The 144,179-nt window shown below is 41.0% G+C and overlaps 2 protein-coding genes and 1 long non-coding RNA gene across 13 annotated transcripts; 2 read left to right on the top strand and 1 right to left on the bottom strand.

Annotated features, from left to right (window-relative positions):
- The first annotated feature begins 2,582 nt into the window (after positions 1-2,582).
- On the top strand, positions 2,583-10,346 carry ATP6V1G1 (ATPase H+ transporting V1 subunit G1). The gene is made up of 3 exons (XM_020990624.2): positions 2,583-2,771; positions 6,283-6,383; positions 7,542-10,346. The coding sequence occupies exons 1-3, from the start codon at positions 2,690-2,692 to the stop codon at positions 7,713-7,715; spliced, it is 357 nt and encodes a 118-aa protein (XP_020846283.1). The 5' UTR covers positions 2,583-2,689; the 3' UTR covers positions 7,716-10,346.
- Positions 10,347-16,707: 6,361 nt separating this feature from the next.
- TMEM268 (transmembrane protein 268) lies at positions 16,708-43,218 on the top strand. 7 transcript variants are annotated; one of them, XM_020990615.2, is made up of 9 exons: positions 16,806-16,894; positions 25,841-26,027; positions 30,221-30,330; positions 32,713-32,820; positions 34,761-34,910; positions 36,873-36,983; positions 38,057-38,137; positions 39,558-39,752; positions 41,516-43,218. In XM_020990615.2, the coding sequence occupies exons 2-9, from the start codon at positions 25,916-25,918 to the stop codon at positions 41,696-41,698; spliced, it is 1,050 nt and encodes a 349-aa protein (XP_020846274.1). In that variant the 5' UTR covers positions 16,806-16,894; positions 25,841-25,915; the 3' UTR covers positions 41,699-43,218. The 7 variants fall into 7 exon arrangements, with proteins under 7 accessions (XP_020846276.1, XP_020846274.1, XP_020846271.1 ...); XM_020990612.2 differs by lacking the exon at positions 16,806-16,894 and adding an exon at positions 16,901-17,105; XM_020990614.2 differs by lacking the exon at positions 16,806-16,894 and adding an exon at positions 16,901-17,105 and having other exon boundaries at positions 25,811-26,027.
- Positions 43,219-45,591: 2,373 nt separating this feature from the next.
- LOC110211368 (uncharacterized) lies at positions 45,592-118,523 on the bottom strand. Of its 5 annotated transcripts, none has more exons than XR_013484779.1 (5): positions 118,378-118,523; positions 112,805-112,836; positions 67,422-67,538; positions 62,033-62,465; positions 45,592-45,984 (listed from the first exon to the last, which is right to left on the bottom strand). It is a non-coding gene; the product is annotated as an uncharacterized LOC110211368 (long non-coding RNA). The 5 variants fall into 5 exon arrangements; XR_002325370.2 differs by lacking the exons at positions 112,805-112,836; positions 118,378-118,523 and adding exons at positions 49,215-49,361; positions 70,501-70,536; XR_002325371.2 differs by lacking the exons at positions 112,805-112,836; positions 118,378-118,523 and adding an exon at positions 70,501-70,536 and having other exon boundaries at positions 62,033-62,177; positions 62,297-62,465.
- Positions 118,524-144,179: the final 25,656 nt, after the last annotated feature.

The following is a 144,179-nucleotide window of genomic DNA, read 5'->3' as shown; positions in this document are numbered from 1 at the left end:
TGGACACAACAAAAACAACTCAACAGCAATAAATATGTGCTAAGCATTGTTGTTTTTTTTTTCAAGTATCATCTTATTTGATTCTCACAACTAATCCTGGGAAGTAGGTGCTGTTATTATCCTATTTTATAGTTGAGGAAATCAAGGCAAGTAAAAGTTAAGTGACTTGCCCAAAGTCACACTGCTAGTATCTGAGGTCATATTTGAACTCAGGTCTCCCTGACTCCAGGCCCAGAACTCCATCTACCCTGCTACCTCTCTGCCTAGAAGCTTGTCTATAGAACATGCTACATTTATATGTATGTGTAATATGTACATATACAAATACATATATATGCATGTGCATATCTATATCTATATATCTCTCTCTACATATCCGTATCTCTCTGTCTATCTAAATGTAGATTTGTTTGCTCTGATAGAATGTAAAGGACTTGAGGGCAAGGACTCTTTCACTTGTACTTTTGTGTCCCCAGCACCTAGCACAGTGCCTGGCCCACAGTATGTACCTAATAAAGTCTTGTAGACTGATTGACACAGTAGAGGATCTTAAATGCCAAGCTAAAGAATTCATATTTCAATACTTCCTTAAAAATTAGAATAGAGCAATTGGAAGATAGTGACTTTATGAGAAATCAAGACACAGTAGAACAAATCGAAAAGAATGAAAAATTAGAAAACAATGTGAAATATCTCATTGGAAAAACAACTGACCTGGAAAATAGATCCAGGAGACAGAGTTTAAAAATTATTGGACTATCTGAAAGCCATGATCAAAAAAAGAGCCTAGACATCATCTTTCAAGAAATCATCAAGGAAAACTGCCCTGATATAGTAGAACCAGAGGGCAAAATAGAAATGGAAAGAATCCACAGATCTCCTCCTGAAAGAGATCCCCAAAGGAAAACTCCTAGGAATATTATAGCCAAATTCCAGAGTTTCCAGGTCAAGGAGAAAATATTACAAGCTTCCAGAAGGAAACAGTTCAAGTACTGTGGAAACACAATCAGGATAACACAAGATTTAGCAGCTTCTACATTAAAGGACCGCATGGCATGGAATATAATATTCTAGAGGGCAGAGGAGATAGGATTACAACCAAGAATCACCTACCCAGCAAAACTGAGTATAATCCTTCAGGGGAAACAATGGTCATTCAGTGAAATAGAGGACTTTCAAGCATTCTTGATGAAAAGACCAGAGCTAAACAGAAAATTTGACTTTCAAATACAGGACTCAAGTGGAACATGAAGAGGTAAACAGGAAAGAGAAATCATAAGAGACTTATTAAGATTGAACTGTTTACATTCCTGCATGGAAAGATGTTTAATAGGAATGTATATGTATAGCCTATATCACATTGTGTTCCATTTTGGGGAGGGAGGTAGGGAAGGAGGGGGAGAAAAATTTAAAACCCAAAAGCTTATGGAAGTGATTGTTGATAAACCAAAATAAATTAATTAAAAAAAAAGAATTCATATTTCATATTGAAAGCAATGGGGGACTCTCAAAGTTTTTGAACAGGGGAATGACATTGTCAGGATTGTATTTGAGTAAATGAAATCTTTGGAAACTGACTCATGATACATGCACCAAGGGAACCAGGGTATTTAGAGAAATGCTGGCAAGTTACTTCTCTACGTGACTCAATACTGTTGCAAGGCAAAGGACATGGGAACTGGGACGTAACAAATGCCACGTGTTAACACATAACATGAACACTGATAAAGAAGTACCAGGTAATTTTGGGGCACTGGGGAGAGCGCTGGAGCTTGGGGACTTAAGGCCTTCCGGCTCTAAATCCATGACTCCCTTCCTCATTTCTAAAAGGTGACTGGATAATGAAGGATAGAGAATGAAACATATTTCCCTCCTCAAGGCAGAGGGTAGACTGTTGTGTAGTACGTCATCAGATGTGATCACTCCTGTATCTACTGGATAATTTTCCTTAATTATTTTTCTTTGTTCTAAGTCCCCCCACCAGTACTGTGATGTACCCTTCCCTTCTTTGCAGAGCTGAAGGATTATGTGAGGAACATTAGATACATTGTTAACTACCCCCCCCTTTTAAATTCTTTCTCACAAAGGATTATATATTATCAGATTCTATTGCTTGTGAACTGCTTTTTCCCCCTCTCTTTTAAAAAAAAAATATTTGTTACAAAGGGTGGCTCACTGGCTAGGGTAGTAAGGAAGGAAAAAATGATTCACAAATGAAGATCAGTAATGCAAAATCAAAAGATAGTAATAATTTCAAACAGAAAAAAATGACTGATGTAGAGACAAAGACATGAATAAAATATTTAAGGGCTGGGTTGGATTAGGATTCCAGGGTCCCCTCCCAGCTCCTGCGGGTTGTGATTCCACCGGGGAACCGCTCCAAGGTTGTCAAGGGAGATGGGGGCGGGGTGGGTCGGAGAGGAAGAGAAGTTCTAGCGCATGTCCAGAAGCGCCCAAGGCCAGGAGGAGGGGAGAGAGGAGGGTTTTTTTCTTTCCCGATCCAACAGCCAATCATTTGACCCTAGTTGAGAATGGGCGGGGCGTGATGGCTGGACGCACGGCGCGTCATCTCCGGCACTCACGTGACATGACCGTGAGGTGGGGCAAGGTCAGCTGACTTTTGGTGCAGAAGGAGTGGAGGAAGAAGAAGGTTTGGGATCTGTTGAGGCCTAGCGTTGTTGGCATCGCCATGGCTAGCCAGTCTCAGGGTATCCAGCAGCTGCTGCAGGCGGAGAAGCGCGCCGCAGAGAAGGTTTCTGAGGCCCGCAAACGTGAGCGGCGGCGGCGGCGGCGGCCCCTGGGGCGCGGGGGATTGTGGGGCCTGACGGGTGGCGGGGAGAATTAGGCAGGAATTAAGTTAGGTCCCGATCGGGGCTGGTTGTGGCTCAGGATTGGCGTGGGCATAGGAGGGGGAGGTCTGGGGGGCGACTTGGATCGGGGGGCTCGAGGCTGGTGGGATAGGGTGGAGCTTGGGGTCAAAGCGGTAGTGAAGGCCCCTTTTCGCCCCAGGAGTCTTGTGGAGTGATACCTTCCCCTCTCCCCTTGCCCGTCGTTACCGCCCTTTGGCTTGTCTGGGAACAGGGTGGGGCGGGGCCGGGGTGAAGGCAGATACGTGGAGTGGGAGAAGAGCCGAGAAACTGTGGCTTAGGGAGAGACCTCCATACTGGGAAGCTGGGTGCCTTCGCGGAAGTTAAATTCAGCTTCTGTTCACCTCTCCAGCTTCATTTCAAACTTTTCTCTTTCAGGCACTGGATGTTCTTTCTTCCTTAACCCGAGAAACCACTTAACTTTTCCCCGCTATCGCTCCTGCCCACTCCTCGGCCCCCCCACCCAAGGGGTCCCTGGAATGCAGTCTTTGACACTTCCTGAAGCCTTGTCTCCCTCGACTCACTTCTTTTTTGGATTTCTGCTTTGGCTTTATTACCGTTCTACCTTCTATGCTACTTAAGTGTGTATATGCTATTCCTCTTTTAGCTTGTAAGATCCTTTAGGGTAAGGACTAATCGTTGTGTTTCTGAGAGTCTTGAACATAGTAAGCCAGTCACTTATGAAACGCTTATTGTACGATGAGTTCTGAGCATGCAGAGAGATGAAAGTGAAAAGTCTCTGCCCTAATGGAGCTTACATTTTAACGGGAGGAGACATATGTATAACTATATACAGAGTACATGCAGAGTAAATACAAGATAGTTTTGAGGATTTTGAGCATTAACATCTGGAAGGACCAGAAAAGGCTTTCTGTAGAAGGTGATACTAGAGCTTTCTGATTTAAACTGGGGACTGAGTGCATTCTAGGAGTGGGGGACAGCCAATGGAAAGGTGCATAGACCGGAGATTTCAGCATGCTTACAAGTAAGCAGATGGGCTCTTTTTAAAGATATGGTGTCAAATAGTGTTGAACTTTGAGTCGGGAAGACCTGGGTTCAGATCCTTCCAGGAACATTTATTTATTTGTGTGATCATGTTCAAGTTATTTAACCTTTCTGAGCCTATGCTTCCTCTTCAGTAAAGTATAAGGATTATAATGTCAGCGGTATCCAGAGTTTTTGAGAGACTCAAAAGTAGGGAAAGTGCTTTCCAAACTTTAAAACTCTATGTAATTATCTTTCTTTAATTTTCTTTGAATAATTTTGGGAAAGGAAGAATCCAGAAGTCTGAATTAATCCGTTAACATAAATGAAAGTATTACAGAGTATTTGTGCTTAACTTTAAGCAGAAGCAGTTACCACTGTTCTACCCATTGTTGAATGGTAGAATTCTGGTTTCTGGTCCCTGACTACTTGTGGTTCAGAATTGCTCAGGAGTGTGCAATGGTGGAATAGTGTAAAGGAGGAATCGTTGTTAGAGGGCAGAGTTGCTCCCTAACTCATTCTTTAGACCAGGGATGGGAAACCTGTGGCTTTGAGGCCACATGTGGCTTTCTAGGTCCTTGGGTGCAGCCTTTTGACTGAGTCCAAGTTTTACTGAGCAGATCCTTTTATTAAGGGGATTTGTTCTGTGAAGTTTGGATTCAGTCAAAGGGCCGACCTTGAGGACCTAGAGGACCACAATGTGGCCTTAAGGCTGCAGATTCTCCACCCCTGCTTTAGGCCTAAAATCATTCTCCACATTCAATCCGAGAATTGCTAGATCTATAAGTATGGGTTGAGGGCTAAAGGGGTTTGTATTTGATAACTTTGAGAGTGGAAGCCATTCAGAATTTTTGAGTTGGAGTTGGGGTGTTTAAATCTGTACTTTAGGCAGATTACTGTGGCAGCAATATTAGGATAGATTGAGGATGAGAAAACCATTTAAAAAGACTTTTCTAATAACCTATATGATAGATAATGAGGGCCTGAACTCTGGTGGGAATGGAGAGGGATAGTGAGAAGAGCCATTGATGAAGTGGAATAGACAGAATTTAGTGAGTGACTAGATGGGTGTGGCATGTTAAGGGAGAAAGGCTATAATGACTTAAGGTTTTAAGCCAGAATGACTAAGAAGAGGATGGTTGAGCCAGGAACTGTAATGGGGAAATCAGCTGAGGAGGAGGGGCAGAGGCTTTTGTTGTTGTTTTGTGATACCTAGAGATAGGCAAAGGGAGAGGACTTGAGAATTTCCTAGATACACTGGAAGGGACTAGGGACTGAAAAGCAAAGGCAGTTGAGGAGGGCCCACCGCAAGTTAAAAAGCAAGCCAGGAAACAAAGAAGTGAAAACCTGGAGACAAAAGGATTGTGCCAGAGAAAAGCAATAGACAAAGAAACACAGAAAGATGAGAGAGAAACAGTGTGTTAGTGTCTGAAACATATAGGGACCCCAGAAATAAAGGAGAGACAGGTTGGTAAAAATCAGAAAAAACTCTAGGACTCCCAAGGGAAAGGACAACTGTAGGCTTCAGAGACAGGAGGAGATCAATGATAGTTTGTCAAGTTCAAGCCCTGGATCCCACCTAGAGCTTGATTTCCTAGTTCCCAGCTGACAACTTCTTGTCATTGAATAAAACAATATGAAAACACAGGTTAAAAAAACATTATTTTACCTCTTGGGCCCTTTTATTACCTCTGGAAAATGGTTACAGGTCAAGACTTTCTTCTTTTTACTTTTAGCTCCAGTATTACCTTAGGGTTTATTTTAGGCTTGAAAATAAGTACTGTTCCACATAGGCTTCTCATAATAGAAAGTTAGGCCTGAGGAAAATGTTGGGTTTTTTTGTAATCATTTGATTTTTCTAGAAGTATCTGGAGACTAATTTGGGGGTGTGTTCTTGTAGACAATATTGATATCTTCTTAGCCTATGCCATGCCAGCAGTTGGGAATGATTGAATATAGTTCTCCACCTATTGAAAAATTGAATAGAATTAGTGCAGATAATCGTGTTAATTGCCTCATCTTCAGTGTGGTTTGGAAAAGACCTTTGGAAGGCAAATACTTGACTTATGAAATTTAGTCTGATATAATCATCCTTGGTGATAGAAAATATCAGCCAGGCCAGGCTCTAACTAACTGTATGTTTTCCATCTCCCTGAGAGGCAGCATATTATAGTAGATAAGAGACTAGAATTGGAGTCAGGAATACCTCAGTTTAGGTACTGCCTCAGATACTAGTTTTGTTTTCCTGGGCAGAGCTGGACTTTGAAGGTTCCTTGCAGCACTAAATCTCTGATTCTTCCCTTTGGTCCTTGTATACCCCAGGGTCTTATCCTTGCACTTTTTGCTTCCTGATAAAAATCAACAAAATATTTCAAAATCTTCTTTCTATCTTATAATGTCTTTCTGATGCAACTCTCCCCTTTGAAAACAGGAAAGAACCGGAGGCTGAAGCAAGCAAAAGAAGAAGCTCAGGCTGAGATTGAGCAGTACCGACTGCAGAGGGAGAAAGAGTTTAAAGCCAAAGAAGCTGCGGTTGGTTCCCATTTGTTGTTGACTTTGCTCCCTTAGCCATCTGATGTGGAGACCATACTACTGTCCTTCCATTTGGAAGGATGCTTGCCCCTGCCTGGTGGACACACCAATGAATGTTAGCTGAGCTTAGTCAGCTTCAGAGTCCATTGTTTTCAGCCATAACCATATGCAAGGTTAGCTCAGGAGGTGAGAACATCACTGGAACTGAACAGGTTAAAGATGAAGATTTAGTAAGTGTATGTATGAAAAATGCTTTATACTACTCACAAACTTAAAATAATTCCCTCCTTTTAAAGTGTTGGTGTTAAAATTTGAAAGCATGAATTTTTTTCACTTCAGATTCAAGATTCTGTAATATTGGATTCTGGGATGTTTTCCTTAGTTACATGAAGGCTTTATTGCTGATACCTTTTCTGTAGGACATGTGATAAGTTTATGATCCATCAGTCCTCCAACCCCCACACCACTTGGCCTTGTGACTAATATGTATTTTTGGGACTGCTGGTATGGATGGTATTAGGAATTTTTCTTGTGTGGAAAATATGTGCCCTTAACAATGTTGTAAACTATCCGCCTAATTAGCATCCCCATACTATGTTCGTGGACATTTTTATTCTTTCATTTAACATTGAGTATATCAGGCTGTTGGAAGCAAGATTGTCCTATATAGGAAGCATTCTTTGGTCATTAAGTTCATATAAAGTTGATGCATAATTGACGTTGCTAGGATCATGATTTATATCTGGGACCTTACTTATTAGGATGATGTTTTGAAATTGTTACAAGGTGAGAGGGATCTTTTTGTCATTGGCTGGTGTACCTGGAAAGATAGTCACATCTTTTTATTATTTCTTGAATATTTTAATGTAGAATAGAAAGTCTTAACTGTAGAAACTGAAACCTCTTCCCATACAGGTTTATCATTGCTATGTGTATTTCTTGTGCATTTGCACATCCCAAGCTCCCCTAGCATCTGATGCTAAGCTGTTAAGCTGGAAGCGGTGTTGTTTGTAGAAGGAAAGTGTTTGTTAAAAATGCTCATTGCTTAATTGTTTATATTATTGTTGAAATTGGGTTTCTCTTTAGACTGAGCAGCATACTTTTTAGATACTTTGCCTATAATCTTGACATTTGTTCTCTGTCCCTCCTCCCCACCAGGCTCTTGGTAGCCATGGCAGTTGCAGCTCTGAAATAGAGAAGGAAACCTTGGAGAAGATGGCTGTCCTCCAGAACCACTTCGAGAAGAACAGGGAGGAAGTCCTAGAAAACCTGCTGGCTTTTGTGTGTGACATCCATCCAGAAATCCATGAAAACTACCGCATCAATGGATAGGAGAAAAGAAATAAGCTCATATTCGATAGCTAGGTTGGCAGTTCAGTTGCCCTACTGTAGAATGTGAAGCTTTAGCTGTGCTGCAATTACATTCTTGTATAAATATTTTAAATTATTTCTGTATAGTATTTGGTATGGTACTTCAGTCTTTTTGGAGCCTAGAGAATCTAGCTTCATACAGACTGAAAACTCATCCTAAGAGTGAATATTCTTATCTCTTATTTCATACTAACTCATTTAGTGAATACAGCTTTTTTGTGCCTTTTAGTTGGTAAGCTGGAGAATGTTACACTGCTTCCTCAATGGTTTTAGTGCTGAAGAAAATTCCTTAAAGAGAGGAGTTAACAATTGTATATAGTTCTTTGTAGCATTCTCTAGGGCTTCATTATTGTGAACATCAGTGAAGCATTGGGAAGTAATGGGCATCCTTAAAATAGCCCTATCTGGATGGGTTTTAGCATAATAATGTTGCTGATGTAGCCATTTGGGATCCTTTGAGTTATTTTTGGTGGAACAGAGCCAGCTGACAGAACTCAGGTGCTTATGAATATCTTGTTACTTTTAGTACAGGGATAGTCACTTGAAAGTAAAGACTGTTTAACATAAGTGTTCCTTAGCTTGCATCTTTTCCTTTGGCTCATACTTTTTTAAACAAATAGTCCAAAAAAGCCACTTGCTCTAAACATGTTGCTTTGGAAGTTAGTAGTCCCCAAAGCCTTTAGAAAATGTGCATTGTGGGCAATGTAAGGGGAGGGAAAAGAGTAATTTATCTTACATTAAGCAGCACATGTTAATAGATTGGCCTTTTCTCAGGGGTCCCCCACGTTACTGACTTTTGATGTCTTGCTTAATTTGCAAAGTGGTTTCTAGTGTCCTAGTTGTTTAAAGCCTAACAGCTTCATGCCATCTACAGGCATGGAAGTGTATTATGTACAGATCGTTGAAGTCAGTCCAGTATTTATTGAGCTTCCACTCTATGCTCAGCATTGTATTGGGTACAGTGAAGCAGGCACTAAGGTTATAGGTACAGAAGGAGAAGATGCCAGCCAATCCTCAAGTAGTTCTTAGTCTACTCTTTTGCTGTTGCTAAGCTTTTTCATTGAGGGAGAATGCACTGGAATTCATTGGACTTTGTTAAGGAAAACCTCATTTCAGTGTTGACCCATCCTCCTCCTGCCTAGGGGAAGGCTATTACATTAGAAGCATCTTCTGTTATATTAGTAGCAACTTCACAAATCTCAGGGGTTTTAGAAGTGTCACTGGTGCAACTTTAAACTTGGGATCTCCGAGTTTATGACTTGATAACTTTAGATCTGCCCTTAGCATTTACTTTCCAGTTCCCCTGGAGAGAACTCAACTAGATAACCCCTTCCAACTGTGTGATTCTCTAGAAAGGGTCACACTGTCTTAAAGGAGTGTTGTATAGGTAGACCCTTGAATCATTTGAAAGTAGTTATACTGTAGTTTGTCCAATAGGCTAGGGATAGGGGCTGGACCTCTTGTTCTTACTAATATAGCGAATTCCTGGTGAAGAAACTCATACAAATGCAGGTCTGCATTTGTATTAAGTCTGTTTGCCAATAGTTGGGATTCCACCCAAAAATTAGGCCTGTGAGAATTGTTTGACCTGTGGAATTTACATTGGCCCTTCTCAGATTTCTATCTGTTGCCATTTAATAACTTTTACTTCTCCCCTTCTCAAAGACCGCTTTTTCTTACAATACCCCTTCCCACCGAAAAAGAAGTATAAAGTCAAGGCACTATATTCAATCTCTTTGAGATCTGCTGACTGCCATAAATCTCTGCCTCTTTACATAGTTCCTTTTTGCTTTAGCAGACTACAGTTAACTTGCCTTCCCACAGGATCATTTCAAGTAAATGTTGACACAAAAAATCAGAGTGAACACTCATTTGCTACCACCTCTTCCAAATCTTGGCCACCCTATTCACTTATATCTCACTTGTCATGTCTTAAATGCTTCAAATATAATAGAGAAAACCTGTGACCCTAAGTAGAAATATTCAGGAAACAGGTTAATCATCTGACCATCTTGGGAGCCATTCAACTTGGTCAGGGTCTAAATCCTCTTCTGAATGTCATGGTTAATTATCTTTCCCAATATTGTAAGTTCCAGTACAGCTGTACAGCAGGGAAATTGCCTTGTTCTACCCAGGACAGGAAAGCTTATCTGTTATAAACTTTTTAGTTAACTTTGGCTGGGTACAGGGACTATGCTGGGGTTTATGCCTTACTTCTCCACTCCCATCCCAATTCCTGCTTTTATATTGAATGGAGCTCATGACGCTAACCCTTCTGGTTAGATTAATCTGCATTTTATATGTGTACATCAGTGATGTACATTGACATGGATGAGTTGACTATAGCATTCACATTTATGTGGCACTTGCTTTGAAATCTTGTGTAGGTAATGCAATTATTAGTATTCCCAGTTGAGGGAACTGTGGCTCAGAGAAGGTAATGGGGTGGGGGTGGGGGGAGTTAATGCTTTGCAACAATCTAATTTTAATAGTGGTTACCATACTTTTGGCTAACCATTCTTTTTGTACGGTGCTTGACATCTGTGCAGAAATAGTAAAAGTAAATGATTAATAAATGCTTTTTGAACCTGTGCCTGGTTTTTGTTTTTTTGGAGGGGGAGGAGGTTATCAAGGTATGTGCTTGAATAATAGGGAAATGTTTTTCATTATAAGTTTCTGTGTCAGGTAAGGGGAATATGTACCTGAAGGTATTCCATTGTCAAGAATTGATGTGTCCGCAGTTCACAAGTAGAAGCTTTGTTTTCTTCAGTTCAGGCAGGATGCCAAGGATAGTTAGGGAACTAGTTATATGTACTTGGACAAGTCATTTCATCTGTTGGACAGTTTCCTCATTAAAAAAGAGAGTTGAGCTGGATGACCCTTAAGGGCTTTCTCATTTCAGATGTCCTGGTATTCTTGAGTAGCTTGGGAAGAAGCAGTTGGTTTGCTTGGTAGAGAAAGGGAAAACCAGAGGGGCTTAAATCCCAGAATGGGTGCATGGGAAGTAAAATCAACCTAGTGGGAATTCTCAGACATGATTCCAGAGCTGAAGGGACCTTTAAAGATCAGTCAGGGCTTAACACCAGGCTGACTGTGAAGGAACATGGAGCTAGGAAGAGTACTGCAAAGCAAATCCCATGCTAAGTAAAAAGAGTTTTTATTGAATTTGGTGGGAGGGAAAATATTTGGGTAAAGGCTGGGAGAGTGACTGCTCTGGGAGGGCCTGTTCAATGGGTGAAAGTGAATTGGAAAGTTAAAAGTATTAAGCTGCTTGTTGCAGCAAGCTTTTTAAACCAAGTGATGAGATTTTGTACCTCAAATTTTTTTTGCCATTTTTAAGTCACCAATGTTAAAATTTTTCAAGGAAGTTTTTAAAAAAATTGATTTGGCCTCTCCCAATTGTGCAAATTAAAACAATCTCCCAATATATATCTACATACTCTGGCAAAAAAAAAATCCACATTAATCATTTCTAAAAGTGTATGTCTCTACATTATTAAGTTCATTTCTTTGTCAGGAAGCAAGTGGTATGTTTCATCTTCATTTATTTAGTGAGTTGTGCGTGAAAATTTAAAAATTGGTGGTTAAGCACCAGATGATGAATGTATCCAGCCTTAAGTAGGCTATGCAGTGAGCAGCATTGTCATTGTCATTAGGCCTAAATCAGCCTTTCCAGATTGGTAGAACTTGCCAGAATTTGCCCTCCACAGATGAAGCCCATAAAGACCCCATGGTGACTTCCATGCCAGGAAGAATGAAGAATTAAAAGTAGTACTTGAGCAGAGATCTAGGATCAAAACAAGTATGAAAAACATTGAGAATGAGGATAGAGTAGAAGTGGGCACAAGTACTAGGTGTAGCTTTGGGAATAGAAAATACGGTTGTTTTTGGTGGAATTGACAGGTGATTGATTGGATGTGAGAGATGAAGGAGAGGCAGTTTAATTCCCAGCTTATAAATATAGGAGACTGGGTGAAGGGGGTGCTATTGACAATTGTCAGGGGAAAGTTTTTGGGAAAAGATAAGCTCAGCTTTCTAAGTTTAAAAATTGAGGTACTAGTGGGGCATCCTGGTGTAAAGTAGACAATTACAAGACACCTAACATACACATATTTTTATAAATATAGGTACACACACACATATATAAAATATGGTATATGTATGCATGTATACGTATATTTTAAAAAAATTTTAAAATTCAACAATTTTCTTTCCTTCCCCCATCCCCCAAAAATAATTAGGGGGGGGGGACCCTGTTAACATAATCCTAATGAAGACCTTGTCCAAAAATGTTACGTCTCTAATTTTAGGTCTGAAGACCACCTCTTGTAAGGAAGTGAGTAGTATGTTCCATCATGAGTCCTTTGGTATATACCCACTACTTTTTTGCATGCCAAATCCAAGTTCAACATAACAGAGGAATACCATTTCAGGTGTTATTTATTCTAACTTGAAGTTGGAGAACCTGTATTTGACATTGTATCCTTTGTTATGTAATTTTGTGCAAAGCACTTAACCTCCCGTAGGAATATTTCTACCCGCTCTGCTTGCCTCACCAGACTGGTGACAACGAAGATACTATTTGTAGCTGGAATTTCTATCATGCTGTAAGGTTTGCAGAGTCCTTTACAGGTGTCATCTCATCAAAGATCTATACAGCTTGGTGCAGCGGAAGGAGCTTGGGATATGGAGTTACTAAACCTCAGGTCAACTCCTGGCTCTGTTAGTATTTGTGGAACTCTGGGCATGTCATTTTTCCTCCGGTTAATAGTCTTCGAGGTCCCTACTTGTTCTAAATCTATGATCTTAGGATGTAATTTTTGATGCTGGGAGAAAACTCCTAACAGTTGCTTCTATAAATTTGGAAACCCCCTGCTTCTCAAGCCTGGTAACTAGTGAAATTAAAATATTTTTTCAGGTATATGTCACCATACACTTAAGGCAAATGGGCACTTGGGAAATAGAAATATAGCCCGTGCTCTCAAAGTAGCTTACAGATGGCAGATAAAACATGCAAATAATGTTCAGGATAGAATGTGGTAAGTGCCTTGAAGTTCAACAGAGTGGTTGGAAAGGAAGGAACAAATACTAGTTGGGGATATTGGGGAAGACTGATGATACCTGAGCTGGGCCCAGGTAAAAGGAAAAGAAAGTTTTCAGTAGTTGGAGATGTGGAAGCAGTCCATTCCAGGTATGGGACAGGGCTTCACACAAATCCAACCGATGATATCCTGCAATCCTTCATAGGGTTTCTTTTTATTTTCTTGGGGTGAGGCAATCAGGGTTAAGCGACTTGCCCAGGGTCACACAGCTAGTGAGTATCATGTGTCTGAGGCCAGCTTTGAACTTAGGGCCTCCTGATTCTAGGGCTGGTGCTCTATCCACTGTGCCACCTAGCTGCTCCTCATAGAGTCTCTTTGAAGAAGGAAAGTAAGGATCTCATTCTCCTTACAAGCCAAAGTTTCGTAGCTTCTTCCCATGTTCCTTGAATAATCTTCCCTTGACGCACCCTGTCTAGATATATTGGCAGCATCTATGCCCCAAGTGCTAGACAAAAACCAGAAAAAGAAACCTGGATTGAACCAAAATCTTTTTAGGTTTTTCAAAATCACTGAAATTATGTGAATTCAATCCATTGGAAGGAAAAATCTGTAGCCTTGAAAAATCCAGTTTCTAAAGAAATAAACATTAGTGTTCAAGGTCACATTATACAGCATGTCCCCAAAGTCTTAGTGCAGTTTTAAGTTTTAGTGCCTTCAGAAGTACAAATGCTACAAACTTACAAAAGAAATAATTTAAAAGTTTAATTATTTAAATTTCTTTTACACTTACTTGGTTTTCTGAATTTTGAGTAACGAATATTTAATTTTAACTTTAACAAGATGGGGCACTTGCTGTTATGGCATTGAGTATGTGATAGTTTCATGAATATTGCTTGACCACCTTGGTCACCTGGTCTGTCTCCACTGAACTTTTTTCTTGTGAGGTCTTGTCAAAACTATTACACATGCATCAAACCTCATAATCTGTCTTTGGATGATCTTAAGGCTAGAATTACATTCAAACCCTTTGGTCACTGAGTAGCAGCTAATGAAAACTTCGACAAAATTTGCAAATTGACTAGAACAATGGTTAGCACATGAGGGCAGTTATGTTTAATTTTAATAAGTAACACCAACATTTTAAAAATTGTAAATAATTAACCATCCAAATGATTTTTATAAGTTTTTAGCATTTACATTTCTGAATTTATTAAAAACTGAAAACTACACTAAGACCTTTGTATTAGTCATTAGTCATACAAGACCTTGTATTGGGCATTATTGTATTAAATATAGTTACACTGAAAACGTCCATTTTAGCTGATAGAAGCACCATTTTTGTAAGTTTTGTATACTATATTTTAAACCTTTCTGTTTAATGGAAATTGGTATATTTTTTTCTTTTCCCATGAGCTGACCTCACCTATCTTCAGTGGCTTTGAAATTCTGGAAGGCAGCTGGTTAGAAGAATTTGACAAAGCCTTGTTAAATGATCTGGTTGGTGGTTGTGTTGATGGGAGACCTGTAAGACACTGGCATATTTATGCTGGCAGCAGCTACTTTAGCTTAAAAAAACTGCCAACAACCAGGGTTCCAGTTCTGGGTTGTTAGAAGTCAGAACCAGAGCTCCATGGCCCCCTCTATGGTTTGTTTTTGTTTTGGCGGCTGAGGGAATGCTTGCTGGGGACAAGTTAACCTAAGGAAGGGCAGTATGAGCTGACCATGATTTTAGGGCATTCTTTGGGAGGGTGCCTCATTGTTTATTATTATTTTGGGGAGTTTTTAAGGTAAAAATATAGAATAATGTAAATGCTTAGTTAAAGATCATTGGACTACAGTATTAGGACCAACTATGAAATGTTCAGCTTTTTTTTTTTAAATGAGTGTGAAACTGATAGGCCTGGAATCACAAGAGAATCCATTCCTTATAATCGCTTCTCGGATTGTATCTGCTACTATCCTCAGGGCCCTGACAATTTGAGAATAAAGTTCATGTAGGTCTTGGGCCTATCTTTTACTGTTTTTGCTCAGTCATGACCCCATGGACCAGGGCACACGAGGGCCTTCTGTCCTTCACTATCTCTTGAAATCTGTCCAAGCTTGTGTTCATTGGGCCTATCTGCTGAAGTCATTAACTAGTTTTCTGGTAATAGTGGCTGCTTACACTTTGAAACCAGACTTTGGATCTTTGCAGAAAAGTCACTTCCAGAAGCCTGTCAAGTAGGAAAAGCCCTACCACTGAGTGGGTTTTGGACCAAGCTAGAATGATAAAATTTTTGAGCTGGAAGGGATCTTTACCAAGTCTAACCCTCTCATTTTACAGATGAGGGAGGCTAATCAATCAGCAGATTTAGTCTCCTAGATCACACAGACATCACATGCCATCACTTCTCTGCTTCTCCACACCCTCCCCACCCTCCTGCAGTCAATGGGAAGTAACGTAATTACCTAAAAAGTGTGTACTGAGTGGCTATTTCATAGTCTGCCCTGGCCCTCAAGGATCTTATGCTCTGACTGGGGAGGACAGTGGTCTATTGTCATAAACTCAGTCCTGCTACAGAGTATGTGTTGCAAAAGTTTGGAGGACAGGGAGATAAGTGAAGGCCACTAGGTAAACCTTTATGAAGAAGACAGGACTTGAGGTGGGTAGAACTTGTTTGGATACGTGGGATTGGACAGGATAATTATGTCAAATAGGCATTTTATTTAAATGGTTGCATAGATGTTAAAGCTCTAGCTCCTCCTTCTTCCCCCCCATTCTTTTTTGATAAAAGCAGGTTAATCGCACTTTACTAGCCTGTTGCTTCAGTATTGTCCAGCCTGGCTAAATGTTTTTGCTCCATATGTGAGGCCTCTTGAATCACTATCCATCTCCAGTTTCCTGACAACTGCTTAATCATCTGGAAGATTGCTGTTCCTCTGGAGATGAAGATTAAAGGTGTACTTAATGTATGCAGAGTGTGTGGAAACCATTTGGGGATAGAGGCAGGGGCTGCTGGAGCCAGCCACAACTAGCTCTGGAGAGCCATTTGTAAAATTTTCTTTAACCCTTTGGAAATCAGCAAACTCTACAAATCAAGACTTGATTCATTACTTTGTTGATGTCTGGACTTAATAAAGTGATGGAGAAAATGTTAATGATGTAAATTAAACTTAAAAATATGGCATATGTACATTTATCAGCACATCTCTGGGTAAAGGTATGGTTTGAGAACTAAGGAGTAGCGTGCTGCCCTAGGAGTCTCTTCTCTACCCTCCTCCTTATGGTCCAATCACCATTTATTGAGGCTTCTTAGTAAACATTTGCTGCATTGAATGGAATTGATGCCTGAAATTCAGTCCTATTAGAGGAACTATTCCTCTAATCTCCGAATTATTATTATTGTTGTTTGTTTTTTTTAATTGAAAGAGGGCTAAGAATGCAGAAATGTTGAACTGGAGAGACTTAGTAATAATGAAGAAACAAGCCCCTAGATAGTGGAGGAGAAAATGATGGTGTTCAAGATTATGCAGTGAGGAAGAGTCAGGTGAAAACACAGGTCTGTGGACTCACTGTGGAGGGCTCTTGCCATTGCTGGGGAGGGGGGCAAGTTATCTAACCTCAATTTCTTCATCTGTAAAATGGACATATTGATAGGATTTAACCTCCCAGGGTTATTGTGAAGATAAAATGGGATACTGTTTGTGAAGTCTTTGCAATCCTTAAAGCATCTTATAAATGCTAGCTATTATTTTTATTTGTCTTTGCATCCCCAGCGCTTTAGCACAGTGGACACCAGCCTTCTTGGTGCCTCAGTTTCCATCTCTGTGAAATAAAGGGGCAGATGGAGTTGGATTCCATGACCTCGAAGGGCCCTTCCAGTTTGAAGTCCCATGAGTTCTCTCTCCTACTTTCCTGTTTTGCATAGTGGCCTCGTCGGGGGCGGGACCCGCGGGGTGAATCCACATGAGGATGCACAAGTGTGTGTGTCCATGGTCTATGTTGCAATGAAATGACCCCAGCCGTGAAAACGGCCTCTGGAATTGAAAGAGCAAGAGATGGTGCTGGCAATACTTCGGGGAGCACGCAGTGGAGTCACATGCCCGGTGACTCGCAAGGTAACAGTAACCAGAGACCAGCGCTGGGCCGAGAGGAAGTCAGCTTTTCCTGCCGTGCTGGCTAGGTCGGGCGGGCGCGCACGGGTTTGTACCTTTCGCAGCACCGGCCCTCGGCCTCTCTGCGGCCGCCTGCCCCCTTCTTCCTCCTCCCGCCCCCAAGGAAACCCTCTGCCCAGCGCCGCCGAGGGTTACTGCAGCGGCGGATTCTAGGGTGAGTGTGCGCCCGGGCGTCAGGCGCGCTGGGACAGCTCCGGGCACTGAGGCCCGGAGCGGAGCGGAGCCTCCCTGCACCCCCGCAGTTCTTACAGCACTTCCCCCGTCCCGGGGGCAGGGGCCTAGGGACCTGTGCCCCGGTGCCAGGAGGAGGAAATGGGGGAGTCTGGATGCTCTTAACCAGGCTGGAGGCTCTGCCGTTCCGCAGGGGGTTGCTGAAGGCTGGGGTCTCCAGTGCACATCTATTTGGGAGGAGAAAAGGCAGCAGAAGGAGGAAGTTCAGGGAGCAAGAGCTTGTTCTGGCCTGTCTTGGGATAACAACTTAAAGCAGTCGCGTGATGACCCCCTCCCCCCAAGGGGCCGCGATCCAGCTACGCAGAGACTTCAATCACTTATCCCAGGGTCAGCCAACTAAAGGCTGAGTTTTGGAATTAAGCAGAACATCACAGAACCCCAGCTATGGTGTTCTGCTTAGCCCTTCCTCGGGAGGGTGAATGAAGAAGCTGAGTCTCAGAAAGTGGGAGCAATTTCCACAGTGTCACAACAAGCAGTAGTTGGGATTCAAACCCAATTCCTCTTATTAAATTCTTTGCACAAGCTTCCCCAATCATGATTGCCTGTTTTAGTTGAGTTTCGGTGTGGTATAATGGGCGCGCGCACACACACACACACACACACACACACACACACACACACACACACACACACACACACACACACACACACACGGCTGATTCTGTTACAATCTGACCTTGGGCAAGGCACTCCTTCCTCCTAGGGACCTCAGTTTCCTTCTCTTTAAAATGAAAGAGTTGGGACTAGGTGATCTCTAAGTCCTTTCCCCCTTCTCCTAGAATATAAAATGTGTTTTTTTCATGATCTGCCTTTGCAGTATAAGGTTTGAATCTTTTTTACAACTTCCTGCTGCTGTAGTGAGTAACTCAGGGGAATTCAGCTGCCATTTCTGTGGAAGGAGACTGAGCATGAATGTTGTGTACAGTTCTTGGTGGGGTCCCAGGGGCAGTGGTAGTGCCCCTTGAAAGAATGATCTCCATACTCTTCAGTAACCCAGATCCCGAACATTTTTTTTCCTACTTTTGACTGAAGAGGGGTAAGAAATGATCCAAAAGGAGATAAGCACAGGAAAAGGCAAGTGACATTGGAAAGTAAAGTCAAAACTCATTATAACGGGTTCAGGAACATAGTGGCTTATAAAGGCCTAGACACTGGGCAGAATCTATTGTTTAAGAAATAGTTAAGGGGTGACAAAATGGATAGAGCACCTGGAGTCAAGAGTACCTGAGTTCAAATTCGGCCTTAGGCACATAACGCTCACTAGCTGTGTGAGTCTGGGCAAGTCACTTAACCCCAACAACAACACCAACACCGAATAGTTAAGGAAATCTCTCTGGATCACTATTAACATTTTTGTCGTCATCATCGTTGTTCTATCCAGGCTTTTCCAGGTAGGGTCACTGGGACCTTCCTTGTTGCCTTGTCCAATGCTAAGACCTCCCAGCACTTCTAATTGTGCAAAGCCTCCATAGGAAGCATGTAGTAAAGTCACACCCTTTTCTGGACCTTATGGTCCTCATCTGAGAAATAAGGATTTAAAGCTGAAAGGGATCTTTGAAATCATTCAACACAACTCTCTCATTTTTACAGATGAGGAAACTGAGGCCCAGAGAGGTGATATGTTTTGCCAGTGATAAAGCAGGTATTAACTAGCCAAGCTGGGATTCCAACCCAAAGGAGTTAGGTTCTCTGGCCCTAATTTTTGTGCTTAAATAAGGGGGTAGTTTAGATGGTTTCTGTGCTTCCTTCCCTCCTTCCATGTTTCAGACAGAAGTTCCGTAGTTGGACATTGCTAGTTCCATTCCCCTTTTACATTTTCTCTCTGTCACCTAGACCTTTTTTAACACTCCTGCTGGGGCAGCTGGTAAGATGAGTGGGGTGAAGAGGGAGGCTTAGCCCAGCTTGACTTTTCACTCACACCTGATCCTTTTCAGTAGGGCAGCTCTACATAAAAACATTCATTTTGTTGTTCAGTCATGTCCTATTCTTTGTGACCCCATTTGGGATTTTCTTGGTGAAGATACTGGAGTGGTTTGGTATTTCCTTCTCCAGCTCATTTTACAGATAAAGGAACTGAGGCAAACAGGGTTAAGTGACTTGCCTAGGGTCACACAGCTATCAAATGTTGAGGCTGGATTTGAACTCATGACTCCAGGGCCGGTGCTCTATCTATCATATCACCCGGCTGCTTGTTCACTTAGCAGAGGTTTATTAAACACATAATTCTCTGCAGAGCCCAGTGTGAAGTGGGTGAGGGTGAGGGTGAGAGATTTAAAGTTTGGGTAAGATGGACTCTGCCTTTCTGGAGTTTCTAGTCCAGTAGCAGGATAGAATACAAGCACAGAGATAACTGTAACGACCAACATTGTATGATGATGATAACTCATTTCTATAGTGCTTCCAAGTGATGAAGTAATAGCTTCTAATAACCCTGTAACGTAGAAAGCTGTAAGTATGATTATCTCTATTTTACGTAAGAAGAAACCAAGGCTCAGGCAGGAAAAGTCACTTATTCATGCCACACAGTTATTAAATGTGGGATCTGGGGTTCAGAGCAGGCCTCTCCTCTTTCCATTATACCACACTCAACATGCATTAGAGAGGTACAAAATAGGAAAATGTCATCATTGACATTTTCCCTTGAACCCAGGGGTAAAAGTTCTGAGCTTCAATCGCAGCGCTGTTACTACCTCGGTGACCTAGAACGCAGTGAATTTAGAATACAGTGAATCAAGAGAAAGCATGGTGCAGTGGTCGATTTAGAGCAGAAGGAACTTGCTTCAACATTTACTGTGGGACTGTGGGCAAAATGCCTAACCTTTCAGGGCCTCCTAAGTAAGTTGGAACTAGATGATCCCTAAGGGTCCTTTTACCCATTAATCATCTGATCAGGATGTACAAGTAAAGTGGTGTGTTATGATGTCAAAATACACTGGTTAAGGCTAGCCAGGTTTATACATGTAATTTAGGGGCAGCTAGATGGTAGACAGATTGCTGGGCCTGGAGTTAGGAAAATCCGAATTCAGATCTGGCCTCAGGCACTTAATTGCTGTGTGACCCTGGGCAAGTCACTTAACTTCTTTTTGTCTGTTTCCTCAGTTGTAAAATGGGCTTCATAATAGCACCTACCTCCCAGGGTTGTTGTGAGGATAAAATGAAATAATTGTTAAGTGTTTAATACAGTGCTTGGCACAGAATAGGTGTTATATAAATGTTAGTTGTTACTATTACTACTACTATACTACTAATACTAATTTCCCTTGTATGAATTTACTGTATGAAGCAGTACTGTGTAGTGTACTGAGTAAGGAGATATGTTTTAGAGTCATAGTGACCTTGTACTAGCCATTTCCCTTCTCTAGGCATCAGTTTTGTTAATTAGCTAACACTCATTAAATGCCCACTTCCTACCTTAGGGCAAGACATACAAATACAAATAATGAAGCAGTTTTTGCTCCCAAGGACCTTACGCTTTATCAAGGGAGATGATGTGTGTATGTACATATAAATATATGTATATGTATGCACACGTATACATGTATAAGCATATGCAGAATAAATTTACAAAATATATTTATTAGGTCATTTGGGGGGACATTAGCAATTGAGATTAGGAAAAGTTTCATGTAGAAGCTTGAACTCAGCCTTGGGGGAATTAAGGATTCTGTGAGGTCGAGGTAAGGAGGGAAAGCATAAAGGATGGCCAGTACAAAGTCATAGAGATGGAGTTGGAGTGACATGTGTGAGAAACAGAAGGAAAGCCAGTTTGGCTGGACCATAGAATGTGGAGAAGTAGGGTAGTGTATAATAGGGCTAGAAAGGTAGTTTGGAGCTTTGAAGGGCTTTAAAAACCAACCCGAAGAGTTTACATTTTATTCTGGAGATAATAAGGAGCCATTGGGGTTTATGGAGCAGGGGAGTAATATGATTAGACCTGTGCTTTAGAAAGATCACTTTGGCAACTGGGTGAAGGAAGGATTGCAGGGATTTGAGGCAGAGAGACCAGTTAGGAGGCCCTGTCCTAATGCAGGTGAGGAGAGACGAGAGTTTGAACAAAGAAGGTGATAGGTAAGAAGGGGACAGGTGCCAGAGATGTAAGATTTGGCCACTGATTGGCTATGTGGCATAAAGGAAAGTGAGTTCAGGATAACATGGAGATTTTGTACCTGGGATAAGAGGATAGTGGTTCCTTCCACAGAAGCAGTGAAGTTTGGAAAAGGGGTGAGTTTTTGGGGAAAGATAAAATTTTGTAGATACAGAATAAATCAATCAATCAGTAAACATTTATTAAGTAACTACTATATGCCAGGCACTGTGCTAAGTACTGGGAATTCAAAAAGAAGCAAAAGACAGTCCCAGTTGTCAAAGAACTTACAATATAATGGAGGAGACAATATGCAGACAAATATATATATATGTGTGTGTGTGTGTGTATATATATATATATATATGTATACATATATACTTATACATATACATATACACACATTCATACTCAAAACAAGCTATCTACAAGATAAAGAGGAAATAATTAAAAGAGGAAGAGAATTAAAAGGGGTTGGGGAAGGCTTCCTATAGAAGGTGGGGTTTTAGTTGGGACTTAAAGGAAGCCAGGGAGGTCAGTATTGAGCCAGTAGTCAGGATGGAGGAGGGAGAGGCTTCCAGGCATGGGGGACAGCCAGAGAGTGTGCCCGGAGCCCAAAGATGGAGTGTCTTGTTCATGGAACAGACAGGAAGCCAGTTTCACTGGATGGGAGTACATGTTGGGGAGTGAAGTATAAGAAGACTGAAACGGTAGCAGGGGTGAGTGCTAAACAGTGCCTTTTGAATTTATTCTTGGAGACAATAGGGAGCCACTGGAGTTTATTGAGTAGGGAGGTGACATGGTAGGACCTGTGCTTTAGGAAAACCACTTTAGTGGCTGAATGGAGAATGGTTTGGAGCGGGGAGAGACTTGAGGCAGGCAGGCTTACCTGCAGGCTATTGCAGTAGTCCAGGTGATGAGGGCCTGCACCCGGGTGATGGTACAACAGAAACTGGGACATGATATTTAAATCTGGGAGTCATCTTTGAAGAGATTATGATTAAATTCGTGAGAGCTGAGCAGGTCAGCATGTGAGAGAGTGAAGAGAAGAAAGTAGAGAAGGCCCAGGACAAAGCCTTGGGGTCAGAGGTTTGCTGGAGCTAACTTATAATTGGCTCTAAGCCCATTTGCTCATTGTGAGCAAAACTGACAACCACTACAAATCAGGACTTGATTTATTGTTTTGTTGCTCATCTAGACCGAGAGTCATGAAGAAAATGTTAATCATACAGATTAAAGTTAGGAGGGTGTCATGTGTACATTTTTCCCCTAGAGAATCAGTTGCTTAACATGTTATTAATGCAGAAGGCTCAATACAAATGAGTTAGCAAAGGAGACTGAGGAGCAGTCAGACAAATTAACAGGTTAAAAGAGAGCAGGGTCATGAAAACCCAAAGAAGAGATGCTGTTCAGGAGGAAAAGGTCCAGTTCTGTAGAGAGGTCACAAAGAACGAGCACTGAGAAAGGGCAATCCAATTTGGCAATTAATCGATCACTTGAAGAGGAGGAGGTTGGAGAAGATGGTTTCTAAGGTTTTTTCCAGCTCTGAAGTTCTAAGATTCTCTATATTTTTTGGGGGGTGGGGTGGGGAAGGATGGGATTAGGGTTCATTTTGTTTGTTTATTTGTTCTTTTAGAGGGATCAGTACATGGAAGTGCACTGGGTGATGTGATTTACCAATTGCCTTGCAGTGTTTTTGAATCTGTATAATAAGTATTATTATAAGCATAATGAACCCTTCCTGTCCCAGGATAGAGTTATAATGTATTGGGAGTTACGGGATCACAGATCTGAGAGCTGGAAGGGATCTTAGAGGTCATCTAGTTTGGCCCCCTCATTTTACAGGGAGGAAAATGAGGCCCAGAGAAATTGAGTCAATTGCCCAGAGTCACGTAGTAAGTGGCAAAGTGAGGATGATATGAACATAGGTCTTCTGTCTCCTAATTCAGTGCCCTTTGCATAGTACCATTTACTTATTAAGAGGACTGACTCTCTGAGATATTCTCAAAGTGAATGGGTTTATGGGGTAGAGGGAATCAGGGACCCACAGGGACTCAACTGTCTTTCCCTGTGTTAGGCTGCTAGGTGGCACAGTGGATAGAACACTGGGCCTGGAGTCAGGAAGACCTGAGTTCAAATTTAGCCTCAGACACTTACTAGCTGTGTGACCCGGAAAAATCTATCTGCTTCAGTTTCCTCAACTCTAAAATGGGGGTAATAATAGCAGGTAATAATACCTCCCAGGGTTGTTGTGAGGCTCAAAGGAAATGATATTTGTAAAGTGCCTGGTATATATTAGGGATTGTTCCCTTCCTCCCTCTTCCTCCCCTTCTTACCAAGAATTGGTGGTGGATGATACCACATAAATAATGCCTTGCCTACAATCCACACAATATCAACTTCAGTCTTAAGGACCCATGCTTATTTTCCCCTGTGGGTACAACGTTCAGTGTTGCAGATTGGTGTATTACCCAGCATGCTTTAGTCAGCGTTCTTCATGAGTTTTCTGTGGCTGAAAAATTTGGAAATGTTTGTGTTTTATTCAACAAATCAACAAATATTTATTAAGCACCTATGATGTGCTAGGTTACAAAGAGAAAAACTGATAGCACCTGCCTTCAGAGAGCAGGTAGATGGATGGGAAGAATAAAATATGTCTACATCTAGGGAAATGGAAAGCATAAACAAAAATAATTTCAAGAGGGAGAGAGTGCTGATAATTGAGGGGTCAGAAAGGTCTCCTTTAAGGAGTGGCACCTGAGCTGTGCTCTTCATGAATCTAGGAGTCCTAGGAAGCAGAGTTGAGAAATGAGCACTGATGAGAGTACATACATTCATACATTTGGGAAGTATCTGTATAAAAGTGCAGAGGGAGGAGGTTAAATGTGTTCTGAGAATAGTCAGGGCATTCATTTGGCTGGAACAGAGTGTTCATGAAGGGTTATGAGATGACCAGACTCACATTAGGAGTAATATCAGAAAGGTGGCATCCATATTGTGGAGATCTTTAAATGCCAGGCTCAGTACTTTGCATTTTACCCTAAAGTCAATAATGAGCCACTGAAGATTTTTTGAGTAGGGCATCATCATGGTCCGGTGAGTGTTTTAGAAACACTTTAATTACTTGGGTTTCTTAACCATCATCTCTAAAAGGGAAAGGAATGGCTTGTTTCCTTGATATTCCGCAATGGTATAGCTTCTGCTCTCAGATGGGCTAAACAATGCAATCACCTGGGTCTGAGCTACTATTTGCTTTGTTTAGAATTCATGCTCAAAATCCCTCACTGAGAGAGAAAGTGGTGGATGAGCTGAAGACTTTGGGGAAAAAACAAATACACCAAGGCTAGATTTTCCTCCCAGTGTTGGAGACTCTGTGGAGGAAAGGGCTGGGATTTTAGGTCAGAGTTTGAGGTGCAGGATCAGGGAACCTGCTTCTCAGAATGTATTGTTCCTGAGAGAGAGAGGCAAGTTCAAAGGAAAATAAGAAAGTGCTTCAGTGGGTGGAGTTCTGAACCGGTCCAGCCACTCTTTAGAAAGACTTGGACTATGCCCAAAGGACTGTAAAATAGTGTCCAGCAATACCACTACTAGGTCTGTATCTCCGAAGAGATAAAAAAAAAATTGGGGAATGGCTGAACAAGTTGTGGTATGTGATTGTGATGTAATACTATTGTTATAAGAAATGATGAGCAGAATAGTTTTAGAAAAACCTGGCAAGCCATATACAAACTGATTTGAAGTAAGTGAGCAGAACCAGGAGAACACTGCATAGAGTAACAGCAATATTGTAATGATGATCAACTACGAAAGACTTAGCTACTCTCATCAGTACAATTATCCAAGAGCTCTGAAGGACTCATGAAGAAAAATGTTGTCTATATCCAGAGAGAACTGATGAATTCTGAGTGCAGATTGAAGCATACTCTTTTCACTTATTTTATTTTTCTTTGTGCTGCTTTTTTTTATTGTTGTTGTTGTTGCAACATGGCCAATATGGAAATATCAATTACATGTGTAATTGATATCATATTGCTTGCCTTCTCAATGGGTGAGAGAAGGGCTGGAGTAAGGGAGAGAATTGGGAACTCAAAATTTAAAAAGATGAATTTTAAAATATATAAGGTTTATATATGTACATATGTGTGTGTATATACATATATACACATTTACATACACATATGCATGCATATATATTATATATACACCTATATATACATATGTCTACATAGACAGTGCTTGCTATTTGAAGGGTAGCAGTCAGTTATCACTGAAGAGTAGCAATAACCCTGCAATGTCGTTGCAGAGTTTTGGGTTGTCTGTCCCCTAAATTCCCTTCAATTCCACATTAAAATAATATTTCTCTCGGACTTATCAGAATGATTAAACTCAATGGTAACAACCAAAAAAACTGTTATTGTGAATGGTTTGTCCCCAGGTCACAGGTTAACTTAAGTCTTGAAGAGATAAACAGCGTCCCTGGTCTTGCCACATGCTGAATTGTTATTTTGTTCTGTGCTTTTGTCTCTGGCCTTGACCAAAGGTAGCATGAGCTAAGTTGGCTGTTCTCTGGACAGGCAAAGAAAGGGAGGCAGCTTGTCCTGAAGATGGTATGAAGTTTGAAGAGGATTGTTCTGAGCTTTCCCTTCACCATGGCATATGACCTTCCCCGGGGTCCAGCTGGGGCACCTGGGCCCTCCCTCCCTTCCTCCTCTGATGAGAGAACTCTTATACAGGAGGATACTTCCTGCCTGGAGGGAAGAGGTAAGACTCCATCTCTTCTGGTAGCACTTTGATCTCGTCCAGAAGCTGTCATTATTTCCTGACCGTTCATAAGGTCCCCAGGAACACACAAGAATCAATAAAGCTTTTTAGAGTTCCTGTTTCTCCTTGATACATGTTACTTACATACAGCAGCTTCTCAGCTGGGTAAATTGAGGCAGCAGAGATCTAAGCTGAATTCTGAATTATGGGCATAGCTCCCAAGTAAGTCTGCAGTGTTGGGGATTTGGTAAATTACTTCATGATATGAAGAGAGCAGTCCTTGTAGGAAGCGGCTTGTGATAAGTTTATAAGTTCTGGTTTTGCAAGTAGTCTTTCTGAGGTCACTGAGGTCATTCCTGGAAGGAGGCTAATATGGGATATCCTAGGACAGGAAGTGGAACTCAAAAAGTATTCCTAAGTAGAAGGTTTCTTGAACCTGCTTTATTGGGTAGCCAGTTGAGGGCTGACTTTGATGCTTGGCCAAAAAAGGCCTGCTGTAATGAATGATCAGCAGTATATATTTACATGGAAAGAGTTAATGTGTTGAAGGCTTTTGTTTTATTTAGTAAGAAAACCCTCTCTCAGGAAGGCTCAGGAAGTGGCTGAGAGCCCTGATCTGAGCTGCTTTTTTAAAAGAGTCTTTTAGGGAAACAGAAAGCCACGACTGGAAAGAACATTTGCTCGTCCTCCAGGTAGGCAGCCTGAGGGCCTGTGTATGGATGGATTACATCCAGGTTACTGAGTGAGCTGTATTGTCTTGCTTCTTTTTTCCCCAGAATTTCTATCCAGAGATGCTGGTGGCTTTTAGTTTTAGCTTGGGACCAATCTGGGTTGAAGAACTTAATCCTCCTTTTACAAGTGAAGAAACCGAGGCTTAATAGGAGAACTGAGTCACCCAAGGTTACCCAGCTAGTTAGTGAGAGAGTAAAAGCACAGAAATTGGAAAATACAATTGATGAATCACCAGGAGTTTATTAATTATTTATAATGTTCTGGGTGCTATATTAGTTGCTGGGTATACAAATACAAAACCAGAATAGCCTCTGCTTTCAAGGAGCTAACATTCAATTGGAGACAAACATCCACATACTTATATAAGTAAATACCAGGACTTTTATTTTGGTGGGAGGTGTCAGAGACTAGCAGCTGGGCAATGATCGGGAAAGTCTTCATGTAGGGGTCAGCACTTGAACTGTACTTGGTAGGAAGCTAGGGATTCTGGAAGGTGAAAATGAGGGAGGTATGTATTCGGGGCCTGAGAAGTGCAAAGGCAAGGAGGTGGGATGGAACACCAGGTATGGGAAAGAGCAAGTAGCTAATTTGGCTGGAACGTAGAATGCATGAATGGGAGTGATGTATCTAGGAAGATAGGCTAGAGCCAGATTGTAAAGGTCTTTAAATACCAAATCAAAGAACATGTATTTTAGCCTGTGGGCAAAAGGGAGCCACTGAAGTCTTTTGAGGAGGGGTTGACACCATCAGAATTGAATTTTAGGGATATCAATCTGGTAGCTGTGTGGAGGATGGATTATAGAAGGTAGAGACTGGAAGCATGGAGACCAAATAGGAAGTTATGTCGGTAGCTCAGGGGAGAGGTTGTTCAATCATTTGGGGTTTTCTAGGCAGACACCAGATTGATTTGCCGTTTCCTTCTCTGGCTCATTTTACAGAGGAAGAAACTGAGGCAAGTTGGGTTAAGTGACTTGCCCAGGGTCACCAGCTAGTATCTGAGGCCAGATTTTAACTCAGGAAGATAAGCCTTCCTGACTTCAGGCCTAGTACTCTATCCACTGCACCAACCTAGCTGCCCCAGGGGAGAGGTGATGAAGGCCTAAACTAGAGTGGTGGCCATATAAGATGAGAGGAGGGGACGCATGTGAGAGACATGGTGATCAAATAGATAAGCCTTGGCAACGGATGACTTTTGGGGGTTGAGAGAGAGTTGAGTTCGGTTCCAAGGTTGTGTACCTGGGTGCATGGTGGTGCCCTGCCCAAGGATGAAGAGTAATCCACTTTGGCTGAGCATCTTTAGGCCATGTCTGGGAGGGAGGAGAAATAAGGCTGGAAGGATAGGTTGGATCCAGATTGTGGAGGGAACTTTATGCAGTAGATTCTATTTAGGGATAAAGAATCTAGTTTCTGGGATTACAGGGGCTCTGCTTCCTTCGCTTCCCTTTTTCTCTTGGCATCTTTCGGCCATTTCAGTCTCCATCAGAACTTCCACTGGAGAGAGTAGAATGATGAGGTAAGACTTCATAAGATCATAGAATCGTTGATCTAGAAAAGGACATTGGAAGTCATCCAGTCCAACCCCTTCATTTTGTAGATGAGGAAAGGAAGGCCTATGATGAACAGGCTGACTTCAGAAAAACCTGGAAAGACTTATATGGTCTGATGCTGAGTGAAGTGAGCAGAACCAAGAGGACTTTGTATACAATAGCAGCCCCGTTATGCAATGACTAATATTGTTAAACGGAACCCTTCTCAGCATTACAAGGATCTAAGACATCTTCAGAGGCCTCAGGATGGAAAATGCTATCCACATCCAAAGAAAGAACTATGGAAGTCAAATCTCTATCACTTATTTTTACCTTCTGTTGAGTTTTGTTTCATCTTTCTGATGGTTCCTCCTATTGGTTTTAATTTTTACTTACAACTTCACTAATGTGAAAATATGTTTCATGGGTATGTAAATGTAAAGCCTATATCAGATTGTGTGCCGTCTTGGGGAGGGTGGGGGGGAGGAAGGGGGAGAAAAATTTTCAACTTAAAAGCATATGGAAGTGATTGTTGATAAATCAAAATAAATTAATAAAATTTAAAAAAAAATTTCCTACATAGGAAAAAAAAAGAAAAGGAAGGCCTAGAAAAGTTAAGTGATTTGCCTAAGGTTACCCAGGTAGAGTCAGGATTTGAACCCAGGTCCTTTGACTCTAAATTATTTTTTCCACCATAACGTATTGCTTCCCATATAGCTCCTTTGTAGTAATTTCTGGTTGAAAGATTCATAGTTATGTAAAATGGGCTTCTGTGTTTGTTTTTCCTAATTATAAGTGTCATTCAGGTCCTTCTTGTCCCCTCCAGTGGGCTATTTGAAACATGCTGACTTGTTGATCAACCTTCATTTATAAATCAATTATAGATATAAACCTTATAAAAAGTAGTTTCACTTTTGAGCCCAAGGCCTACTTTCTCCTATATCCTTCCTCTTATCTGGACCTCCTGTATGTCTGTCTCCCCACCCTGAAACCTCCCAGCCCTCCTGACTCCTTCCTTTCTCTAGAACTCCAGGGAAGGAGTTAATAAAATGGAAATGAGAGTATTCTCTGTTCTTTATGGTAAGGTTCCTTGCCTCTTCCTCCAGCCTTTCCCCCCATCTAGATTTCTTGAACCATTTTGCCAACAAATAGTAAACTCATGTTTATCCAGCAAGATTTAAAATGAACCTTAGCAACACAATTCTATTGAATGTGATTTCATTTTTATTTATTGTTCATTTTGTTTGATGAGTCAAAAGACATTTCAGGGCACCTAAGTTGCCGTAGTAGATGGTGACTGGACCTAGGGTCAGGAAGACATGAATTCAAATCCAGCCTCAGACACCAGTTATGTGACACCTCAGAGATATCACTTAACCTCTGTATGCCTCAGTTTCCTCAACTGTAAAACAGAGATAATAACAGCACCTACTTCTCAGAACTGCTGAGAGGATCAAATAAAAATATTTGTAAAGCCCTTAGTGTAGAGCTTGGCACACACATAGTAAACGCATAATAAATGCTTGTTCTCTTCCCCCTCCCCCTTCAGGGCCTTGTAATACCAAACTGAGTTATAGTATGAAAATGTAGATTTAGATGGTTGGGCTCAATCGGTGATGTGCAGAGAGCCCTGGATTTGGAGTCAGATGGCTGTGCTCCCGAATCATGACTCTGAAATGTACTTTCTATGTGACATTGGGTGAATCACTGAACATCTGTAGGCCTCAGTTTCTGAGGGAGTTGGACATGATAGCCTCTGAGGTCCCTTCCAGCTGTCAGTCTTATGACCCTTAGCCCCACTGGAAGAATTCATAATTTTCTCCAGATATCAGCTATTGTTTGGTTTCCACAAAGATACCGTGAATCACGGAGGGCAAATCATGCATAATGTGCCACGCTCACTGACTCAGACTCTCCTTTCTCTTCCCATCTCAGGACTTACCAATGGCCAGCTCCTCATGGTCCTGAGTACTGACAGTACCTGTGAAGCAGCCTCCTTTAACATAGAAGTCTCCCAGGAGAAATTGAAGACCTGGGGGATCCAGGTGAGTCAGACCATTCTGTTAGGCCTGGATAGGCCCAGAACTCTAGATTATAAGATCTTAGAGGTCATCTGAGAGCTTTTCATTTTACAAATGAGGAAACTGAGGTCTGGAGGGAGGTCATTTGCTTATAAGATCACAGCTGCTTTGGTAGGCATACTTACTGGCTGTGTGACCCTGGGCAAGTCACTTAATCAATTTGGCTTAGTTTCCTCATCTGTAAAATGGGGAGAATAATAGTACCTACTTCCTGGGATTGTTGTGAGGATCAGATGAGACAGTAATTATAAAGTGCTTAGCACAGTGCCTGGCACATAGAAATGTTATGTAAATGGTAGCTATATCTACTGAGGGATTCTGAGCAGGAAGCCTGACCTGACATGGTCAGACTTTCGCTTTAGAAAGGTTAGTTACTTGGAGGATGAGTTGGAAAAGGGAGAGGAGGGAAACAAGGAGCTCATTTAGGAAGGTCCAGGTAAGCAGTTATGAAGGCCTGAACTGGTGTGGTTGACATTTGATTGTAGAAGAGGGGGTAGACAGAAGGGAGGGAGGTAAGGAAGGAACAAGCATTTATTAAATGCATAATATATGCCAGGCACTATGCCAAGTGCTTTGCAAATATTATCTCATTCGATCTGCACGTCAGCCCTAGGAAGCAGGTGCTGTTATTATCCCCATTTTACAGTTGAGGAAACTGAGGCAGACAGCAGTTAAGTGACTTGCCCAGGGTCACACAGCTAGTAAGTGTCTGAGGCCAGATTTGAACTCAGGTCTTCCTGAATCAAGGCAGAATAGTTGTGAGTGATAGTGAGAGCAAGAGTGTGACCATCTTGGTGTCCTGTTTTAGTTGTAATAAAGTTGAGTCCATGGGGCACTGAGGAAGTTGATGAATCTGGAGGCCAAATTATTCAAAGGGACGTCTACCTGAACAGTGAATTTCCACTTAGGTGTTAATGTAGAGAGGAAGACTGTAGTGTAAGAGTTATGCTCAATTTGAGAAAAGAGGGAGAAGAAGACTGCAATAAGGAATTAAAGAGGACAGTGCAGACATTTGGAATCATCGGAGGAAAAGTCTGAAGTGGCAAGGAGGAAAGGAATATGCCAACTCTTCTTTTGGCCTGTGTGTTGGAAGGAGCGTTAGAGGTTATGGAGTCCTTTCCCCTCATTTTCTTTTACAAATGAGTAAACTGAAGCTGGGAGAGGTTACATGACTTACATTGGGTTGCACAGCTACTAAGTATCTGAGGTGGGTTTGGAACCCAGATTAGCCTGTTTCCAAGTCCAGCATGCTTGCCTCCCATACTATGCTGCCTCACTGGAAGATAGAGAAGAAAAAAATGCATCCAAGTACTGAGGAGGGAGGCTAGGGATGCTGTGTATCTGGATACAGCCAGAGTCCTGTGAGGGCAAGGAATGACAAGGGGTGTGAGAAGAACAGGTCTAAGATGAAGTACATTTTGTCAGTGGTAGAATTGGGGTTTCAGAGAGTGCATTCAGTCCCAGGACCTTTGCCTCCACTCAAGATGGCGGGAGATGATGCACAATTAGAAGGTAGCATGCTCCTGGATTGTGTGTAGGGCTGCTGGTTGGACCTGTGGCAGGAGGCCTCACTCTTGGAGGAGGTCCTGACGTATGAGATTACTCCTGGGTAAGGAGATAAGGATCGGTGTTATGGGTATGGTGGGATGGGTCCTGTTTTTTTTTTGAGTATGGTTTGGTAAAGCAGGGCAGAGAAGGTCTGCCCTTCATATATGGCATTAGGCATGGATTTCCAAATCTAATCCAGGGAACCTTGGTAGTAAGGAATCTTAGCATGATGCCCAGCACTTAGTAGGCACTTAATAAATTGTTTATTGACTGATTGATTAAGGAAGGGGTGCAGCATTAGAGTGGAACCAAGGACAGAGTAGATTCAACCTTCCTGTGGTGCTAGAGTGAGGAGAAGGGGTGGGAGTTGTTGCCTCACTGTCCCAGGACCAGTGATTGAGAAGGTAGGAGTAGGTGCTGGTGTTCCTGAGGCACTGAATGAGGACACCTAAAACTTTTAATAATCTAGAACTAGGTTTGATGATAATTGTGAAAAGTGATTAACACAGTGCTGGGTATATGATAGACTCTGTGTAAATTCTTATTCTGTCCCTTCCCTTTTTAAAGTCAAATTCAGCAGTGATATAGTTCCATTGGCCTTCTTATGTCTACTTGACATCTTAAATAAGCCCTAGTGTCCTGGCCCATCCCTATTCTTTCGAGTGTCCACTGTTACCTATGGTTGTAAGTAGTCAGGTGAATGAAAGCACCGTCCTCTACTTTTCCCAGACAGGGAGGTGAGGGGGCTATCTCTCAGGCTGAAGTCAAACACGGTTTCTCTTTTGGGTTCTTGAGCAGGTGCCAACAGAGAAGTACAGGAGTTTAATTGAGAACGCCATCTTAGATCCCCAAGTGAGAAGATTCATGTTCTATAACTCCAGGCCTTTCCAGCTGGCCATTGCTGTGGTAAGGATTCGAGTCTATTCCCTGACTACCCCTAGACTTGTTCCTCTTGTGTGAAGAGACCATTACCACATGCTAAAGGGAGGCATATTTGAAGCAGACGTCGTTGAATTCAGTAGGGCTTCCACAAAGTCTGTTGAAGTGAGTGATGGAGGCTGTGAATGCGTAAGATCCTTTGGAAGATACCTACTCTTTTCTAGTGTGGGCATGCTTGCCCCTCAACTTGGGGCTTTCTGGCACAGGGGAAATCCAGCCTTTGGCTCTTGAGGCAGATGGAGTTGGAGTGAGAAGGGTGGTGGAGAGAAGGTAGGGAAGCTACCCACATGATTCTGAGTCCAAGCTCGGTGTTCTTTCTGTGTTCTTTACACGCTATTTTTATTATAGACTCTACATTTATATAGCTTTTTAAATCTTCCACATACGTATTTTTAACTTGTATAGCTTGTGGGCAGCAATAAATTTCTCTACCTTCTATGCCCTGAAGTGTGAAGCAGGATATCCTTAATTTTAGTTATCCTAAAAGTACCTTTTATTCCATTAAACTAATCTATCCCCCACCCACACCCCAGCTTCAAGATTTTGCAGACTTGGATCATTGTTGTTCCACTCCCGACATAGGGTTTAGCTTTATGCCTTGTCATGGCAAGTAGGTGACCCTAGGTTCTCGAATTCTATGCTAATGGAGTCCAAACTCAGGCCAGTCCTACCTAGATGGGAAAGTGCTAATTTTGGGTTCTCCAGTGAATCATAGCAGCATAGGTTTAGATCTGGAAGTGATTTAAGAGGTCATTGTGTCTGGTTTTTATCATTTCAGGATTAGGATACTGAGGCTCAGAGCAGTTAAATGATTCCTCCAGGGCATACAGAGGCGTAATATGAACCACCCAAGTCTTCCTGACTTAAGTCCGGTGCTCTCTCCACTCTGTCAGTTGAGGAGCAGCCTAGCCAAATTTGCAGACTGATCACCAGGTTGGCCTGTGAGGGATGCATTCTTGGCACAAGAAACTTTCCAAGATCATCTGTGAAGTTATAGAAGGGTTGTGGTCTACCTTGTTGGAGGTAGCACCAGTTTTGATGAGATTTCAGGCCAATAGGTTCACAGATTTATGAACTAGTTTTACCTCCTCATTTTGCATAATCTTGAGAAGTTAATGGTCTTGCCCAAAATCACAGAGGTAGTGAGTGGCAGAGGTGAGGTGGGACTCGAACCCAGGTCCCTGACTCCAAATCCATTGCTATTCCCATTATATTATACTTATGGTACTGCAGTAATCCTGTGGGTGCTTGTCTTGTGACTCGCCTTTTGGTGTTGAGACACTGAGCTGGGATATTTAGAGACCAGGCTACCCCCTCTGCTCGTGTGCTTGTAGGCTCCCTCCCCTCTCTTGTGTTTCGTTAGATATAAATTTCATTTTATGATTACTTTGATACTTTATACTTTCTTGAAGTGGGACAGTGCTATAAAAAACAGTGACTACTTTTCTTCTCAGGGTTAATTTTTTTCTGGAAGGGGCTGTGTGATACCATGGATAGAGGATGTGGATAAAGCACTTAGACCAAAGGGCTCCCACCTCTGACACTTACTAGCTTCTGTTTCCTTATCTATGCAATGAGAATAATAATACCCCAGTTCTCCAAAGGTTGTTGCCAGGGTCAAATGAGATTAGATATGCGAAGCACTTTGTAAACTTTATAACCTTGGTTCTCGATTTTGTTTTTTGTTCACTAAATGGTATTATTCTTTCTGACTTGCATAGGTGTGTATAGTTATAAGTGAGTTCCATGCAACTCATGGCACGTGGATGTGCTAGGGCAAGCCTTTGGAGAACCATTGCTTTAAAGTACTCTCTGGAGACCAGTGATGCTGATGATGCTGATGATGAATTTTCTGCTTTATTTATTTTCTGGTTATTTGAGTACATGATACCTTTGTATTCCTGTAGGTTTTCTACATAGCAATGTGGGCTAATCTGTATTCCACCAGCCAGATGTTTTCTTTGGGAAGACACTGGGCAGCTGTGGTTCTTGTGACCCTAGGCACTGTATTAGCTACCATCATTCTCATTCTCATCTTTGACTGGCACCAAAGGAAGGTAAGGGAGACATTGCTGTAAAGTGAATACTATTTATAGCCCTCCCTCCCTGAAGAGCATGGAAAACACAACTCTAGGTCTTTTTAAGATGGATGCTAATTCCCCTTTTCTGTCTCCCGCCCACATGGCTTAGCACAGTAGGTAGGTATTTTGTAAGTATTGACTGGAATCTCCCAGTTCTCTTCCAGGCTGAATTTGAAACTTAAACTTATTAATTTGTTTATTTATTATTTGTCTGTTTTAAACCTATTCTTTGAGGGGAACAGTTTGTCAGCAGTGGATATTTATTTAACCATTGAAAATATTAATTAAACATCTAATGAGCTGAGAGAGATGCCAAGTTTAGATAAGACCTGGTCTCTGCTCAGTGTTCTAGGAATTATAGGATCATAAATTTAGACCTTGAGAGATCATCTAGCCCAATTCTCTCATTTATAGGTGAGGAAACTAAGCTTTGGTCAGTGGTACAATGGATAAAGCACTGGGCCTGGAATCAAGAAGACCTGAGTTCAGATCCAGCCTCACATACTTACAATAGCTCTATGACCCTGGGAAGTCATTTGACTGGAGAAAGACACAGCAGACCATTCCAGTATCTTTGCCAAGAAAACTCCATTGACAATTGGTCCATGGAGTCATGAAGAGTTGGACATGACTGAACAGGAGTGTGAGCCAGTGTTTCAGGTCAAGTCACTTGACCTCTCAGTGTCTAGACAACTCTTCATGAGTATATATTGTAGAGGGGGTACTGACCTACATTAATGGAAAGCTTGCTTATCTGAGAATTCCCTGCGTACATAGGTCCAGTCCCTCTCTTCTATCCTACTCCAAGCACAGTGTCCAGAGTGCTTGGTACTGTAAGGGAATCCAAAGAATAAGGTGCATCATTTCAGAGTGGAAAGGGTCTTCAGAGGACATTATCCCCTGTACCACCCAGCTGCCTATATCTCCCATTCCCTCTGACATGACTCCTTGCCCCAAGAAGATTTCAGGTAGCATTATAGGAATCTTAAAGGATTTTTTGTACGTAATAATAATTTAAATATACAAAATAATTTAAATATACAGTCTGTGTTAAGGGTCCAAAACTGTTGATTAATCAAGTCCTTTTGTTCCCTTCTGGATCATTCCCTTCACTCCTGGAGCCAAACCACCAGACTTCTTGTCCTTCCACACATCTTAATCCTTTCTCAATAGAGAAGGGAGGGTTCTAGCTCTTATCACTTCTGGTGGATGGGGCTATAGGGATGAACCAGACCATGCTTACCCTTTGTTAAAAGGTTTGGTACTACCCTTCCTCTATTTCTCTAAAAAAAGCCTAATTTTTTTCTTTTTCTTTTTCTTTTTTTGGCTAGATAATGGGGCTAAGTGACTTGCCTAGGGTCACACAGTTAGTAAGTGTTATGTGTCTGAGGCCATATTTGAACTCAAGTCCTCTGAACCCAGGGCCAGTGCTCTATCTAGCTGCCCCCTAATTTTGTTCTTGACCTATCACCTACTTTTCCTATGGGCTTTTCCCAGAAGTCTGGTAAGGGCTTTAGAGAGAAAATTTATTTCTTAATATTCCTAGGGAAACTAGGGAAAAAAGAGATTTTGAATATGCTTCTTTGAATATGGGCAGTAGGGAAGAACAGAGGCATCACAGGAATAAATCTGTGTATAAGAATGATTATTGTGACCACAATGTGGGAAGGATAGACTGAGGAGGAGGTCACATTCAGGGAATGGGCAGGACAGGGCAAAGGAAGGAAAAAAGATGGTAGGGAGGTATTTACTTATTGGTCTCAGTGTGTTATGTTAGATTGTCGTGGGGTTCTTTTATTTAGGGGCTGCCATTTGGTCCACCGTACCCTCTCTGAGTCTGTGTAATAACAGCTTGTGTTAAGATAGGTTTACTTGTGTGGTTTAAGAGCTTCCCTGGGACAAGTGTCCTGCTATATCACTTGAATGTTGGGTTCACAGGCAAACACGAATACAGATCTCCGTCTGGCAGCTGCCAACGAAACCTTGATGCCGTACCACGTGCTTCTGGGAGTGACTGGTGAGGTGGAGGGCTGCCAGACTGTACTGCAGGTATCACTTCTCTGAATGATTCATCCCAGCTGATCAGGTCTCTGTCTAAGAAGACGAGAAAGGGCGTTCTCATCCAATGGATGAACACCCTGGATAGTTGGGCAAAGGATATGAAACTGCTTCTTTTCTCTGAAGTGGATCTAAAGATGAGGTTTGGAGACAAGAAAAGATCCCTGGATTTGGATTAGATTAAACAGCCCCTGCTGTTTAATACTTTTGTTACTTTGGGCGAATCACTTATTGTCTAGGGGCCTTGGTTTCTTCATCTGTAAAATGAAGTGGTTCAATTCAGTTCAAGGATCAAGGATCTAGAACTAGAAGGGACTTCATGGGTCAAGTCTATCCTCATCATTTTACAGATGAGGAAGCCAAGGCTCAGAGAGAGTTACGGAATTCAGCCCATGGTTACATGGCTGGTAAGTGTTGGCTGTAGGATCTGAACCCAGGACTTCCCAACTCCAAGTCTAGTGCTCCATTCACTATGCCAAGATCCCTTCCATTGTATTGCTTGTTAATACATTATGGTAACGGCAGATATGTTGTCTCAAGGTAAGTCTTTTCTTTTAACATTAAAGGATACAGATTTAAGATTATCTCCAAGGACCAAGTTATGCCCATTGATGCAGTGTATTTTTTTTTTATATCCATAAGGCAAAGAAGATAGAGATAGGATAAAAATTCTTATTTCGAAGTATAATTATAATAAATTTTTTTTGGCATCAATTGATGCTCCTGGTCCTTCTTTAATTGGTAGGATGCCTACTAATTTAATAGCAGATGAAAACCCTTCACCAACAGGATTGGACGTTTTTCAGTTTTATGAAAAGCAAATTTTCTACTTGCCAAAAAAATTAGAGTTAATTATAGAGCAATACACAGGCAGAGAACAGAATGGTGTGTTCCTGCCACAGAGAGTGCAGTGAAACAGAAAGTTTTCATGTAAAAGGTCTGTTTTCAATATTGAAATGAAGACAATGCAAGGGGAGAACAGTGGGAAAGAGCACATAGTGAGTGGGGTGTGGAGGCCGGGAGCCAAGCTGATGCTCTCTTCTTTTCTCTTCTGTCCTCTCCAGCTTTGGTTTGTTTACTTCCACTTAGAGAGCTGTCTCCAGTCTTTATCAGACTGTATCCGAGAACTGAAGACCAGTCAAGAGGTAACCAACCCATAGAATGGTTGGAATGACTGACCATTCTGGTATGACTCTGGGTTGGGGGAATAAGGAAATACATCAAGCTGATGTTGGAGGGCATCCCCACCTGTCAAAGCTGTATCTGTTGTGTAATGGGAAGGTTGCTAGAGTAAGAGAGAGGACCTGGTTTCGAATCCTAGTTTTGCTGTGTGACTTTGGGCAAATCCTTTCTCCACTCTGGGCCTCAGTTTTGTTAGTTGTAAAATGAGGGGGTTGGGCTGGATGATATCAGAGGTCCCTTGCAATTCTAAATCTAGGATCTGAAGATCTCAGTAGAGGATTGCAGATTTAGGGCTGGAAGGGACCTTTGAGATCATCAAGGCCAGTCCTTAGTTTTTCAGAGGTGTTCATTTCACATTGAAGGGCCAGGGAATTGTCTGAGAATCTGCTCACTAGATACACGGGCCCCTACCTTAATATCACATCAGGGTAACCAGCCTGTCAATGTGTTCGACTCATGTAAGACTAGCACGAAAGTCTGTCCCAACTTGATGTGTGACCTTAGGTGAGTCCTCTAATCACCTCATATTTGAAATGAAGGGATTGAATTCTATGGTCTCTGAGGGCCCTTTTGGGTTAGGAATTCTATATTTCCAACTTAAATTTTCTTTGCTGACACATATGTTGTTCAAGCATTTCAGTAGTGTCTGATACTCTTCATGACCTCATTTGGGGTTTTCTTGGCAAAGATACTGGAGCGGTTTGCAATTTCCTTCTCTAGCTCATTTTTTATAAATAAGGAAACTGGGGGCAAGCAGGGTTAAGTGACTTGCCCAGGGTCACACACCTGGCAAGTGTCTGAGACCAGATTTGAACTCAGGAAGATAAGTCTTCTTAACTCCAGGCCTGGCACTCTATCCCACTGTGCCACCTAGCTGCCCTAGCAAGGGCACTTACCTAATTAAATGGAAAAGGAACTAGCTTTAAATCATTAAATAATATCTTACATTCCTCTAATGCGTTTAACTTTTCGAAGTGTCTTTATATAAAATTTTTTCCTTCTTTTTTGATCATAGCAGTCTTGTCAGGAAGGCAGGGTAGGTTGTCTCAACCCTATTTTTGTGTGAGGAGTTGAATGACCTGTCCAAGAGCCCATGATTGGTTCAGCCTAGGGCATCCAGGTCTTGTGATTAAGAGGAGGTGTCCTGTGGCCTGTCCATCGGACCATGCTGCTTCTCATTTAGGTAGCCAGTCTGTATGTATCCAGTCTTTCTGTTTCCAGGTTTTCTGGAGGTGATATAGACAAAGACAGGCAGGGTTTGGGCCAGCTTCTCTTGTGCTTTCTGGCCTCACTCAGATGTGAGCCAAAGAAGCAATGGGCACTTCTTTAAAGACTCTCAAATTCAACAGCTGGCCCACGTATGCTCTCTGGCTTTCTCTGCAGTCAATGCTAAGACATCGCCTGAACCAGTTCCAAGTGGTTGTGGAGACCGTGGTGAGCCCTGCCCAGGAAGAGGGAGAAGAGAATGAGAGGCTGGCTGAGGAATCTCCTCTGCTGCCCAGTGGTGAGACAGAGGCAAGGAAAGGAGTGGTCACACGGATGGTTCTTCACCACCTCATTCCAGAGGCTGCACCAGAGGTAATTATCATTTCTCAGAGAGGCCGTGGGGGTCAGACCCCACCTTGGAGGGTAGTTGGGTATTTTGTTTACCTCTGATAGTCATGATCTTGAGGACACAAGGTAACTTGAATTCTTGATGACATAAGTATTTGGTGCAGTTTTATTTTGCTTTTTGGAAAGAGTAAAGGGTAGAATATTTGTAAAAAGCACCTAGCACAGTGGCTGGCACGCAGTAGGTGCTATATAAATGCTCCAAAAAACATTCCACTGAAGCAGATTTGTAGTTATAGATTTAGAGTTCAGAAGTGCCTTAAGGGTCATTAAGTTCAACCCCCTCATTTTACAGATGAGTTAACTACGGTTCAAGTAGATTCAGTGACTCACTCAGGGCCATACTCAACTAATAAGTGTCTAAGGTAGGATTTGAACCCTTCTAATTTCAGTTCAAGGTAAGGAAAAACTCCCCACCAATGATACCATCCCCCAAATGGAGTGAACTGCCTCAGGAGGGAGCTAGTGGGCTCCTCACTAGAGGGAGTTAAGTAAAGACTGGTTGACCAGTTGTCAGGTATATGGTAGAAGGGGTTCCTGTTTTTTTCACATCACCTTCAGTTTCAAATACATCCTTCCTCCCCTTTACTACCCAGAAAACCATCCCATTACTAAGAATTTTTAAAAAATTGTTCAGTAAAACTAACCCATGACCCCCCACTCTTGCAAAAGAGTGTCTTCCATCTTTTCTTAGGAGGAGAGGAATTCCTTTTTGTATGTGTGTCTAAAATACCTGGCCTTGAAGGTTCCTTCCCACTGTGAAATTCTGAGATTCTATGTGGGATTCACTAGTGAGATGAGCAAGACTCTTCTCGCTGGTATTCTAAGGTTGCCTTCATTCTGCAAGGTAACACCGTTGACCCACCATAGATGAGATGTGTATTTTGGATTTTTGCACAGTGGCTCACTCCAAGACCTAGGTTGGGTGCCACTTCCGAGAAGCTTTCTCAGATGTCTCACAGTCAGAAATAACACCCTTTTCCTCTCTGCTCTCAAAGCACTTGGTGCCTCTCTTTTTCCATGTATCATTTTTGGTTTTATATTTTACTTACTTAAGTGCTTGTCTTATCTCTTCCTATTAGATTGTTGCAACGTGTATATAGTTGTGTCCCTCCTACCCCCCACTGCACTAATAGGCTCTCAATCTGTCAGTGCTTTTTGGATGGAGAAGGGTTCCTTTGAGTTAGGGAATCAGAATATTTGAGATTTTTGAACCTTCTTATATTAAAACCCCAGATCGCCTGGTGTCAGAGGCCATTCTTGAATCAACCCCTTCTTTTCTTCTTTGGGGCTTGTTGAAGTTATAAAAAGAAATGGATCATTCCCCTGAAATCCTTTCTATACTGCATGTGTACTTGTATCTAGACCCCAGTGGATTCGTGAAAAGTTGAAAGTTTAATTTTCATAAATTGAATCTCATTCTAAGTGTCTAGGGTACCTTTTGTAAAGCAAAGAACCCGGAATTATCCTGCATGCTCCCCCTCCTGCCTCCCCACCCAGTTTTTCTTCTCTGCCGGTCTAGATTTTCATGTGGCTGGTTTTCTTAAAAGGAAGACCAAAAGTGTGCTAATTTGCTTGGCATGCCCTTTCTCTGTAGCTTGCTGTTCCAAATTATCCCTGGTGTGGGGAGTTGGAAGGCGTGTTGTTCCACTGCTCTTGCCTCCCTCATCTGGATGTCTGCCTAGGTGTCTGTCAAAGCAACACTTACGATGCTTTCTGATTCATCCCAGGTGATGGCCCGGCAGATGCTGGTGGTCTTTGGTGGATTATACGTCAGGCTGTTGGTGACCAATCAGCTCCCTGAGACTACAGTAGCATCAAGGCATGCCGAGTCAGTGCAGGGGCCCTGCCCCTGCCAGTTCATTGAGACTCACATCCTAGGGGCTGGGTGCTGTTCCCCCTCGGTGAGGTGATGGCTGCAGAGGCCAGAGTGCTGGTCTGGAGTAAGGACCTGAGGTATAGAGTCTGCTGCCAAGGAGAGCCCAACTGCAAGCCGCAGACTGGAGGGGCCATCTGCACCCTTGGACCATTTGGCGCAGCACCATTGGGAAGAAGAAGTCTTCAGCCCAGATAGCATCCCCTGCACATCTGCAGAGTCTGTTGAAACAGCTCTTCCAACTGTGAAGTTGAGCACTGTGCTCCAAGCTTGCAAATGTTTCTGTTGGTGGTTGTGAAAGGGCCCAGCTTCAAGATTCATTCTTTGCTTTGTTTATTCCTAGGCACTAAAGTGAAGGGCCTTCCTCTGAATTACATAGGCCCTCTCTGGGTATCCTAGAGGTGGCCTTGTGCTGACATTGCCCATAGGATAGTGCCTGAGCATGGTAAAGTGGAAAGAGTTCTGGGTCTGGGATCAGAGGACTTGGGTTCTTTCACTTAACTTCTTGTGGGACCTTGGGTATGTTCCTTCATTTTCTACTGTACAAAATGAGAGGATTGAGTTGGATGAACTCTGAAGTCCTTTCCAACTCTGATCCTTGTGAGCTGCTCATCCTGGCATTCAAGGCCCTCTCTAAGAGGGCCATAATCTTTTTTTATAGCCTTATCTCCCATTGCTGCTCCCTTAAACACAGTGCATTAGCCAAACTGGTCCTCAACACATGCCTTGCATTTTTCTAATTCAATACCTTTGTTCATGCCTTTCTCCCCATTTGGAATGTCTCCTTTCTCTTTCCCCTCCTCCTCTTTTCACTCTGCACTTTGACACGGATCAAAATTCTGCCCTTCTTTCAAAGTGAAGGGGAGGTTTTGCTTTTGGCTCAGATGGGCTAGTTTCAGTTGGGCTTGACTTGAGTGAGTTCTAGGGGCTTCTCTTGGAGTGAGAAGATTTCGAAGGTTAGGTTACTGGTTTTGGGGAATGAGGATATAGGAGCAAGATTGGCCCAGGAGAATGAGGGCGGGACTGATACCAACTGCTAAGCTGTGTTCTAGACCCAGCTTTGCTGACTTAGTCTCTTGGAGATTCAGTTTTCCCTTTGGTGCAGCAGGCATATAATGGCCTGTCTTGCCTGCTATTGTGGGGAATCAAATGAGGGAACGGATGTGAAAATGCTCTGAACATTGTAAAGCACCAGTGGAGTCTTACCTGTGGGATTCCTGTTGTCATTTTTTATTTTCTGTAGTCAGGACTGAGGAGGAAATGTTTCCAGGGCAACAGGGGAGGGGACACATTCCCTGTCAGTCAGTAGGCTACACTGAGAATTCATTCTGCTGACCTCATCCTTGGGTTTTGTGTCAAAAAAGAGAGAGAATTATTCACAAAGGTAGTAACATCTGCATTACTGATGAGTGCAGGGTGCAGAGAAGAGGTCACACCCAGATGTCACCCACAGAGATTTGTGTTTCAAGCCTGCTATTTGGGACAAAAGACATGTTAAGTGGCCAAATGATCATTTTTCAAATTGAATTTCTCTATTAAAAGTCTCCTGTGAAACCATCTGACTTTTTATTTCTTAAATGTTCTTTCCTCCACACATTCTAGTGGATTTACCTTGTGTCATGGAGGATGTAGGTTAGACATAAAGAAGAACCTTCCAATAGCAAAGGTGGATAAACATTGGGAAGCTGTGAACCCTTCTATATGGTAGGTGTTGAAAAATAGGTATAGGTTCACCTTGGGGGCAGATTTGGCATGCTTCTGCCCCTATTCAATTCAACAGGCATTTATTAGTTACCTACTACGTTTCAGATATTGCACTGGTCCAAGTGATACAAGATAGAAATAAAACCTCCCCTGCCTTGGAAGAGCTTATGTTCTAATGAGGACAAATAGCATGTGCACATATGAGTAAATACAAAGTAATTTCCAGGGAAGGAGAAGAAGTGCTGACTACTAGGAGAATCTAGGAGGTAGCCCACAATCTACTTGGGAGGAAGCTAAGGATTCTACACAGCAGAGATGAGGATGGAGAGGATTAGTGGATAACTTGGACAAAGACTAGAAGTGGAAGATGGAGTGTTGTATGTGGGGAACAGTAAGTATGCCAGTTTAAAGTTTTGAACAAAGGGTGAGAAGAGTTAATGAAGGACAGAAAATGAGATTAAATGATTTCTTAACCTCCTTTCTGGTGATGTTCTATAAAATTAATTGAATTTACTTTCTATCTTCATCTCATTTTCAATTAGACCTGGCCACAGATTTGGAATGAGAAGACGTGAATTCACTTCACCTTTTTGGGACTTTAGAAAATAAAGGGAGTTGGAGCAGTTAGGTGGTGCACTAGATTAGAACACTGGCCCTAGAGTCAGGAGGACCCGAGTTCAAATCCAGCTTCAGACATTTACTAACTACATGAGCTGGGGCAAGTTATTTAACCCTGATTGCTTCCTCACACCCTCAAAATAAAGGACTTGTTGTAATAGATAGATTTGGGCCTGGGTTCAAATCCTGTCTCTAATACTTCCCACCTGTATAATCTTGGGCAAGTCATCTCAAATTTGAGTGTTGGACTCAATGACCTTTTAAGGTTCCTTCCAGTTCTAAATCTGTGATATATGATCTATAAGGACTTTTCCAGCTTTCAAGCCTGTTCTCAGGAACCCCTGGCACACGGAAACCATTGCTGAAAATTATGAGTAATGCCCCAAGGTCTAGCAAATACTTTCTTTTCCTTCCTATCTGGAAGCCAAGAAGATCTGATAAGATCAAACTCCTGAGGGCATTTTCCCAAAGAACCTTCTCTCCCTCTCTTCCCAGAAAGTTTGATTTAGTGATACCATCAGCAAGGACAAAATTCATTTTTTCCTTGAGTCTGAATTCTTCAATCAAAAAAAATTTAATAAGCTTAGAATGTGCCAGCAACTGTGCTGGACCCTGGATTGTCCTTAACCTCAAAGAGTTTACATTTTACAAGTGGTGGAGAATATGTCATGGTCACAGATGAATAAATTCAGGGCGTACAGAAGATAATACACAGTGTTGGTGGGAAGGTACTGACAACTGAATATCAGAAAAGGATTCCCTCTAGAATGATAAGAGTTGGAAGTGAGAAAAGAGTGCATTCTAAGGGGAGACGAGCTCGATCCAGAAGCAAACATAGTTTTAGAGTTGCCCAGCACACAGGTGAGGTGACTTGCCCAGGACAAGCCAGTATGGACCAGAGGCAGGATGTGAATCTTGTTCTTCCCAAATGAGGCTAGCTTTTTAGCTGTTATACCGCTGTTGCTTCTCATTATTTACCAAATGCCACAATAAACTCCAAATGGAAACAATCTACATACATTATTAAAAAAAAAAGAGATTCCAATAAAATGCATAGAATCATACTTGGAGTCAAAAGTGACTTTGTGATCATCTAATCCAGCCTGGCACCTGGTGCTTGAAACACACACCACCTGTTAAAAGAGTTCACTATCTCACTTCCCACCCACCTCCCCCAGGCTTTCATTAAACTTCATTCAAGTCCACTGATCAGGACTTTTCAGGCATTCAGGTAGAGATTTTTACAAAGGTTTTCCTTTCACTATGTAGTTATCGTCAAGCAAATAAACACTGCAAAATTGGATTGGAAGTGGTAATATTTACCAGTTTCAAAGCACCAAACTTCCCCAAGCATTTGAACAACTCTTAATATACCCAACTAAGGTGTTATGCTAATTATAAAACACTTGTGTGGTCATTAAGTAGATGCTGTAAGGACTTTTACTTAGGCCTATTCTGATGGCCTATTTGGAATTACTGAAGAGATTTTAGAATAATAAAACAATCAGTGACAAGCCTGAATTATTTTACTTTTTTTTTTTAAAGCTGCCTCTCCCAGTGGTTTGAATGAGTAACATTTGACTATAGAAGTGAGAGTACACAAATATGTTTATATCATGTAACAGCTTTAATTGGTGGCTATTTCTCAGAGATTAGGATGCCCCAGATGTAGGTTTTCTGAAGTTTTTGTTTGTTTGTTTGTTTTTTTTGGGTGTGTGTACCACAGGGAAGAGTCAGGCCATTTCTTCTCCCCTAAGGAAGTTTCTGAATTGGTCTTCATTAATCCTGCTTTACAACACAATACTTTTTTCCCCCTTTAGCAGATATATTGTCTAAATCAAGCTGACCCAAAGATACTAGGATCTTAGGTAGTTGCAGATGATGGTGCTAATTAGAACCATCAGGACCTCCTCATGGAGCAGGTTTGGGAACCTTTATACCCAGTGTAAACACCCATATGTTTCTTGTAATAATCTTCCAAAGGCTTTTTCGTGTTTACTTCTGAAAGAACAAAGAAACAAGTGCCATGATTAGTGAAAAGACCATGGAAAAAGAGTTGGACAAATCAAAGGACCTAAGGCCAGTGCTAGATTTGATTCTTACCTAGGGCAAATCACTTCCCTTCACTAGGTCTCAGTTTTTCACTTTTAAAATGAGGGAGTTGGACACACCATGATTGATCACCTTTCAGTTCTCAGAGCCTGTGTTCTAAACATAGTCTCATTCAGCCTTGATATTCTGTGTTCTATGTGATGGAATACTATTGTGCTATGAGAAATGATGAGCCAGATGGTTTCAGAAAAACCCAGGAAGACTTATATGAACTGATGCAAAGTGAGCAGAACCAGGAGAACATTGTATGTAGTAACAGTAATACTATAATGATGACCTACTGGGAAAGATTTAGCTACTCTGATCAAGACAATGATCCAGGACAATTCCAAAGGACCCATAATGAAAAATGTTATCCACTGCCAGAGAGAGATCTGATGAATTCAGAATGCAGATTGAATTACAATTTTTTCCCTTTATTTTTTGGCCCTTTTTCTTTTTTCTTTTTTTGCAATAGCAATATGAATATGTTTTGTATAAGACTTTACATATATAATTGCTATCATATTGCTTGCCTTCTCAATAGATGGGGGAGGGGTGGGAGGGAAGGAGAAAATTTGGAATTCAATTTTTGAAAACATAAATGTTAAAAATAAGTAATAAATTTATTTTAAAAAATTTCTACATTCTAAATTCTTTTCCAGGTCAGATTTGTTTGTTTGTTTGTTTTAAGGTCCCTTCCAGTTCTGACATTCTGTCTGTGTTCTGAGGTAACTTTCTGTTCTGTTTTTAATAACAGATTCCTCCCTTGCTCAGCTATGAGAATTGGCAGTGGGGGAGAAATGCAAAGTTTGAAGATGTGATAATTTCCCTCATGGAGCTCACTGTCTTGGAAATTTCAAATGTTTATATTTTCTGTTGCTTGAGTAAGTTGGGTAGCTACTGGAGTTGGAAATCTTTTGTTAAATGAAGGGTTTTCTTGTGTTGTTATCTATGTGGATCTGACCTGGAGATGCCAACAGATTAAACATTAGCATTTGACAACTTTTTATTTTATTTTTTAAAATATTTTTAGGCAATTGGGGTTAAGTGACTTGCCCAGGGTCGCACAGCTGGTGTCAAGTGCTTAATCTGAGGCTGGATTTGAACTCAGGTTCTCCTTACTTCAGGGCGGGTGCTCTATCCACTGCGCCACCTAGCTGTCCCAGCATTTGACAGCTTTTAAGTGGAGACTGCATATAGTCAAGGAATTGGGAGGATCTGCCTTTAAGCTACCTCTTCCTCACTCCTTCCTCCAATCAGATAGAATATAAGCATTTTTATCTTCTTTTTCCCCACCATGGGCTTAAGGTCAGGGTTACTCTTGGCTTGGTATTATTTCCTTTCTGCCTGCACAGGAAGACTATAAAAAGCTCTTGCTTGAGCTATATTACCTTGCTTCAGTATTATATTCTCCTCTCTTGACTGCTAATGACTTGACTTTCTTTTTGGTCCTGTACCCCCTAAGCCCTCATCCCAGCCCCTTGACTTATTATTGTTTGTATGCCTTTTGCCCCTCTAAAGAAAACTGTGATTTATAGCCTAAAATCTCTCCAAATTGAGTGACCGGTGATAAGCACTCACTCTTGATGGCACAGTGGGTAAGAGAGATGAACTTGGAGTCAAGATCTGAGTTTAAATGCCATCTGGACACTTATTTTCTGTGTGACCTTGGGCAAGTCACTTAACATTTCTCAGCTTTGGTTTCCTCATCTATAAAATGGGTATAATAATAGCACTTACCTGCCAGGGTTGTTGCAAGGATCAAATGAGTTAGATAGGTGTAGTGCTATGATATTTAGGTCTTTCTGCCTTGTAATCCATTAATGGAGGGTTTGGCTTACACTCCACCTCTAAGATTACTCAGAAAGGAAGGAATGCCTCCTAACTTGGCACTCTCTAGTTAGTCACCAAAGAAAACCAGTCTCTTAAAGTAACTGAATTTCCTGCTTCTGCTATCAATATTCAGGGATGGCCCTATGGGAGCTGAGGTTTTATTGGAGTGTGTATTTGGGGGAGATCAAGATCATTTAGTTCATTTCCCTCATTTTACAGATGAGGAAACTATGCCAAGTGTGATGGATTTAAAGGAGTGTTCTAAGTCTTTATCCCTCAGGTCACAAAATACTACTCCTGCCTCAACCAACCTGCTGTAGTACTTGAAATCTTGTTCCTCCCCCCTTTCCCTGTGAGAGTCACCACTTGGTGGAAAGATAGTGTCTCCAGAGGGTCCCTGGACTGTAATGTTTTGTTTGGAAGTGACCTTAGAAACCACCTACTTCAACCCCTTTATTTTATATGTGGGAAAACAGTCCTAGAAGTGATTTTTTTTTACAAGTCATACAATGTTGATGAGTCATAGAATCATAGATTGTCAACACTGGAAAGATCCTTTGAGATCAGTGAGTCCAACTCCTTTTTGCATAGGAGGAAATAGAACAGAGAGAAGTAGTGACTTGTCTAAGGCCATACAGCAAATAAATGGTAGTGTTCTGGGTTAGAACCATGGTCTCCTGTCCCTGATTTCCATGCATGCACTTCCTAACTTCCATGCCTCACCTTTAGCTAACCGGTTAACATACCCAAGTTCAATGGATGACCCATAAATATCTCATACCCAACGTGTTCAAAACATGTTACTCCTAAGCCTTCCTCTCTTCTGAATTTCCCTATTACTGTTGAGGGTGCTGACATCCTCCTCTCAGCCACCCAGGTTTACAACTATGGCATCATCCTTGACTTCATTCACCCCACACATCCTCTCCATTGCCAAATATTGTTTCTACTTTCACAACATCTCTTAAGTCTCCTTCTTTGCTCTCACAGTCACCACCCAACTTCAGGCCTTTATCACCTCTCACCTGGATTATTGAAATCACTTCTTAATTGTCCTAGTCTGGAGTCTTACCCCACTTCCACCCACCTTCCATTTGGTTGCTAAAGTGATTTCCCTAAAGTATGGGCCTCACTGTGTACGTTACTTCCTTACTTGATAAACTCAGTGGTCTCCTTTCACCTCTAGGATGTAATATAAAGTTTTCCACGTAGTATTTCAAACTCTTCACAAAGTGACCCTTTCTACCTTCCCAGTTATTATAACTTACTCTCTTTCATGCATGCTATGACCTAGCTACACTGACCTGCTTCCTTCTGTTTCTGTTTTCTCCCATTTCTGCTTTTTGCACTGGTCATCACCCATGTCTGAAAGACTCCTTCCTCTCTTCTGTCTCTTGGAATCCCCTGGCTTCCTTCAAGATTCAACTTGAATGCCACCTTCTGCTGGAAACCTTTCCAATTAAATACATCTTCTATTTATTTTGTATATATCATATATATATAATATCTATATCTATGTGTATACATATATCTTTATATATATTTTAATAAAAAGTCTTTTAATTAAATCTCTCTCTCTCTCTCTCTCTCTCTCTCTCTCTCTCTCTCTCTCTCTCTCTCTCTCTCTCTCTCTCTCTCTCTAATTTTTTTTATTTAAACTCCCTATGGGCTGTGACTATTTTTGCCTTTCTTTGCATCCCTAGGACTTTGCCCAGTGCTTGGCACATAATAAATATTAAATAAATGCTTGTTGACCAAGTATGTACTTTTGAATATGGTGCAGCACCAGGCAACATCTTAAAAACCCACATAACAAAACTTTGATGATTATTCAGAAGTAGCAATAACCTAGAAAATGAAGGCTGGTTTGGGGGTCAGGAACACCTGAGATCAAGCCCCATGTCTGACACATATTAGCTCTGTGAGCTTGGACAGATCATGTGATTTCTCTGTGCAGCAATCTGAGACTAAATTTCAGAATAGTTGCTGAGCTGCATTGTTTGGGGGAGTTTCCATATGGGTAGTCCCGTACTCTCATGAACTTCTGCATCTGGACCAAAAAAGATTAGAAAAAAATTATGAGGTAGCTGATTTGCCTTCCTCCTTTTCCTTTGTGGTTTGCTTTCCCTCATCTTCATAAAAAAAAATTAATTAAATGCCTGGTAGCGCTAATACATATAACCTAGGAGTTACAATGGATATAAATGAAGTTGACAAAGTATAGACTGGGGAGTAGGAAGGTTCAAATCCTGCCTTGATCACTTAGTTATGTGACCAGGGACAATTTATTTAAACTCTCTAAGCCTCAATTTTCTGCTCTGTAAAGTGGAGATAATAACATCTGCAGTATTTACTTGACAATATTATAGGATCATAGGATCATAGATATGGAATTGGACCTTAGAGGCAAATTAGTTCATCTTCCCATTTTACAGTTGAGAAAACTGAGGCTCAAGGAGGTTAAATGACTTATATTGTAGATTTGGAGTTGGAGGCCATGATGTGGAAACTGAAGGCCAGAGAAGTTAAATGATTTGCTTGAGGTCATCATGTAGTTACTGCTGTTATACTGGGCATACTGGTAGAAGAGGCAGTGGCAAAATTTGAGCCCTGGTCCTCTGATTCCTAGGGCAGTAATCTTTCCACCATACCATGATGCTATGAAGGATGAGTGAGAAAAATGTATACAAAGTACTTTGTCCACTAAAAAGTGCTATAAACTTAAAAAGTACTATGGGAATATCAGTCATTTTTACCTGCTAATAATAACTACACTCACATACACACAGAAACACACAGACACACACATACATACATGCAAGGGTGTCCCAAAAGTCTTAGTGCAGCCTTAGAACTGTATTAAGATTTTTAAGGGGGCAGCTAGGTGGCACAGTGGATAGAGTACTGGCCCTGGAGTCAGGAGCACCTGAGTTCAAATGCGACCTCAGACACTTAACACTTACTAGTTGTGTGACCCTAGGCAAGTCACTTAATCCCATTGCCTAGCGACAAACAAACAAAAAAGACTTTTGAGACACCCCATATGTATCGTACCTCGCCTTGGACCTATAATTTCGTTGGTAACAGAATTCCAGGCAAGAAAACCTATTTTCTAATGCAAATTGACAGTATCTGTGGAACTTCAAGTCACCAAGTTGCTTGGGGGCATGGAAAGATTAAGGGAACTTGCCTGGGGTCACATGTCCAGCCTATGTAAGTCAGCCAGTCAGTCAGTTGAAAATCATTTATGTAATATTGAGGAGGAACTTGAACAGGTCTTCCTGACTCTGAGACTGACTCTCTGTAATAACACTGCTTCTAATTTATGTAGCACTTAAAAAATAATAGTGATAATAATCATTAATATAGTGACACTAGTGATATATGTCACCCAAATGTTTTAGATTATTTATAATGGTATGCATGTAAAACACCATTCAGGACTAATCATTTCCATTGCATACAAAGGAAGGCTCAGTGTATTTGGGAGACTACCAGGGGAAGTTGAGGAGTAGCTTTTAGTTTGGACTGAGGGTTTGAGGGAAATTGCTTATTTTAGATCCTCTGGGTGATGCAATTGACATGGTTACTGTCTGTTGACTCCTTCCCTCTTATATCTTTCCTTCTCTCTTCCTCTATCTATTTTTCTTTCCTAGTTCCAAGCCCCATCTCTACCTTTTGGCCACAAGCCCCATAAGCACAAAGAAATCACATATGTCTTTTAAATTTGCATTTAGGATGGGGATCAGGAGAGCGATCCATCAAGTTTCTGCCGTATTTTGTATGGCAAAATTACTGGAAATTACTAATGAAATCATAGGCCCAGAGGAAAAAAGATATATACAAGATATAAATAAATAACATGTGCACACACTCACACATACACACATGTGCATGTATAAGACAGCATCTCAAGCAGTTTTAAGAGAAGTGCATTTCCCAGCTACCTGCACTGCATTCTTTAGATGATTAAGCATTAAAAAAACCACACACACAAACAAAACAATTTTTAATAGTGATCTTTCGGAAATGTGTTATCCATATCCCTTGCCCTTTAAACACACTACATTGAACAACCTTTGACTGACAGGGAAAGGAGTAAGCGTTTGGTGTTTACTATGTGCCAGATGTTGTGCTGGGTACCTTACAAACATCTCACTTGGTCCTCACAACAACCCTGTGAGATGTGCTATTATAACCCCATTTTACAATTGAGAAAACTGAGGCAGGCCGAGGTTATGCGTCTTGCTCAAAGTCACAGAGTTAGTAAATGTCTGAGGCTGTATTTGAACTTGGGTCTTCCTGACACCAGAGTCAGCTTTCTATCTATTGTATCACCTGGGTGCCTCAGCTTGTTGACTCAGGAGTCTCATCCTAAACACTAGTTCATGTCCCATGCTATAATAAAATGATAGAATTCCTCAGGGGGTTTTGAGCTGGACTGAGCTGGACCAAACTTTTTGTCCCTGTACTACGAAGAGCTCCAGATGCGGGGGTACACCTTAGAGTCAAGACCACCTGGCTTTAAGCCTTGCCTCTGACTTCTATTGGCTGTGTGATCCTGGGTTAGTCACTCCACCTCGTTGAGCTGCAGGAAACTCTCCAAGATGAGAAGCTTCTGATGTGGGCTGGTAGAGGGAATTCCTTCATCAGAGAGTTCTTTATATCCATGAAATCACACATTCAGTTCCTATCCCCTAGCCTACTTACTGCTCATGAACTGAGGAGGGAAGCTAACAGAAGACACCTACATTTATATTCTTTTTTTTTTTTGGGTGAGGCAAGTGGGGTTAAGTGACTTGCCCAGAGTCACACAGCTAGTAAATGTTATGTGAATGAGGCTACATTTGAATTCAGATCCTCCTGACTTCAGGGCCAGTGCCATACACACTGCGCCACCTAGCTGCCCCGCTGCATTTATATTCTTGAATGATATGATATGGTCCAGGTAATCATCTCTCTAGGACTCATTTTCCTCATTGGTAAAATGGAAATGATAATACTAACACTACCTCACTGTCCCATGGAGTGATTGTCCAGAAGGTCTCTTGTGAATCGTAAAACAGGATCAAAATAGGAATTCTGCATTTCCATCATAACACATTAGAATTCACCGCTGCTATAAACACAGGCAGCTAGGTAGCATGGTGGATAAGAGCATTAGATTTGGAGGCAGAAAGACTAAATTTCAAATCTTGTTTCAGACACTTATATGCTGTGTGACTCTGGGCAAGTTGCCTAATTTGTTTGTCTCAGTTTTCTCAGCTGTAAATGGCAGTAATAATAACAGGGCTATTGGGAGGATCAGATGGGATGATATTTGTAAAGCAATTTGGAAACTTTAAAGTGTGATATAAATACCAGCTCTGGCATAGGCTCTGGGCTTCCAAGCACGGAGTGAATAAGAACACAATAAAGGATTAAGCAGAGCTGAGTCTAGGCTGTGGAGCTGAAGTTACCTGGAGCTACCTGGCTTTTGTTACTATGTAACACTCAACCACATCCCAGCAACTAAATAATTCAAGCTGACGGAGCAGCCATTTCCTCACTCTTTGTTTTCCACTGAAGCATCTCGGTCCTACGCAGACTTCTCAAGGGTGGGTGACTGAATGGAGCACACTCTTCCTTGGCAGTGGCAGGTTATTTGGTTCAAGTTCCCATATAGTATCTTGTCAGGGAGCCTTCCCATGGACTTACCAGTTTAAGGGCCACAGGGAAGGAGGCCACAGGAAGTTGGAGACACTTATTTTATTTATTATGGGGCCAGAAAGAGCAAAGCCACAGAGCAGGTGCACATCTGGTAATTCTATTGGATTCTGCAAGCATTTGTTGTACACCTACTATGTGCTAGTGCTGTGCTGGGCGCTGGGGGTGTAAAGAAGAATATGAAAACAGTCTTTGCCCTTAAAGAGCGTACATATCTACTGGGGGCGGTATATAGGTGTGAGGAGCAAAAATACACACAAAGATAAGAAAATACACAATACCTGGCATCCCAAAAGTCTTAGTACAGTTTTAGGCTCTATGTACAAAGTAATGATGTGGGGTGGGAATCTAACATTCAAGGGGATTGCCTTTGTGTGTGAGGTGGCATTTGAGTGGAGCCTTGATTAGAGGTAAGGATTCCATGAGGTGGAGGCAGGAACAGAGAGCATTCCAAACATGGGCAACAGTTTGTGCAAGGCGTGGAGATGGGACATGGATTGTTCTAGAAGTGAGCTACACTGAGTAGATCAGTTTGGTTGTAATCTTGGATGAGTGGTGTTGAGAAATAATCTGAGATACACCTGGAAAAAATAGAGCACCGGCCCTAGAGTCAGGAGGACCTGCGTTCAGATCTGGCCTCAGACACATGATACTCACTAGCTGTATGACCCTGGGCAAGTCACTTAACCCTGACTGCCCTGCCCCCCCCCCAAAAGTTTGGAGCCAGATAGTAAAGGGATTTAAATAACAAACAAAGGAGTCTATATTTATTGTAGAGGCCATGAGGAGCCACAAAAGCTTCTTGAACAGAGGAGTAACATGGTCCAATTTATGCTTTAGGAATATCAATTTGGCAGCTGGGTGGAAAATGGATTGAAGAGGGGAGAGATTGGTTGCAGGGAGATCAATTAGAAAGCTATTATTTTAAGGGACAGCTAGGTGGCACAGTTGATTCTGGAATCGAGAGTACTTGAGTTCAAATGTGACCTCAGACACCAGCTGTGTGACCCTTATCATGGCCTTCAAAATCCCTTTCAGCTCTAAATCTATGATCTAAGTCATTTAACCTCTGTAAGCCTCAGTTTTCTCAACGGTAAAATAGGAAAATGAACTAGTTCGCCTCTAAGGTCCAATTCTAAATCTATGATCCTATGATCCTACAATATTGTAAAGTAAATATTGCAGATGTTATTATCTCCATATTACAGAGCAGAAAACTGAGGCTCAGAGGGTTAAAAAAAAAGCTATTGTTTTAGTTTAGGAGAAAGACCTGAACTAGGATAGTAGCTGTGTGGGAAGAGACAGATGTAAATAAGAGCGATTGTAGAAGTCCAATTGACTAGACTTGGCAGAATTGTGTATAGGAGGTGAGGGAGATGGACCAGTTGAGTGTGGATCTGAGGTTATGATCCTGGGTAACTGGCAGAAAGGCGATGTGAGACCAACTGAACATTGATAAGCATCTGTTAAATTACTACATGCCAGAAAGATAGAGATAACAAAGAAAGATGAAACAATCTCAGTTCTCTCTACTCTGGCACTTTCCTTCTAGGCCAGGGGTTCTCAATGGTTTTGTGTGTGTGTGTGTGTGTGTGTGGTTGTATGTGATGACCCTCTTTGGCAGTCTGCCAGAGCCTTTGGATGCCTTCTCAGAAAAATGTTTTTAAATATGTTAAATAAATTGGATTGCAAAAAACCCCCACAATTATATTGAAATAAAGATGTAATTTTTTTCCCATCCAAGTTCGCAGGTTAGGTATCCTTGCCCTAGAGAGTATTCCACATAAAGAGAAACAGAGAAGTTAGGAAGAGAGAGGCTGTGGTTCTACTGGGGCCATTGCTCCGTTCAGTCACGGTTGCTGTGTTGGGAAGGGGCCGTGGGGGTGAAGGCAACTGATTGTAGCCTGGAATAACCTCCGTCTCCTATACTGCACATACTGTTATCCTGTATAGAGCTTGTTTTTACATATTTGTTTGCTTGTTGTCTCCATCATTGGATTGTGAGCTCCAATGGGTAGAGTCTGTCTTTTGCCTCTTTTTGCATCCCTAGTATTTAGCATAGTGCCTAGCACATAGTAGATGATTAACAAATACATACATTTTTCTTTTGTTTTTGTTAGGCAATGGAATTAAGTGACTTGCCCAGGGTCACACGAGTAGTTAGTATTATGTGTCTGAGGCTGGATTTGAACTCAGGTCCTCCTGACTCCAAGGCTGGAACTCTATCCACTGCACCACCTAGCTGCCCCTATGATTAACAAATACTTATTGACTGCTTGGCTGACAGTGAGATGAAGTTATATAGAATGCCTAGGGCAGAGGCAAAGGAGGGCAAAGCCTTTCCTCTTTCCTACAGCGATGGTAAGATGAGCTTTAAAGGCTCTTCCTTCCTTCCTTCCTTCCTTCCTTCCTTCCTTCCTTCCTTCCTTCCTTCCTTCCTTCCTTCCTTCCTTCCTTCCTTCCTTCCTTCCTTCCTTCCTTCCTTCCTTTCTTTCTTTCTTTCTTTCTTCCTTCCTTCCTTCCTTCCTTCCTTCCTTCCTTCCTTCCTTCCTTCCTTCCTTCCTTCCTTTCCTTTCTTTCTTTCTTTCTTTCTTTCTTTCTTTCTTTCTTTCTTTCTTTCTTTCTTTCTTCCTTCCTTTCTTTCTCTTCCTTCCTTCCTTCCTTCCTTCCTTCCTTCCTTCCTCTTCCTTCCTTCCTTCCTTCCTTCCTTCCTTCCTTCCTTCCTTTCTTTCTTTCTTTCTTTCTTTCTTTCTTTCTTTCTTTCTTCCTTCCTTCCTTCCTTCCTTCCTTCCTTTCTCTCCTTCCTTCCTTCCTTCCTTCCTTCCTTCCTTCCTTCCTTCCTTCCTTCCTTCCTTCCTTTCTTCTTCTTCTTTCTTCTTTCTTTCTTTCTTTCTTTCTTTCTTTCTTTCTTTCTTTCTTCCTTCCTTCCTTTCTCTTCCTTCCTTCCTTCCTTCCTTCCTTCCTTCCTTCCTTCCTTCCTTCCTTCCTTCCTTCCTTCCTTCCTTCCTTCCTTCTTTCTTTCTTTCTTTCTTTCTTTCTTCTTCTTTCTTCTTTCTTTCTTTCTTTCTTTCTTCCTTCCTTCCTTTCTCTTCCTTCCTTCCTTCCTTCCTTCCTTCCTTCCTTCCTTCTCTTTCTTTCTTTCTTTCTTCCTTCCTTTCTTCTCTTCCTTCCTTCCTTCCTTCCTTCCTTCCTTCCTTCCTTCCTCCTTCCTTCCTTCCTTCCTTCCTTCCTTCCTTCCTTCTTCTTTCTTTCTTTCTTTCTTTTTCTTTCTTTCTTTCTTTCTTCCTTCCTTCCTTTCTTTCTCTTCCTTCCTTCCTTCCTTCCTTCCTTCCTTCCTTCCTTCCTTCCTTCCTTTCTTTCTTCTTTCTTTCTTTCTTCCTTCCTTCCTTTCTTTCTCTTCCTTCCTTCCTTCCTTCCTTCCTTCCTTCCTTCCTTCCTTCCTTCCTTCCTTCCTTCCTTCCTTTCTTTCTTCTTCTTTCTTTTCTTTCTTCTTTCTTTCTTTCTTTCTTTCTTCTTTCTTTCTTTCTTTCTTTCTTTCTTTCTTTCTTTCTTTCTTTCTTTCTTTCTTCCTCTCTCTGTCTGTCTGTCTCTCTTTTCTCTGTCTCTTTCTTTTTTTCTTTCCTAGCTAAATCATAGCCCCATTGTTTGGATGAGCCTCAGATCTTTTAAAACACTGGCTGTAGAAGCCACTTTATTCTCCTGTTGCCAGCAGGCCCTTAAAGCATAAAGTGTCATGGCTACGGTGATACCTCTGATATCCCTTTTCCACTAGCATCCATCTATTAGGTGTACAGTGCTGGGAAACAGATCTAACCATGCCAGTCTCCTGCTCAGAAACCTTCAAGGCTCCTCACTGCCTCCAGGCTAAAGTGTGGACTCCTTAGTTTGACATTGAAGACCTTCCACAATCTGACCCTAATTTGCCTTTGCAACCTTATTTCATGCTACTCCCCCCTTTCTAGTTGTACCAAACTAGATGGGGCAGTGGATAGAGTACTGGACCTGGAGACAGGAAGACTTGAGTTTAAAGTCAACCTAAGATATCTGTGTGACCCTAGGCAAGTCACTTAACTTCTGCTTCAGTTTCCCCAGCTGTAGAATGGAGATAATAACAGTACCTACCTACCTCCTGGGGTTGTTACGAGGCTCAAATGAGATGATATTTGCAAAGTGCTTAGTGTAGTGCCTGGAACACAGTAAGTGCTGCATAAATGCTCATTCCTTTCCCTCCCCTATTAGTTATGTTCCTACCTCTGTGTCTTTACATAAGCTGTGACACCTGATGTGCAGAAAGCAATTCTTTCAAAGCTCGGCACAGGTGCCACCTCTCATTTTGTCTTCCCTTTCCCAGGTGAAAGGATTCTCTCCTTCCTTAATATTCTTGGACAGCTTGATTAGAAACTTATTACTTATTAATAATGTATTTACTAGTGTATGTATTTTAGTTGTCTTCCTGGATCCTATCTTGCCTCCCAGGAAAATATAAGCTTCTTGAAGGTACTATTTCATTTATTTTCTTTGCACCCCACCCCACCCCCCAGTATTTAGCACAGAGTCTTTCACATTTTGTTTTTTGGGGGGAGATAGTTATCCTCACTAGCACTGGAAACAGCTGTCACAGATGCAGAGGGCTAACTAGTCTGTAACTAAGAGCTGCCTGAGTCATTAACTGGTTTGCCCCTGGTATCTGTTAGAGACAGGATTTGAACTCAAGTCTTAACTGATTCTTTTTTTTTTTTTTAGGCAATTGGAGTTAAGTGACTTGCCCAGGGTCACACAGCTACTAAGTGTCAAGTGTTTGGTCTGAGGCTGGATTTGAACTCGGGTCCTCCTGACTTCAGGGCCGGTGCTCTATCCACTGTGCCACCTAGCTGCCCCCTTAACTGATTCTAAGGCTGGCCCTCTACCCCATTATACCAAAATGCCTCTTGTTTTGCACATGGTAAATATTTAATAAATGCTTGTATAATATTGTTTATTATTGTTGGATGTGTGCATGTCTTATCTCTCTGTTCTAGTTTAAACTCCATAAGGGCAGGGACCTTGCCATATTTAAATTTTTATATATCTCCCATCCATAAGCACAGGGCTCTTCCAATAATCCAATAAACATTTATTAAGTACCTGCTATATGCCAGGGACTGTGCTAAGTGCTGGGGATACAATTAATAAAAAGAAAGACAGTCCCTACCCTCAAGGGTGGCAATCTAATGATTCCACAGGCTCACACAGGCTTACAATCTAATGATTCCACAGGCTTATACAAACTTATAATCTAATGACTCCGCAGGCTTACACAAGCTTACAATCTAATGATTCCACACAGAAGATGAGTGTAACTTTGTTGAATTTGTCTTTCCTTGTGTCCCCAGTGCTTAGGACAGTGGCTGGCATACAGTAGATACTTAATAAATACTAGTTGATAGAGTGGATGAATGAATTAAAATTCCTTCGCACTTAGTCCCCCAAGGAACTCTTCTTTTAGATGATAAGATGAGTAAAGTAGGCAAGTTCCAATCCATTTAATACCATTTACTGGTCTGGCCAGGGCTGAGGATGGGCATACAGATTGGTCTGATGTGATAAACCTAAGAAAGTGTAAACAGCTATCCAAACAAAACTATAATGTTTATTTAGCCGGTGAGACTTGATCATAGGAACATAGATTTAGAGCTGATAATGTGCCTTAGAGGTCATCTAGTACATCCCCCTCATTTTTCATATGAGGAAACAGAGCCCTAGAGAGAGGGGAAATGATTTACTTGAGGCCATGCTAGTGAGGATGTCAGAACTAGAATTTGAACGCAAGTCCCTCTTCTACTATATTGCATTGCTTTGATTCAGAAAGGGGTAAGAAGAGAGGGTCTAATTTGAATCTTATAGAAAAGTAAATGGGGCTATAAAGCATAAATAAAATAACAGACAAGAGTCAGTGTGGTCTAGTGGGTAGAGATTGGTCCTGACAGTCTGAAAGACCTGGGTTCAAGTCCTTCTGATGAGTACTGATTGTGTAACCCTGGTCAGATCATGTAACCTCCTAGTGACCTAGGCAGCTCTCTGAGGCTGTAAGTTGCAGAGCTGGTTTGTGTTGGCAGAAGGCATTTCCACACTGGGAGTACCAGTGAAATAATTTTTCTTTTTGGTTGTTCAGGTTGTTTTTTTCTTTTGGGCAGAGATACTGGAGTGGTTTGCCATTTCCTTTTCCAGTTCATTTTACAGATGAGGAAACTGAGGCAAACAGGATTAAGTGACTTGCCTGGGGCCACCCAGTTAGTAAACGTCTGAGGCCAGATTTGAACTCAGGAAGATAAGTCTTCTGGAGTCTAGGCCTGGAACTCTATCCCGCTGCACCACCTAGCTGCTCCTAATGAAATATAGGTCCTTTCTAAAAGAAAAATTAGCAAACAAATTATAAGGAAGGAAAAGGGAGTGTCTCTTTTAAATGAATTCCTCAGCATGAACAAAAGATATTGAGTGACAGCACCTGACCTGGGCTTGAGAAGCAGAGAGGTCCAGTGAGAAAATTGTTGGACTTAGGAGTCAAGAAAACAGTGTTTGGGTTCTAACCCTGACACTGAGGAGGTGGCATGGTAGAGTTGAAGGCACCCTGGCTCAGATGTCAGAGAACTTGCATCTGATGCTAATTGCCTCTGTGATCTTGGGCAAGGTTACAGCGGAATTGTCCTGGCTCTCAGATTCCTCATCTGTAAAATAGGGTTGGGTGGGGAAGGGGTTGGACTAGATGTTCTCCCAGCTCCTTTCCAGCAATGGGTCTATGATTGATAACTTAATATTTGTGTGACAGCAAAAATCTTACAGAATCTCCCCTAGTCTCTAGACTCATAGAGTAGGGGAGTCAGAAGAGATCTTAGAAATCTCAGCAGCATCATTCAGTGGAAAGGGTGCTGATTGTATAGTCAGAGAGACTGGATTCAAGCCCCACTTTAAGTGTGACCTTGGGAAGATCCCTTAACCTCTATGTTGGCTTAAGTTTCCTCATCTGTAGTTTGAGTTTACTATCCATTCATGGGGCAGTTGAATCAGAAAGCTCCTGAGGCCTTTACCAACTTTCTAGATCCATCATCCTATGAGGAGGAAACTTAGGCCTTGACATTTCTCCTCCCAAGGTCACACACAGGTAATAAGTTGCAAAACCAGGATAAGAACATCCATCTGCTGATTCCTGAAGCTGGTGCTTTCCCTCTTCCATCATATACCATTATCATCTCTCTGAGCCATAATTTTCTCATCTATAAAATGGGCATAATGATAAGTTCAGGTGCACAGGGTTCTTTTAAGGGAAGGGTTTTGTAAACCTTAAAGCCTAAGTAGACATGACCTTTCACTAATCATTAATGCTGCATTTTGGTGCAGGGCTTTATCTGAGGCTCTAAGAACACGAGAAAAACAAATTCCAGGAACAGAGAAGAGAACCCTTGGAATAATATCTGAAGGGCCTGTTTTCAGAAGCATCCTAAAAGCTGGAAGGGCCTTTAGAAGTCATTTAGTCCAGCTTCTAATTTTGTAGATGGGGAAACTCAGACCCAGGAAAAAAACTAGTGACTTTCTCAAGGTCACACAATGAGTTGGGAAATCATAAAATCATAGATTGTAAAAGCCAGGAGAAAATCTAGAGATTGTCTAATATAATGCCCTCATTTTATAGGTGGGGAAACTGACAAAAGCTGCTCCGTGACTGGTCTTGGGTCACACAGTAAGCCCTAGAATGTCAGAGCCAGAAGGGACCTTAGAGATAATAAAACTAATGATGATAGTTCATATAGTACTTTAAGATTTGCAAAGCACTTTACATATGGTATCTCACTTGATCCTTACTACAGCCCTGTGAGACTGGTGCTATTATTAGCCTCACTTTATAGATAAGGAAATTGAGACTGAGAGAGTGCTTTTCTCAGGGTTACATAGCTAATAAGTGTCAGTTGCAGGATCTGAACCCAGGTCTTCCTGACTCTAAGTCTAGCACTCTATTGTAGCACCCTAACTAATTAATCTAATCATGTAATTAGAGACCACCTAATTCAGTTCCAGGGCAGCTAGGTGGTATAGTGAATAAAGTGCCAGGCCTAGAGTCAGGAAGACTCATCTTCTTGAGTTCAAATCTAGCCTCAGACGTTTACTAGCTATGTGACCCTGGGCAAATCACTTAACCCTGTTTGCCTCAATTTCCTCACCTGTAAAATGAGCTGGAGAGGGAAATGTCAAACCACTCCAGTATCTCTGCCAAGAAAACCCCAAATGGGGGCACAGAGAGTCAGATATAACCGAAACAACTGAACAACAACAAAAAATTAGTCTTGCCATTTAAGAAGTAGGGAAATAGAAGTCCAGAGAGTCTCAGGGACTTGTCCCAACATGCCATAGAGAATGAATAGCACTGCCTGTTTTTTCCACCTACCTGTTTTTGATGTTTTCATTTCTGGGAGAGATCTGTTGATGGAGATGTCAGAGTTTCTTCATTGTTGCAGCATGGGCAGAGTAACTTTAAAAAAAGGCTGTGGTGTTCTAGACAGAGTGGGGAGCAGGAAGGAAGAAGACAGAAGCTTGAGACCAAGGAAGGAGGAGATGGAGTGGGAAGAGAGATAGGCAAGAACTGTCTCACCAAGTCATGCAATGATCCACTTAGAAGGGACTTGGGAGACTGTCCAGTGGAGCCTCTTACTTTTTGCAGGTGGGGAAACAGTGGTCTAGTGGGGCTCAGGGACTTAGCCAAGCTAGCACAGGGAGTGGGAGGCAGTGCCTTTACTTGCTTGCCTTTCCACCTACTCCTTGAGGGTTCTTTTGTGGTTGTTCCAGAAGAGTTCTCCGTGTTGCCTCCATTTCTTTCATCCCTGCAGCACAGGCATAGAAATTTTGATGCTAAGTTGTGGCTGGTTAGATGGAAGAGGGGAAAAACTAAGACAGGAGAGACACAAAGACAAGGAGTGGACAGATAAGGAAGATTGAGTCACTAGCCAGAGGACAGGCATCAAAGTGCAGGGAACAAGACATAGGGGGAAAATGGAAATGGGTGGGCAGCTGGGGTGGGGAGAGACAGGGGAGATGGAGAGGAGGGAGAGAGAGAGAGAGAGAGAGAGAGAGAGAGAAGAGAGAGAGAGAGAGAGAGAGAGAGAGAGAGAGAGGGAGAGAGAAGAAGGAGGAGGAGGAGGAGGAGGAAGAGCGTGCTTTGTTACAGAATCATAGAATGTCCGAACTGGAAGGGGCCTTAGGGACATGCTCCAAAATTCTCTGTGGTTTCATTCTGCCTACAGGTTAAAATCCAAACTCCTTGGTTTAGTATTTAAGACCCCTGCCTACTATTCCAAACCTTTTTGCTTTTATTCCCTTAGGACACCCTTCCACTCCATCCAGACCTCTCACTAATCCCTGAACATGTCATGGTCATTCCCTTTTCCAGTCTTTGCTTATGCTATTTTTCCTGTATAGAACATGTGTCTCCTTCCCTCCTCCCCACCCCCCTTGTCTTTTAAGTTCCAGGTCAAATCTCCTATCGTCCACTAGGAGGCGTCATAGTGTAGTAAAAGGAGCAATGCCCCTAACGGCAGGGAGAGATACTGTATCTGAAACACTGACACAGAGAAAGGAGAGAGTTGTATTACATAATGACTGAGCTAGAAGGGATCTTAGAGACGGTCTAGCCCAGTTCTTTCCTTTTTACAGGCAGGGAACAGAGGTCTAGAAAGCATTAATGACTTGCCCAAGCTCTGACAGATTTGTTTTGCAATCTTGACTCTGCCATAAAGGAGAGAGACAATGCTTGGCTCCCTAGAAAAAGCTCTAAATAAAAATGAATTGTTATCGTCACTCTCTTTGCTGATGCTTTTGTCCACAGTGACTTCTCCCTTCTCTTGTCTTCTTCAGTGATACTGTGGTCTAATGGAAAAAGTGCTTGACTAGAAGACCTGGTGATTGAGTTCAGGCTTTAATACCTAGCTTTGTGATCTTGTTAGGTGCAACCTCTTTTTGAACATCAGTTTTCTCATCTACTGGATATAATAACAATTACACTGCCTACCCACACGGTTGTTGGGAGGAAAGCTCTTTGCAGATTGTGAAGAGCTATGTTTGTATTAACTTATACTTATTTTCCATATTTTTTTGCCTGGTATTAGTGATTTGCCGTGTGTACATTCCCTCTACCCAACCACATATGGTCCAACCACACTTGGGATACTGTATCTAGTTGTGGCCACTACATTCTCTAAGCTCGTTGAATAGCTAGAATGTATCCTGAGAATGGTGCCTAGAGTGGGAAGCTGACTCAAAACTATGCCTTAGAAGCATCATTTGTAGGTCCTGAGGATGCCTTCTATTTAAAGGAGCAAATTTATTGTTTTGGATTGATCAAGACATAAAAAGCACACTTACGATCTACTGAATATTGAACTTCAACAGAAGTGATACTGATATGTTTTGAACCAGAGTTTGAATTTGGAAATGGGATGTATACAGAGTATCTATGTGGGATCTGTTTTTAACTAAGTTAAGAGATAACTCGTTACTACTTTAGAGGGAGCCCAAAGCACATAAGTTGAACTCCCTAGTTCAGCAGTTCTCAAAGTATCATCCCCAGGCTTCTGTAGGTTCCCAAGTTCCTTTTAGGGGGTCTGTAAGGTCGAAACTATGTTCACCCCAATTCAACCATTCTGTAGAGCAATTTGGAACTATGCCCAAAGGGCTATGAAAGCATGCATACCCTTTGAGCTAGCAATACCACTATTAGCTCTGTATTCCAAAAGAGATAAAAAAACAAAAACAAAATGGAAAAGGACCTATATGTACAAAAATATTTGTAGCAGCTTTTTTCCGGGGGCAAAGAACTAGAAATTGAGGAGATGCCTATCAATTGGGGAATGGCTGAACAAGTATGTGATGATGATGGAATACTATTGTACTATAAGAAATGATGAGCAGGATGCTCTCAGAAAAACCTGGAAAGACTAGCATGGGCTGATGCAAAATGAATGTCCTGTGTACAAAGTAACAGCAGTATTTGTAAGATGACCAGCCGTGAATGACTTAGCTATTCCTAGCAATACAGTGATCCAAGACAACTCTGAAGGACTTTGGATGACAAATGCTTATCTATCCCTAGAGAAAGAAGTGATGGTACTTTTCTCCTCTTTTGTTATATTATTTTATTAGTTATTTAATTAAAATTATGTTGAGGAGGGCATCTGAATACAGATTGAAGCAAACTCTTTTTTTAACTTTATTTTTCTTGAGTTTCTTTTTGGTCTATGTTTTCTTTCACAACATGACTATTATGGATATATTTTTCCCTGACTGCACATGTATTATCGAATTGTTTGCCTTCTCAGTGGGGGTGGGGTGGGGTGTGGTGTGGAGGAAGCAAGGGAGAGAATTTGTAACTCAAAGTTTTAAAATGAATGTATTGTTTTTACTTGTAACTGGGGAAAATAAAATAAAATACTAAACAAAAAAAACTACGTTCATCAAAATACTAAGACATTATTTGCTGATTAAAATCCTCTTTCCCTTTTCAACTACGTATTTGTATGAGGTTAGATTTTTTTCCTATGCTGGAACTAAAACAATACATTGCAACAGATTGAATACAAAAACAGATAGGGGAATCCAGCTGTCTTCTATTAAACTAGACATTAGATTTGCAAAAAGATGTAAAATAATACCACTTTTTTTTACTAATTTTTTTTTTGCTTTGGAAAATATATTTTCCATAAAATGTTATTTATGTTAACATGTAATGGGTTTATTATTATTTTGGAATTAATAAATATATTAAAATTTAACTGTTTTAATTTTCTGATGCCATATTGATACATATAAGCCACATAAACAAAAGTTATTTGAGATCCTCAATAACATTTTAGAGTGTAAAGAAGTCCTGAGACCAAAAAGTTTGAGAACTGCCATCCTGGCTAAATCCAAGTCACTTTCTCTCAAAACTCCTGAGCAAGAAAACTGAAATAGAAAAGTAAATAAAAGATGAAGTTTAATTGAATTGCAGTATTTTGGTGCATGGGAAACAAACATTACCATCAACTAGCCCTACTGGATTGATTGGGTTTATTTCACTTTGGGTTAATTTATATCATGATGAGGCTACATCTGAGTTTCTTTCCCCTAGTACACAGTGCAGTATGATCAAGAAAGACTATTGACTGGACTAGGAGCATGAGGACCCAGCCCGAACACTAACTAGCTTTTAAACCCTGAGTAAATCCCTTTACTTCTCTCAGCTTTAGTTTGTCTATCTATAAAATGGTAATAATAATATTTGCAGTATTATCTCACAGGGTTGTTGTGAGCAAAGTGCTTTATGAACCAGCAGGTGCCATGAAAACATGAGCTGTTGGTATGGGGTATAGGGAAAGAGCATTGTATTTGGAATCGGAGCAACTAGGTTCAAATATCAGCTTGGCTACTTACTACATATATAATCTCTGTTTCCCTACTGAACCTCAGTTTCCTCATCTGTAATATGAGAGTATTGGGAGAATAGTTGAAAAAATTATGGGATATGAACATAATGGGATATCATTGTGCAATAAGAAATGAAGATGACAAAGAATTTAGAGAAACAAAGGAAGATTGTATGAACTGATGCAAGAAGCATAAATAGAACAATATATTCAATGAATACGATAATGTGAATGAAAAAAAAATATCACCAAAATGAAGTTGAACTCTAAGTAATGGAAAAAAACCAGTGAAGGACCTGGATGAACACAAACCTTTTACCTTATGGCAGAGAAGTGGAATAGGAGAGACCATTGCATATTTTCCGTTTTTCAGTTCAGTTTCCTTGCTTTGTTTTGAGAGAAGGTAGCTTGGATTTAGCTAGGGCAACAGTTCTCAAATTTTTTGGTTTCAGGACCCCTTTTAGACTTATAAAACCATTCAGGATCCCAAATAGCTTTTGTTTGTGTGGGTTGTCAGACATGATTTCTGTCATAGTTGTTTTTGCTTAATTATATATATTTTTTTCACAAAGGAGGGCTCAATCAGCGGGAGGTGGAAATGGATAGGGAATGATGGTGATATTTATATGTAGACACAAGAACAATAAAATGAGTTTAAAAACAAATAAAATAAAATGAGAGAGTTGGACTGAATCAGAAGTGTCAGGCTCACTGCTACAAACTGCAAACCTGCAAAAAACTACTGTGTTTGGTCCAACCAGATTCACATGTAATTGGGAAATGTTTAACAAAATAAATAAAAATACGATACAATATTTATAACAGGAATTTGTGGTTTTTAAAGTCAATATGTGATTCTCAGGGATCACAGTTTCTCTTTGAAGGCCTCTTCAAACTCTAAATCCTATGATACCATTTAGCCTGGAGGAGAGGGGACTTGGAGGAAATGTGAGCGCCGTCTCCAAATATTTGAAAGGCCATCATCTGGAAGAGGGAATAGACTTGTTCCTTTCAGATAAAACCTAAGGGTAGATTTTTAAGTGCATGTAAGCAAAAATTTCCTAACAGAACTATCTAACAAAGGAATGGGTTGCTTTGTGAGGCAGAATTCCCTATGTCTAGCAATGTTCAAATAAAGTTCTGTTCAATGTTCAAGTAGATAGCCATTGCATCTACAACTTGAGGAATCGTCTGGAGGGGATTCCTGCATCTTATAGAAAGGTCTCAAAACTAAAATCTGGGGCTCTCCTGGCTGCTAGTCTACTGCATATTCCAACATATAGGGTGGATTGTGTCTCATTTTCTATCCATGCTAAGGCTAACCTTGTTTCTTGGACTCAAATCTAAATCTAGTCTGATTTATTTCAAACATTTTCTTACCTATCAGAAGATCTCAGAGCATTAGCTCTGCAACTCTCTGCTTCCAGGGACGAGGAGGGCTCCTTTCAACACTGTTTTTTTCCAGACTTTTCTCTCAGACAGGTGTTCATCTCCTGGCTGAACATAAGCGTGGAGGTAAAGGAAAGCTGTCATGTTTCTGCATTTATACTCAAGAAATACAGTTTAGGCTAAGGACCCTTTCCATGGAATTCACAGATCATCCTCCAAAATTTGGATGTATCCAAATGTATCCTTTTAAACCTTGAGTAAATCCCTTTACTTCTTTCAGCTTTAGTTTGTCTATCTATAAAATGGCAATAATAATATTTGCAGTATTATCTCACAGGGTTGTTGTGAGCAAAGTGCTTTATGAACCAGCAGGTGCCATGAAAACATGAGCTATTGGTGTGGGGTATAGGGAAAGAGCATTGTATCTGGAGCTGGAGGATGTATGGCATATGGATACATATGAAATAAAGTGTTTGGGAATAGAATGTGTGTGTGTGTGTGTGTGTGTGTGTGTGTGTGTGTGTGTGTGTGTGTGGTGTGAGACAAAGTCACATAGAATAATAAAATCACAGAATCTTAAGAGCTATAAGGACCCTTAGAGATCCTCTGGTCTAACCCACTTCAAGGTAGAAATCCTCTCTCCAATATCCAGAATGGGTGGTCATACAGTCGCTGCTTGAACAACTACAAAGACTTCAGGAGCAGACTCCATGATGACTGGAGAGTTTTCCCTATTAGTAGCAACTATCTTTCTTTCTTTCTTTCTTTCTTTCTTTCTTTCTTTCTTTCTTTCTTTCTTTCTTTCTTTCTTTCTTTCTTTCTTTCTTTCTTTCTTTCTTTCTTTCTTTCTCTCTCTTTCTTCTTTCCTTTCTTCCTTCCTTCCTTCCTTCCTTCCCTCCTTCCTTTTCTTCTCCTCTTCCTCCTCCTTCTCCTCCTCCTCCTCCTCCTCCTCCTTCTCCCTTCTCCTTCTTCTCCTTCTTCTTCTTCTTCTTCTTCTTCTTCTTCTTCTTCTTCTTCTTCTTCTTCTTCTTCTTCTTCTTCTTCTTCTTCTTCTTCTTCTTCTCTTCCTCTTCCTGAAATATAATCCCTTGTAATTTCTCCTCCTCTGCATTGTTCCTAATTTTGCTATCAAGAAGATTCTAAGAACAAGAATTGTTTCATTTTTGTCTTTGTATACCCAGCACATAGCTATGTCTTCCATGTAGCAGGTACTTGTTTGATTGATTGGCTAAACATCCTGAGTTTTTTTAACCAGTTTATTATATGAGGTGATTTCCAGTCTCTCTGCCTCCACTATCTTGGCCTGGCTTGCTCTGGACAAGCTTCAACTAGAAAGAATCATGGAATGTTAAAGTTGAGAGGGACCTTAGAGGTCCTTCCAATGATGGGTAACTCAGTACTCATAAAGGAGCAAGTTCTATTACTGGATAGATCTGTATCTTCAGGTAAAATCTGCCTTCTCCCCCGACCCAAATCCCACTCCCATTGAACATTTTGCAATAATGATTCTTTTGGGGTCTTTTCATCCCATGATTCTTTTTTTCTTTCCCATTAATCCCATTAATTGTTCTTTCATTCACATTCTAGTCTTTGGGATATATGGTGAGAGTAATCATGTTTCCCCAAAGTCTCCAGGTTGAACACCCCTATTTCCTTCAATAATAATACTAAACTATTACTAGTAGTAACAATTATTTCACTGAGTCAAGGGTATGTAATTTCATTGGTTCTCTACAATTGCGGCTTGAAATACATGTATAACATTGTAAATAGGTATTTAGATGTTGCCTCAGGAGCAGGGAGGTTGTAACTTGCCTCTGGTTACCCAGCCAGAGTAGGACCGAACCTAGGTCTACACTCTCAGTGATGTTTGTTTTTACTTGAGTTCAATTAATCATCTCTATGTAGGTAACTCTAAAAACTATAGTCCAGCCCTAATTTATTATCAGAACTCCATTTTCACATCTCAGGCTGCCTGTTGACACCTCTACTTGTATGTCTCATCAACGTCTCGAACTCAACATGTTTATAATGAAACTCATCATTCTCCCCAGAAAGCTATCCCTTCCTCCAACTTTCTATTTCTAGACATCCTTCTAGCCGCACATATGTCTTGTCTTATAGTTGTCCTTGACTCTTAATACTCCTCACCACTCTTCCCTTCCCAAAATTCTATTGGTTGCCATATCTTGCTCATTCTTTATAACATCACTTGAATCTGTCACCTCTGCACTTGTGGGGACATGATACTAATTTTAGTCCTCAAAACATCTCATTTCAACTATTATAGTAGCTTCTGATTGAGCTCCCTGCCTCTCATTTCTATATTCTGTAGTCTACTTGCTATACAACTACCAAAACAATCTTCTTAAGAAACAGCTTCAACCATATATTCCTCACTTGCTCAAAAACTTTGAGTGACTTCCTATTGTCTGTAGGATGAAATCCAAACTGGCATTCAAGGCTCTTCACAGTCTAGGTCCAACCTACCTTTCTAGCCTTATTTTATAATCACTCTCCTTTATACACTCTGCATTCCAAATAAACTAGACTAGTTCTTCCTTGAGCTAAACCAGGGGTGGGGAACCTGTGGCCACAGGTTCCCCACCCCTGAACTAAACATTCATATTCCTGCATATGTAAATTTCCATGTCATATTGCCATATATCCAGCATGTACTCCCTCCTCATTTGAAAAAATGTTCAGTATTCTCTGACTTTCTGTGACCACGTTTGGGGTTTTCTTGGTAAAGATACTGTAGTGGTTTTCCATTTCCTTCTTTAGCTCATTTTACATATGAGGAAACTGAGGCAAAGACGGCTAAGTGACTTGCCCAGGGTCACATAGCTAGTAAATATCTGAGGCTGGATTTGAACTCAGGTTTTCCTGACTCCAGGCCTACTTCTCTATCCACTGTGCCATGTAGTTGCCCTTTAAAAAAATAATTAGGGCCCAGAGTTGACTAGTTTAGAGAAATGAATGAAGAAACAATTGATATATTTAGAATTTAGATAACTTTTCTCTTGGGCCTAAAAAAACCTCCTTTGTTTTACCACTGAGCTCCACTTACCTGCTGCCTAGCAGAGATTGGTGTGGAAACCTTTATGATGTCACCTAATCAGAGAATCATCAAATTCCAGACTGAGAAGAGACCTTGGAAAGTCATCTGGTGACCTAGGCAGCTTCATCTTTTTTGTGTGTGTTTTGGTCTCTGCTATTCTGGTGAAGCTGAAGGACCCTTTCTCAGAATCTTGCTTTTAGTTACATAAATGAAATATATAAAATTACACAGGAAGATTTATTAAAATTTTTTTAAAAAAGATAAATTGATTGACCCCAGGTTAAAAACCACTCAATATAGTCTGATACCTTCATTTCTTAGAGAAGGAATTTGAGGCCTAGCAGGGGCAGCAGGCTTATCTGAGGTCACACAGCTGAGCTAGGGCTAGGACCTAGGTCTTTTGACTTTTAGTCCATTATTTTTTCCATTGCACATCCCTGGATTCTTGTTAAGAATGGCCTGGCCTTCCTAGCTCTTTACTTCTCTACTCTAGAGAGACACCTATTCATCTCCTTCTATGGGCCAGGTTCACCAGCACTCCAAAGTCAGTTTTTACACCAGGCAAGGAACATACAAAGAACTCGTGACTCAGAAAGAGATTAGTTTAATGTCAATTCAATTAAAACAAATATAGGTTCATTGATCTAGCCCTGGAAGGACCTCAGAGACCATCTAGTTCAACTTTTTTGATTTTATAATGAAAAAACTGAGATTCAGGGAAGTTAAATGACTTGCCCAAGATCACATGGATGATATGTGTGCAGCTGAGATGGGACTTGAACCTTGGTCTTCTGGATCTAGACAGAGGCAACGCTCCTTTATATGCAATGCAAGACCTGTGTGCTGTGCTGAAGATACTCACGTGAAAAAAGACAGTCCACACCCTCAAAGGACTTACAGTCTACTAGGCCCATAAGATGTCCATAGATAAATGAAAAATGGGGTAGGGCTGTGATAAATCATAGAAAAGATCCCTAAAAAAGTGGTCTAGAAAAGCTTGAAGAGCAAGAGGATTCTGGGGGATTCGGAAGAATTCTGAGAGGAAGAGATGAGGTAGGAGGATGGTGAGGAATTGAACTTGAGGAATGTGGTAATTTCATCCTTTGAAAAGGGGGGAAACCAGCAAAGGAAAATTCTATTCTGGATCTGACTCTCACTAGTAGGGAAAAATGAAAAACTTGTTGCTGGGGTGGAAATGATGGAAATTTTCGTGGGAAAGTGATGACTCTGTCTTAGAGAAGGAAAAGAAATGGGCGACCAGTTTTGTATGTGCTTTAGGTTTTGGGAGAGTAGACTTCAAAGTGTTCAGAGGAAAGACAGGCAGGATGTCATGGAATAAAATACTTTAGGTGAAGACAGCCCAGTGTAGATGAGAGAAACTCAAGGATAAAATTTTGAAAACAGAGGGAGACAATGTTATTGAGGAAAAATGGGATTTACCTGAAGGATGATCATGTGGATATACAGTGTACTCCCCCACCCAATGTAGTTGTGGTGTTTTGGGTTTTTCTTTTTTTTTTTTGGGGGGGGTGATAATCAGGGGACTTGCTCAGGGCCACAGAGTTAGTAAGTATCTGAGGCTACATTTGGACTCAGGTCCTCCAGACTCCAGGCCCGGTCTCTGCTCATTGTTCCGCATAGCTGTCACATCCCAAATTAGTTTTAAACAGAAATTATACATAAGATGGAAGTTGGGCCACACCACTGAGGGTGAATACGAGAGCATGCATATTTCTGTAAAAACAGTGTGAGGAATTCTAAATCTTAAAATAAGCTGAGGCTGGAGAGGGAAGCTAAGAAGAACAAAAAGTTTTTTCTTTTTTTTTTAAGCTATATTAGGAGAAAAAGAAGGGAGAGGACCTTTGATGTAGATGGGTTCATGATTATTAACAACATAGATAAGATCTTGCTGCTCATTTCTCATGTTTTTCTTTTTTTTCTGTTTTCCCTTAAAAGGAGAGTGACCTTTATACTAGAAATGACAGAACAAAAATGACTAATAGGGAGATGACACCTAAGGTAAGTAAGGAGGTTGTAAGAGAATCCTCAGCTGCTTTTGATGAATTCATGTCACCTGGCCCTGAAAAGCCGTGTCTGTGGGTCTGGAAAGCATTGGCAGACATGAAGACATGGGGAAAGGGGAAGGGGAGGAAGCTCCATCCTTGTTTCCAGTGTTCTTGTCCTTTTGTTTTGAGCTGGTTGCCCCAGATTCTTTGACCTGGGTTCATGACCCTTTGCTGCCTCAGACCAGTCTCCCTTCCTTTGTCTTTAAAGCAACCTGATTCTTATTGCTTCTTCTGTTCCTTGGAGCTTGACCTTGGGCTGCTTGTATCCACTGATCTCCTAGCTCTTTCTTCCCTTTGCTAATTTCCATTGGCTTGTCTACCAGCCTGCTTGTCAATGATCCTTGTGGGCCTACTCCCAGCCAAGTGAATACCTGATTTTGACCTTTTTCGGCCTGCCTCATCCAACTATAATGCAAATCCCCCCACAACACCACTTCATAAGTGTCTCTTGACTGTATGAGATTGGATGTTTCCTTGGGAAGGGAAGGAAGGAGAAGATCTCTGGAGTGAACCTTGTTGTTGTTCAGCTGTTTCAGCTGTCTGACTCTTTGTGACCCCAATTGGGGTTTTCTTGGCAAAGATACTGGAGTGGTTTGCTATTTCCTTCTCCAGTTCATTTTACAGATGAGGAAACTGAGACAAACAGGGTTAAGTGACTTGCACAGGGTCACACAGTTAGGAAGTATTTGAGGTTGGGTTTGAACTCAGGAAGATAAATCTTTCTGACTCCAGGCTCAGTGCTCTACCCACTGTGCATCTAGCTTTCCTTGCAGTAGGAGCAGACTTGCAAAACATCTTTCTCCATTGTGATGCGCCACTCCCCCCCCCCCAATCTCATCCACTCTTTCGTTTTCTGCAGTCCATTCTTACACAGCCCAGGACCCACATGCAGAAGTTGCAAAAAGATTTTGGCTTAATATAAAGAACAAATTTCCCAACAATTCTCACTGTCCAAGTGTAGAATGTATTGATTTACAAGACAGTGAAACTAGAAGATGCTGTCTAGGTAAAGGGGAGCATCTTCAACTAGCCACACTTAGGTGCCTGTTTTTCACAGGTTGCATTGTTATTTACAAACAGAGAAGTTATTCATTTGGTCCAGTGGATGTTCTGCCTAGTGCCCCTGCATTATTAGATCCCCATGCTACTTTTAAAGCTATAACCTTGGGTTTACAATGCTCATGTGCATAAACACTCATAGTCTGAATTTACGATTTGCTTTTGTCTTCTTTTTGTCTTTTGGTAATGGAAGGTCATGATTTCAATGTAGACTCTTCCCTCTGCAATTGCTGTTAGCGTTGGAGTCATCTGAAAGGAACTGAGATCATCTCCTTCCAAATCCCACAACTACTGACCCTTGGCTGCTCTCAAGAATCCTGGTATAGCAGTCTGATATGCAGGGAGGAAGATTATTCTTGAGTTTCAACCCTCTCAAGGTACCACTTACATAACCCATACCTAGGAGCCCTCGGGAAAAGTCTGATTATGCACTTTGGTAGCCTAAAAATACACTTGACTTTGGGGACATGGCTAAATGAGAATGAATTGTCCTATCTTGCAGAGAAGAGGGAAAAGTATTCCTAGCCCCAATCTGAGGCTTGTTGGAAAGGGGTTGAAGAATCCTTCTTCAATCTTTCTGAAAGTTCCTGCACTGAAATACTGCCCTTAAATTCTGCCTGTGACGGTCTGATGTTTTCCACAGTCATTTAATTTGTCACTTATTACTCACTCATCTCTTGAACAACAATCGGAAAACTCACTAACACAGCAAGAAGGCAAGACTTACTGGGGTGTGCTTTGTGGCTGAGGCAGTAGCTCAGGGTGTAATGGCAGGGCCAGCCAGGGGACAATGCATTTTCTCTGAACAATTGCAGCATGTTCTCCTCAGCTTTGGAGAGAAATTTGGTAGAAGGAGGGCCTTTTGCAGGACCACAGAAGCTCAGAGACTGGAAGGACCTCTGAAGTCAGCTTATTTAGTCAGTACCAGAAGAAAAGTGGCCTGCAACCACCTCTGACAGCCTCTCTTTCAATGGGCTCCCTACCTCCCATGGAAGCCCATTCCACTTATATGGTGACACTTTTATTCACATGGAGTCAAATTTTTCTCCTCTGCAGCTACCCTCCCATTTTCCCTCATTTTACCCTGAAAGAGAGAGAGAGGAACCTGGTTGGGGCCCCTCAAAAATGGCGATGCAGATAGAGTCATGCTGAGGTAGGCAAAGCAAGCTGTTGGGGGAGGAAGAGAATTTTGGTGAGTCAGTTGAATTAGGAATGAAGTGAACCGCATAGCTAGGACCCCATAAAAACTGGACCAAAGGACCAAGCAGAATCGGTCTCATCTCTCTTTGGCATGATTGTCCTTCAAATGTTTGACAGTTATGCTCCACCCTATGTCTTTTCTTCTCCAGGCTATATGCTGCTAGCACCTTCAACCTTTGAGAATCCTTCTGGAATTATAGCAAGGAAGAAAAACAGTATGGCACAAAGGAAAATTGACTGGATTTGGAGTCCAGGGACCTGGCCTCAAATTGGGTCTTGATGTATCCTAATTCTGACATCATTATTGATGTGGCAGAGAACAAAACCCAGAACTGAAATAGTCTAGAGGTTTATTAAGTTGTCCATCAGAGGGGAGACCCGAATAAGGGGTGGCCCACTTCCAGCAAGTACGTGTAAGTTACACATTATATAGAGTTCAAACAAAGGAGCAAAGAAATGGTAGCTGATTGGCCAGCACAGAGACATTTTCTAGGTAAGACTTCTAGGTGGTTTGCTTGAGATGTGATAGCTGGAAAAAACTCTTTACATTAATCTTCAGATCTTACTGAGTTTCTGGTCGGCATAAACTAGGTCCTGAGTTAAGCATTAAATAAATTTGATCTCTAAACAACAAGTCTGGTCTCTTAGCCACACAGGTCTAGGTTCAAATAATGCACTAAAGTCTTCCCCCCGTCTTTATGATATACTAGCTGAATGATATTGGGCAAATCACTGACCCTTTTTGGATCTCACTTTCCTCAGCTGCAAAACAAAGGAGTTGGATTAGATGGCCTCTAAATCTCCTTCTAGCTCTAAGTCAAAGATCTTCTGAGATCTGGTTACTGAAGCACTTGGTTCCAAGTTGCTCTCAACCATAAGGCTGTCCAAAGGTTACTGTTGTAGTGGGTAGAGTGGCCCCAGTAGAGTGGCTGAGCCAGGGCCAAGGACCTGGGACAGAGCTTGACTCACTGCCCTCCTTTCTTCCATAACCATTCTGGGGCACCTCATGGGGGAGGGAGGAGGTGGCTTCCCAAACTGGTCCTAAAAAAAAAAAGACCTAGAGTTCATATATACTCATTTAACAATGTGCTAAATCTGGCTACTGCACCAAGTCCCTCTTTCCCTTTCTTCTGAACCACTGAGGCAGAGGGGTATAATACAGACAGCATGAAACATATAATCTGAAGATTTGGGATGAGATTCTAGTACTACCATTTGTAGGTTATGTGATTAGGGGATGCCACTCCACTTCTCTGAGATAGTTGGAAAAAGCAGATCATAGTTACAGAGCAATAGGGTTGGGATAAGCCCTCCACTGCCTAACTCATAGTGCTGTCATCAGGATCAGATGACGTAATGAATGTGAAAATGCTTTGAAAACTACAAAGCCATGCATATGACTATAAAGGGCTCTTATTACTATTTAATTAGTAGCTAAAAAAACCACTGAGAGAAGAGTGGGGGTGGGTGGGATCTAACCTGACAGAAATATGTGGGTTTCAGTTCACATACAATGTTCTCTGGTTATCTTCCCAGAGGTACATTCTCTGTCAGTCTAAAAACAAATAAAAAAACACCCCAAAATCCCAAACCTCATTAAGAAAAACACTCAAACTTTTGAGTGAACCAGGTTTTTCTTTAGGAAAAAGCTGTTATTCAATTTAATTTAATCTAATCAGTTATTGAGTGACTTCTGTCCTATGCACTGTGAGGATACAGAGGTGAATGGGACCTAGTCTCTAACTTTAAGGACCTTATAGCCCAATAGTTAGTCAACAAATGTTTATTAAGCACTTACTATATACTTGGCACTGTGCTTAATACTGTTGTTGTTATTCAGTTGTTTCAGTAGTGCCTGATTCTTCATGACTTCATTTGAGGTTTTCTTGGCAAAGATACTGAAGTGGTTTGCCATTTCCTTCTCTAGTTCACTTGACAAATGAGGAAACTGAGGCAAAGAGGGTTAAGTGACTTGCCCAGAGTCATCCAGCTAGTAAGTATCTGAGGTTGGATTTGAACTCAGGTAGATGAATTTTTCTGACCCCAGGCCCTGGTACTCTATCCACTTCACCTCCTAGCTGCCCAGGCATAATGTTAGGAATATAAGGGAAAAAATAAACAACAGTCCTCATAAGAACAGACAAAGTAAACATAAGAGGCAGGATATGACATAAGTGAGATGTCCAAAGCTACTCTTTGGAACTGTGTTTTTACCTTACTTTGTATCCTGAGCACTTAGCATAGTGCCTAGAACATAGTAAGGGCTTAATAAATATTTGTTGACTGACTGCTGATTTATATACACCTATAATGCACAATAATATGTAAGTGCATTGAGGAATTGCTAAACTAAGTGAGATCTACGTGACAAGTCCATGCTGCACATTACTAATAGTAAGAGAAATGCCAAATGAAATAACTCTGAGATCTTGCGACACTCCATGCAAACTGGGACAAATGAAATAAATGGTTATAATAAATGTTAGTGAGACTTTGGGAAAGTAGCCCATGTTGTATAATTGGTGGACCTGTGTACTGTTCCAACAATTCTTTGTACTGTACTAAGAGCCTAGACTCCTAGCTTCTATCAAAGATTCATCTTTTTAGATGAATATCCCAGAGTCAGAAGGACTGGAGGCAGGGAGAAGACCAGATAGGAGAGAGGACATTACAACAGTCCAGATGAAGGGTGATGAAAAGATGAAGGTGATGGTTAGCAGAGAAATATAAGGGAAGGCATGGATAGGTGATTATTGCAGAGGTAGGATGGAAAAGTATTATCAACTGATTGTAAAAAGTGAGGAAGTGGTCAAAGATGATTGAGTTTTTGAGATAAGGAGAATGGTATAGCCATTAAAAGTAAAAAAAAAAAGGAGAAGTTGCTTTGGGAGTAGGTCTAGGAAGATGGGGAGCTTAGATTTGGATATACTGAGATACTAAATAGGCAGTTGAAAGTATAAGATTGGAGCTTAGGGGGAAGGGGAGATATTGGGGCTGGGGACAGATTTGAGACTTATCTACATAGAGTTTTAATAATAATAACAATGTGGGGCAGCTAGGTGGAGCAGTGGATAGAGCACCGGCCCTGGATTTAGGAGGACTTGAGTTCAAATCCTTCCTAAGACACATAACACTTACTAGTTGTGTGACCTTGGACAAGTCACTTAACCCCATTGCCTAACCAAAAATACAATAATAATGATGATAGCTAGCATTTATATAGCACCTTAAGTTTTGCAAAGCACTGTTGTAAGGTATGAGTTGAAGCCATGAGAATGGACGTGCTCACTAAGAGAGAGTAGAGAATCACAAAATCTCAGAGCTGAGAAAAAAGAAATGAGGGCTTATGAGAAGACCTTGAGAAGCATCTGTATTTGGGTGAAAGGAGAAATTATAGAGTCTCAGAACAGGAAGGGGCTTCAGGAGTCAACCCTTATGGGAAGCGTAACTCCCCTGTGTAACACCTTAGATAAATGGTCATCTAGCCTCAATTTGAAGGCCTCCAGAGATGGAGAGGTAACTCATTCTACTTTGGGACAGTTAGAATTGTTAAGAAGGTTTTTTTCTTTCTATTGAGCCAAAATCTCTCTCTCTCTCTCTCTCTCTCTCTCTCTCAGCTTCTATGCATGGGGCCTGGGAAAAGCAAAGAAGCCTGGAAAGGAGAAAGAAAAAGAGTAATTGGGCAGGAAGAGAGCAAGGTTAATTCAGGGTCACAGAAACCAGGAGAGGAGAAAGTTACAACGAGGGGCCCTTCCCCCTCCACCTTCATTGGTTTTTCCATTACTCAGAGTTCAACTTCCTCTAGATGATTCTTAAGATGATCCTTTCATTTACATCATTGTAATCATTGTTTATGTTGTTGTCTCTTGGTTCTGATTATTTCACTTATCACTTCATAGAAATCTTCCCACATTTCTTTGAATTCATCATGTTCATTATGTTTTACTGTAATATTCCATGACATTTATATAGCATAGTTTTTTCAAACATTTCCTAATTGATAGGCACCCACTTTGTTTCCAGTTCTTTATTGCCACAAGAGTGTTGCTATGAATATTTGACTATCTACTAGACTTTTGTTTTATTCTTTTACTTTCTGAAGGTAGAGTAGTGGTAACCATAAATACCTAGTAATGGGATTCTGCATCAAAAGGCCTCATGTATTCACTTTTCTTAAATAATCCCAGATTGTTTTTTAGAATTGTTGGACTACTATGGCCGGTCCATCAACTATGCAACATGTACTACGGTCCCAAATTCCCACCAACATTAATTATTACCATTATTTCATTTTTCTCAATTTATGTGGAGTGTGGCAAGATCTCAGAGTTATTTCAGTTAGCATTTCTCTTACTATTAGTGATGTTAGCATGCAGTTTTCATGTAAATCTCATTTAGTTTTGCAATTCCTTAATTCACTTATATATTATTGTGCATTGTAGGTGTATGTAAATCAGCAGTCAGTCAACAAATATTTATTAAGCCCTCAGTATGTGCTAGGCACTGTGCTAAGTGCTCAGGATACAAAGAAAGGTAAAAACACAGTCCCTGCTCTCAAGGAGTATATTCTAATGAGGGATTCAGCATATAAATAATTAGGTGCATACAAGATATGTGCAGAGTAGGGGCAGCTAAGTGGCATAATGAATACAGTACGGGCCCTGGAGTCAAGAGAACCTGAGTTCAAATTCGGCCTCAGACACTTGATACTTACTAGATGTGTGACCCTTGGCGAGTCACTTAACCCCAATTGCCTAGCAAAAAAAAAAAAAAGGAAAAAGAAAGAAAAAGAAAAAAAAAGATATGTGTAGAGCAGGTGGAAGGTAATCTCAGAGGGGAAAGTATTAGCAACTAGTAGTGAAGGGGAGCCTGGGGAAAGGCCTCAAGCTGGAGGAGTCATTTGAGCTAAGTCTTACAGGAACCCAAGGAAATAACAGCTGGGGCAGAAATTAATAGGCCAAGTGAGGTATCTTAACTCCTTACTAGACTCTTAACTCCCTAAGAGCAGGGACAAAGTCTTATTTAAATTTTGTAGCTGCTTCAATAACAGCATAGTTGAACACAGTAGTAGGTTAATACATATTTTTTGAATGAATGAATAATTTGTGACCTTCTGACTTAGCTGAAGTTTATATGCATAGTTTATTTGAATAATTTACAGTGAAACAGCATAAAAAATGAAAGGGAGGATGTTTAGCTGATTAAAAAGAACAATTTTGAGGACATTAATTAGGCTTGCATGCAAAAGGCACTGCTCATTACAAACAAATCTTATTTATTCATTAAAGCAGGCTTAGCTGTACCTTTTTTTTTTTTTAAGCACTGTCACTGAAATCACAGGATGTCAGAGCTGGAATCTTAGAGGTAGAAAGGACCTTGGAGGTCAGCAGTTAAACCTCTTACCCCAAGTAGGAATCTTCTTTATGGTGTTGCTGACTCGGGGTAAACTGGCCTCTGCTTGAATGCTTCTGAGGTTAGAATCAAAGGATATTTTAGCTAGAAGAGACCTGATTATCTAGCTCTAGCCCGATTCCCTCATTTTTCAAGGGAAGTTCATTGTTTTCTGAGGCAGCCAGTTTTACGGTTGGATAATTCTAATTATTATAACATTTCCTTATATTAAGCAGAAAACCATTTCTATGAAACTTTCTTGCCTCTGGTCTTTGTTTTCCCCAATGAAACTGAGCAAAAGAAATCAGATCTCTCTTTCATGTGATAGCCCTTCAGATGCTGAAAGAAAGCTGTCCATGCCTCCTGTAAGTCTTACCGTCTTCAAGTGAAACACATTCCTAGTTCCTTTATCTGGCCCTCCTATGACATGATTTTCAGGCTTATCTCTGTAAGTCTTACCATCTTCAAGTGAAACACATTCCTAGTTCCTTTATCTGGCCCTCCTATGACATGATTTTCAGGCTTATCTCTGTCTTCCTTATCTTCCTAGATGCGCTCAAGTTTGTCACATTCTCAAAATACAATACCCTGAACCAAACACAACATTGCAGATGTAAATAGAGAAGCCTAGGGTATAGTGGGACCATTGCCTTCCTTGTTCTAGAGCAGGGGTGGGGAACCTGTGGCTTTGAGGCCACATGTGGCCTTCTAGGCTCTTGGGTATGGTCTTTTGACTGAGCCCAAATTTTACAGAACAAATCCTTTCATTAAGGGGATTTGTTCTGTGAAGTTTGGATTCAAAGGGCCAAGTTTGAGGACCTAGAGGGCCACATGTATCCTTGAGGCCACAGGTTCCCCAACCTTGTTCTAGAGTCTAGATTTTAGTATACCTTGCTGGAAAGAGTCTTGGGTTCAGAAGAAACAGGTCGAAGCCCCAGTTAGGACATTTTCAGCTGTGCAACCTGGGTAATATCCCTTTACCTATCCTAGCCTCAGTTTCTTCATCTTTAAAATGGGGATAATAATACATATGCTACTAACCTAACTCACAGGGATGTTAGGAAGAAAGTGCTTCACTAGTCTTGAAGTGCTACAAAAAGTGAGCCCTTATTGGTATGCAAGGATATCTCATTCCATTAGTCTGGGTACTTCTGCTAGTCCAACGTAGATTGCAACCTCCCTTGTCCTCTCCCACACCTTGCAGGAAGGCTTAAAGAGTTGCTCTGTTTTTTTCTTTTTTAAGTCATCACATTGCTGGGTCTCCAATATTCCAGTAATGAGCCTTTTTATGCTTAGACAGGTTGGTCCTTGAAAGGCAGAAATAGAGTCTGTCAGCAAAACCTTTCCAGATTGACAAAATCCATCAGAGCTTACACATCTCTGGTTTAGCCTTTGAGAACCTGAGTTAGGGCTACCTCTCTAGGTTTGTCGTATTATTTCCCCCCATAAAATGAAAAGGAGAATTAATCAGGTTCACCAACCCTGTTTTAATTTGTGCCCTTGACAGCAAATGCTTCTCCAAATGAGTGATTCTGTGGTAAACTGACTTCCACATTAGGGAGGGAAAAGGATAGGAGGCTGTGTACAAAACTTACATATTTAATGAAATTTTGGGGAAGATAGTCTTCATAGCCAATTGAAGCATTAGGAAGGTTGGCCATGAGTGTGTTGCAAACTTCCAAGTTGTGACAATCAGATGAAATGATGAATGCTTTGAAATGCTTTGAAAACCTTGAAGCCCAGTTGGATGAATGTACTGCTGTTCTACAATTCATGAGTATGTGTGTGTGTGTGTGTGTGTGTGTATGTGTGTGTGTGTGTTAGAGGAATAGCAGCTCCAAAGATGGCTTCCCAGAGGGTGTGGTACCTTAAATGGAGCTTTGCAGGAAGCTAGGGTAGAGGTAAAAAAGGAGTACATTTTAGGCTTGGGGAACAATATCTGCAAAGGTGAAGGAAGAAATGCAAAGCTAAGTTCTTGGAATAATAACTAGGCCACTTTGTCTGGAATATAGAAGACGCAAAGAGGAATAAAGAGAGATTTCTGAGAAGTTAGCCTTGATCCAGATTGTGAATGGATTTTAATACCATGCCCAGAAATTTTTATCTTATCTTAGAAGGGGCCAATGAAAATTCTTGAGCAGAGGAGTGATGTAGACTTACTTGGATTTAAGAATGTTATTATGACACCTGTGGGGAAGATGCTAGAAGCCTGGTTAGAAGGCTACTGCAGGAGTCCAGGAGAAAGATGACAAGGGTGTGGCTGAGTGGAGAGGAGGGAGACGTATGATGGGAGATATGCCATGGAGGTAAAACGGACAAGAAGTGGCAACTGATTAGATATGAAAGGTGAGGGAGAAAGAAGAATAGATGTTGACTTCCAGGTTGTGAATCTGGTCAACTGGAAGGAACAGGAAAGTTTAGAAGGAGGATAGTTCCTCTGTTCTCTAGGCAAAACAACTTCTGCTCCTTCAACTGATGCTCTGATGATATGGTAATAAAGCTCATCATCCTGGTCACTTTCCTCTGAAAGCTCTCCAGCTTGGAAATGTTCTTTTCAAATATGGAGCCCAGAGTTGAATATCAAAGTCCAGATGTTGTCTGAAAAGGGCAGAGCATAGTTGTAATATCATTTCCTTTGTCTTGGGCTTTATGCCTTTCTTTTTTTTAATGACCTTATTTCCACATTAGTCCAATTAGTCATTGTAAAAGAAGAATCAGAACAAAAAGGAAAAACCATGAGAAAGAAAAAACAAAGAACAATGACAACAACGATAGCAAAAAAGAGAAAATCGTATGCTTCAATCTGCATTCAGACTCCACAGTTCTTTCTCTGGATGTGGATAGCATTTTCCATCATAAGTCTTTTGGAATTGACTTAGATCATTGCACTGCTAAGAAGAGCTAAGTATATCAAGGTTGGTCATTGCACAATGTTGCTGTTACTATGTACAATGTTCTCCTGGTTCTGCTTAGTTCACTCAACATCAGTTCATGCAATTCTTTCCAGGTTTTTCTGCCTGCTCACCATTATGCCTTTCTTAAGGAAGCCTAAGATTACTTTAGTTTTTCTAGCTTCTATGTTCTATCACGGAAAGGGCATTGGTTTTGGAGTCAAAGGACCTGGATTTAAATCTTGATTTTAATGCTTATGTAGCATTGCCTTTAGACTCATTCTTTCAACTCCTGCTCACACCTGTAGGATGTGGACATGCTTGAATGGTTCTCCTTTTAAGATTCTAGGGGCAACTCTGAGGGGTTGTGGCATTGAATAATATCACTCACGAATCCCCATTTGGTGTGCTCCCCTATAGCAGTTGACTACTTGATACCTCCCTAACATCAACCAACCAGTGACGTTAAAAGATTTTTTCTTAACAAAAAGGTTTTTATTAAGAAGGCATAGCAAGAATAGCATTAAAAATTCTCCCAAATTGAGAGACACATTTTCCCTTGGAGAGAAAGTGAGTTCAAGCTTTAAGGGATCGCTGCGAAACATTCCTACCAATTCCCAACCTGAGATACACTCTTCTTTCTGTATTCATAGCAGGTTCCTGGGGATAGTGGGCTCAAACTAGAGGCACAGAGGTATTGAGGCATACCCATAGGGAACAAACACAGGGTGCTGAGGGGGGCATTGACAATGCTGGCCCTGGGAGTCCTTTTGTCCTTTCACAGAGCCCTCACCAAGTTTGCATCGGGGTTCATTGCCTCAGCTGGTGGGCCAATCTATTGCTCTGCCAGCTGAATGAAGTCACAGCTCAAGGTTATTCCCTCACCAAATTTTGCTTCAACCTGCTCTGTTGGACTGTTCTACCAACTCCAGTTGTTGAAGGAACCTCTGGTGGCTCTTCTGACCTTTTAAAGTTTAGTCAACCTCCCTAGACCTCAGTTTCCCCATTTGTGAAATTAGTGGCTTGGACTAGATAACTTCTTAGGTAGAATTTCTTAACTTAGGGTCCATAAACTTGCTTAAAATTTTTTTTGATTTATATGTATATGTATATATATTTCAATATAATTGATTTCCTTTGTAATCCCATGTATTTTATGTTATACTTTTAAAAACAGTATTCGGACAAGAGGTCCATAGGTTTTTCCAGATTTTTAGATAGGTCCAGGACACAAAAAGGTGAAGAACCTTTGCTCTAAGGTTTTCTATGATCCTATGCTCACTCTTGGTTCATATGTGCTTGGCACACAGCAAGCACTTAATAAATGCTCACCCATCCATCCGTCCATTCATTCACTGAACTTTCAGTCCACTAAAATACCTGCATCTTTTTCATAGGAAGTATTTTCTAGTTACACCTTCTTCTCATAGTTGTGATGATGACATTCTTGGGTAGAGTAGTCAGAAATCAGCTTAGCTGATTCCAGCATTGTCAGTTTTATTTTGCTCTGACCTCATGCCTCAGTTTCAGCCCTATCTCATATTGCAATCATTAAGTCCTTATCTTATTCACCTTAACCTGAGTCTTCTCCTTGGATCTTAGCCCAAGAACTCCGTTATTATTCTCAGATTGGGATCTTGCATTGCCTTCTCTCACACACTAAATTCCTTCCCTTTCTTCCTCTCCCACCCCACTTCTAGATTCGGAGACTGGTGTTATTTTTTCAGGATTCCTTGAGATTCTCTGCATGACTACCTGCACCTCTAATCTTACTACCTGATTTTTCTGGGTCATGATCTTCCTCCAGGCCAGGGCATCTGCTGTTGCTGAACATTACCTAAACTAAGCTCCAATTGCAGGCCTGTTTGAACATGCACTGACCACCTGTCTTGCCCTACCGTATCTTTCTCTGTTTACTCTTTGATCTCCAAGTTCTCAAGATCTTTGCTCTGACTTTCACCATTAGTCTTAGCCCTGGGTCTGAATTGATATTTCCTTAGCTAGGAAATTGAAGACAAAAGAGCAAATGTAACCTGGTCTTTGAGCATGCCCAGTCTGTCTGACATGGAGCCTGCTGTATCCCTTACCATGTCAGGGGGTGTAGCCTCCTTGATTAGATGCCTGCATCTTTAAAGGTGATGAGATACTTTTTCAAACTTTATTTTTCTTGAGTTTTTTTTGTCTATGTTTTCTTTTACAACATGGCTAATGTGAAAATATGTTTTGCATGACTACATAGTATAACCTATGTTAAAATGCTTGCCTTCTCAATACAGGGTGGGGGTTGGAGAGAGAGAATTTGGAACTGAAAATTTAAAAACAAATGTTAAAAATTATTTTTATATGTAACTGGGGAAAAATAAAATATTAAATAACTCATTTAAAAGTAATGAGACTCTCTTTTCCACCGTCTTTCATCTGGGCATGTTTCTGAGATTCCTATCTTCTGGGACCAGAAGGACTTACCTTCTTCTGCTTACTTCTCTTTTACTCCATTTCTGAGAAATGGGCCTGGGGTATTTGTTTCTCTTCTGTGTTAATTGTCTTCAGTTTCTGATGTGGGAGGTGATCCTCCCAACCAGGAGCTCATGCCATGGTGACCTTGGAGCCAGAATCACAAGCCAGGAGATGGAAGCCCTGAGAAACCAGAGTGTTTGGGACTGAGCCTGAGGGTGTTTGGGGTTTGGAACTGGGACTGTGCTCCATGGGAACTGAGCTAAGCTATGAACCCTAATCCCTTTGTCCTCCCCAGAGACTGAGATGGTACAAAGGGGAAGGGGAATTAGGCTTTTCATGTATTGGGGGAAATATGTTTATATATTTGTGACTATACTTTTCGAAGTAAATATGCTTCATAAAAGCTCCACTGTGTTAACATATATAATGTATGAATCAGTAATTTGCATGGTCCCCTTTCTTGGTTCTTTGTGTAGGGCCCACCTTGTTTGTGGACAAAGAAGACAAGTACTTACTGACATGAGGGGAAATGAAACCCCTTCCTTTCCCCACTCCCCAAGAAGCTCTGCCTGAAATTCTCATCATTATTCAGTCATTTCTAGGAGCTTCCTGGAGACACATTACTCTGGGAGGAACAGCACATTAAGCATGACATGGATTACAGAGAACAGGGCCTCAAGGGAAAGAGAGAAAGGATAGGTAAGTCTTGATCTGGGGCTGGAAAAAAAGAACAAAAAAACTCCAGCAACCAGACTACGGGCAGCTACTGGGTATAGAAGGGAAATGGATGTTCCATAGTGGAAGCTTCTGATGTGTGTGGGGGAGGGGTTGGTGAGCCACTGATAGAGAAAACAGGCTTTCTCAAATAATGCACACACATCACTGATTTAACCCTCTTGAATAGGGCCAGCTCTGAAGTCAGTGATATATATATTTTTAAAGAACATACCATAAATGTAAAGACATCTAGGTTAAAGTCTTTTCTAATTTATTGGGTGACCTTGCAGAAGTCCCTCTCCTAATCAGAATCTGTTTCCTTATCTGTAAATTGGGAATGCTGAATTAGATGGACTTTATGGTACCTCCTGGCTATAAACTTCTTTGAGCTAATGAGCAATTATAGTGTTTAATTCACTAGTGCCTTAGTTCTGCAGTTATGATTCCCCAGGTCCTTCTAGTTAGGGCAATAGGATGGCTAGTCTATAGTCAGGTACTTGACTTTCCGTAACTTTTTGCCTCTGACCTTAAGTTCCCTTACTGATTGTTGCCTTAGCAATTATCTAAAGAGTTCAGAGCTGAAGCGGTTTGCTTAAGATTATGTAGATTTTAGGTAGAGCTGAGATTTGAACCCTGGTCCTCAAGCTCAAGTCACATGCCTTTTCCACTACACCACAGTTCTTCCTTTTGACCAAAGCACATGGCAACCAGGACAGGTGGTTCTTAGAGATCTACCCTTCTCCTCCCTCCAATTTTTTTTACCCTTTTTTTTTTACCCTCTTTTTACCCTCCAATTTAACAGCAGACTAGAAAAATCTGAGGATCCTAGCTAGACCCAACTCTCCTCTTCCCCTTCCCTGCCCCCAATATGCTTTTTTCTCTCTGTTATACTCCACTTTTCCTCCCTCTCACCACAGGCTTATTGGCAGTTCGTGTTTCTTCTAAGGGTGAAAGCCTCAGGCAAAGAAATGAGAGTATTTGCTAAATCTGGTTTGATAAAAATACAGAGTTTTGAAATCAATATTGATGAAGTCCAGGAAACAGCACAGATCTTCAGGATATGACATAAGAACTAATGGGAGAATGCCTAGGTTTATATCTGAGGAATATGGGGGCCCTGAGGCTAGGAGGGCAAGGATCTTGCTCTAGGCCCAGGGATGCTCTGAAAAGATGTAAACCTCAGCTGTAAGCCCTAGGCTAGTCCCTTTTCTGTTCTGCCCCAGGACCTTGAAGGGATTTCACTAGTTCAATAAGCTGTTTTATTCGTGGCAGATGTTTCTACAAAGGGGAAATGACCTTCCACCTCCCCAGACGTCACTAGGGAAAGAGATTGGTGAGATTCTGGGATGTGGGGAAATATGTGTGAAGGCATAATGATCTCATATGTCCATAGTTCCTTTTTCCTTTGCCCTTAAAAAAGATTTAGAGTAGAAATCATAATAGCATGTATTTACTTAAACTTTAAAAGTCTGTAAAGAGCTTTACAGCTAGGTGGCCCATGGGTAAAGTACCCAGCTTGGAGTCAGGAAGACTCATCTTTCTGAGTTCAAATCTGGTCTCAGACACTTACTGTGTGACTCTGGGCAAGTTACTTAACCCTGTTTGCCTCAGTTTCCTTATCTGTAAAATGAGTTGGAGAGGGAAATGGCAAACCATTCCATTATCTCTGCCAAGAAAACCCCAGATGGGGTCACAAAGGGTTGGATATGATGGAAAAAGATCACTGAACAAAAGAACTTTACAAATATCTCATTTAATCCTTATAACAACCTAGGAAGTAAGTGTTATTACTACCCTTATTTTACAGTTAAGGAAACTGAGGAAGACAGATTAAGTGACTTGCAGAGGGTCACATACAGCTAGTAAGTGTCTGAGGTTAGATTCAAACTCAGGAATTCTTGACCCGAGGTCCAGTGTACTACCTAGCCACTCACAGAAATACACATGGTAATTGGACTATGGCTACCTTCCTGCCTCATCAGTAAGTGGCAATGGGTTTGGGAGTTAAGACTCTTGGGATGTTAGGGCTAGTGGCCTGTATCTCTATCTTCAGTGACCAGATCAGTGTAGAGACCAATATGTGGAGATGGGACCAAACCCAAAAATGGCAGTTAAAAACAAACAAACAAACAAACAAACAAACAAACAAACCCATTGGTTGGTGAGATGGAGAGGAAGACATCTTTCTCCCCCACTTTTCCCTTGGTTTCTCTTTTTATAGTCTGGATTTGGGGGCATACACAATCTTCTCTGTTTATTCTCCTTACATGATCCAGTGGGTTTCAGAAAGTCTCTGGCCACACCTAAATATTAGGAGGATGGTAGGGAGGTGTGGAAGGTGATTGGAACTAGAGGACCCATGCAAGAGTGCTTGAACTTTATTTTTAATTTTCTTTTAGTTTTTCCATGTCCAATAAATTTCATTGTAAAACTGAATGACTGTATCCTATGAGTGTGGGGGTTATATGGACTGAGAGAGGAGATTCTAGATGCTGTTTAGTGGTAGAACCATGGTTTTCTCTATTTTTTAAATGACTCTGACCAAGATTCTATTATTCAATACTCAATATCTCTAGTCTAAATTAATAACCAGGCTAGCATGGGTTTTAACTGTCCGGTGTTCAATATACATTGGTAGTGCCTGCTGTTTTTATGCACGCATGCCAGAGAGATGCTGATGAAGCCACCTGGTACACAGCTCAGATCTCACCTCACTTCTGACACATGCTAGCTCCATGGCCCTAGCAAAACACTTAACCTCTCGGTGCCCCCAGGCCACTCCCTATGACTATAAATTACACAGATGGCACCAAGTGGCATGAGCACATGCATGCCAGAGATTCTGATGAGACCATTTGGTGGTGGCACCACCTACTGGACAACTCATATTGTTACACTCCCTCCCTGAGTAATAGGGACTCTGGAGAAGGGAGTAGACCTCACTATTACTTTCTGATAGTGTCCACATTGAATATATCTGCTGTCCACAACTGTCACCTAGTTAGTACCTAATTATGTGAGGGGCACTCTACTAAGGGCTTCTACTCCACTGAGGAATGATAGAAAAGCAACTTATAGTCTTTAGAGATGGAAGGGATATTAGCAATCATCTAATCCAATCCCTTCATTTTACAGAGGAGGAAACTGAGGACCAAAGAGAGGTAATTTGCCTAAGGTCACAGAAGTAGTAAATGGCAGAGCTAAAAACCAAGCCTTTGGACTCCAAATACCATTCTTCAAGGAAGGGGGTTCTTCAGCTCTCTTGACATAACCTTGGTTGAAAGCCCTGCCTCTGCAGTGATACTCTCATTACGTTAACAATGGCCCGGTCAGAGGAGACAGAAGGGCTTCCTCCTACTATTTACTCTTCCCTTCCCATATTTGAGCCAAGCTTTTCCTTAAGATGTAATTAATGTTAAAAAGATGAGAAATTTTGTTGCTTGACAGCAGAGGGGGCAGCTAGGCACAAACACTGTCTCCACTCCTCTTCCCAGATCAGAAGGCTCTGGGATGCCTCCCTCACGCTGAAGTCGATAGTGGCCAGGACAGGGTCTCCATATCCCTCAAGGATGCGTTTTTGGATTAGTAACATTTCTACACCAGTTGGCTGGAGGTAGAGGAGGCGCTTTTGGCCCCTCCTTTCCTTTTTGTACTGCTCAGAATATTACAAATCAAGAGCTGGAAGAGAATTACAAGTGATTCTAGTCCACAGCTCTCATTTTATAGATAAGGAAACTGAAGCTCAGAGAGGGGAAGAGACTTGCCCATGGTCATACAGTTAGTCAGCATTTATTAAGTGCCTACTGTTGTTCATTTGTTTCAGTCCTGTCCTGCTCTTTGTGAACCCGTTTGAGGTTTGCTTGGCAAAAATACTGGACTGGTTTGCTATTTCTTTGTCTAGCTCATTTTACAGATGAGAAAACTAAGGCAAACTGGGTTAAATTACTTTCTCAGAGTAACTAGTACATGTCTGAGGTCAAATTTGAACTCAAGTCTTCCTGACTCCAGGCCTGGTGCTCTATCTCCTGCACCGCCTACCTGCACTTTTATTAAGTACTTACTATATGCCAAACACTGTTTGTTTGTTCAGAAGATACCAAGAAAGGAAAGACAGTCCCTACTCTCAAGGAGCTCACAGCTCAGTGGGGGAGAAGACATGTAAACAACCATTTACAAATAAGATATAGACAGGAGAAATTGGAGATAATCAAAATAGAGAAGGTAGGAACATTCAGCAAGGACAGGAAGATTTCTTGCAGAAGATAGGATTTCAGCTGGGATTTGAAGGAAGCCAAGGAGGCCAGGAGACTAGATAAATAGAGGGAAAATTCTAGGCATGGGGGACATAGGAACCAAGTGGCAGAGCCAGGATTCAAAATCAGGCTCTCTGACCCTAAATCCAATTCCCTTTTCACTATATGACATTATCTCTTTCTTTTTTTCAAGTGCACAGGCAAGGTCTTTCCTGCCCAATGATCTGAATGTTAAGCCTATTCCGGTTTCTATCAGAAATCCCAGGGGCAGACATAGATTGGGAGTTTGCTATGTGAGCTTGCCTTCTACATGGATTGTGCTTCCAACTTAGAATCACAGGATGGGAGAGCTGAAAGGACTTTAGAAATCATATAGCCTTATGGAATCGGGGTTGGAAACTGGTTGGAACCTTAAAAATCTCTAGGCTAGAGGTGTCAACCATGGAGCCACATTGTGGCCTATATCACTCCCCAGTATGGGTGAACCAAATTAAAATGTAATTGGGAAATACTTAATATAATAAATAAAAATACAAGAAAACATAGATAATGCTAATATGTGATTTTCTAAGTCAATATGCACCCAGAGTGATCTTTATGTACAATTTAATGGGCCTTGCTAGTATTATAGTTCTAGGCCACTGTTTTAGGTCCACCCCCTTATTTTATTGGTGAGGAAACTGAGTTCCAGAGAAAGGAAATGACTTGATCAAAGGCACATGGATAGACAGTAGCCCAATCAAGACTAAAACACAGGTCTCCTCACCTCCAATCTAGTGTTATTTCTACTCTGTAATAAGGAATAGGAGGAGTTCCAAGGTTAAGACCAAATGTGAACAGTCACAATATAAATACTTATACAATTAGCAACTGATACGTGGATCGACACAACACTTTATTCATTCATTGATTCGTCATTCAATAAACTATCATTTAATTCCTGCTGTGCCAATAATACTATGATAGGCCCTGGGAGTGATATAAAGTTTAAATAATGCATAGTTCTTAGCCTTAGGCTCATAGGAGATTAAACCCCAAACCAACATAACTATAAAATATGATATTACCTGATAAGTATATCAGAGAGCTGCAAAATAAAGTATTCTTTGTGAAAGGTCCAAGGGGACAAGTCATCCCTCAGGGGGGAGAATGTGGGATTGTAAAGGAGAAGGTGACATTCAAGTTGGGCTTTAAAGGATATATGGTAATTTACAGGGAGATAGAAGACACCTATAGACTACTAGTATTAGGTAGATTCAATTCAATAAATACTTATTTATTAGCTACCTACCATGTGCCAGGCATTGCTCTGGTCTTTGGTGATACAAAGACAAAAGTAAAAAATAGCATCTGCCCTCAATGAGCTTACATTCTTCTACTGGAGAGTCAATAAATGTAAATACCCTAGGAGAGGTATTGCTCTATTAGAAATTAATCCATCAACAAGTATTTATTCAGCACCTACTATGTGTCAGGCATACTGTGATGGCTGCTGGGTATACAAAGATAAAAGACAGTCCTTCTCTCAAAGAGCTTATGTTGGGTAGATAATAGATTTTTCTGGTATCCCTGACAAAAGGACATAATATCTAAAAACAGAACTTTCTTACTATGAAGGTATGTCTCATAGTTGTCCTAATCTGTATTACTCCATAGCTTTCTGCATTATTTCCCCAACTAGAATGTAATTCCATGACAAAAAGGATGGTTTCTTATTTATCTTTCTGTCCTCAAAGCCTTACAAGATAAAAGTTTGTTTGAATGAAGTGAAGGCTTATTCCTCTACTGCCATTGGAAACCCTTGGTTTCCATAAAATTGGCCAGGACTTCAGAAAACAGCTATTCCCACCCTTCATTTTACAGGAGAGGAAACTGAAATCCTGGAGAAGTGAGATGACTTACCCAAGGACACATGGGTAGCAAATTCAGGATTCAGTGCAGGTCCTCCCATTCCAAGTTCTTTGCTCTTTCCACTGTGCTATGCTTTGTCTATATGACATTATATTTAACTAGAACATCAATATAATTCTTATTATATTAATATTTTATTATTAATTTATTATCATATTATTATAATTATTAAAAATAATGATTTTGTTATTAATGTTATTATATTAATATTTCCCCACATTTTAAAAAATATTCTATTTCCCCCCAATTATATGTTAAAACAATTAAAAAAAGTTTTGAGTTCCAAATAGTCTCTCTCTCTCTCTCTCTCTCTCTCTCTCTCTCTCTCTCTCTCTCTCTCTCTTTCTCTCTTTCTTCTCATCATCACTGTACCTTTGTATTGGCTGTCCCTCATGCCTGGAACACATTCTGTCCCCACTACTGTCTCTTAGAATCTCTGGTTTCCTACAAAACTGAGCTCGAGTGCTACCTTCTACATGTGGCTTTTCCTGATCCTTCCCAGCTACTAGTGCCACCTCTTCCAATTATCTCATGTTTATTTTATGTGCATTTTGTTTATACTTTATATGAACATGTTACTTTTCCCTACAGAATGTCTGCTCTTTGAGGGAAGAGATTGTTTGTTTTCAATGACTATCACCTTTCATACAGCAGTCACTTATTAAATGGTTTAGTGGTTGGTTGGTTGAGTAGATGCTCAAAAAAAAAAGGACAATAACTTTATCAGAGTGGCTGTGACCCATCATCTTCTTTCAATTTTAATCATTCATATTTTCAGTGGGAGACACTCATTTTCACCACTGTCATCTCTGTTGATTGAAGGTCAGTAGATTTCAAATACAAGATGGCAAAGCTTTTGTTCAAAGGACTAAGTTTCTCTATCTTCTTGATATGTATTACAGGAATATTTATTTTCTACCTGCAAATCCTCATCTGTTGCTCTTAATTTAAGAGTAATTATAGGCACTGGCTTGGGGCAGCCTTGGAGTCAGGAGGACCTGAGTTCAAATCTGACCTCAAACACATAACACTCACTAGCTGTGTAATCCTGGGCAAGTCACTTAACCTCAATTACCTCATCAAAAACAAACAAACAAAAAACCAAAACAAAATAAAAGAATAATCACAGATACTGGCTACAGGAAAAGGAATCTGGCCACCTTCCATAAGAAAAGTCTTGAGAATAGTTGAGAGGAAGACTCAAATCTTGTTTTTTTTTCTTCTGCCTTATTGCCTGTCATCATTCATAGACCTTACATCTTCTTATTGATGATGCTTTTAATAGCCTGATCACAAAATCCTTTGATCTTCTCAACTCTAATTTCTTCACCATGCTTCAGACACTTAAGATGGTTGCATCTTAGACTTTACCATCTTTTGGAACTGTTAGGCAGTCAGACAACTAATATTTGTTAAGCACTTACTATGTTCCAGTGCAATCATCCAATCCAATCAACATATTAAGTACACTATATGCCAGGCACTGTGCTCAGTGCTGGGAAGACAAAAACAAGTAGAAAAAAGAAGACAGTCCCTGCCCTTAAGGAGCTTATATTCTAATTGGGGAAGATCTATAAAAGGAAGGCAAAAGTGGGAGGTACCAGTGGGGGTGTGGATGATAGAAGAAGTCCAAAGTACAGCCTGAAGAGGAATGAGATGAAGATTGTGCCACCTTCCAGATTAAGAATTTTTAAGAATTCTTCTACTTTTTTCTTCTCCCTCCCTCCCACCAACCTTATTATTTGTCCTTCCTTTATCCAGTTCTGTTTTCCCAGTCATCTTACCCAGTCTGACCTTGCTTGCCTCTATACTCCATTGCACCACTTGTTCTGCTACTTCAATACTTCACTATCTACTACCTTAGAGTTCCTTATCTCCTTGACCAGTAAGTCAACAAGCATTTATAAAATGCTTGCAATGTGCCAAGCACTGGTCTAAGCAATTGGGATACAAAGAAAGGCAAATAATCCCTCTGCCCAGAAGCTCACATTCTAATGGGGGAAGCAATGTGGAAATAACTAGGAACATACAATATATAATCAAGTCAAATCAATAAGCATTTATTAAGTGCCTACTATGTGCAAGCTTTGGGGATACAAAGAAAGGCAAAAAAGGTCAAGGAACTCAAATTCTAATGAGGAGACACTAAACACTTAACATCAAAGATAGATTAAATGGAAGTTCATTTCAGAAGAGAAGGAGCTTTGCATCTGTGGGGATGGGGAAAGGCCTTCTGAAGAAGATTGGGCAGAGTTTTGGAAGAAACCAAAGAAACTACAAATTGGAGGTGAGGCGAGAGAGCATTCCAGGGATGGGAGACAGACAGTGTGAAGATGTAAAGACAGGAGACGGAGTGGGAACTTTCATTTCTAAGAACAACTTACCCTCTGATTTTTCTCAGATCATGGATTGCTGGTTCCATCTCTCTCTTCCCTTTCACAGCTAAACTTATCGAAAAAGTTGTCTATTCTTGATGCCTCTAGTTCTTTCTTGCACACATTCTTTCCTTAGTTCCTTGATCTCTGACTTCTAGCTCCACTACTGTAGTGAAAATGCTGGCACAGAGAGCACCATTAACGTCCTAATCACCAAAATCCAGTGTTCCCTCCCCCCTTCCTTTTTTGTCAATTCTCATCCCCCTTGATCTCATTCTTTCTGAAGCTCTTGATAATGTTACTCTCTTCTTTGCTTCAGAGACACTATATTTATTCTCTTAGTTCTTCTATCAACCTGCTCTTCGATCTCCTTTATTTGCTCCATCCTTTTTTCAACCATTTAATGGTGGTGGTGGTGGTGATGCAATGTTTTCTAGGGTCTGTCCTTACCTTCTTTCTCTCTCCCCTTTCCCTTAACAAGCTTATTTACTCCCTCATCTTCAGTTGCCACCTCTGTGCAGATAACTTCGAAATCATTGACTCTAGCCCTGATCTCTCATCTTTGTTTCAAGCTTTCCTGTTCAGCTCCCTGCAGGATCTGGATGTCCTGCTGGCACCTCAAATTAAACATATCTAAAATCAAGCTTAATATGATTTCCTCCAAACCTGCTCCTACTTCTGAATTCACTATTACAGCTTGGACTGTGCAATAGTCTCTTATCTGGACTCCCTGCCTCAATTCTCTCCCAGACTGCAATTCGTTTTCCCCACAGCTGCTAGCGATTTTCCTAAAGTGTCATTCTGACCATATATCTTCCATAGTCAGTAAATTACAGTGGATCCTTTAAGGATCAAAGGAAAACATCCATTTGGCACTGAAAACCCTTGACAACCTGGTCCCTCCCTACCTGACCAAAGGTTACTCCTCCCTCCCAAATAAACTCTATAGTCATACTGGCATGTTGGCTGTTTACTCTTTCTCATATACGATGCTCTATCTTCCATCTTTATAGCTTTGTGCTGGCTTTCCCCCTTTTCTCTCTCTTTGTACCTCCACTTCCTAGAATCCTTGATTTTTTTTTCCAGCTCCTAGTGTCTTCTATCCAAGGTTATTTTGTATCTGCTTTGTATCTTTGATCTACTTATATGTACATATTACCTCTTATTAGAATGTAAGCTTCATGGGGGCAAAAACCATTTTTATTTTTATCTTTGCATGCCCAGTACTTTGCTGCTTATTGTTTTATTGATTTCATTATTTCTATCTGTAGCACTATCATATATACATACATGCACATATACGCACACACACATGCATACATACATATATACACATACATACATACATATACACATACACATATGCATAATACATACATACATATATTGTGATTTAGTCTGTTTTAGTTGTGTCCCCTTTTGGGGTTTTCTTGGCAAAGATACTAGAGTGGTTTGCATTTCTTTCTCCAGCTCATTTTATAGATGAGTAAATTGAGGCAAGTAGGGTAAAAGACTTGCCCAGGGTCACACAGTTAGGAAGTGTCTGAGGCCAGATATGAACTCAGGAAAAGTTCCTTCCTCTAGGCTTGGCACTCTACTACATCACCTATACTTAAAAGTTTGGCTCTCAATTCTCTCTCCCTCACCTTTCACACTCAATCAATTACACAGTTTGGTTGAATCAACTTGCGGAATATCTCTTAATTATTTTCCCTCTTTCCTGTTCCCATCATAGCACTTTTATACAGGCCTTCATTATCACTCACCTGGACTATTGCTGTTCCAGATCTTTCCATCTCCCCTCTTTCTCACCTCAAAATCATCTTTCACATCACTGTCAGACTTATCTTTCTGATGCATAGATCTCATTGTATCCCTCCAAAGCTCACAGATGTTCAGTGGTTCTGATTGCCTCGTAAGAGAAAATACAAATTCCTTCGCCTTGTATCCAAGGCCTTCCATGACTTGGCCTTACCCTATATTTCTAGCTTTACTTATCTCATATTGCTGCCCTTCATGCATTCTATGTTCTAGCCAGACTGGATTTCTTTCTTTCCCCAAACACGTCCCGAACTTCACCACCCCTGAATCTTTTTTTTTAATTAATTTATTTTGATTTATCAACAATCACTTCCATATGCTTTTGAGTTTAAAATTTTTTCCCCCTTCCTCCCTACCACCCTCCCCAAGACAGCACACAATCTGATATAGGCTATACATTTACATTCCTATTAAACATATTTTCACATTAGTGAAGTTGGAAGTAAAAATTAAAACCAATAGGAGGAATCATCAGAAAGAGGAAACAAAACTCAACAGAAGAGAAAAGACAAGATAGTGATTCAACTTCCATAGTTCTTTCTTTGGATGTGGATAGCATTTTTCATCACGAGGCCTCTGGAGATGTCTTAGATCCTTGTATTGCTGAGAAGGGTTAAGTCTATCAATATTAGTCATTGTACAACGTGGCTGTTACTGTGTATGACGTTCTCTTGATTCTACTCACTTCACTCAGCATCAGACCATACAAGTCTTCCCAGGTTTTTCTGAAGTCAGCCCGTTCATCATTTCTCATAGCATAATAGAGTTCCATTACATTCATATACCACAACTTGCTCAGCCATTCCCCCATTGATGGGCATCCTCTCAATTTCTAATTCTTTGCCACCACAAAAAGAGCTGCTGTGAATATTTTTGTATATGTGGGTCCTTTTCCCATTCGGATGATCTCTTTAGGATATAGGCCTAGAAGTGCTATTGCTGGTCAAAGGGTATGCACATTTTTATAGCCCTTTGGGCAGTTAGTTTCCAAATTTTTCTCCAAAATGGTTGGATCATTTCACAACTCCACCAACAATGCATTAGTGTTCCAATTTTCCCACATCTTCTCCAACATTTATCATTTTCCTGTTTTGTCATGTTGCCCAATCTGACGGGTGTGATGTGGTACCTCAGAGTTGTTTTGATTTGCATTTCTCTAATCAATAATGATTTAGAGCATTTTTTCATATGACTATAGATGGCTTTAATTTCTTCATCTGAGAACTGTCTGTTCATATCCTTTGACCATTTATCAATTGGGGAACGGCTTGTATTCTTATAAATTTGTCTTAATTCTCTATATATTTTAGAAATGAGGCCTTATCAGAGAGACTGGTTGTAAAAATTCTTTCCCAATTTTCTACCTTCCTTCTAATCTTAGTTGCATTGGCTTTGTTTGTGCAAAAACTTTTCAATTTAATGTAATCAAAATTATCCATTTTGCTTTTCATAATGTTCTCTATCTCCTGTTTGGTCATGAATTCTTCTGTTCTCCATAGATCTGATAGGTAAACTATTCCTTGTTCTCCCAGTTTGCTTATAGCATCAGCCTTTATATCTAATCATGAACCCATTTTGACTTTATTTTGGTATATGGTGTGAGATTTGGGCCTATGCCTAGTTTCTGCCATACTCTTTTCCAGTTTTCCCAGCAGTTTTTTTCCAAAGAGTGGGTTCTTATCCCAGAAGCTAGGGTCTTTGGGTCTCTCAAATAATAGATTACTATCGTCATTGACTACTGTGTCTTGCATATTTAACCTATTCCACTGATCCACCACTGTATTTCTTAGCCAGTACCAAGCAGTTTTGATGATTGCTGCTTTATAATACAATTTAAGATCTGGAATTGCTAGGCCTTTCCCTGTATTTCTTTTCATTAGTTCCTTTGATATTCTGGACCTTTTCTTCTTCCAAATGAATCCTGTTATTATTTTTCTAACTCTATAAAATAATGTTTTGGTAGTTTGATTGGTATGACACTGAATAAGTAAATTAGCTTAGGTAGGATTGTCATTTTTATTATATTAGCTCAGCCTACCCATGAGCAACTGATGTTTTTCACATTATTTAGATCTGATTTTATTTCTATGAAAAGTGTTTTGTAATTGTGTTCATAGGGTTCCTGGGTTCACCACTGAATCTTTACTCATATTGTTCACTGTGCCTTTTCCCCCATCACAACTTGACTTCCTGTCTATCCTTTAAAAAAACTCAACTCAGGGGCAGCTAGGTGGCACAGTGGATAGAGCACTGGCCCTGGATTCAGGAGGACCTGAGTTCAACTCCGGCCTCAGACACAGAACACTTACTAGCTGTGTGACCCTGGGCAAGTCACTTAACCCCATTGCCTAGCCAAAAAACAACAACAACAACAACAAAAAAATGAAAACAAAACAAAGAAACCTCAACTCAAATATCACTTCTCCCATAAAGGAAAGGGGAAAGGGAATAAGCATCTATATAGTGCCTACTATGTGCCAGGCACACTGTGCTAAGCACTTTACAAATATCTCATTTGATCCTCCATGAAACTTTCCCTGATCCCTCCCTTCTTTATCCTTATGCTTCACATGGAAATTTGCTTTATACCCCTTTAGTAGCCAATCAATGAGTCAACAAGTATTTATTAAATCCTTACTATATGTCAAATGCTGCGCTAAGAAAAGAAAAAACATGGTCCTTGGCCTCAAAGAGGTCCCAGTCTAATGGGAGAGACAACATGCAGATATTTTTATGCTTACAAAATATAGTGTTTGAGGAAAAATGAGAAGGCTAGTGTTGCTGAATCGTAGAGGGAAGTTAGAAGAATTGGAAAGGTAGGAAAGGGCCAGGTTGTGAAGGCTTTACAAGCCAACCGTTGGGTTAATTGAGTAGGAGGGTGAAATTATCCGATTTGGCTTTTAGGAAGATCACATTAGCAGAGGAATGGAGGATGGATTGGAGTGGGGAGAGATAAGGCAGGGAGACCAACCATCAGGTAATTACAGTAGTCCAAGAATGAAGTAATGAAGGCCTTCACCAGGATATATGTGGAGAAAAGACACACACACACACACACACACACACACACACACACACATACACAAACATGCCCAAGCTATTATGAATATGGAAATGACAATATTTGGCAACAGATAGGGTGAATGCAAGTAAGGAATTGAGGATGGTGTGACTAAGAGGATTGTAGTGTTTTCTACAGTAATAGAAAAGCTTGGAAAAAGGGATAATTTTGGGGGCAGGGGTAGAAATAATGAATTCTGTTTCAGACCCGTTAAGTTTGAGATGTCAACAAGACATTCTGTTTAAGATGACCATTAGGCAGTTGATAATGCCAGTAGAAGTTAGGAGAAATGTTAAGGCTAGATAAATAGGTCTGAGAATCATCTGTATAGAGATTAAATTGAAACCAGGGATACTGATAAGACAACCAAATGAGAAAGTATAGAGCTGGGATTCTTAACTTGGGTTCCTCAGATCCATGAAGGGTCCATGAACTTGTTTAAAAATTTTTTTTATGAAAAAAATTTTGATAACTGCATTTTGGTATAAGTGGCTTCCTTTACAATCCTACATATTTTATTTTATGCATTTAAAAGTGTTATTCTGGGGGGGGAAGCTAGGTGGCAAAGTGGATAGAGCACCAGCCTTGGAGTCAGGAGGACCTGAATTCAAATCTGACCTCAGACACTTGACACTTACTGTGTGACCCTGGGCAAGTTGCTTAACCCAATCACCTCACCAAAAAGCAAAAAAAAAAAAAAGTATTACTTTAGGAATGAGTTCATAGGCTCCACTAGACAACTATGACAGAAAAAAAGTTAAGGAGAGAGAGAAGAGGGCCCAGGACAGACTGTTGGTTAGTTATGCCCACAGTTAGTGAATTTCACCTGGAGGAAGATACAGCAAAGGAGGGAGGGAAGGAGTGGTCAGACAAGTAGGAGGAGAACCAGGAGACAGCAATGTTGACCAGAGAGGAGAAGGATGATCAACAGTATCAGAGACTTTACAGGGGTCAAGAAGAATGAGTATCAATTAGAGGCTATTAGATTTGGCAGGAAGGAATCACTGGTGACTTTTCAAGAGAGCAGTTTCAAGTAAATTATATCAGAAGCTGGTGTATTATTTTGTGTTACTTTTCAAAAAATCCCTCTTTTATACTGTATGCTCGAAGACAGCAAGGAGTGACTCTAAATATTATCTCCCCTAGTGTTTAGCGTAGTATTTCTAACATAGTAGATGTATGATAAATGTTGTAGCGTTTCATTGATAAATTTAGAGAAAGAATTAATCTACACTTGCTGCTCCTCACCCATTTCCTCACTCCTCTTCCCCTTGCAATCCAGCTTTCCTGTCACCAATGATCTCTTAATTATTGAATCCAATGTCCTGTTCTAAGTCTTTAACTTCCTTGACCTTTCAGCAGCATTTCCCACTATCGATTTCTTCATTCTGGCTAGTCTGCCTTACCTTGGTTTCCATGGTATTGCTTTCTCCTGGTTCTCTTCCTATCTGTTGGAATGCCCCTTCCCAGTTTCTCTCAACAGTTCATAATCCTCCCTCTGTCTCTGATCCAGTCTGATGTACTGCTTTTGAGGGGCTTAGAAATTTCCACAGCAGGTGCAAACAGGCCAATAATACAAAAAGCAATGGGTCTTTTATGAGCACATGTTACCTCAAACAAGGGAAGGGATTTAACTTGAGATACTAGAATGAGATGGGATGTGGTGAGAGGAGGAAGAGACAAAGATCCATTGGGATCAGTGCTCTTCCTTGGAGATTACCCTTCAGTTACCATGTATAGATCTTGTTTGAATATAGTAATTTGCATATTGTCTCCTTTATTAGACTACCTGGGAGCGGGTGCCATTTTTAAATTTTGTCTTACATTGAATCCTCAGCACTTAGCAAGGTTCCTGGCACATAATAGCTACTTAGTAAGTGCTATTGAATGACTGTCACCTGAAAATCAAAGAACCCAGAAGAGTATAAGTTTTTTGAGGACAGGTGCTATTTCCTTTTTGTCTTGTGCCCAAGAAATAACCAGAGCTAGAGCTGGCCAGAGCCCAGCACTGGCACATAGTAGGCATATAATAAGTGGGTGTCGAATTGAATTGGGTTGGATTGACAAGATACATTGGATCCTGGCCTGTGGTACCACCATATACTCTGTCTCCAGGGTGCAATGTTGTCTAAAATATTTTATTTTTTCCCCAGTTACATGTAAAAACAAATTTTCACATTTGTTTAAAAAACTTTTTTAGTTCCAAATTCTCTCCCTCCCTAACTCTTCCAAGACAAGCAATCTGATATAGGTTATACATGGACAGTAATGCAAAACATATCTCCAAGTTAGTCATGCTGTGAAAGAAAACACAGACCAAAAAAAATCCAAGAAAAATAAAGTAAAGAAAGGGTATGCTTCAGCCTGCATTCAGACTCCATCAGTTCTTCCTCTGGAGATGGATAGCATTTTTCGGTATAAGTCTAGGCTTTTTCTTTGGTCATGGCTTTCAGATGGTTCCACAATTCTTAAGCTGTCTTTTCTAAATCTATTTTCTAACTAATTCGTTTATATGATGAGATAGTTCACATTTTTTTTCTCTCTTTGAAATGCAGATCTAGTAGTGACAGTGCTTGATCAAGCCCTTGGGGCATAGTTCGAAATTGCTCTGTATAATGGTTGAATCGGTGTGCCACTTCACCAACGGCGCATTAGTGGCTCAGTTTTCCCATATCCCCTCTGACATCAGTCATTTTCCTTTTCTGTCATATTAGTCAATCTGACAGGTATAAGGTGGTAGCTCAGAGCTGTTTTAATTTGCATTTCTGTAATCAATAGTGCTTTTGAGCATTTTTTATATGACTATAGGGAGCTTTGATTCCTTTCTCCAAAAACTTCCTCTGGTTTATTGTTTCTTGATGGCTCATTGCATCTGTAGCTTTTGCACATCCAATTCTAATTTTTAAGGAATTATTTTCTTCCTGTACCTCCTTTTCCATTTGCCCAATTCTACTTTTTAAGGAGTTCTTTTCTTCAATGAATTTTTGTTCCTCTTTTTCTATATGCCCAATTCTGTTTTTTAAGGAGTTCTCTCCAGTGAAATTTTGTATATCTTTTTCCATTTGGCCAAATCTACTTTTTCAAGGCATTCTTCTCTTCATTGGATTTGTGTGCCTCTTTCTACCATTTGGTCTATTTTGTTTCTTAAGGTGTTATTTTTTTCAGTTTTTTTGTGTGTGTGTGCCTCCTTTACCAAGCTGTTGACTCTTTTTTTTCGTGATTTTCTTGTATTACTCTCATTTCTCTTTCCAATTTTCCTCTACCTCTCTTCCTTGATTTTTAAAATCCTTTTTTGAGCTCTTCCATAGCCTGAGACCAATTTGTGTTTTTCTCTGAGGTTTTCGATGTAGGAGTTTTGACTTTGTTGTCTTCTTTTGAGTGTATGTTTTGATCTTCCTGTCACCATAATAACTTTCTGCTGTTTGCTCATTTTCTAGCCCATTTTTGGACTCTGTGCTAAAGTGGGGCTCTGTTTCTGGAGTGGAGGGGGCACTGTCAAAGCTTCAGGGTTTTTTTGCAGCTATTTTCAGAGATAATTCTGGGGATTTGTAAGTTTTCAGTTCTTCCAAGGTGGTATGATTTAGGGAGAGCTATGTCTACTACTCTCCTGGCCTGTGGTCTGGTTTGTGAGTGACCAGAAGCATTCTTTTCTACCCTGGAACGGGGACCAAGGTCCCAGCTTCCCTGTGGCCACAAGCTCTGGTGTGCTAGTGCTCCTCCTCACACTGGGACCCAAGACTGGGACCCAGATCCAAATACGGGAAATGCAACAGAGTCCAGCTCCTGCTGCCAGCAATGGGGCCCTTGTAATCTCATTCTGACTAGCTGTCTGGCCCCCTTACTGTCTGTGTGCTGAGAGGTCTGGAAACCGCCCCTGCTGCCACTGATTCGGATGCCCCCAAGGCCTTCTGCTGCTTTGCTGGGGCAGGCCTGTGCTAGACTGGGCTCCATTCTCACCCCAGCAGACCTTTCTTGCTGACCTTCTAGGTTGTCATTCCATCCTTTTGTGGGTTCTGTTACTCTAGAATTTGTTTTGAGGTATTATTTAAAGTTGTTCAGTGGGGATTTGGAAAGAGCTCAGGCTAGTGCTTGCCTTTTCTATACCATCTTGACTCTGTCCCAGTGCAATACTCTTCATAGCAATACCAGGGAAGAGGAGACTTCTCTAGATAAGAGACAGTCTGCCAGAAAGCCAGAGGTTTTTCTAGGCTGCCACAGTGCTCCCAAATGTTACTGTTCCCCTACACGTCATACCTCTACCTCTTTTCTTCTCTCTGTATCCTCTCTCTCTTGTTTATATCTTTCCCTCCTCTAGCTTCATTGAACTCTTCTATGTACCTGATTCCCTGATCTATATGGTTATCTCCAATCACTCCCCTGAGCTCTAGATGGCATCTCCAACTGCTGTATAATTAGAGAGGCTTGTTCTGGAAATCTACAGATTCAATTTTGTGATCTTAGGATATAAGGCTGGAAGGATAGTTAGAGTTTGTTCAACATAGCTCCTTCATTTTACAGATGAGGAAACTGAGGTTCTGAGAAAGGAAGAGACTTGGCCAAGGTCACACAAGTGATTAAATAGGTGAGAAGGGATTTGAATCTCAATGTTCTGGTTCTAAAGCCATCACTTTTTTTTGCTATAACATACTGACTCTCCTTTCTTCTACCCTTTTCATTACTCTGTGGTACTTATCCCAAATACCTTTTCAAATATTCTATTTTACTTCATGTTCTCTACCTGCCCCCCCCCCCACTCTCTAGCCAAGCCTCCCTCTCTCTGCTCTGAGTGTGGTATGCCTTGTGCTTTCTCTTCTCAGATTGATTGGCATTCTAAGCCTCCTCTCCATTTGTGGACTGAAAAGCTCTGCCTCCATGGAAGGAATTGAGGGCAGGGGAATTATATTAAAGGGTAGTTTCCAGCAACCTTGCTAAATCACAGCCTACAAGTAAACCTTAGCCCTTTGCCAAGCATGAGAAAGACTTAAAGCCTCACTGCTTAGGAGATATGATAGGAAAATTATTCCTGATGTAACAGATGGGAATCTAGTTTTAATAAGCAAAGCCAGATATGGTCCTGGAGAATATGGTTATCCAGTTGATTGGCATCTGGAGCATTTTCCAATTCTGGAGTCTGGAGGATGGATGTACTGGTGCAAACATGCTTCTGGGAGCAATGTCAAGGGGGCCTGATGTGAGAAATTTTTATTGAAAAAGTGCAGTCACAGTCCTAATATTTCAGAGCTAGAAGGGACCTTGGATAAGTTATTCTCCTTCTCTGAGACTGAGTCTCCTCATCTGTGAAATTGGGGGAGGATGGGAGGGAGGGAAGATATTCAAATACACAGCTCCTGCTTTAAGGAGCTTGCATTTTAGTGAGGCAGACAAGAAGTACATATATACACATGTAAAGGATAAACATAAAAAGAATAAATACAAATAAATAAAAGTAGTTAAATAAAATTTATTAGAAGTGTAAGCAATAAAGGAAATAAGAACAAAATCAGGCAGATTTAGGTTTAATGTAAGGAAAAACTTCCCAGTTATGAGATCTCTCCCAAAGTAGAATGTACTGTCTTTGGAGGGGTGTGTGTGTGTGTGTGTGTGTGTGTGTGTGTGCGTGCACGCGGTTCTCTCATATAAGCTCATTTTTTATTTCAGAAGTTTGCTTTACTGTTCTGGACCTCCCATCTCATTCTGTGTCCATCCTTTATACCTTTCATCCTTGTTCAACTTTTGAAATATGTTAGAGATTTTTTTCTTGATAAAGAGGCCCTCACTCTAATCCAGAGTATGTAACACTTTTGGATTATACTTCATTCTGAATTCACAATTCACAAAGAGATTGAGTGTGTTAGTACCCAGGGCTGGCAGTCTTACGAGACATAAATCCTCATTCCCCAAGTCTCATATATCACCTCACTGTGGTGTGATAGATCTTAAAATAAGCCTAGCCCCGGAACTTCACTTCTGTCAATACATTTTTACAATGGTTTAAAACAGGGCTGTGCAGATAAATGCCTTTTAACATATTAGATGATCTAGAAAAGCCTCCCTCATTTTCTTTTGCTAAATCTTTTGACAAGAGATGTGCATCTCAGATAAAGAGCTCTGTGAAGCTGCTTTTGAGATAAACATAATAATAGCAAATTACCCTCAAAGCCCAGATCTCAGGAGTTTTTCTGGTTTCCATTGTGCTTGAAAGGGCTCCTGAATGGGTCTGATTGGAGTGGGCCTTATGAAAGCATCTCGTCTACTCTCATGCTAGGCCCACATCCAAGCCATTCCAATGGTTGAATGTCTATCCTGTCCTTCAAGGATCCCAAAGGGATCCTCTAAACTTTATCACCCATTCTGGGGCTACAGGAATTCAAATGTCTGGAAATTCTACTTATCTGAGATGAATCTTTCCTTCTTTCTGGTAAAGCCCATTGGAAAATAAAGGGGTGAGGGGGAAGCTAGGTGGCACAGTGGATAGAGCACCAGCCTTGGAGTCAAGAGGACCTGAGTTCAAATCCCGCCTCAGACACATAACAATCACTAGCTGTGTGACTTGGGGCAAGTCACTTAACCCCAATTGCCACACACACACACACACACACACAAGGAAAATAAAGGACCGAGAGTGGGAAAAGCTAGGAGGAAAAATGTTGATGGGGTCCTGGGGCATAGGAAAGTAGTCAAAAGATTGAGGAAAACTATGGTTGCAGAGTTCTAAAAATCTCTTTAGTGGCACTAGCAATATCAGTTGCATACCATGGGCTCTGTGAACCAAGTCTACCTCATTTCTTTGCACTTCCTTCTCTTAGGTGTTAAGTCCTGCTGTAGGGCCATGACAGATCTCTCTGTCCCTTGTCTCGTTGTGTCATTCTTTCTTTTTCTTTCTCTTTCGTGGCAGGTGGGACATAGTGTTGTGGAAGGGTGTGATGCATGGGTTATGGAGTAAAGTCAACAAGCACTTAATCGTCTATTAGATGCTAGGTGCTATGCTAGGTGCTGGGATATATAGAGGGAATTTCAGGATGCAACATTTTCAAATATCAGAGCCAGGGTATTTCTACTAAATTTTGAAAGGGGGAATGTGCTCAGACAGTTCTATCTTCTATACCTGAGGAATATAGCCTCAATAAGTGTCTGACAGTTAATCATTCTTTGTGTTAGCATTCTCCTTGGTGGCCCAGAGAATGGATTTTGCTATGGTGATTGTCATGTACATTTGAAAGGGGGAATAATAACTCTTTTCACCCCCTTATCGAAGAGATGACAAAAGGGATAGGAAATTGATTATAGGATGAAAAGCTCAAAGAGTTGAGGTTATAGCAATCTCCATTCCTGGAAATCTCAGAAACTAATGGTAACACATTTATTTAATGCTTTACAGTTTCCTCATAATGAATCTATGAGGGAGGTAGTCCAAGCTTATTGCTCAACTTTGCATTATTTTTTAACCACCTACTAAATGTCAGGCATTGTGCTATCTGCTGCAGATAAAAAAACCAAAAAAAAAAAATCCCCCAAAACAAAAACAAAAAAAACCCAAAACCTCAAACCTGAAACAACCCAGTCTTTGCCTTCCAGGACTTTATCGTCTACATGGGGGTATAATATAAACATAGATAAGTAATTACCATTGTCAGGAAAGTCAATCTGAACTAATTTCTGAGTCATGGGTAGGAGACTAACAACTGGGGGTATCAGGAGGGGGCAACTGAACAGGGCCTTGTATGGAGGCTGGGGTAAAGAGGGAATGCATTACAGGCATGGAAGACAGCCTGGGCAAAGGCGTGGAAGTGGGAGCTGGAATGTCATGTAGGAAGAGTAGGGATTAAACAAGTTTGGCTACAATGTACAGTAATGTTTAGTGTGAGAAGAAATAACATGAGATCAATCTGGTAAGGTAAGCTGGAAAGTTTAGTTTTAGATGCCAAACAGAGAAGTGTGTATTTACTTTTAGAGACATTAAGGAGCCAGTGAAATTTTTTGAATAGGTAAGTGGTGTGGTCAGACCTGGTGCTTTTGGAGGAATACTTAAGGATGGGCATTAGACTTGAGATAGTGTCGGTTTAGTAACTCCCAAAGAAACTTGGTCTTCCTCCTTCCCTCCTTCCCCCCTTCCTTCCTTTTAAATTCCTTCCCTCCCTCCCTCCCTCCCTCCCTCCCTCCCTCCCTCCCTTCCTTCCTTCCTTCCTTCCTTCCTTCCTTCCTTCCTTCCTTCCTTCCTTCCTTCCTTCCTTCCTTCCTTCCTTCCTTCCTTCCTTTCTTCCCTCTTTTCCTTCCTCTTCCCTCCCTTTTCCTTTCCTTTCTCTCTCCTTTCCTCTTCATTTCCTCTTCCTCCCCTCCCCCCCTTTCCCTGGGCATTCAAACAGAACTGGGGCCAGGCCAAATTGCACACTCCTTTTGCACTTGACAATTGGCCAGACACTTTCTTGAGCAGTCATCAGTATCTTCAGGATACCTGCAGGGCAAGAAATCAGACATGCACAGCAAACAAGGCCCGGGGAGGGCACCTGAATTGCTCAGAACCCTGGTGCATGAGTAAGTTGCCAGTCATTTCAGGACTCTCACAACTAATAAGGAGCTTCACATGTGGGGAGTCTGAAGGTCACGGGGCCCTGGCAGTGCTGGGAAGCTGCCCGTGGCCCGCGTTGCACCCTGCCGCTCCCCTCTGCTGAGGGCCAAAGAGGGCTCAGTGGGGGCCGTTTCCCCGTCCTGCGCCGGCCTCATTAATCGCCGCTGCCAGTGCCTCCCCGGCGTGCCGCCCAGGCAGCCCTCTCGCTGGGAAGGTAGGATGCGGGAGCTCGCTGCCCGCTGCTGCTTCTGGAGGGGAAGAAAGGAGGGGCGGGGCGTGGGGTGTGTGTGTGATTTTTCAGGTTCATTGCCTTCGCTTTACGGGGCGCTCCCTAAAAGCTCATATGGCTTTGCTACCTTTGAGGCGAATTTGGCACAGGAAACACTGTGGCAGTAGAAACAGCTCAGAGCTCCTAGGGAACAGTGCCTGACATCATCAAAGCACTTTCCAAACCTAATTAATCTCCAACCGGCTGAGTGAGGTGGGAGGATATTAGTCATTACCAGCATGAAGCTGTGGTATTTTTGTTTTGCTGCAGAACAACCTGCCCCACGCCCCCCCCCCCCCCCCCCCGGGAAAGCAAGAGAGGCCCAGGGGTGGTGTACCTGAGGTCACGGGGGCAGTGAGGATGCGGCAGAAAGAATTCTAAGGGCTCCTTTCCTCCAGGCTCTGCCTCAGCTGGTAACCCTGCGTGGTACCCACTCTAAGGCCGGCTCCTTAATCTGGAATTCAAGGCCTGTTCCAGTCTAACCTCAATCTACCTTTTCAGCCTTGGGTGAAGGATGTCAGATTTTTTTTTTGTCTTTGCCCTGCCACTAACAAGCCATGTAACCTTGGGAAAATAATTTTCCTTCTCTGGAACTTTGCTTCTTTATCTGTAAAATAAGGGACCTAGAAAGGTCTCCTCCACCAGTAGCTTTCTATGCTCTATGAGAAATTCAGGTGGCGCAACACTGGGCCCCGAGTCAGGAAGACCAGAGTTCAAATCCAGCCTCAGATAGTTACTAGCTTTATGCTGTGTGACACTGGGCAAGACATTTAAACTGCTTGCCTCAGTTTCCCCAACTGTAAATGAGAATAATAAGAGCACCAGTCTCCCAGGGTTGTTAGGAGACTCAAATGAGTTAATATTTATAAAGCACTTAGAACAATGCCTGTCATGTTGTATCATAAATGCTTATTTCCTTCCTGCTGTCCCCCTTCCCCTTTACTTCTGTTGTCTTCCTACTCATCTACTTCCAGTCCCTGAAATGTGCCTCATGCTTTTTGTCTTTACCTGTATAATTCTCTTTTTCTCCTTGGCACAGTATTCCCTCCCCTCCAGTCCCTCCGTCCCATCCTCTTATAGTAGCTCAAACAACACCATCCCTTTGGATCTAGCTCAGGCCCCTCTGGCTTTGTGAAAACACTCCTGACCTGTTCAGGCCAAAATGATCTCTACGATAAAATGGGGTCTCTCTTCTCAGAAAGCTCATGGTTTGGATGGAAACAGGGAGAGGGAAGAGATAAAATACTTGGTGTTGTCCAAGTTCAAAATGGGTGGTAGGGTTGGGACAGTCACTGCTGCTGGAGGTTCCAAGGAAGGGAAGATCTGTGTGGGCTGGAGGTGATCAGTGAAGATCTTCACAGAGGAGAGGGTGTTTAAGCCAGACCTTAAAGGATGCCTGCTTCTCAGACCTTACATTTACCAGCCAGCTGTGTGACCCTGGGCAAGTCATGTAGCCTTTTCTGAGACTTAGTTTCTTTATTTGAAAATTGAGGATAGTAATAATCGCATTATATATTGGCCCCATTGGATCATAGATTTAGAGTTGAGGAAGACATCTAGTCTAACCTCATTTTAGTGATGAGAAAACTGAGGCCAATAGTGACGTTAAGGACTGAGGTCGTGGACAACGTTCATTACCCAGATAGTAAATATTAGAGGTGGGATTTGAACTCGGACCCTCTCCATGAGTATTAGTGATCTTTCTACTGAACCATATTGCCTTGTTGGGTTGGTATATAGAAATGTGTTTCTCTTTAGCCCTTTTCTACTCCCTTCCATCCTCTCTCCCTGTCTCTGCTCCACCATCTCTCTGTTTCTGTTCACCTCCTTTTTCCCTTTTTTTCTCCCTCTACTGTCTTATAGAATGTATACTCCTTAAGAGTAGAGATTGGACATTTTTCTTTTTCTTTTTTTTTTTTTTTGGTATCACTAGTGTCCTGGTGGGAGACATTGGATAGAGTGCCAGGCCTGGAGTAAGGAGGACCTGAGTTCAAATCTGACCCTGGAACTTACTAGTTGTATGACCCTGGACAAGTCATTTCACCCCATTTGTCTCAGTTTCCTCATCTGTAAAATGAGCTGGAGAAAGAAATGGTAAACCACTCCAGTATCTGTGCCAAGAAAACCCCAAATGGGGTCATGGAGAGTTGGACGTGACTAAAACGACTCAACAATTACAACACAAAAATTATCCTGGTGCACAATAGGTTCTGCTGAGTAAATCTTCTGTTTCTCTCTCTCTCTCTCTCTCTCTCTTTCTTATTTCTTTCTCTCCTGTTTCTGTCTTTCCTCTCCTCTTCTTTCCTCTCCTCTCCGTCTCTGTCTCTCTGTCTCTCTTGTCCCAATTCACTACTTCATAGGATCAGAGAATTTAAAGCTAGGAGAGACCTTAGGTATTATCCAATCCTTTCCACTTACATTTTTCATGAGGAAACTAAGGCCCAAGGAGGAAAAGTAATGCCAAGTAGCAGAGTTAGGATTTCACCCCAGATTCTCTGGCACCAAATCTAGTTCTTTTTTCCAATACTTGATGATGGCTACACACCCATTTCCTTGATCTACTTGACTTTGGTGTTTACTCTTTCAGTTTGAATTCAGATAGGGTTAGTTATTTTTTTCTTCCTGGACTACAGAAAACTTTTGAAGAAGAACAGTTCTGCCTTCATTTGCCACTTTGCTCACTGTCAACAGGGCCTGCAGGTGCCAGTAAGCTAAGTTCACTGCCAGGGGCCAGCCCCAAGAATTCATTGGCCTCTGTTTGCCAGATGGCGAAGACAGAAATTGGTTTACAGACTCAGGCCTGGACTCCCTCTTTTCTCATTTGGGAATGACAATGCAGACCCAAAGGAGGCAAAATCAGCTCAGCTCCTTTGCCTCCAAATCCAATTTTCTTTCTATTATGCCATGTTTGTAATGACCTTGCATAAGGATCATAGAATTTAGAGCTGCAAGTGACCTTATAAATTGTCTAGAATATACCCCACTCCTGTTATACAGATAAGGAAGCCGAGGCCCAAAGAGGGAAAATTAGTTGCCCAATGTCACACAGGTAATAAGTGGCAGAGCTGAGATTGATAAGGTACTGCAGCATGCCCTTGTCAATGTGATTAAGATGAGCATCAAATATGATATATAAAATAATTAGACAAACGTTTACTATGTGCCCTGCTTCCTGCCCAGCACTTTACTCAATGCCATGGATATTATAAGGAAATTTAAAATTTATCCTTACCCACAAGAAACCTAGCATCTATCTGGGTAAGCCATAATCAGAAGACAAGTTAAATAGCTGTGAGAGTTAAATATAGGGTATAGCTTTAGAACTGGAAGAGGTCTTGCAGTTCATCTGGTGTCCCCCTTTTTATATCATAGAAAAGGAAATGAAAGTAACTTGCCCAAGGACGAGCAGTGAGTTGTCTGATCTGGGATGGAGTTTGGGGCTCCAGCTCGCTATGGTTTAGGTTCATTGAGAAGACCCTTATGATGGATGAAGACCTTGGAGGATGGGAAAAGGGTGTGTGTGTGTGTGTGTGTGTGTGTGTGTGACACCAGCAAGGACAGCATGAGAAAAGACACAGAGGTAAGCCAGAGCTTGGCATAGTAGTATATCAGGGCCTGGAAGAGATGTGCTCCTACTGGTCGTCAGAGAATTCTAGGGGATAGAATGTCAGATAAAACAACTTTTGAAATACATGAATTTACAAAAAGCCGTGTTTCTGAGGAATGGCCACTGAGACTCATCGGTAGTCTTACTAGTTAGTATTGTGCTTGTGATGGATGAAACCTCATAGCTAGCAAAGCCACATCATTTTTTTCTGGGTTTTTGGAGAGAAACCTAAGAACTTATGCAAAATTGATATTTAAATTTCGTGGGCAATTGAAAGGCTGTCTGGGGCCTTGTGATGAGCCCACTCAACTTAGAAAGTTGGGAAACCTGGGTTCAAAACCTGGTCCTGATAGTGGTTGTGTGACCCTGATCAAGTCAATGTAATTTCTCTAAGCCTCAATTTCCTTATCTGTAAAATAATATCCTTGAATGACCTGTTTCAGAAGGTTGTGGTGAGGAAAATGCTTTGACATACTATAGACATGAAAACATTTATTATGGAAAATAGGACCAGCTTCGACCTTTTTAAAAATTAAAATTCAAACCTTTTGGTTTTGTTTCTGAATATATCCCTCCCCTGTCCCCTGCCTAAGGAGTCATCCCTTGTAACATGAAATTAAAAAAAAAAAACCAGAGGAGAAAGAAAAAGCTGTTCGACATAATTACTTACCTGAGGCTGACAGCAGATGCCATAATTTCTACCTATGCAAAGAAGGAAAGGAAGACGGTTTTTTTTTTCATCTTTTCTCTGGGCCCTAGAAACTATGATCTTGGATTGAATTTTGCCCTGACATCCAAACCATTCTCAAGTCATACCCTGAATAATATTTTCATTCTGTATTCAGATATGTGTTCTTTGGGGCTCCATTTGCAGGTGCTGTGGATTCTGCTAATCTGACTGTCATAAAAAATTCTCCTCCTTCCCACTTTGTGCTTAGTGCTTTTTTGAGGCTGAGGATTCTGAAAAGATCTAGGCCTTGGTGACCAGATCATTCACAGAGATAGCGATGGCTGAGTCTAAAAGATTTTGTTTTGTTTTTTTCCTTTGTCATAGATATAAGCGTGTGTCCCAGAAAGCTTGTGAGGCATGGGGGAAATGTTGTCCTTTCAAGATCGTTATCTAATATGACAGACTACATAGTGGTATCCAATCCAATCTGGCAAGCATTTATTAAGCACCTACTATGTGCAAAACATTGTCCTAGGCACAGGCAATGAAAAGACAAAACATTGTTTTATAAAAGTCTCTGCCCTCAAAGAACTTGAGGTATAATGGAATGTACTATATAGACTGGGACCTAGGAGTTTTGTTGTTTAGTCATTTCTCATTCTTGGCAACCCTATTTGGGGTTTTCTTGGCAAAGATACTGGAGTGGCTTGCCATTTATTTCTCCAGCTGATTTTACAAAGGAGGAAACTGAAGGCAAACAGGGTCAAGTGACTTGCCCAGGGACACAGCTAGTGTCTGAGGCTGGATTTGAACTTAGGAGGATGAGTCTTCCTGATTCTAAGTCAGTGGTCTCTCCACTGGGCCACCTGGCTGCCCCAAGGCAGGACTTAGACTTCAGGAAAATCATGTCACCTCTCTGGACCTAGGATTCCTTATCTGTAAGCTGAGGGAGTTGGGTTTAGATTAATTTTGAGGACTCTTTCAGCTCTTAAAGTGGTGATCCTATGATAAATGTCATAGGAAAATTATCTTGCTCATGGTTGGAGTCTTTTCATTCCCATGACAAAGGGGAAATTGGGAAGCAACATGACTAATGAGGGCTGAACGATATCTGAAAATGACTGGCTTCATGGTAACAGTTGATGGTGCGGTCAGTGGAGAAATAACTCTCAGCAGATTTCAGGTGCCCACATCAGATCTTGGAAACAGTTATTTTTAGAGAAGAAGCAGCTGAGAATTTTCTAGTTTTCCAGCCACAAGCACACTGGTCCACTGAGATCTGACTGCATAATAAACTAAGCTTCCCGATTGTTATGGAAGACATGAGTCCAAAGCTCTCTTGGGAACTCCTGCTCTTGGGCCTGTAGGTAGTGCTGACATCAGGTGGTTCAGTTGCATTAGCCAAGCTCATGTTTGTTGCCTGAGGCCCCCCAGCAAGGAGGTGGTTCCTATTGATTAATCTTTCATGTAATCAAATTGCATCTGTACTTGTACCGGGTACCACAAACATCCCTGTCTGTTGCTATAGTGATTCCGTGAGTACACTTCAGTGCTCGAAAAATGTAATATTATATATACACATATGTGTATGTATGTAAGCATATACATATATATCTATCTATCTACATATACACATATGTGTATGTATGTAGGCATATACATATATATCTATCTACATATACACATATGCATATATGTGTATATACTTTCACAAGGAGGAACTTTCAAGTGCAAAACTTGGATTACTAGGTTTCTATGTTTTACTTTAGGAAGATACTTGTACCAGTGGAATCTTTCTCTTAAAAGTTCTTCTCTTCCCTTTCCCTTTATCCTCTTTAATCCTTGTTTTCTTCCTTCTTTCTTTTGGGGGATCATAGGATTTTAGCCCAGCCTCCCACCCCATATAAGGATCCTAGCCATAATAACCCAATCTGGTGGTCATTCACTCTCTTCTAAAACATTTTCACTGGCAGTGATCCTGGTACCCAGATATGAGGAGTCCATTCTGTTACTGGATGGCTGTCATTAGGGTCAGTTAAAAGTAATGATAGCTGACACTGACATAGTGCTTTAAGTTTTGCAGAATGTTTAAATTCTCTCACTTGATTCTTGACAGTCATATGAAAAAAGTGCTATAGATTTTATATTCATTTTACAAATGAAGAAACTGAGGTTCAGAAAGGTTAAGTGACCTGTCATCACTATGTGGCTGTTAGAAGGGGAATTTGAATCCAAATTTTTTTTTGTGATTTCAGGGCCTATGCTCATTCCAATACAAATAAATGGGCCTCTGTGCAGTGGTCTGTCACTGTGCTGAGGGAGCTCAGCCTTAAGGAGTTTGCCATCTAGTGTATCACCTGATGACCCACAGATTCTTGGAGTTGGAAGGGACCTTTAGTCAGCTAGGTAGTACAGTGGACAGATAGAGCATTGGGCCTGGAGTCAGAAAGATCTGAGTTCAAATCCAGTCTCAAATACTTGTTAACTGTATGACCCTGGGCAAATTCATTTAGCCTCTGTCTTCTCAGTTTCCTCAATCATAAAATGGGGATAATAATAGCATATACCTCACAGGGTTGTTGGGAGGATCAAATGAGATAATGTTTGTAAAGTGCCTAGCATGGTATTTGGAACATGCTAGGTGCTTAATAAATGCTTGCTTCCTTCCCCTTCCCTCTCTAGTCCAACCAATATTTAAATAAGAACACTCCTTCTATAATGCACCTATCAAGCAGTCATCCAGCCTTCACTGAAGGAGAACCTCCTATTTCCTAAGGTACCCTTTCACTTCTGAGGAGCTCTGTTAGGAAGTTTGCTTACATGGGGCACAGATCTGAATCACTGCAACTTCTGCCCATCTCTCTTGGCTCTGCCCTCTGGGACGAACCTTTTTCTGGGTCTTAAAACATTTTATTAGAAATGTGATGAAGTCACTTTAAATCAATTTCACAAGTCTCTGTGGCTGCCACATTGTCATCTAGCTTTTAGTCTTCTGGTAATGAGCCTCTTGACACTTAGACAGACTGTCCCTTAGATAGTAGTCATTGTGTCAGTAGGATTAACTTCAAAGTGCCTAGAACTTTGGAATCTGATGAATATTTCAATCCATTTGCTTAGCCTCTGAGAATTCAGGGGAGGCTAGTTGTTCATCCATCCATCCATCCATCCATCCATTCATCCATTCGTGCTTGAACTCAGATCTTCTTGACTACAAGTCCAATCAATACCCTATTCACAGCACCACCTAGCAATGATCATCCTACCATGACTTCAAGACTTGCTCTTCCTTTGTTGTTATCAATGGTACAGTAATTATCAGGAATGTTTCTCCAAATTACCTTTTATTAGACACACCATAGACACTATGACCAACCTTTAATCTCAATGCCCACTCTATCAAAGCTGGTCCTTCAATAAATTCCATAGTTTGGCCATCAGTACTTGTTAATCCAACTAAAATAGTCATAAAAATAGCTACTAACTGGAGTTGGCTAGGGCAGATTCCTGTCTATATTTTCCATTCTCTCTGCCTAAAATTTAATTTGTGACCAGTGTCTTTTTCTGTTATTCTGTAGGAGCTTGAGTTTTTTAAGTTAGAGGACAAAAGTTTGAGTACCAGTTCTGACTTTTCTAGCTAAGGGAACCTGGGCCAGGCATTTAATTTCTTTGAGCCTCACTTTTCTTCTCTGTAAAGTGGGAACAATAAAGCACTCGCCACCTACCTCACTGGGTTCTTGTAAGGAAAGTATATTAAAAAACACAAAGCACTCAAGTGGTAGTTATTATATCAGTATTAAGGTTGTTCTGTCTCTTTCACCATGATGTTCCTTTGCTGACCTCTTCTTAGTACAGGTAGGTGAGTGTAACTTGCCCGAAGACATATACCTCCTCTCCATTGATGTGCACTGACATCATGTTCTTCTTCTACAATATTTAAGCTCACTGAAAAAGTGGGACCTGGCGTGAGAAAGCTTCCTTTTGCTAGGGGTAAGAAGTGTATCTTTGTGTAGGTGGATGCTAGGCACGGAGTCAAAATACAACTTCGAGGTCCATTTTCATCACTAGCTATGTGTCCTTGAATAGGTAATCTTGCTTCTCTGGATCTCAGTTTCTCTCTCTCTTCTCTAAGGTCCCTTCTAGTAAGAAAATGCTTTTCTGTGAAGAGTATTCAATTTAGAGCCAAGAGATGTAGGTTTGAATTCTGACTCCGGCACTAGCTATGTGTCCATGGGCAAGTCCTTTCACCTTACTGTTTCCTCATTTGTCAAATAGGAACAATAATCCTTGTGCTACTGATGTTACAGGCCTGTTATGGGGGAAAGTGCACTATGAAGTTTGAGGTAATGTAGAAATCTAGGCTGTTGTTATGTGAACTGCTACGGAACTCATCCCCCCCCTCAAAAAAAACCCAAAAACCAAAGCCGAACAGCCTAACAAATAAGCTAAGAAACCTCCTTGGAAAACAACCAATCAACCCTTAAGTTGGGTACAACAGTTCTATGAAATCCAGTTCTCAGAATAATAAATGAATTACATAGTATGAGCCCTGATTAATAGTATTATGTGCCTTGATAATCTTTTACCTGTAGGAAATAGAGAAATTCAGCATATAAGAGGTTGCCTATAGTTTAGTACAGGGGTGGGGAACCTGTGGCCTTGAGGCCACATGTGGCCTTCTAGGTCCTCGGGTGCGGCCTTTTGACTGAGTCCAAGTTTTACAGAACAAATCCTTTTATTAAGGGGATATGTTCTGTGAAATTTGGATTCAGTCAAAGGGCTGCACTTGAGGACCTAGAGGGCCACATGTGGCCTCAAGGCTGCAGGTTCCCCACCGCTGGTCTAGTAAATGTTTCTTTGATCAAGAAAATTTGAGGAATGCTGGGCTGCACTGGCAAAGGAAATACAGAATGATTTGCTGTTATTCAGTGGCTTGTGTCTCTGTCTTCAATACTATTCACAAGTGACTCTCCCAGGGAGATTTTGTTTGTCTTGGTAATCTCTTGCAGATTCAAGGGCACAGTTTAGGAAGGAGGCATTTTCCACTGAACAACTGCTTTTTCTTTTTGAATAAACCTAAAAAACTGCAGCCCTGAAAAAAATTTTCCCTTCCCTTTGCCAAGTGTATTTTGTTTTGATGAGTAGTTTCAAAGGCCTTAGCAAGTGAGAAGAGGCATTAGAGACCACCTAGTTCAACTCCTTCACTTAGGAGAGGAGGAAAGTGAGGCCCAAAGGGGTAAAGCAGATTCCCCAAGGTTACACAAGTGGAAAGTAGCAGAGCTGGGTTTTGAGCTTAGATCCTTTGCCTTCACATCCAATGCTCTTTCTGTTATTACACCAAACTTCCTGTTTCCAAGCCAGGTACCTCTTTGTTCAGTTACCCTTTCAAGGGGAACATATCGAGGAACACCAAAGAGGAGATAATATGGAAAGCAACAGTAAGTAAGTAGGAAATGTCTCTTTCCCAAGCTTGCAAGGGATTTGCAAAGTCATGATTTTAGCTACCTATCCCTTCATTATTGCTACTATCCTTTCACATCCAAGATTCTATAAACCTCCCTCCAGGCCCATGGTACCTGCTGGCCTGAAGCTTCTTCCTTATCATATCTTTCTCCACCCTTTGTATAAGCCACCTCTGTGGACAGACAGGCAGACAGGCAGGTCCTTCTCTCTACAAGACTCACATCTGTCTTCTGGGCAATGGTTGCAGTGCATGCAGCCTTTGCTGCCCTCTTTCAAGATCTGTTTTTTTTTTTAGGGGGGAGGGGTCCTTTTGCTTTTCAAATTGGTGCAAAATGCAGTGTCATGTCAGCAGCAGGGCTGCTGAAGCTGCACTGTGATCTACGCATTCACTGGGGGCCTGCCCAGAGAAATCATTATAGTGGTTTGCTCTTACTGGGTCTTGGCTAACCACCTTCTGTGCAGCGTGTGAGAAATAAGTGCTTCTCCCCATAGGCTTTTTCAACCTTCTGCTGTTACAAGGCAACTTGGAAAATGACCTTTCAGAAGCCAAACCATGATATGGAGTCTTTCTCACTTCCAGCCCCTGCCCCATACTATCTCCCTCCAGCTGTGAATGCCTCTCTACCATCCCCTCCCTTCCAACTGACTTGGTATTTTTTGAAAATGTATTTATGTAATCCAAGTCTCCAGCCTGGATCATTGTATGAGATTCTTCTTATTGGTAGAGGGAATGATGATTGAAGCTGCACAACTTCATGAGGGGCAGAGTTAACATGACAGCTTGAGGTAGACATTATTCTTGCTTTCCTACTTTGAGAGAACACACTTGGCTCTCTCTGCTTGTCTGCAGCTTCACAAAATCCTTGTCTCTCTCCAGATTTCTCTCCAAAGATGAGGTGGGAAATGCTGTGCTGGAAAAATGTTTAACATTGAGGGGGAATCATACACATGACACACTTGGAAGTTCAATCTGCATTCACATTTTCCCCATCATTTTTTAAAGTCCAGGCAATCAACAAAACAAGTAAATCAAGCTCTGACTTATAGCACTTGCTGATTTCCAAAGTGTAAATGCTCACATTGAAAATTTAACAAGCAGTTCTCTTGAGCCAGTTTGAGACAGCTCCAGTACAACCATGTTCTGGAACCAGGCATATCCTCTTCTCTCCCAAGGTCTCCCAGGAGTTTCCTCTCCTTAGATTTTGTACCACTTCTGTCCCTCACACAGCCTTGAATTGTTGAATCTTCATTTTCTCCACCAATGATGAGAGTCTTTTGCCAATGATCTAGGACTGGGACCTGGATTACATTCACACACACACACACACACACACGCACGCACACGTTGTCACTCCTGGTAGTAAACTCCTGAAGGGCAAGGACTGTTTCACATTTGGCCTTTATTCAAAGTACTGAATATAATGCTTGTAATATAGTAGGTGCTTAATAAATACTTACCAATTGATTATAACTCCAATTTCTATAGTATTTTAATATTTGTCAATTGCCTTCCTCATAATAAACCTGTGAGGTAAATACCTTGCAAACTTTTAATTGCTGTGTAAATGTTAGCTGCTATGATTAGTTTTAAGATTATTTTCCCAATTTATAAATAAAGAAACTGAGGCTCAGAGAAATTAAGTGACTTGCCCAGGGCCACACTCTTATTGTCTTAGGTAAAATGAGATCTCTTAACTCCAGGTACAATGCATTCTTTTTTTTTTGGCTAGGCAATGGGGTTAAGTGACTTGCCCAGGGTCACACAGCTAGTAAGTATCAAGTGTCTGAGACCAGATTTGAACTCAGTTCCTCCTGATTCCAGGGCAGGTGCTCTATCCACTGTGCCACCTAGTTGCCCCAGGTCCAATGCACTTTTGACTATACTCTGTACTTTACCTGCTAATAAATTTTTTCCTTTGTCTGTGGAATGACACAAAAATTCCCCACCCTGGCATTCAAAGAACTTTGTGATTTGACCCCAGCCTACCTTCACAGTCTTATTATCCACTAAACCCTTACATAAACTTTTGACTGTAGCCCAACTGATCCACTCTTTTCCCCATGTATATGTCTTGTGCTTCCCCTCTTCTGTACCTTTGCTCATGACATGTTCCTTGTTTGAGATGCTGTCCCTTTAGCTTTCCTTTGATTCTAATCCTATCCTTCCTTCAAGGTCATATTCCACCTCCTCTGTGAAATCTGCTCCCCCCCCCATCAAACCCATACTAGGATGTTTACTCTCTGATGCAGACAACTGGTTTCTTACTGGGTTCCCCTAGTAGACTGTTAGCTTGTTAAGAATAGGAACCTGTTGTACTTAAAATAGGAGTTCGGGGTAATCAAAGGAGTACCCCTGATATCTAGGAGATGACCCTGGAGGCCTATCCCCACACATACTCCATGGAGTGATAATATTCATTGGAGTCTTTCTGATTGTTTGGACTTGAGCCTGCTGGTTTTATCCCATGAACACCAAAGGGGCTTGATTACCTTCATTGCCTAGTTTTCTTTATCATCTTCAGGGCTTTGGTAAGTGTCTTGCATAGTCAGCACACAGTAAATGAAATCATCAGAACACCTTTATTTATCAGTCTATTTAGTACTAGAACCATAATTAGCTATTAATGTGGTGCCAGGCCTTCCACCCCCTTACCAGGTAGAAATGAATCATTTGGTAGGTTTTACTCACTGCTAAAAGATAGAGATTAAAGGGCTCTCTAGATTTCCTAGATGTCATGTAGCAGAATCAAGGCATCGTCTATGAATTCTGCTCTTCTTGTCTGATGTGACTAGAGAGAATAAGTGGATTTTCTAAGACAGAAATTAAGAGCCCCTCACCCTCAATGCCAGGACTGCCAGAGAAATGTGAGTTGGTCTTTGAAACTGTCCCCCTTTCTGTGTTTCTTTCCCACTTAGATAGGGTGAAGGGCAAAGAACTTTGGATTTGGAGATGGAAGACTTGGTTTTGAATCCCAGCACCGACATTTATAAACTCTGCAACTTTGGGTAAATCATTCAACTTCTCTGGACCTCAATTTCATCATCTGTAAAATGAATATGTTGGACTAGATAATGTCTAAAGTCCCTTCTAGATCTAGCATTCTTTTTTTCTAAGGTCTCCTCCAGCCCTCACAGGCTATGTTCTAAAGTCTTCTCCAACTCTAACATACTGTTCTAAAGTGCTTTCCTGCTCTAATATTCTTTGTTCTAAGATCCCTTCCAGCTATAACATGTTATGTTGTAAAGTTCCTTCCAGGTCTAACATTCTATGTTCCAAGTCCTCAGCTCTAATATTCTATGTTCTAACATCCTTGTTTGCTCTACTTGTCTTTGTCCTAAAGTTCCTTCCAGCTCTAGCATACTCTGATTCTCTTTTTCATCTAGTCCCCAGGTTCCCTGTGTTCTAGTGCTGCTCTTGGAACCCAAAGCCTCCATACTCCTTGTGGCACCCTATCAAAGCATCTTTTCAGTGACCCATAAGTTAGAATGACTTCTGTTGTACTCCCTAGACCTCCAGCACTAGAATACCTTTCCCATACCTTTAGCACATTAAAACTATTCTTGTCCCAGTGTTAGATAGATATTTAGCTGATGAAAACTAATGAGCACTGAGATGTAAATAAGTGATAAACATTATAGTCTCATGGAAGCTCAGAACCCACAAAAATGGATGCTAAAATGATCACTGAAATTTTTTCATAGAAGTATCTTCTTCTCTCAAAGCTGAGTCCTTCTTAAAGTATCTCATCACACAAAACTTCTTTTTTTGGTTGTTATGCAAAAGTGTTTGTGAATTTCTGTGAGATCATTTAATTACTGTAATTTGGTTTTCTCTTCTTTATGTTATCTATTCTGCTAATAGACACAGAATATCTGAGCTTAGAGAGACCTTAAAGACCATTTAGTTTAACCTCTTTATTTTATAAAAGAGGAGACTGAGGCATAGAAAGGGAATATGAAATGCCTTCCATTGCGTAGTCAGTTGGTGATGAAACTAGAATTCAGTAGTCTTGACTCTCAGCTCAGAGTTCTTGCTGCTGTAGCATGCTGTCCAAAAGCCTGTTTCATTTCTTTTTTTTTTTTTAAATCATTTCCTAACCACAAACAAATAGCCAACATTTTTTAAAATGAGGGAGTTAGATTAGATGGTATCTGAGGTCCTTTACAAATATTATATCTTTTGAATCTGACTACTTGCAGTGTGTCATGGGGCAAAGAACAATAGACTTGGACTTGGGGTCTAAGACATTTTGGTCTATACCATTCTGCATCCTGTTTTTTATTCTTTGCCTTTTTTTTTTAGGCAATTGGGGTTAAGTGACTTGCCCAAGGTCACAGAGGTAGTAAGTGCCAAGTATTTGGTCTGAGGCTGGATTTGAACTCAGGTCCTCCTGACTTCAGGGCCGGTGCTCTATCCACTGTGCCACCTAGCTGCCCCCTGTTTTTTATTCTTTAACTTGGAGTTTCTGAAAGAATTTAGAGGGCAGGAGCTGGGTAGCAAAGAACACCTTGGAGTTGGGAAGTGTAACTTCTAGTCCTAGCATTGGATTAGCTTTCCAGTGTGTAGGACAATGGTAGACATGTAGTAGGAGCTTAATAAATGCTTGTTTACAGATTGATTAATATCTGTATGATCTTGAGCTTCATTTCTTTATCTGTCCAATGAAGATAATGATCTGTGCTATGCCTACCTTACCATTTTAAGTCTGGAATCAATGAGATCATGGGTAAGAAAGCCCTTTGATCAATCAATTTGTTAACAAACATTTATTAAGCCCAGACATTGTGTTAGGTGCTTGGGGTAAAAAGAAAAAAAATGAAACAGTCTGTGTTCTCAAGGAGAAACAAAATTGTGTGTGTGTGTGTGTGTGTGTGTGTGTGTGTGTGTGTGTATACACACACACACACACACACACACACACACACATATATATGCATATATATATATATATATATATACACAAAGTACACACAAAATAAATAGGTAATTTGGGGGTTTGAGGGGAGGCAATGGCAGTTAGGAGGATTAAGAAAGGTCTTATATCATTGAGCTAGAGCTAGAGCTAGAGCTAGAGATTCTAAGAGGTAGAAGGTGGGGAAGTGTTTGAAGGGGAAGGGAAGAAGGGAATTCCAGGCCTGGGAGACAACTATGCAAACGCACAGATAAGAGTGTAAAGTACTACAGGAATATAAGAGGTCCTGAATTTTTAGGCTGTACCATCCTGTTATTTAATATAGTGCCTATGGTTTTCTTTTTTTAATTAATGATTAGGAATAAATTTTGTTTTGGACTTCTAGTAGAAGTACACAACACCCTTTGTGATGATTGGAAATATACTAATGTGACCAGGAGGTGGTGCTGGAAAGCAAGGCTGGTGTCTGGGTGCTGGGGGTGGGGGAACTCCCTCCATCTTCCCTTTATGCAGGCATGCCTTTCTCTCAGTTCACTCCTCACTCTGAGGTGTGGCTTTCCCTTTCCCAGTATCTCACTCCCCCTCGATCTGAGTGGGTAGAATTTTCTTTGGAAACCCCCAGTGTGCTAAAATGGTGGGGAGGTGAGGCAGTGGAACCAGAGCTTTACCCACTTGTATGCTGGGGCTTATTATCAGCTCTATCTTAGGAAGGGCACAAATATTATTTTCTTTCTCCCTGTAATGCACTGTAATCTCAGTGAACTATGTGGCTTGAACTCCTGGCCAGTTTGCACATGGTTAAATTCAAATTGAGTATATGAAATTTTAATAATTTAAATCTACTTCCCTTCTGAAGTTTGTCTTTTCTTCATTCGCAGTTTAACTGTTCACCTTCATAGAAGGATTGGCACAGATTCAAAAACTATCCATCCTTTATTGCATTGTTACATGCATACTGAGAAAATGTGTATAGTACCATGTATAAGGATAATGGTTTAAATCTGGGCTACAATCTATAGCCATGTGGTCAAGAGGGGAAGAAGCAATATGGTTGGTTGGCTTTCCTTCTGTTCTGATCTTCTGGCAGACTCTGGAATGTTTGTCCTTGGCTCCCAGAGCCTCCCCCTGTTTTTGGGGAGCCGTGAGCTTGTTAGCACGCAGCTGAGCCCATCACAGAAAAATTGAGCACGTAGAATATCTGTGGGGAGCTGTCCAGGCTCCTGCCAGCACCATGCTCTTACCTTTCCAGAAGGTCAAAGTCCCTAATCCCCAATTTGGCCTGACTGGATCAGAGCTTATTTCTTTACCAAGACCAGTGAGACCTTGAAGTCCTTCGGACAAAAATGTCGGCCCTTTCTCCCTAGTTCCCAGACCTCTGGCATTCCCGCTGGTCTCTCAGAGGAGTGTGACACTAGATTTTGGAGTGTGGTCAGAAGGCCCATTGAGCAGCACTTACTGGAAGACCACAAGAATCCTTGCCTGTCCCGGGGTGTGAGGAGTGTTTCTATCAAGAGCGAACAACTCTCAGGTAGCCTGCTTGCCGGTTAATCCATTTTGCAAGGAAACTTAGTTTGGATGGAGCTTGTGTTATACAACTGAAATTTCCTTGTATGACGTATACAAAGTTTGGGAGACATAGTTTCTGCGTAATTAATCGTTTTGTTACTCATGCTAGCATATAATTAATAAAAAGGTTAGTGGTACTCTTGAATGCCATAGACTCCTCATGGAACCCACTCAACACTTGCATACCCTTAACAGAGTGGGTATTCCTGAGATTGGCAATCAACTCTGATTGGTTAACAATGAATGAGAATGAACATTAGAATGAGAGGTGGGCTTATTCTAATGAGTATATGGGGGATGTGACTGATCACTCAGTCTTGGACAAAGAGACTTATCTCTACCCCTATCACCAATCTAAACAAAAGGGGGAATCCACTTTTATCCAGATGTATCTGAGTGAAACACAATGGGCCAAAATCCATGAATTCACCTAACCTAAAATTTCTTTACCTTTTGATCGGATCTGAGTTTTTCAGTTGAGTCAGTTTCGCCCAAGATTTCATCTCATTGTGAGCTCTGTACTTCTCAAAGGCTGCCTGGATAACTTATAGGGGCTGGTTTCTAAATGAGGAAAGGAAGGAGAAAACCTTAGTCTATTGGCTATTAAGATAAGAGAGAAATAATCATTTCTCTCACTTGCAAAATTTTGCTACTTATTACCTGTGTGACATTGGGCAAGTCACTAAACCTCTCTGATTCTCAGTTTCTTCATCTACAGAATGAGTTGGACAATATATCTTTTAAGGTCCTGTCTAGCTCTAAATTTGTGATCCTATCAATCTAATTAGCTTTTCACACGTATACCTTGGTCTCCAACTAATCTTGAGGACAGAAACATTATCTTATACCAGTTGATTACATTCTGTCCAGTATTTTATATATTGTATACATTCCATAAGTACAAATATAAGCTCTAGAGTTGGAAGGGAAATTGTTACATAAGTAGTACTAGCAGAAATGGAATTTAAATTTAATCCTCCTGATTCCACACTCCATGTTATTAACACTGTTACCATGACCTTGTACCCAAGTGATCATGAGGGAAAAAGATGAAAGAAATAAAGAGGGGTGGATTTGGGGGAATTGGTATAGCAGTGACCCAGAGATCTTAAGTAGGTCACTTTTCCATTGAGAAAACAAGAGCCCTGAACTTCATGATCTCTAAAGTCACTTCTAGCCCTATCATTGTGTCTTGAGCTAGGAATGCATGGTAAGAGATTAGCTAGAAATTTGGTTAAAGATTTCTAAACCCCATTACATTGCAGTTCTGCAGAGACAAGCATTAGCATGGAGGTGAGTGAGCATGGGGCCAGCTATTGTGGTGAGATGGGGAGAAAGGTCCTGTTCTGTTTCATAATTGATCCAGGGTGCTTGTTACATAATTGATCCTGCTGGAGAGGGTCATGAAGATTAGCTTAATCTGAAGACAAATGGATATTTCTGCAAAATGTGATCATGTCTTGTTTCCTTGTTTTATTTTCCCTTTCCTAGAAAGTTGGCAGCTCTACAGGTCTGTCATAAACAGCCACTGGAAATGGGAATGGAGTTGGTTAATAATTATCAACCATAGAATTTTAGATCTGAAAGAGACTTTAGAATACATGTTAGAACAGAGAACATATGTTGTTAGATCTGAAAGGTGCCCTTGGTGCCATGTAGTTTATCTTTCTCATTTTGCAGATGAGGAAACTGAGACCCATGGGAGGAAGAGGTTTGTGCTTATGCAGCTATTAAGTAGTACAGTCAGGGTTGAGGAATGAGGGAAAAAGAAGCTAGGGTACATTGATCTTAGATGCATGCCCTATTAGAACATATAATAAACTTTAATGATGGGACTGAAGCAAAAGGAGGAAGGAAAGATGGAAAATTTTGAATCTGAGGCATTGGAAGAATGACAGAAATAGGGAAGTCAAAAGCAAAAAGCTAAGTTGGTTGGGGGCAGTGATAATGAGTAAGAGTTTAATAGTCAGGGGCTAGGGAACCTGAGGCCTCAGCCTGGCCTTCTAGATACTTGGGTGTGGCCTTTGGATGGAGTTTAAGTTTTCATAAAACAAATCCTTTTATTAAGGGGATTTGTTCTGTGAAGTTTGGATTTAGTCAAAGGGCTGTACTTGAGGACCTAGAGGGCCACATGTGGCCTCAAGGCCTCGGGTTCTCCACTCCTGGACTAACTGATGGCGTGATAGTCTAATGGAAATGTTCAATAGGCAGTTAGAAAGATAGGTCCTGAGTTTAAAAGTGAGGTCTCACCTGAACATAGAGTTTGAAATTGTTTGCCTAAGGACTGAGAGTTGAGAGAGAAAATGAAGAGGCTTTTTAAGAGAGTATGTAGAGATGATCAGAGAGATTCAGTGACTGATCTTGGGTAAATGCTCATAAATAGAGGCTTCCAGGAATAAAAAGAACCAGCAAAGAAGAAAAAGCTTTCTGTCAGAACTATGAGAAGAAAGTTAGGGTTGCATATTGGCTAGGGGAAAGAGAACTTAAGGAATGGATGGCTTACAGCATCAGACACTTCAGAGAAGTCAAGAAAACTGGAGAAAAAGAACTGGGTTTGGTGACTCAACAGTCATTGATGGCCTGTCTCTTTCTTCTTCCTTTTCCCCTGGTTCCCCCCTTCTTTCCTTCTCTTACTTTGCTTGGCCAAAGCCATTGTGGGGGAGAGGATTTTTGGGTGTGCCATCAGGCAGTAGGAGGAGAAAGTGATGTATGTGGTGTGTGTGTGTGTGTGTGTGTGTGTGTGTGTGTGTGTGTATGTGTGTATGTGTGTCTTGTCCCATTGAAGTAGCTTGTGAATTGTTCAGTTTGAAAATCAGAGGTCTGATGGTTTAGAATTGTGGACCAGCTGTCTTACAATCTTAATAGCCTACGGAGCATGTGATTTAGGGCAAGGGACACATTCGATTTCATTATGGTTTTGCCCTTGTGCATTGCATGATTTAAAATTCTATTGAAATTAATGATACCAGGTTCATTTTTTTCCCCTCCCTAGGCCTGGAACTTTGCCTCTGATCAATGAAATTCATCTTCCTGAGGTGTATTGATGGGCCAGGGGTTTTCAAGTCTGATAATTGCTTTTTTTCCCATTCCCTTTTGTTCAGCTGTAGCCAGAACTTGCTTTTAGGCTCAGGCTATTCAAAGATCAAGCTAGTGAAGTTGTTTTCTTGGTTTATTATTATTATTTTTTTGTGCCTTACTCTATCATTATTACGAACAGTTCTGTGATCCAAAGAACCTGTCAGAAATGATGTGTGAACATAAGCAGCCAGTGCTCAAAGAAGCTTTTCTATGTGATTCAAACCTAATAGATAATTCAGCTAGGCAGAGGAAGCAAATGTAATTGCTCCTGAGAGCACTCTGGATTTTTATTCATTTATTCCTTCCATGAGTCACTTTACTACGTGCTAAGAGTTTTAGGGGGATACAAGGATGTGCCCAAAGTTTGACAATAAAGTAGAACTCCTCTGGGCTATCTCTCCAGTTTATACCTGCAGGTTGGGTCCTTTGGGGGATGACTATGCCTGGTTCAATGTACTGTGTGGGTCTGTGTTCTTAAAATTATAACTTATAGGACACTACCAGTGTATTTACTTTGATTCTAATAAGTGAGAGGACATAAAAAAGATGTCGATCGAAATGCTGTAGTGAGAAAAATAGTAAAAAAAAAATCTTCCACATAAACCCCAGGCATACTCTTTCACAAATACATTTAGCATCATTGGGAAGAGTGGACACAATTAGTTCACAAGGATTTACTAATTACCTAATGGTGCCAGCACCACTCTAGGCATTGGAGATAATAGTACAAAATACGAAACAATACCTACTCATAAGGAGCTTACATTCTAATGGGAAAGACAATAAGGACACATATCCAGAACAAACATAAAGAGAACAAATGTGAATAAATACAAGGTAGCTGAATATAAGGTGGTTTGAGAGGAGGGAACTAGCAGTTGGAGATGGCCAACAGGAAAGGTTTCATGTAAAAAGATCGTATTTAAGCTGCATCTTGAAGGAAGAGTGGAATTCTATGAGATAGAATTAGGAAGGTGTGGGAGATGGCCAGTGCAAAGGCAAAGAGATGGGAGATGGAGTGTCCTGTGTGAGGAACAGAGAGAAGCCCACTTTAGTTGCATTACAAAAGGAATCAGGGGGATTAATGTCTAAGAAGATTGGAAAAAATAGATTGGAGCCAGTTGCAAAGGTCTTTAAAAGCTAAATGGGACTCATAGGAGTGATTTAAAGCTCACATTTATGCTTCTGGAAAAACACATTGACATTAGCATATAGGATAGGATAGACTGGTATGGGGAGAGATTTGAGGCTGAGAGACCAATGAGGAGGCTGTTGCAATAATATAGTTGAAAGATGATGAGGCCCCGAACTAAGGTGTTACAACTGTATGAGAGAAAAGGTTGGGATGTGAGAGATGTTGCATAGGTAAAAACAACATTTGTTAACTGCTTGGATATATTGAGTGAGAGAGAGTGAGGAGTTCAGGATGATGCTAAGGTTATGATTGGAAAGACTGGTGTTAGGCAGAGAGGCCATTCTACCCTGAAGGAGGACTAGATGAAAAAGTACTAACAGTGTCATGGAGTGAGCCCTCTTTCAGGAAGGAGAGGAGCTAGGGTCAAATTTCACCTTTAAAATTACTACCTGTATGAATTAACCTCCATAGTCTTCAATTTCCTTACCTTTAATATCAGGGAGTTGGACTATATGGTCTCTGAAGTTTTTTCCACCTCTAGATCTGTGGTTCACTGATTCTACAGAAATTTCTCTTTTGTAATATTACCTTAAGGCAAGTAAATATCAATCCTTCATGACAAGAAGGACATGACTTATCTTACTCCTGGGAAAAGACAATAAGGCACAAAGGAAGCTAACCCCTAGTAAACAATAATTTAAAGACAAAAGCAGACACTCAGAAAATATGTACATGACTCACAGATGGGTAGTTAATGAAGTTAGCCAAATAATGCAACTGTTGTCTTCCATACCCATGTTCATACTTTATTCATAGAAGATACTGAATAAATATGTGTTGGCTTAAATTTAATGTCTTTTTTAAAAAGAAAGATTGGTGTGCCTTTGACAGAAATAGGGAAGGACTTAAGAGGGATAGTGTTTTTTTGAGGGTGGGATGGGGTGGATAATGAATTCTGTTTTGAATGAGTTTGAGTTGTATCCAGAACATCCAGTGTGAAATGTGTAATAGGTAATTAATTAGTAAGGTGGTGCATAAGCTTGTGGGAGGTACTAGACCTGGCTAGGTAGCTTTGGGAATAATCTACATAGAGATTATAATAAATCTTTGGGAACTAATGAGGTCATGAGGTGAAAGAATCTTGAGCTAGACTCACTGAGAGCATGATTTGGATGGTGAGCCAGCAAAGGGAACTGAGGAGTGGTCAGACAGGGAGTTGGAGAATCAGGAGAGTAGTGAGTGTCACAAAAGCCCAGAGAGGAGAGAGGGCAGTCATCAGTATCAAATAAGTTGAGAAAGAAGAGGACTGTGGTGAGACCACCACATTTGGCAAGTAAGAGATCATTGGTAATTTGAAGAGAACCTTTTCAGGTAATTGATTTCTTTGGAAGCCAAATTACAAAGGGCTGATGAATGAGTGAGAGGAGAGGAAGGAGAGATGATGAATGCGGATGGCTTTTTCTAGGATTTGGGCTAAGAAAGGGAAGAGAAATATAGAATGAGAGCCTAAGTGGATGATAAGATCAAGTGATTTTCTTTTAAGGATAGAGGAAACTTCAGCAGTTTGAAGATGGTAGGAAGGTACCAGTAGATAGGGAGAGGTTGGAGACTTGAAAGTGAAAGGAGGTGATTGAAAGTGCAATCCACTGGCAAAGATGAGGAGGAATGGGATCAAGCACACATAGAGAGGGCTTGGTCTTGCCTAGGAGAAGCTTTGCCTGTCATTGCTGCACAAAAAGTTCACAAGAGGAGAGGCGTACAGGTAGCTAATGCACGTGTCCAAAGCACATGCAAAGAGGGACAACTCATGCCTCCGATAATGTTGGGCTTCAGGACTATTGATGTACTTGAACTGGCTTTACAGTGTCTCTTGGATGCTGCTACCCTGGATTCTTCTGGATGTGGGCTGGTTCGTTGCTTGACTTTAATTACCACCACCTTGGCTTTGATGTTCAGCTGCCAGCCTCACTGGGGGTACTGCACTGCACTTTTGGGGAGATCTAGAGCTTACATCCTAGCACCAGTAGAAGTTTCAGCTGTGCAGCCTGCCATCTCCCATGCAAGATCTCAGTCCCAGGTACTGAATTCATGATTTTCCTCTCCCAACTCTGCTTGACTATACATCCCTCCATTGCTTTGTGCTTCTGAAGCAAGATGCCATTATCAGTGGGGGAGAAGAGGAGAAAAGAGAACTCTCCTTCCAGCATTGCTTGTTCAGAAGCCCTCCTAGAGCTGGCTGCCAACTCTCTCAGTAACTCAGTTGCTAAGTGTAGTTCCTCCACTTTTAAACTTTCAGTCTTTCCCATTAGTCTACATCCGTGAATGCCATCGAAAGCTTGAGGAATCCAGCATCTTTGCCAATCCTAATTCTATTTCCTGGATCTTTCATAAAAAACTGAATTACTTACAGTCTGAAAGGGCCACCCCCTTTGCTAGAGGCAAATGGGTGACTTAAAGTCTAAAAGGGGATTTATATCTCATTATCTTTGTTTTCTGCCCTTCATGTCCCATAAGTTCATCAAATGGATTTAGGGGATTCAAATGAAAAGAATCATCCCACTACTACAGTAATAAAATGGGTTAAAAAAAACCCTACTAGAATTTACACATTTTAATGAGTAGTAGTCTGCTTCAAGGTAGTCCTCTGGGGAAGCTGTATACTTATTCCAGTCACGTTGCCTTGGCTCAACTGATTTCTGACTTCTACTTTGGAATCACCTTGAAAGTCAGTTTATATGTCCTTTGAGTCTCTGGGCTTTATAGGCACCTACGTTTGACCAGAAGGAATTATTTTTTTAAAAATTTATTTATTTATTATTAGTTTTCAATATTCACTTCCACAAGTGTTTAAGTTCCAAATTTCTCACCCCTCCCCCCACCCCAAGATGGCATGCATTCTGAATACCCCTTCCCCTGGTCTGCCTTCTCTTCTATCTCTCCCCCCCTCCCTTCTCTTATCGCCTTCCCCTTCTATTTTCCTGTAGAGCAGGATAGACTTCTGTACCCCATTTCCTGTATTTCTTATTTCCCAGTGGCATGTGAAAACATTTTTTTTAAAACATGTGTTTTTAAAACTTTGAGTTCCAAATTTTCTCCCTTCCTCCCTCCCCACCCACCCTCATTGAAAAGGCAAGTGACTCAATATAGGTTGTACATGTGCAGTTATGCAAAACACTTCCAGAGTGGACATGTTGTGAAAAACTAACTCTATTTCCCTTAATCCTATCCTGCCCTCCCATTTATTCTATTCTTTCTTTTGACCCTGTCCCTCCTCAGAAGTATTTGGTTCTGATTACCCTCTTTCCCAATCTGCCCTCCTCTCTATCAGCCCCTGCTCTCTTGTCCCCTTCTCCCCCTTTTTTCCTTAGGGTAAGGTCAAATTTCCATACCCAATTGAATGTGTATGTTATTCTTCCTTAAGCCAAATCCTATGAGAATAAGATTCCCATTCCCTCTCACCTTCCCCTGTTTCCCCTCCACTGTGAGAGACTTTTCTGTTTTTTTTTGTGAGATAATTTACCCCATTCTACCTCTCCCTTTCTTCTCTGAGTATCATCCTCTCTCATCCCTTAATTTTATTCTCCAGATATGACCCCTTAATCTTCAACTCACCCTGTGCCCTCTATCTATCTATCTATACATACATACAATTTTTTTCCTTCAACTACCCTAATACTGACAAAGTTCTCATGAGTTACAAATATCATCTTTCCATGCAGGAATGTAAACAGTTCAATCTTAATAAGTCTCTTATGATTTCTCTTTCCTGTTTACCTCTTCATGTTCCACTGGAGTCCTGTATTTGAAAGTCAAATTTTCTGTTTAGCTCTGGTCTTTTCATCAGGAATGCTTGAAAGTCCTCTATTTCACTGAATGACCATTTTTTCCCCTGAAGGATTATACTCAGTTTTGCTGGGTAGGTGATTCTTGGTTGTAATCCTATCTCCTTTGCCCTCCAGAATATTATATTCCATGCCCTGTGGTCCTTTAATGTAGAAGCTGCTAAATCTTGTGTTATCCTGATTGTGTTTCCACAGTACTTGAATTGTTTCCTTCTGGCAGCTTGTAATATTTTCTCCTTGACCTGGGAACTCTGGAATTTGGCTACAATATTCCTAGGAGTTTTCCTTTGGGGATCTCTTTCAGGAGGAGATCTGTGGATTCTTTCAATTTCTATTTTGCCCTCTGGTTCTAAATATCAGGGCAGTTTTCCTTGATAATTTCTTGAAAGATGATGTCTAGGCTCTTTTTTTGATCATGGCTTTCAGATAGTCCAATAATTTTTAAATTCTCTCTCCTGGATCTATTTTCCAGGTCAGTTGTTTTTCCAGTGAGCTATTTCACATTGTTTTCTAATTTTTCATTCTTTTGGATTTGTTTACAGTGTCTTGATTTCTCATAAAGTCACTATTTCCAATTGCTCTATTCTAATTTTTAAGGAAGTATTTTCTTCAGTAATCTTTTGGACTTCCTTTTCCATTTGGCCAATTTTTTTTTAGGGCATTTTTCTCCTCATTGGCTTTTTGGACCTCTTTTGCCATTTGGGTTAGGCTATTTTTTAAGGTGTTATTTTCTTCAGTATTTTTTTGGGTCTCCTTTAGCAAGCTGTTGACTTGTTTTTCATGATTTTCTTGCATCACTCTCATTTCTCTTCCCAGTTTTTCCTCTACTTCCCTTACTTGCTTCTCAAAATCCCTTTTGAGCTCTTCCAAGGCCTGGGACTGATTCATATTTTTCCTAGAGGCTTTGGATGTAGGAGCTCTGACTTTGTTGTCTCCTTCTGGTTGTATATTTTGACCTTCTTTGTCACCAAAGTAAGATAATATAGTCTGACTCTTTTTGCACTGCTTGCTCATGATCCCAGCCAATTACTTGAGTTTTAAACTCCTTGTTAAGGTAAGAGTCTGCTTCCAATGTGGAGAGTATACTGTCCCAAGCTTCAGGGGTTTGTGTAGCTGTTTTCAGAGATACTTGTAGGGACCTGTAAATTTTCAGTTCTTCCAAGGTGGTATGATAAGGGGAGGTGTTTACTCCTTTCCTGGCCTGTGACCACAAGTATTCCTTTCTGTCCTGTAACTGTGAGGAGGGGTTTCTCTCCACAGCCACTACAAGCTCCACCAGGCCAGCGCTCCTCCTCACCCCAGCACTGCCGCCCAGAACTGTGACCCAGATCCACACACGGGCAAAGCAAGAGATTCCTGCCTCAGCACTGGCAAAGAGATCCCTGCAGTCCCTCTCTGATCAGCCACTGGATTCCCCTCAGTCTGTGGGCTGGAAGCTCGGGAAGCAGCTGCCCCCCAGGGCCAGCTCTTGGGGAATGGAGTTGAAACCCCGCCTTCCTCTCTGACCACCGACAGAAACAGACTTTTCCCTCTGACCTTCTAAGTTGTCTTTGGCATTTGTGGATTGAGGAGTCTGGAAACCTCCACAGCTGCCCGCGATTCAGTCCTCTGAGGCCTGCTCCAGGTTTGCTGCGGCCTGCGCACCCATGCTGCGCTGCGCTGCTCCCAGCCCGGCGTGATACACCTTTCTGATCAATCATCCAGGTTGTCTTGGGCTGGAAATTTGTTTCACTCTGTCTTTTTGTGGGTTCTGCTGCTTCAGAATTTGTTTAGAGCCATTTTTTATGAGTATTTGGAGGGGTTTGGGGGAGAGCTCAAGCAAGTCACTGCTTTCACTCTGCCATCTTGGCTCTGCCCCTGACCAGAAGGAATTATTGCCAAGCTTAATCCCCAGCCTTATTTATCAGGTTTGGGTCCAAGTGACACTTGGTTATTTCCAAAATTGAAACTACCCCCAGAGGCTCTAAAGTTGCCCTTTTTGAAGATATCAAAAACCAAAGAGCCATAGGTTCTGAAGGCAGTTCCTACGACAAGATCTCTGTCCCGAAAAATCATGAACTTGGAGCCAGAAGAGATGTTAAAGGTCACATAGAATCTTAAATTTAACATGTCCTAAATCAAACTCATTATTTTCCCTCCTGAACCTTTTCCAACTCCTCCCTTCCCTGTTACTATAGAAGGCAACACCATTCTCCCAGTCCCTCAGGCTTGGAACCAAGGAGTCATCTTGCACTTTTCATTATCGCTCATTCCCAACACCTAATCTGTCCTTGAGGCAATTTCACCTTTGCAATATATCTCAAATAAACACACTTCTTTCCTCTGACACTGCCACCATTCTATTGCAGGCCCTTATCACCTCACTTTATTACTACAACAGCCTGCAGGCAAATCTGCAGCCTCAAGTCTCTCCCTACTCCAATTCATCCTCCATTCAGCCTGTAAAGGGATTTTTCTAAAGTTCAAGTCCATCAAGTGACCCTCTTACTCAATAAACTTCAGTGGTTCCCTATTGCCTCTAGGGTCAAATACAAAATCCTCTGTTTGGTATTCAAAGCCTTTCATAACCTAGACCCCTCCTACCTTTCCAGTCTTCCACCATCTTACTCCCCACCATGTATTCTTTCATCTGGTGATATTGATCCTGCAGTCCCGCAAACAAGACACTTTAGTCATTTTCTCTGGCTGTCCTCCCTGCCTAGAATACGCTGTACCAACTCCACTTACTAGCTTCCTTTAAATCCCAACTAAATTTCCATCTTCTATAGGCAGCTTTTACCAACTCTTCTTAGTTTTAGTTCCTTCCCTGTCTTAATTATTCCCTATTTATCATATATGTATATATGTGTATATGTATGTATGTATGTACATATATATATATATATATATAAATATATATAAATGTGTGTATGTATATACTTTTATCTTATGTGTATTTGTTTCTTGTTGTCTTCCTCAGCAGACTGTGAGCACTTTGAGGGCAGAGAATCTTTTGCCTCTTTTTGTATCCCCAGCACTGAGCACAGTGCCTGGAACATAGTAGGTACTTAGTAGATGTTTATTGACTGACTGACCTGGTTCAACCCCTTCACCTTACAAATGACAAATCTGAGGCTCAAAGGTGGTTAAGTTATACACTTACAGTCACATAGGTCACAAATGGCAAAGTCAAGATTTGAACTCAAGCCCTTTGATTCCAAATCCAACATATTTTACACTGTATTGTACTGCCTCTAGTTGAGGAGATCATTTACACAAGAGAGATGTGACTGACATGAGCAAGTCATTTATTCTTTCTAGTCTGTTTCCTGATCTTGTTTGTTTTCTCAAAGAGGATGAATGGCATCTTGAGGGTGAGCCTTGACTTGCAAGTGATTTGGATTTAAGTGAGGCAGAGCTGTGCAGAGTCATCAGCTTCACTCTCTCCTCGAGAGGCATCACAGTCCAGTGTCAAGACAAAAGTCAAGATGACAAGTAATGACCCAAGATGCAACGGGTGATATTGGTCTTTCTAAATTAAGGTCTTTCCAAGGTCTCATTTTGTCTGAGGCAACGCTCATTTGATGACATAGAGCTAGGTAAGAATTGAGACAAAAGATGGCCCAACTTGCCATCACAAAACTATCACTCTGGGAGAGGAAGTTGGGTAGGAATTACTATCCAGGAAAATCTAAGAGAGGAGTATGAAGTCTGAGGAAGCCTGAAGTATCCCTAAACCTGGGGAAGAGAACAAAGGCCAATAAACAGCTCAGAACAGGAAGTGAAACTACTGAGAGGAACCTTATGGTTGCAACCTTGATGCTAAGGTCTTTAGACTTCTTGGGTAACTAGATGGTAACTAAAGTTCTCTGGATGTTTTCTAAAGCAATTTGTTCCCTAAGATGCTCTTTAGGGGCATCTAATAGCTATAGTTACCCTCACATACGTTACAGACTTTCATCACAGGCAGGGCTGTGGTAGAGTAGGCCATGCCAATCCTCAGGAGGTCTTTCCTTTCTTTTCCTCATCCCATATGTCCTTAAATAGCTGCTTAACTGGTTTATCATTCCTAAATCTTTTCTTTTGGTGAGAGTCAGAAGGAAACTTAGGTTCTAATCTTAGTTTATTTACATGTATTTTCTTCCTTGATAGAATGTAAACTCCTGAGGGTAGGGAGTTTTTCATTTTTGGCTTTATATCTGTGGTACCTAGCACATAGAAGGCACTTAATAAATACCTGAGGATTGTATCACATCCATTCTCTGGGTCTGTTTCTCCATCTGTGAAGATATGTGGCACAGTGCTTAGAGTTCTAAGAATGGAGCCAGGAAGACTTATTTTCCTGAGTTCAAATTTGGCCTCAGATACCCACTAACCATGTGACCCTGGGCAAGACACTTAACCCTGTTTGCTTCAGTTTCCTCATCTGTAAAATGAGTTGGAGAAGGAAATGACAAACCACTCCAGTTATCTCTGCCAAGAAAACCCCAAATGGGGTCATGAAAAGTAGGACACAACTGAAAAACGACTGAACAACAGCAAATAAATAGCAATAACAATAGCAAGGCAGCCATATATTGCTTACAGTAAATAGTAAAGGCTGTTCTGAAAGATCACATGAACCTTTTAAAATGCCTCTGGCTAACTATCCCCCCAGTTAAGCTCTGATTCTGGATCATCTGCTAAGTGGTACTACTTGGCAAAAAAAAAGCAGGGGAGAAACTTCAGCAGGAGCTGGCTTCCAGCTCAGGGGAGTCAGAACCAAAAGGTCATTGACAGAGGGGAGCATATTACTGAACATTACTGCTCATTAAGGATATTATTTTAGGGGAGAGAGAGAGAGAGAGAGAGAGAGAGAGAGAGAGAGAGAGAGAGAGAGAGAGAGAGAGAGAGAGAGAGAGATTGATTGAGATTCCTGCATTTTACAGTTGAGGAAACATGGCTCAGAGAAAAGTGACTTACCTGCCTAAGCTCATGGAGCTACATAGTTACAGAACTGGGATTTCAGGCAAGGTTTTCTGATTCTGAATTTTGGGCTCCTACTTAGTATACCACCTACACCAGGGGTGGGGAACCACCCCTGACCTACACCACCTCCCTGGCTTATCAGGGGTTGAGGGCAGCCAATCACAGTCACCTCTTCATCTCTCAAAGAGACTGCCTGGATTGACTCTTTCCCTTCCAGTCTTGAGGGCTTTAAGGAAGGAGATAGGACAGGCCATCCTTTGCCTCTGTGGCTTAGAGCCTAGGCATTTTTTTGGGGGGGGTGTTTTTTTTTTTTGTGAGGCAATGAAGGTTAAGTGCCTTGCCCAGGATCACACAGCTAGTAAGTGTCAAATATCTAAAGCCAGGTTTGAACTCAGGGCCTCCTGACTCTAGGGTGGGTGCTCCATTCACTGGGCCACCAAGCTACGCTGCCTAGGCAAGTTCTAGTGCTTCATCTTGTCAGAAAACTGGTAGCTTAGGTGAAATGGCCTCCCAGGACACAGTACCTAAAAATTCCTTCGTTGGGGGTATGCCAGATGGTACTCTGAGAAGGAATGCTTAAAATTCCTCAGACGTGGTGGTAGAAATAATCCATAATATAATTCTGATAATGTCCAAGGAGCTCAGACTTGGGGGGTGAGGGGTGGGTAGTGGTGAAGGTACATAGCAATCTCACACTATTGGTTCTTTTATGTTTGGGTTTAATGGTAATAACAATAAATCCATCCCTCTGCCTGAGGAAGATTCGGCTTCCTTCTGAAAAAAGATAAACTCCTCTTATAATGGAATTTGCTAATTTTGTGTGGTTGCTTGTTCTGAAGGAATGCTTGCCAGGCAATTAGGGATTACGGGTTGGGCCGTGTGCCATCCCAAATGCTGTTTAGTTCTGATCTGAAATCCAGATTTAAGTTCCAGCCACCTCAAATCGTGCTTGCAAAGTACAACTTTAGAAAAGCATAGAATGTGAGAGCTGCAAGGGTCCTCCAAGGCATTGCAGTTTCATTTGACAAAAGAGGAAACTGAGGCTCAGACTGGGGTAAGTGCTTTGTCCAAGCTAACAAAACAAACTAGTGGCACAGGCAGGATGAGAACCCAGCTTTCCAGACACTCATTTTAGTGCTCTATTTTACCATGATGCTTCTTCCACCTTCGTGTCAAAGACAGTGCTGGGCCAAAAGCTCACTTCTGAGCTTCTTCCCGCCAGCAGAATCTTTGGCTTTTGGGAATGGTGGGCAGGAGGGCTGAATAGAAGGGAGCAGCTTTTCAACTGCCCTTTTCTCTGCCAGGTTTCGTGACTTCCAGCTACTTTCTACTGCCCTCATCCATAAAATAAGAAGGTTGAAATAGGTGATCACTCAGGTTCCTTCCTTCCTTGTTATCCTATGCTCCAAAAGGTGTGTTCCAGCTCTAACAAGGTGTTCAAACATTCCTTCCAACTCTGTGGTTCTATAGAATCAAATTAATAGCTGACATCTGCATAAGCTCTTTGGGGTTTGCAAGGTGTTTTATATGCAAGATCTAATTTGATCCTTACAGCAATCTTGTGAGGTAGGTACTGGCAGAAACTGTCACCTCCGTTTTACACATGACAAAACAGGGATTCAGAGAAGACAAATGACTTGCCCATATACATATAGCCAGCCAGTGTTAGAAGTTGGATCTGAGCCCAGTTCTTTTCTCCTCTAAGTTTAGTACTCCATCCAATATACACTAACTCCAGTTCCACAGACCTTGAACGCCAGACCCAAGCGTGGTGGATGGTACGTTGATTTCCTTTGCTTGACTTTATGTAACCCTAGTTGACACTTTTAAAATGGGCTGTCTGGGTTTTTACAAATGGACAAACTCCTTAAAAATGGGCCCTTGTATTTCCTGGTAACATCTGGTACTCTTTGTCCCCTGTCTTTGGTCTGAAGCCCCAGCTGTCATTCAATGATTTTGCTGTAGGTTGTGATGAAGCTATGGCATTTTTCATCCAAGAAATAAAGGACAGGGCTGGGCCTCCTCAGAATGTGGATCTCCTGGTGATTGGGAGAAAGGATTTTGGGAAGAAGGGCTGCCAACCAGTCTGGCCAGCTCACTGCACACAGACTATATGTAGAATCTGTCCCTTTATTAATGCCTAGAACATGTCATGATTTGCAGATCATGTACCTCTCAAGCAATACAATATGACTTGAAGTGAGCCAGATCTCTCATTATTGCTCCTAAGCAGGGTCTGTCTGCTGCTGTTTTCCAGAAATTAATGGCTAGAGTCTTCGGGTTGGGTGTGTCCTTCCCAGATTTTGTTTCTGATTTGTTCTCTCGGAGTTTGATTCCTCCATGAGAATTCCTCCATGCTGTTTCCTCCATTGAGAATTTCCTTTTCTCTTGAACCCTAACTTATTAAAATCCTATCCATCCAAGGCCCACCCCTTCCAGGAAGTCTTTCCTAAGCATGACAGCCCAAAGGAAATGCTCCTTCCTCTGTTGATGGCATACATAATCTTTACCACTCAGTAAACAAGATGAAGACAACTGCCTTGAGACAAAACGATCTCCCCATCATCAGAGATGTTCAAACAGTGGCTAGATGACCACTTTTCAGGGATGTTTTGGAGGGGACTCATATATCAGGAAGGGGGTTTGAATTATGTGAACTCCTGACTCTGAAATTCTGGAATTTAAATTAATTACTTATTGCCTCGTGCTACTTCTTACATTATTAGTTAATAGGGGTAGGTAGGTCTTATTTTCCCACTTGACTGTAAGCTCCTTGAGGGAAGAGACCTTTGTACTCATAGTTTCTGGTACATAGGATATAGGCTGAGTATGTTGTAGGTGTTTAAGAATGACCTGAGTATGGGGCAGCTAGGTGTCACAATGGAGAGAGCTCCAGCCTTGAAGTCAGGAGGACCTGAGTTCAAATCCGGTCTCAGACACACAATACACAACACACAACAGGTACTAGCTGTGTGACCCTGGGCAAGTCAGTTAACCCCAATTGTCCAGAAAAAAAAATTGACCTGAGTAAACAATGAAAATTGAAGGCACAACTTTTGGAGGGCCAAATGAATTATTTTACCTGAGTAGGATGTCAATTCAGGCCATTTATTTAGAATCTTAGAATTTTGGATTGGGAAGGGAAATTGAAATGTAGATCATTAGAACGTAGAATGTTAGAGCTGGCAAGGACTTTAGAGTGTATAATGTTAGAACACATACCATTAGATCTAGAAAAGACTTTGGAAGTCAACAAATTTAAACCAACAAGTATTTATTAAATGCTACTAGTGCTAGGTACTGTGCTAAGCTCTGGTGATTAAGTGAAGGGCATAAAGAGTCCTTGACCTCAAGAAGCTTATTTTAATGATACAGCCTGTAAATTATGAACAAGCTATATACAGGCTAATTTGAGGTGATTTGGGACATGTAGGTGATGCAGTGGATAGAGCAATGGGCTTGTAGTCAGGAAGTCTCATCTTCCTGAATTCAAATTTGACCTCAGACACTTACTAGCTGTGTGACCCTGGGCAAGTCACTTGACACTGTTTGCCTCAGTTCCTCGTCTGTAAAAAAATGAGCTGAGAAGGAAATGGCAAAACACTCTAATATCTTTGCCAAGAAAACCCCAAGATGGGGTCAAGAAGAGTCAGACATACCTGAAAATGACTGAACAACAACAGAGGTGATTTTAGGGAAGGCACTAGCATTAAAGGGGAAAGACGTTGTAGAAGATGGGATTTTATGTGAGCCTTGACGGAAGCTAGAGAACCAGGAGGAACAAGGAAGAGAGATTTCCAGGTTGGAGGACAGCCAGTAAAAGTGCACTGAGACAGAAAGTGGAGTGTCATGTTAGAGGAGTAGAAAGAAGGCTAGTGTACTTGGATCATAGAGCATGTGAAGGGCAGTAAGGTGTAAGAAGACTAGAAAATTAGAAAGGGGACAGGTGATGAAGGGTTTTAAAAATCAGAGGATTTTCTGTTTTATCCTGGGCAGCAATAAAGAGCTACTAGAATTTATTTAGTAAGGAGATTGACTTGATTAGATATAGAGAGTTAGAGCAAAGTGGAGTGTCTTAAATGGAAGGGATCTTTAATATATAACCAACTTCCTTTCCCTCCCCTTTATTTAATATAGTTTGTTTTTTCCCAATTACATGTTAAAACAATTTTTAACCTTTTTTTAAAAGTTTTGAGTTCCAAATTCAATTCTTCCTTCCCTCCTTTCCCTCCCCAAGATGGTAAATAATCTGATATAGGTTACAAATGTGCAATTGTATAAAACATTTCCACATTAGTCATTTTGTATAAGTAGACTTGATTAAAAAAAAAAGAAAGTAAAAAATAGCATGCTTCAGTCTGTACTCAAACAATATCAGTTCTTTCTCTGGAGGTGAATAGTATGTTTCATTGTTAGTCCTTTGGGATTGTCTTGGATCACTGTATTGCTGAGAAGTCATTCACAGTTCTTCATCATACAATATTGCTATTATTGTGTACAATGTTCCCCTGGTTCTCTTCACTTTACTTTTTTTCTGGCAAGGTGATGGGGTTAAGTGACTTACCCAGGGTCACACAGCTAGTGTCTGAGACCAAATTTGAACTCAGGTCCTCCTTACTCCGGGGCCAGTACTCTATCTACTATGCCATCTAGCTGCCCCATCTTCACTTTACTTTGCATGGGGTCATGCAAGTCTTTCCAGGTTTTTCTGAAATCATCCTGTTTATCATATCTTATAACACAGTAGTATTCTATCACAATCATATCCCACAGCTTATTTAGCCATTCCTTAATTGATGGGCATCCTTCTGATTTCTAATTCTTAGCCACCACAAAAAGAGCTGCTATAAATATTTTTGTACAAATAGGTCCTTCCTCCCTCTTTTTTTTTTGATGTCTTTGGGATTTAGACCTAGTAGCGGTGTTGCTGAATCAAAAGGTATGCTCAGTTTTATAGTCTTTTGGGCATAGTTACAAACTGCTTTCTAGAATGGTTGGATCAGTTCACAAGTCTACCCACAGTGCATTAGTGTCCCACTTTTCGTACATCCCCTCCAACAGCCATCATTGTATTTTTTTGTCATATTAGCCAATCTGATAGATATGAGGTGGTACCTCAGAGTTTTTTTTAAATTTGTATTTCTCTACTCAATAGTGATTTAGAGCATTTTTTTCATATGACTATAGATAGCTTTGCTTTCTTTGTCTGAAAACTGCCTGTTCATATCCTGTGACCATTTATCAATTGGGGAATGACTTGTGTTTTTACAAATTTGACTCAGTTCCCTATATCTTTGAGAATGAGGCCTTTATCAGAGATACTTATTGCAAAACTCCCCCCCCCCCCGTTTCTGCTTTCCTTTAATTTTGGTTGCACTGGTTTTGTTTGCACAAAAACTTTTTAATTTTATATGATCAAAATTATCTATTTTACATTTTATAATGCTTTCTATATTTTCTTTGGTCCTAAATTCTTCCTTTATCCATGGATGTGACAAACTATTTCATGCTCTCCTAATTTGCTTATAGTATCACATTTATGTGTAAATCATATACCTATTTTGACCTTGTCTTGGTATACGGTGTGAGATGTTGCTCTACACCTAGTTTCTGCCATACTGTTTTCCAGTTTTCCTGAGCAAGTTTTTTGTCAAATATTGAATTTTTGTTCCAAAAGCTTGAATCTTTGTGTTTATCATATAGTAGATTACTATGGTCATTTACTATAATGTAATGTGTACCAAATCTATTCCATTGATCTACCACTCAATTTCTTAGTACCAGATTGTTTTGGTAATTATCACTTTGTAATACAATTTGAGATCTGGTACGGTTAAGTTACCCTCCTTCACATTTTTTTTCATTGATTCCCTTGAAATCCTTAACCTTTTGTTCTTCCAGACAAATTTTATTATTATTTTTTCTAGATCTATAAAATGTTTTTTTGATAGTCTGATTGGCATGATTAATTTAGGTAGAATTGTCATTTTTATTATATTGGCTCAGCCTACCCATGAACAATTAATATTTTTAAAATTGTTGAGATCTGACTTTATTTGTGTGAAAAGTGTTTTGTGCAGTTATAACTTCCACATTGTGGGGGTTAGAGACGTAATGCCCCTGTCATCAGGAGAATCTGTGTAAAATTTTTTGGCCTTTCTTTTGTATCAGAGAAGTCTGAATTATTATATTAAATAATGTCATATTATATTATTTTTTAATATATACATTAATATATTAATACATCAATTATTAATTAATATATTAATTATTGATGCATTCATATTATATAAACAATATATTAAGTTATTATATTAAATAATATATTAAAAGAAAATATTTGATTATTATACAATGTTATGCATATATTTTATGCATTGCTGAGTTTCTAAACTTTTTCTATATTATCTGCTGGCCTTTGCATGTTACCTGCA

The sequence above is a fragment of the Phascolarctos cinereus genome, unplaced genomic scaffold (assembly GCF_003287225.1).
Source record: "Phascolarctos cinereus isolate Bilbo 61053 unplaced genomic scaffold, phaCin_HiC Scaffold_2;HRSCAF=192, whole genome shotgun sequence".
NCBI lineage: Eukaryota > Metazoa > Chordata > Mammalia > Diprotodontia > Phascolarctidae > Phascolarctos > Phascolarctos cinereus.
The sequence above is the reverse complement of the archived record's forward strand: the minus strand, read 5'-3'. Positions and strand labels throughout refer to the sequence as shown.

What these genes read in the sequence shown, in the direction of transcription:
- ATP6V1G1 (XM_020990624.2), top strand. Translation starts at nt 2,690, where the DNA reads ATGGCTAGCCAGTCTCAGGGTATCCAGCAGCTGCTGCAGGCGGAGAAG. An exon ending in GGTTTCTGAGGCCCGCAAAC is followed by an intron (nt 2,772 to 6,282) that starts GTGAGCGGCGGC and finishes CTTTGAAAACAG; the next exon opens with GAAAGAACCGGAGGCTGAAG. An exon ending in TTAAAGCCAAAGAAGCTGCG is followed by an intron (nt 6,384 to 7,541) that starts GTTGGTTCCCAT and finishes CCTCCCCACCAG; the next exon opens with GCTCTTGGTAGCCATGGCAG.
- TMEM268 (XM_020990615.2), top strand. Translation starts at nt 25,916, where the DNA reads ATGGCATATGACCTTCCCCGGGGTCCAGCTGGGGCACCTGGGCCCTCC. An exon ending in GCTGCCAGACTGTACTGCAG is followed by an intron (nt 36,984 to 38,056) that starts GTATCACTTCTC and finishes TGTCCTCTCCAG; the next exon opens with CTTTGGTTTGTTTACTTCCA. An exon ending in TTCCAGAGGCTGCACCAGAG is followed by an intron (nt 39,753 to 41,515) that starts GTAATTATCATT and finishes GATTCATCCCAG; the next exon opens with GTGATGGCCCGGCAGATGCT.